The sequence below is a fragment of the Xyrauchen texanus genome, chromosome 40 (genome assembly GCF_025860055.1).
Source record: "Xyrauchen texanus isolate HMW12.3.18 chromosome 40, RBS_HiC_50CHRs, whole genome shotgun sequence".
Lineage (NCBI taxonomy): Eukaryota > Metazoa > Chordata > Actinopteri > Cypriniformes > Catostomidae > Xyrauchen > Xyrauchen texanus.
Genome location: NC_068315.1, coordinates 34,421,683 through 34,565,861, shown reverse-complemented (window position 1 = coordinate 34,565,861; position 144,179 = coordinate 34,421,683). Strand labels below are relative to the sequence as shown.

The following is a 144,179-nucleotide window of genomic DNA, read 5'->3' as shown; positions in this document are numbered from 1 at the left end:
GGATCCCCTTTGGGTTGTCCAATGCGCCTGCTGCCTTCCAATGCAGTATGGAAGAAATGCTTGACTCGCTCAGGGATGAGTGCTGCATCCCGTACTTAGATGACGTCTTGTGCTATGCAAGGTCCTTTGAAGAGCATGTTGAGAACATCTGTATGGTGTTGAGGGCCCTCCAGTATCATGGTGTAAAGCTGAAACCTGGAAAGTGTGAAATGTTCCGGAGTGAGGTCAGGTATGTCGGACGGCTGGTGTCAGCGGAAGGAGTGCGGATAGATCCTAAGGACCTGGAGGCTGTCCGATCCTTAACAATCAGGACTCCCCAGACAGTAGGTGACGTGAGGAGGCTTCTTGGGTTCCTCAGTTACTACCGTGCCTTCATTCAAGACTTTTCCAGGACCGCAAAACCCTTGTACGAACTGCTGCAGACGAAGCCTGGAACAACATGGGATACCCACAATGGGAAAAAAGCTAAAGGCCCACAAGTTCCCTCCAGAACTCCAGTAGAATGGACCAGGGATCACCAACAGATCCTGGAGGAACTAATTGGTATGTTAGCAAGCCCACCTATATTGGCATATCCGGACTTCAACTTACCCTTCACGCTCCACACCGATGCATCCGAAAGGGGCCTAGGGGCCATCCTATACCAGCGACAAGACGGGAGGTTGAGAGTAATAGGATATGGATCCAGAACATTGACAACGACGGAGAGGAACTACAGATTACACAGTGGTAAACTTGAGTTCCTGGCATTGAAGTGGGCGGTGTGCGAGAAGTTCCGGGACTACCTGTTCTACGCACCACACTTCACAGTGTACACAGACAACAACCCCCTGACATACGTGATGAGCACGGCAAAGCTCAACGCAGTAGGCCATCGGTGGGTCGGGGAGCTGTCTGACTTCCGGTTTGATGTCAAGTATCGGCCAGGAAAGGTCAACATCGACGCAGACACCTTGTCTCGTCTTCCTCTGGACATTGATGTATACACTTCAGAGTGCACGGAAGGGCTACCCGTGGGGGCAATACAAGCAGCATGGGAGGGCAGTCATGTGTCAAAGATGAAGGACGTGGCCTGGGTTGCTGCCCTGTATATGTCGACTGGGGAGGATGAACCACGTCAACCCACTATCTGGTTGCCGACAATAGGACAGGATGAACTGATTCAAGCCCAGAAAGAAAATTCTGTAATCTCTCAAGTGAGACAGTGGAAGGAGGAGGGTGTCACCCTCACAGACGAGATGAGGGGAGTTTTGACAGGAACCAACAGAAAGCTGATGTATGAGTGGAATAAGTTACATCTTGAGGGAGGACTCCTATATCGAAGAACGAGGGAGAGAAAACAGCTTGTCTTACCGAGCAAGTACAAAAAGCTGGCACTTGAGCACCTCCATGACAAGATGGGACACGTGGGTACAGAGCGAGTACTGAGCCTGGCGAGGGAACGGTTCTACTGGCCATAAATGAAAGCTGAAGTGGAAGAATATGTGACCAGAAAGTGCCCGTGTATAAAACAGAAGAAACCGACTGTACATGTACGAGCGCCCATGGGTAGCATCAAGTCAAGTCAAGTCAAGTCAAGTGGTTTTTATTGTCGTTTCAACCATATACAGTTAGTACAGTACACAGCAAAACGAGACAACGTTCCTCCAGGACCATGGTGCTACATAAAAAAAACAAAGGACCAATACAGGACCACATGAGACAACACAACGAAATAAAATACCTATATAAACTACCTATATATACCTATATAAAGTGCATGTGCAAACATGTGCAAAAAGTACAGGACAGTACAACAAATTACTGACAATGAACAGGACAATAGACAGTGCAGCGCCGACCAGTACTCAGTAGTGCAAAAAGATGACAGTTTCTAAAAATGTAAACATAACATACTATGAGATAATGTTCTATGCACATAGCAGTTATTGAGGTAGCAGACAGTTATAAAGTGACAGTTATTAAAGTGCAACTCAGGACACGTGTGTGTCAAACCAGTCTCTGAGTATTGAGAAGTCTGATGGCTTGGGGAAGAAGCTGTTACACAGTCTGGTCACGAGGGCCGAATGCTTCGGTACCTCTTGCCAGACGGGAGGAGGGTAAAGAGTTTGTGTGAGGGGTGTGTGGGGTCGTCCACAATGCTGGTTGCTTTATGGATACAGTGTTTTTTGTAAATGTCTTTGATGGAGGGAAAAGAGACCCCAATGATCTTCTCAGCTGTCCTCACTATCCTCTGCAGGGCTTTGTGGTCCGAAGCGGTGCAAGTCCCAAACCAGGCAGTGACGCAGCTGCTCAGGATGCTCTCAATAGTCCCTCTATAGAATGTAGTGAGGATGGGGGTTGGGAGATGTGCTTTCCTCAGCCTTCGAAGAAAGTAGAGACGCTGCTGGGCTTTCTTGGTGATAGAGCTGGTGTTGAGGGACCAGGTGAGGTTCTCCGCCAGGTGAACACCAAGGAATTTGGTGCTCTTGACGATCTCCACAGAGGAGCCGTCGATGTTCAGTGGAGTGTGTTCACCTTGTGCTCTCCTAAAGTCAACAACCATCTCTTTTGTTTTGTCGACATTCAGGGACAGGTTGTTGGCTCTACACCAGTTCAGATCAGCGCTGCACCTCCTCTCTGTATGCTGACTCGTTGTTCTTGCTGATGAGACCCACCACGGTCATGTCATCGGCGAACTTGATGATGTGATTCGAGCTGTGCATTGCTGCACAGTCGTGAGTCAGCAGAGTGAACAGCAGTGGACTGAGCACACAGCCCTGGGGGCCCCAGTGCTCAGTGTGGTGGTGGTGGAGATGCTGTTCCCGATCCGGACTGACTGAGGTCTCCCAGTCAGGAAGTCCAGGATCCAGTTGCAGAGGGAGGTGTCCAGGCCCAGCAGGTTCAGCTTTCCAATCAGGTGCTGGGGAATGATTGTGTTGAATGCTGGGCTGAAATCTATGAACAGCATTCGAACGTATGAGTCCTTATTGTCTAGGTGGGTGAGGGCCAGATGGAGGGTTGTGGTGATGGCATCGTCCGTTGAACGGTTTGAACGATACGCAAACTGCAGTGGGTCTAGTGAGGGGGGCAGCTGGGTCTTAATCTGCCTCATGACGAGCCTCTCGAAGCACTTCATGATGATGGGTCATTGGGAGGAGGGGTGGACTTCCTCGCCATCACGTCGTTCTGCACTTCAAACCGAGCGTAGAAGTCGTTCAGCGCATCTGGAAGGGAGGCATCTTTGTCACAGGCAACTGATGTTGTCCTGTAGTTGGTGATGGCCTGGATGCCCTGCCACATGCGCCGCGTGTCACCGCTGTCCTGGAAGTGACTGTGGATTCTCTGGGCGTGTGCGCGCTTTGCCTCTCTGATTGCCCGTGACAGTTTGGCCCTAGCTGTTCTTAGGGCTGCCTTATCGCCTGCTCTGAAGGCGAGTCTCGGGACCTCAGCAGCGTCGCACCTCCGCAGTCATCCACGGCTTCTGGTTGGAGCGTGTGGTGATGGTCTTGGAGAAAGTGACATCATCAATGCACTTGCTAATGTAGCTGGTCACTGATGCTGTGTATTCCTCCAAGTTGGTAGAATCGCCATATGTTGCAGCCTCCCTGAACATGTGCCAGTCAGTACACTCAAAACAGTCCTGAAGAGCAGAGATGGCTCCTGCTGGCCAGGTTTTCACCTGCTTCTGAAGCGGTTTTGTGCGTCTGACTAGCGGTCTGTATGCTGGAATTAACATAACAGAGATGTGGTCTGAGTAGCGAGGTGGGGCGGGGCTCCGCCCGCTGCACGCCTGGGATGTTTGTGTAAACAAGATCAAGCACATTCGCCCTCTCGTTGCAAAGTCCACATACTGATGGAATTTAGGGAGCACTGTCTTGAGATTTGCATGGTTGAAATCTCTGGCGACAATAAACAGTCCGTCGGGGTGAGCGTTCTGCAGTTCAGCTCATAGCCCCATACAGTTCACAGTGCGCTTCCTTAGCGTTAGCGCTGGGGAATGTAAACTCGGTTATGCAAACAGTGGTGAATTCCCGTGGTAGATAAAAAGGTCTGCATCTAACAGTCACAAGCTCCAACAGCGAAGAACAGTAACTAGAGACTAGCATAGAGTTCTTGCACCATTCGTGTTGATGTAAACACACAAGCCACCACCGCGAGTCTTACCGCAGAGACCTGTATTTCTGTCGGCACGAAACGCAGGCGAGCCCGTCTAGCTGAATGGCGGCATCCGGAACTCTGTCGCTGAGCCACGTCTCCGTGAAAACAAAGACGCAGCAGTCTCTAAACTCACGCTGCGTAGCCTGCTGGAGTCGGATATAGTCCAGTTTATTGTCCAGGGAGCAAACATTTGAGAGCAGGATAGACGGGAGAGCCGGCCGGCTAGGGTTTGTTTTAGCCTAGCATGGACCCCGCCCTCTTTCACGCTTCCGCTCTCGCACACCGCTTACGACGTCCTCTCCCGGCCACCGGCATCAGGCGACGCCGAGGGCTGGAGGCCTGGTCTCCGCAGCAAGCCGAGTACGCGTAGCGCCTCCTGCAGGTCATCATGCAGCTTGGTTTTTGCATGAGTCTTATATTTGAGTAGTGTCTGGCGATGGTAGACACGAACACTGGTTGCTCTGATGTCCATGTGTTGCAAAAGTCGGGCTTTTTTAACAAAAATAGCACCATTGTGGATCCGGAGTGGCCGCTGCGTGCTACCGCGCCGCCATCTTGGATCAGAAAAAACACACTCACCTATGGAGCTGGTCTGCATTGACTACCTGCACCTGGAGCCGAGCCGTGGAGGATATCAATATATCCTGGTCGTCATGGACCATTTCACAAGGTTCGCCCAAGCCTACCCAACCAAGAACAAGTCAGGACGGACTGCAGCTGAGCGCTTGTTCCAAGATTACATTCCGCGCTTTGGGTATCCGGCCAAGTTACATCATAACCAGGGCCGTGAGTTTGAGAATGAACTTTTTCGCACTCTCCAACAGTTTGCTGGAATCGGCCACTCTCGAATGTCACCATACCACCCCCAAGGAAACCCAGTCGAGAGGTTCAATCGGACTGTTCTACAGATGTTGAGGACTCTGGCAGACAAAGAAAACAAAAGGTGGAAAGAGCACTTACCTCAAATCGTGCATGCCTACAACTGTACGCGGCACGAGTCCACTGGATATTCTCCCTTTTACCTGTTGTATGGACGGCATCCTCACCTTCCAGTAGACCTAATCTTCGGTCTGGTGGAGCCAACGGATGGAGTCACTTCAAAGGAATATGCAAATCAGTGGGCGGCGCGGATGGCTGAGGCATACAAGATTGCTGAAGGAAACAGTCGTCAAGCAAGTGCGAGAGGGAAGGCTCAATATGACCGAAAGGTGAGAGGAGTGGTACTGAAAGTGGGAGACAGAGTGCTCGTCAGAAACCTTGGAGAACGAGGAGGTCCAGGGAAGTTACGATCCTACTGGGAAAAGGTGGTTTATGTGGTGAAGGGGCAGGTATCTGATAACCCAGTTTATGTAGTCTCCCCTGAAAATGGGGACAATAAGAAAACTAGGACACTGCACCGGAATCTACTACTACTGGTGAATGACTTACCTGTGGAGGCTCCCACGACGACATTCCGATTGACAAAACCTGAAAGGAAAAAAAAGAAAAGAGGTCAGTCACCTAACAGAGAAGACATTAGAGACAGAGACAGTGACATGACGGACTCAGATGAGGAAAGTAGTGGAGGAGGATACTGGCTGAGAAACCCAGTTAGCTGGACCGAACCAATGAATAACCTACTACCTGAGCGAGCGTCTGTAAGGGAAGAGTTCAATCAAATGCAAAGAAGGGGAGTATCAAGGATACTGGAAAATTCACCAGAAAGAGAACCAAATACTTACCTGGTACCACCTGTGGAGGATGATGTGGACTAGGAGAGGGAAACAGCTGCTTGTGTTGAGTCAGAGGGAGTAGCAAGAGAGGCCGAAACTCCAAGTATGGGGGATGAAGCTGCAGAGAGAAGGTCTACTAGAGAGAAAAGGCCACGCCAGATTTACACATATGACACTTTAGGTCAGCCTGTGCTACGGCCATACCCCCCGACACTTAATGCAGTAACCGCTTATCCAATCACACACGTACCATGCTGGGGTATAAATAGTTGCTTATCACAAATTGGTTATCCCAATTCATACATTCCCCACACATGCATACCTTACAATTTCACTGTGCCCGTGTGTTGATTGCACATATTGGAGGAAAGAGGTTGACCACTGGAGCTTTTCTTATTTTGTCAGGGAGAGTGTGATACACACAAAGTATGTACACAATTGTGTTTTTTTTCCCTTCTTTTGAATATGGTTAAGAGTAAAATGATTGCATTATTGGCTTATAATGTATGCAAATTAACATACTTATATATGCATTTATATGGACAAAAGTAAAAGACTCTTATTTAGACATGCTGGCTGGAGGGTCGTGAACGAAACCGTGAACTGCGCATGCTCCCTCATATCTGCAGAGGGGCTGAGAAAGAGCAGACGCGACTCTCTCATTCTTTACATTGAATCCTGTTTTACAGGTAAAAACATGGACATTCAAAAGAGTATTATGTAACTATACCAGCGATAACACTATTACTATAACTGTTTAGTGAATGTAAAGTGTTCAATGTGTTTTAGTTAGTATGCTCACTTTAACATGAGGAAAATGAGATAAGTTCGCTCCAGTGGTCATTATATTTAGCTATACTGTTGTATTAATAGTTTGTGTGTCATGAAAAGTTTGTTTGCTCGTGTTAATTGGTTAATATGTCGAGTTAATGTATCTTTGAAGCTCTCTCTGTGATCGCGTTTGGCGCGTTTGCCAGTCACGTGATCGGGCACTGATAGAAATGTAGAAAAAAAAGTGAATTGTTTCACAATGGCTTTAAGGAGCAAGTGCCTTTTGGGAATACACATTTTCAGAGTTCATATGAATTAAGTTCATACTTAATTTCATTGTGCTAATGAATATTGGTATTACTAATTATAAAAACAATAATATATATACATGTTAAATGTTAACTAAAGATGGTAAAGTGACGAAATGAGACAAAAAGTGATTTATTTTGATGTTGGTGACAAAAGTGATGTAATGAGACAGACAAAAGAATGTGAATTAATGTTTTAAAAGCAACTGTTGTGCTTAATTGACTTATTGTGCATAAAATAAAGATATCTTGTCAGCGATGGACAGCACAGCCCAATTAACCACAGATGGAAGATTTGCCACTGGAGTGGCTCAGAATTCTCTGCCCACCCTTCTATTTGACAGGGGTTGACTGTTTCAGACCTTATCTTATCAAGATAGGCAGGAGGTCTGGGAAGAGCTGGGGTGCTATCTTTAAATGCCTCCCCACTAGAGCTGTCCATAGATGTGGAAGCCTTCTTACTAGCTATTCGTCTGTTCATAGCCAGACGAGGCAGACCAAAAGAGATCAGGTAATATTGTGACACAAACTTCAGTGGTACAGAGCGAGAACTGCGTTAAGCCTTTGCAGCTATGGAGCCACAGCTGAAAGCGCAGCTAGCAGATTACCAGATCCTCTTTAAGTTCAACCCGCCTAATGCTCCCCCAAACGCTCCAGGTGGCGTTTGGGGGAGAGAGAGAGGGGGGGGGGGGGGATTCTGAATTTGAAACCTTTTTGATATGCCTCGGCAGATGTCGCAGATCTCGATACATCACACCTAACCTTCTCCTTATGGGGCGGCGGGATGCATCACTACCTCAGGTGGCCTATGCACCAGGAGACATGGGGTGGCAGAGATGCCACCACTGTCAGAATCATGTAGACCAATTCTGGATTCAGTTCACAAAGAACTACTTGCTCATGCTCCAGACATAACAAAAGTGGTATAAACTCGAACTTGATAACTGACAACTCCCCAGGGCTCAGTGGCCCACTGGTAGAGTTATTAATGCTGTGGTCAGTGAGGACAGATGAAGCAGTCAATTAATTAAAAATACCAGTACAGTGGGGTACAATGGCAACAATGCCTTTTTTATCTTAGTTTGTATTTCTACTTTCTGTGATAAAGGTCTGTATATATGATATTGAAATGTCTTGTAATGTTCTGAATGTCATGAATGTTCAATAAAAAAAGAGAATTTGCACCGCCGTCACTTCTGTTGTGAGCAGGAAGTGCGGGATTATAACAACAGTGAATGCAGCAGTCTTTGTCTGGAAGTTAATCTGTTCAATTTAAATGAATTAAATTAATTCTGAAGTGCAACTTCAATAGATGATAATGAGGCAAGATTTGGAGCAGTTAAGTATTTAATCGGACACATGATTATATGAATGCATTTGATGATCGCACATATAGACAAAAGCTAGCATAAAGATTCAAGGTAAAACATCTCACACTGTCATTTATTTTGAAGAGTTTATAATAACTTTGTCTTTGTTTTATTTTAATTGTATTTTTGTACGTTGTATATATATCATTCCCCTTCTGTCACTCACTCGACGCTGTGTCGAATGTAGTGACACAAGGGGTCTTTCTTGAGAGCCTCGTGTACCTCTGAACTTGAGAAAAGGCCAATGAGAAATTTGCAGACAGAATTTGCATGTCCCGCCCTTAGACATACGTGTATAAAGGGAAGCGGACGTGCATCTGTCAGTCAGATTTTTTCTTCGGAGCCAAGCGGTTGTGCAGCAGCAAGCTTAGTCTCACTACTGTTCCACTCACCTCTATAAGCAGAGCATTGCTGTTGGATCTACGGCGTGTTACCGGTGGCTTTCTCCTTCTCAGCACGCTGTGCAGTCCACGCCCCTGGGCGCATCGACAACGCTTCTGTTGAAAGAGTCCATACTTCTAAAAGAGTGTATTTTCCCTCACAAAAGAGCAATATACTGCAGGCATTGTATCCAAGCTCAGTACCCAAGCCTCGGGATGTGCTTTTGTCTCCCGGCGCATTACAGTAATACCTGCTCCCCCCCGCTGCGAAGCCCCACCCGGTACGTCAAAAACAATCGTCCTCCTAGTGCCCCTCGCACGGAGCTTGAATGCATGGCTTTCGCTATCCAAGCCATCACGTTGGCTGGCCAGTACCATCCGACTCAGTTACGTGATTCAATTCGCCAGGCTCCTACCTAGTTTCAGCAGTATTCGCTCCACTTCGATGCACAGCGAAAATGCCAGCACCTTACGGGCAGAGATTACAACTCTGCTACTCAAGGATGCAATAGAGCCTGTCCCTCCAGCCGAGATGAAGAAGGGTCTCTACAACCCTTACTTCATCATACCCAAAAAAGGTGGTGGGTTGCGGCCAATCTTGGACTTGCAAGTTCTCAACCGGGCTTTACACAAACTCCCGTTCAAAATGCTCATGCACAAACAGATTTTAACCTGCGTTCGGCATCAGGATTTCTTCACGGCGGTAGACCTGAAGGACGCGTACATCCACTTCTCCATTTTGCCTCAACACCGACCCTTCCTATGGTTTGTGTTCGACGGCCAGGCATATCAGTACAAGGTCCTCCCCTTCAGCCTGTCCCTGTCCCCTCGTGTCTTCACAAAGGTCACAGGGGCAGCCCTTGCCCCGTTATGGGAAGTGGGCATCCACATACTCAACTTCCTCGATGACTGGCTCATCTTAGCTCACTCTCGAGAGTCACTGTGTGCCACAGGGACCAGGTGCTCAGGCACCTCAGCCATCTAGGTCTTCAGGTCAACTGGGAAAAGAGCAAGCTCACCCCGGTTAAGAGCATCTCTTTTCTCTGTATGGAGTTAGACTCAGTCTCAATGACAGCACGCCTCACGAACGAGCGCACGCAGTCGGTGCTCAGATGCCTCACTCTCTTTGAGCCCGGCACAGCGGTCCCTCTAAACCAATTCCAGAGGCTCCTGGGGCATATGGCATCCGCGGTCGTGCTGCTAGGGTTGATGCATATGATACCGCTTCAGCACTGGCTTCAGACTCGAGTCCCGAGGTGTGCATGTCACCGCGGCACATACCGTGTATTAATCACCCCTTCCTGCCATCAGACTTTCAACTCTTGAACAGACCTCTGTTTTCTGTGGACTGGAGTCCCCCTACAGCAGGTGTCCAGACGTGTCGTGGTCACCACAGTCGCCTCTCAACTGGGTTGGGGCGCCGTGTGCAACGGGCACACAGCTGCTGGCTCCTGGATAGGGCCCCGACTGCATTGGCACATCAACTACCTAGAGTTGCTGGCTGTATTACTTGCCCTGCGGAGGTTTCTCCCACTGATTCGGGCAAGCACGACTTGGTCCAAAAAAATGCCTTAAAAGACAAATAACAAACAGGTGAAACATACTGAGAGTCTTTTCTGGATTTAATTCTAGCTTGTTATATTGAGGCGATTGTGTCATTGATCACTTACATCTCTCACCCATTGATTCACAGGTGGTCCCAGTCCTAAAGTGCTGATGAGGGTCTCCCTGACCAGTTGAGTCAAGTTATACCCGGAACACTCAGTCCGAGGAGAACAATCGACTCAATGAAAGCGATACGGCAGTACATAAACCACAACAAAGCCGCTGTCGCATCAATCTGTCACATCAAATCATGTCTCTCTGAACAGTTTGTCAAAGAAGAGGTGAAGCTGCCCAATTTTAGTCTGTCATCCAACTGCAATTCCAAGACTGCAATCCATCCACACAAACACACCACAACAAAGACGCTAACCATGATGCTTTGAGTCAATCAGGCAATGAAATGACTGTCAGCCCTGCATTGAAAAACTTCTGTGTGAACACAAATTGACAATGTGCTGTATGTTTCCCAGGATTCGATGTATGACAGTAGTGTTCATCAGATTGAGTGATTGTTAGATCCCCAGCAACTTACACTGGTGGCCAAACCTTTTAAATAATGTACAGATTTTGCTCTTATGAAAATGTACCTAATTTATCCAATTTACCTTAAGACATGCCAGTCTATTGCATACTGTGACAACTCAAAAACAAACACAAAGACAACGTTAAGCTGAACTTAATGAACCAAATATCTTCCAACTGTGTTTGATATAAATGGCATGTGATTTTCTAGTACTAAATTAGCACTATAGCATGATTAGTCAAGGATAAGGTGTTGGAGTAATGGCTGCTGGAAATGGGGCCTGTCTAGATTTGATCAAAAATGACTTTTTTCAAATAGTGATGGTGCTGTTTTTTACATTAGTAATGTCCTGACCATACTTTGTGATCAGTTGAATAACTCAAAAAAAAGCACTTCTGCTGTGGAATCTGCAGCAGGAGCTTTAGCCAAGCCGGAGAATTCAAGAAGCAAGAGAGTGCATTGTGGAGAATTTTTTTCAAATTGAAGTTGTAATATTTTAAGAATAAAGTCAAAATTATGAGAATAAAGTAGCATATTGCATGAATAAAGTAAAAATATTTTGGGAGAAAACAAATCACAATATTAAACAGTGCATTATTATCACAACAATAGATTGGATGATGAGCCAGCAACTTAAATAATGCAAGAAATAAACATAGAGGATTTAGTTAATTATACTTTAGGATATGATTTAGCAATAAAGAAATCCTTGTTATTTTGCTGCAGCAACACAGAGTTATTGTATTGTTAGTATCCGGACACTTCTTTTCTTATGTAGGAAATTTAATTATTTCAGGGTAAAGAACTAGACAGACATTTGCACTGTCCCACTTGGTGTGGGTGATGTTTGGTCTGCTTTTTTTAATGGTTTTTGCTGTCAAAACAATACAAGATTCATATGAAAATCCTGGAAAAGTCATGGAATTTATAAATTGTGTTATCCAGGCCTGGAAATTTCATGGAAAAACAAGTTAACTCTGAAAGTTTTGGAAAAGTTGTGGAATTTTATAATAAAATATTTTCAGCAATACACCTATGCTAAGAATTATTAAAGTTTGTCTCGATCGTGGAGCAACGTGAAATGTGAAAGCGTGGAGCAATGGTAGCAGCAGCATGCAAAATACATTGCTGCTAAACAGAGTAGTTTGTGAATAGGTAGCGCTATGCGGTTGCATATTTACACTTCATTAACGCTAGAGAAGTTCACTCCTGATTGCTCAGGTTCATATGGATAGTGTTTAAGTAAAGGAATGAGTAAATTTCATATTAAAATATTTTTTTATATATACACTCACCTAAAGGATTATTAGGAACACCATACTAATACTGTGTTTGACCCCCTTTCGCCTTCAGAACTGCCTTAATTCTACGTGGCATTGATTCAACAAGGTGCTGAAAGCATTCTTTAGAAATGTTGGCCCATATTGATAGGATAGCATCTTGCAGTTGATGGAGATTTGTGGGATGCACATCCAGGGCATGAAGCTCCCGTTCCACCACATCCCAAAGATGCTCTGTTGGGTTGAGATCTGGTGACTGTGGGGGCCATTTTAGTACAGTGAACTCATTGTCATGTTCAAGTAACCAATTTGAAATGATTCGAGCTTTGTGACATGGTGCATTATCCTGCTGGAAGTAGCCATCAGAGGATGGGTACATGGTGGCCATAAAGGGATGGACATGGTCAGAAACAATGCTCAGGTAGGCCGTGGCATTTAAACGATACCCAATTGGCACTAAGGGGCCTAAAGTGTGCCAAGAAAACATCCCCCACACCATTACACCACCACCACCAGCCTGCACAGTGGTAACAAGGCATGATGGATCCATGTTCTCATTCTGTTTACGCCAAATTCTGACTCTACCATCTGAACAGACTCAACAGAAATTGAGGCTCATCAGACCAGGCAACATTTTTCCAGTCTTCAACTGTCCAATTTTGGTGAGCTCTTGCAAATTGTAGCCTCTTTTTCCTATTTGTAGTGGAGATGAGTGGTACCCAGTGGGGTCTTCTGCTGTTGTAGCCCATCCGCCTCAAGGTTGTGCGTGTTGTGGCTTCACAAATGCTTTGCTGCATACCTCGGTTGTAACGAGTGGTTATTTCAGGCAAAGTTGCTCTTCTATCAGCTTGAATCAGTCGGCCCATTCTCCTCTGACCTCTAGCATCAACAAGGCATTTTCGCCCACAGGACTGCCGCATACTGGATGTTTTTCCCTTTTCACACCATTCTTTGTAAACCCTAGAAATGGTTGTGCGTGAAAATCCCAGTAACTGAGCAGATTGTGAAATACTCAGAACGGCCCGTCTGGCACCAACAACCATGCCACGCTCAAAATTGCTTAAATCACCTTTCTTTCCCATTCTGACATTCAGTTTGGAGTTCAGGAGATTGTCTTGACCAGGACCACACCCCTAAATGCATTGAAGCAACTGCCATGTGATTGGTTGATTAGATAATTTCATGAATGAGAAATTGAACAGGTGTTCCTAATAATCCTTTAGGTGAGTGTATATACAGTGAGGAAAATAAGTATTTGAACACCCTGCTATTTTGCAAGTTCTCCCACTTAGAAATCATGGAGGGGTCTGAAATTGTCATCGTAGGTGCATGTCCACTGTGAGAGACATAATCAAAAAAAAAAAATCCAGAAATCACAATGTATGATTTTTTAACTATTTATTTGTATGATACAGCTGCAAATAAGTATTTGAACACCTGAGAAAATCAATGTTAATATTTGGTACAGTAGCCTTTGTTTGCAATTACAGAGGTCAAACGTTTCCTGTAGTTTTTCACCAGGTTTGCACACACTGCAGGAGGGATTTTGGCCCACTCCTCCACACAGATCTTCTCTAGATCAGTCAGGTTTCTGGGCTGTCGCTGAGAAACACGGAGTTTGAGCTCCCTCCAAAGATTCTCTATTGGGTTTAGGTCTGGAGACTGGCTAGGCCACGCCAGAACCTTGATATGCTTCTTACAGAGCCACTCCTTGGTTATCCTGGCTGTGTTCTTCGGGTCATTGTCATGTTGGAAGACCCAGCCTCGACCCATCTTCAATGCTCTAACTGAGGGAAGGAGGTTTTTCCCCAAAATCTCGCAATACATGGCCCCGGTCATCCTCTCCTTAATACAGTGCAGTCAGCCCTGTCCCATGTGCAGAAAAACACCCCCAAAGCATGATGCTACCACCCCCATGCTTCACAGTATGGATGGTGTTCTTGGGATGGTACTCATCATTCTTCTTCCTCCAAACACGGTTAGTGGAATTATGACCAAAAAGTTCTATTTTGGTCTCATCTGACCACATGACTTTCTCCCATGACTCCTCTGGATCATCCAAATGATCACTGGCAAACTTAAGACGGGCCTTGACATGTGCTGGTTTAAGCAGGGGAACCTTCCGTGCCATGCATGATTTCAAACCATGACGTCTTAGTGTATTACCAACAGTAACCTTGGAAACGGTGGTCCCAGCTCTTTTCAGGTCATTGACCAGCTCCTCCCGTGTAGTTCTGGGCTGATTTCTCACCTTTCTTAGGATCATTGAGACCCCACGAGGTGAGATCTTGCATGGAGCCCCAGTCCGAGGGAGATTGAAAGTCATGTTTAGCTTCTTCCATTTTCTAACCATTGCTCCAACAGTGGACCTTTTTTCACCAAGCTGCTTGGCAATTTCCCTGTAGCCCTTTCCAGCCTTGTGGAGGTGTACAATTTTGTCTCTAGTGTCTTTGGACAGCTCTTTGGTCTTGGCCATGTTTGTAGTTGGATTCTTACTGATTGTATGGGGTGGACAGGTGTCTTTATGCAGCTAACGACCTCAAACAGGTGCATCTAATTTAGGATAATAAATGGAGTGGAGGTGGACATTTTAAAGGCAGACTAACAGGTCTTTGAGGGTCAGAATTCTAGCTGATAGACAGGTGTTCAAATACTTATTTGCAGCTGTATCATACAAATAAATAGTTAAAAAATCATATATTGTGATTTCTGGATTTTTTTTTAGATTATGTCTCTCACAGTGGACATGCACCTCACGATGACAATTTCAGACCTCTCCATGATTTCCAAGTGGGAGAACTTGCAAAATAGCAGGGTGTTCAAATACTTATTTTCCTCACTGTATATATATATATATATATATATATATATATATATATATATTATTAATGCGGATACCAACCCTGGAGTCGCGAAATTGAATCCAGGGCTCCTAGGAAGGGTAGAGTCACATGGGGCAACCTCCTCGTGGTTGCCATAATGTGGTTCTCACTCTTGGTGAGATGCGTGGTGAGTTGTGTGTGGATGCCGTGGAGAATAGCGTGAAGCCTTCACATGTGCTATGTCTCCATGGTAACGCGCTCAACAAGATACTTGATAAGATGTGCGGATTGACGGTCTCAGACGTGGAGGCAACTGAGATTCGTCCTCCGCCACCCAGATTGAGGTGAGTCACTACACTACCACAAGGACCCAGAGCGCATTGGGAATTGGGCATTCCAAATAGGGGAGAAAAAAATAAACATTGACAACTGTGTTTGAAACTGATGTATAGCCTATGTTTCGAAACGTTCTCTGCTGTTCGGATGAGGCACGAAAATATGGGACAAACTGCATACCATAGTGAGTTAATATTAAATGCAATTCTGTTCTCTTAAGAAGTCGATTCCGTATTCATGACGGTTTCTATTTTGAAGAACAAATGGGAAAAAAATGCACGTATCTGATTCGCTATTTGTTGAGTGCTTCTCACAGGTTGTGCATTTGAAGAATTTCTCTCTTTGTGTCAGTGGTCTGAAAATAGTTTGCAGGAATTTTGGCTTTATTGTGAGTGCAGCAAATAATTCCAGACCATCTTGGGAGGTTCTCGCAGTTTTATTAACTTTAAATCCAGCGGTTAACATTTTACTGTAGGTACTGCATAGCCAACCGGTATATTTCCCACAATTTTTTTGAATAAGCAAAAAGTGGCTTGGAAAAAAAGTAATTGTGGTATTGTATAAGGTATTTAGTGGTATTGTGCAAAGTGTGTTTTGACTTATATAGACAATTCTAAATTGTATTTTTCACAAATGAATAGAAACTAGGGCTGTTAATTAAAAAAAGTTTAATTAATTACATGATGTGGTGAGTAATTAATCGTATTAACTGCAATTGAGCGCATATATAAATATTTGCTGAGAAAGCCATTCAAATAACAATAATTCTAATTATAATGATAAAATAATAATAAATAGTTATATTTAAATACTTAAACTAAAATAATATATATTATAAAAATAATAATTCAGATAATTAAAATGCATTCAGTTATTGTGGCAGAAAAGTAACGCATTGATAAGACAAAAAATGGCTTTAGAAGACAATTTATTTATTTCCAAATTATTGAACATAATCCTACCTTTTGCCTACAGTTCACAGCAATCCATTTTGCAATTGAATTAGTCTATTGAGATATATTCAATCTAAGGTTTTTTCTAAGGATGCGTCAATGTAAATGTAAATTATACAGAAGCTTTTAGAGCGCTTTGGTTAGCGTCACGTTGTAAACACAGCGTTTTTAGGTTGCTGTGTCAAGTTAAACGTGGTTTGAAACTTCGATCCCTGCATTCAGAATTGCGCTCCTTCCAACTGTGTTTGAATGCAAGAATACATTCTCATCTTGTGATGTCGCAAGTGTCAAGCCCATACAGCTTGAGTTTTGCTTTCTGCCCCCCGCTGAAGACTGGTGGTAGCCTACTTCAAGCTTAAGTTGTTCAGATGGTAGAAATATTCCTTATTATGGTCTGGGGACATTAATTGTGCAATTTAACGTGTTATTTTTATATATAATAAATCGCACCAAATGAACACATTCAATTGACAGCCCTAGTAGAAACATTTGAAAATGCTGCAAAAGAGTTCAAGAAAGAGTACAGTTTGGAAATTCATGAAAAAGTCCTGGAAATGTGTACAAACCCTGACAATAGTATGCAGTAACTGAGGGGATGTTACCATTTATAATGCCTTGAAACGGGCCTGTATAATTTACAGCTGTTCCAGTTATTTTTTGTGCTGTAAGAGATTTCTTTCATGGAACAGTATGCCAAAAATGTTCACATTCTCTTAAAGATATTAATGAAATAAGTGTCCTGAGATATCTAATAAACAAAAATGTGTCCGCATACATTGGCGCTTTTCACCTGTCAATCATTTTGCTCGTTGTCATGGTGTTGTATTTGAAGTGGATCAATAAGGATATGATTCATAATGTTTGTCAGTTGAGGGCGCTATTGTGCCACTGTTAAATTTGACAGCCACGGGAACAATGCTGCTCTTTTGCTCTGTTTTGGTATCAACATTACCTTTGGAGGATGGGGATTTCAAATGAGGGAGTGTGGCTAATTCAGAGGCTGAGATACCTGAAAGCTTCAGAAAGCTAAAATCACTTACAGCACTTTCCTCGTGGTTGCCATAATGTGGTTCTCACTCTTGGTGAGATGCGTGGTGAGTTGTGTGTGGACGCCGTGGAGAATAGCGTGAAGCCTTCACATGTGCTATGTCTCCATGGTAACGCGCTCAACAAGATACTTGATAAGATGTGCGGATTGACGGTCTCAGACGTGGAGGCAACTGAGATTCGTCCTCCGCCACCCAGATTGAGGTGAGTCACTACACTACCACAAGGACCCAGAGCGCATTGGGAATTGGGCGTTCCAAATAGGGGAGAAAAAAATAAACATTGACAACTGTGTTTGAAACTGATGTATAGCCTATGTTTCGAAACGTTCTCTGCTGTTCGGATGAGGCACGAAAATATGGGACAAACTGCATACCATAGTGAGTTAATATTAAATGCAATTCTGTTCTCTTAAGAAGTCGATTCCGTATTCATGACGGTTTCTATTTTGAAGAACAAATGGGAAAAAAATGCACGTATCTGATTCGCTATTTGTTGAGTGCTTCTCACAGGTTGTGCATTTGAAGAATTTCTCTCTTTGTGTCAGTGGTCTGAAAATAGTTTGCAGGAATTTTGGCTTTATTGTGAGTGCAGCAAATAATCCCAGACCATCTTGGGAGGTTCTCGCAGTTTTATTAACTTTAAATCCAGCGGTTAACATTTTACTGTAGGTACTGCATAGCCAACTGCATGCGGTATATTTCCCACAATTTTTTTGAATAAGCAAAAAGTGGCTTGGAAAAAAAGTAATTGTGGTATTGTATAAGGTATTTAGTGGTATTGTGCAAAGTGTGTTTTGACTTATATAGACAATTCTAAATTGTATTTTTCACAAATGAATAGAAACTAGGGCTGTTAATTAAAAAAAGTTTAATTAATTACATGATGTGGTGAGTAATTAATCGTATTAACTGCAATTGAGCGCATATATAAATATTTGCTGAGAAAGCCATTCAAATAACAATAATTCTAATTATAATGATAAAATAATAATAAATAGTTATATTTAAATACTTAAATAAACTAAAATAATATATATTATAAAAATAATAATTCAGATAATTAAAATGCATTCAGTTATTGTGGCAGAAAAGTAACGCATTGATAAGACAAAAAATGGCTTTAGAAGACAATTTATTTATTTCCAAATTATTGAACATAATCCTACCTTTTGCCTACAGTTCACAGCAATCCATTTTGCAATTGAATTAGTCTATTGAGATATATTCAATCTAAGGTTTTTTCTAAGGATGCGTCAATGTAAATGTAAATTATACAGAAGCTTTTAGAGCGCTTTGGTTGCGTCACGTTGTAAACACAGCGTTTTTAGGTTGCTGTGTCAAGTTAAACGTGGTTTGAAACTTCGATCCCTGCATTCAGAATTGCGCTCCTTCCAACTGTGTTTGAATGCAAGAATACATTCTCATCTTGTGATGTCGCAAGTGTCAAGCCCATACAGCTTGAGTTTTGCTTTCTGCCCCCGGCTGAAGACTGGTGGTAGCCTACTTCAAGCTTAAGTTGTTCAGATGGTAGAAATATTCCTTATTATGGTCTGGGGACATTAATTGTGCAATTTAACGCGTTATTTTTATATATAATAAATCGCACCAAATGAACACATTCAATTGACAGCCCTAGTAGAAACATTTGAAAATGCTGCAAAAGAGTTCAAGAAAGAGTACAGTTTGGAAATTCATGAAAAAGTCCTGGAAATGTGTACAAACCCTGACAATAGTATGCAGTAACTGAGGGGATGTTACCATTTATAATGCCTTGAAACGGGCCTGTATAATTTACAGCTGTTCCAGTTATTGTTTGTGCTGTAAGAGATTTCTTTCATGGAACAGTATGCCAAAAATGTTCACATTCTCTTAAAGATATTAATGAAATAAGTGTCCTGAGATATCTAATAAACAAAAATGTGTCCGCATACATTGGCGCTTTTCACCTGTCAATCATTTTGCTCGTTGTCATGGTGTTGTATTTGAAGTGGATCAATAAGGATATGATTCATAATGTTTGTCAGTTGAGGGCGCTATTGTGCCACTGTTAAATTTGACAGCCACGGGAACAATGCTGCTCTTTTGCTCTGTTTTGGTATCAACATTACCTTTGGAGGATGGGGATTTCAAATGAGGGAGTGTGGCTAATTCAGAGGCTGAGATACCTGAAAGCTTCAGAAAGCTAAAATCACTTACAGCACTTTTAAGTGTGAGCCTATCATCTCGCGTCTCCCTTGAGAGGCGCCCACTGGTCGAAAACTGTACTAATGCACACCTCATTCATGAAAAATTTAGTTCAAATTTAGCTTGGCTAACTTGACAACAAAGTTGCATATTTCTCTGGTTAGTAGCGTTTACTGGATGTAAACACGTAGACGCTCCACTTTGCTGTTGTCCACCAGATCACTTTGATTTCCTTTCATAAATATACAACCTTATTCTCATAATTTTGAATTTATTCTTCAAATATTATGACTTTATTCTCGTTATGCTGACTTTATTCACAACATCGTATATTTTTTATTTATTTTAACATAAAATGCGGTCATACTTGCAGCACAATGCAGCTTTATACAATTTTTCAAATGTCTTTTTATCCCAATAGAAACATGTTTTCGTGATTGTAAAGTGACATCACTGATGGAGGTTCGATGTGCTAGAGCGCAAATGTTTAATCATAATTAAATTAATTGTTGAATATTTCATCATTGATTTTGAGAATTTTTGATTAGTTGTTGCACTCTGAAAGGCCGGATGTTGCCCAGAACTGAGTCGGGATGTGGGGATATGTGGTGATGGATGCGTAGTCATGTCTGTCTGCAGGAAAGAGAGAGCAGTAAGGCTCGTCATCTGGGTTGAAATGATCTCTAACAGTTGTCTCTTGTTATAGTGATGATGGAGGGAGACTTAAAAGCCACACCAGCGCATCAGTTCGAGAGAGAGACCCGAGAGCACGAGCTCGACATCTGACATCAGCCTACGAATGGCTTACTTATTGTTGTCTCTCCATATTAATTTGGGATAGAAGAAAGTAATTGAACATCCAAAAAGTTAATACAGGTATTCTTCTAAAATAATAGTATTCAGATGATAATTCAGATCTAAACGTCATAGGCTATCTGTGCTCAGATTAAAGGCAAGTATAATTGGGAGAAACAGTACTTCTCCCAATTTTTTCTCATTCTTTTTTTCTGTCACTCTCTGTGCTTTAACACTCTTCAGTAATACACTGACGTAATGACAGACGTGAGTCGTCATGAAATCAGAGACCCTCCCCTTGCAATCCGAGCACAAGAGCTATACTGAATATACGTATACTTCCCTACTATATAGTATGACAAAAACTTATGTCAGTGGAGTAGGTTGACCGAATCCTCAGAAGTGCAAATCAACTAGACAATATACTATCCCATAAGGCCACAGGAGCTGAGGAGACATCATATTAAAAATGGAGAACTGCAATTATATGAAATAGCTGATTTCAACTGTAAGTTCTAAATATATCAAGAGACTTGTTCCTTCTGTTTAAATTGTGCTTGTCTAATAGAATCAGAGTAAATTATTTTTGTGGCTGATGTATTTGCATCATTCATTTGGGTCATTGGACAATGCCCATGTTCCTGGATGTTTGGGAATGTATTCATACTACTCACCTGCATACCTAAAGAATTTAATTAACGGCAGATAAATACAGCACATTCGTCATCAAATCCAGCATACACTTGCAACATACATCCTCTTGTTCTCGTACAGTCAAACCCAATAGTAGCTTGCTGAGATGCATAGACCACATCATTTAACACACAAACCACAATAATGGTGACACAAAATTAACATACTAAGTCTAAAATAATCACCACATGAAAAATAACCAAAAGTGACAACAAATAAAACAACAGCCATGTAAATAAAAGTTGCAAAGTCTAAAAGAACAAACTGTAAAACTAATCTTCATAATTCATGCCACTGTGCATTGCTGTAAACTCAAATACCTATCACAGAACTATTTTCACAGATTCCACACATAATGCAAAAGTGTTCAGGTTCGACAGAAACAAAAACAAAAATTACTTGGTGGCTATTTGAGTCTTTTGAGGCTTACTTTGATTAACATCTTTTTGGATAGCAGAAACAGCGATTGTCAAGTAAGGCTTGCCATGTTTTACGTTTACATTTACATTAACTAATTTAGCAGATGCTTTTATCCAAAGCAACTTAAAGTTTCTACAAGTTTCAAAATAGTTTAGAAAAGTACATCTTTCAAGGAGGATGAGAGTATTCTCTAATAAGGAGACCAGCACCAAAGGGATTTGGTGTCTTTAAATGCTTTTTGAAGAAAGTTAGAGAACCAGCTGCTTGGGAGAAGTTTGGCAGGTCATTCCACCAGTGAGGAACAGTTGAAGTGAAAGTCCTGGAGCAGATCTGCACGATCGGGCAGTCCTTGTGATTGTCAAACACAACCCCAGGATTTCTGGCTGTCTTGGATGATGTGATTGTTGATGAGTCTAGTTGAATGGTGAAATTGTGCTGAACTACTGTGCTCGCTAGAATCACAAGAAGCTCAGTTTTAGTGAGGATGAGTTGGAGGTGATGTCCTTTCATCCAACACAAGATATCTGCCAGGCAGGCTAAGATCCCTGCAGCTACTGTAGGATCATAACGCTGGAATGAGAGGTAGAGTTGTGTATCATCAGTGTAGCAATGGTAGGAAAAGCTATGTGCCTGAATGTCAGATCACAGAGATGACAGGTATATGGACAAGATGAGGGGCCCAAATACTGAACCCTGTGGAACCCCAGTAGCTAGTTGGTGAGACTTAGACACCCTGAATGACCTACTTGTGAGATAAGACTGACTGAAGACAGTTCCTGTGATGCCCTTAGCCATGAGGGTCGGCAGGAGAATCTAGTGGTTTACCATGTCAAATGCACCAGACAGATCCAGCGGAATGAGAACAGATGATTTGTATGAAGCTCTTGCCAGTCTCAGAGATCAGTAACAGACATTAGTTTCTGAAGAGTGTCCATGTGTGCTCACTGGGGAACAAATTCAGACACTGAATACACTAGGCGCTTCAATGCCAAACATTTTCTTAGGAAATTGTATATGTCAATAGAATATAACACTTACCTGTTCATTGACAAGAATAATGACACCTTAGCAGTGCCTGAATGACTAACATAGACTTCAGAGGCAAACCATTGTCTCTGCAAAATGCCCTACAGAAAAAAGAGAGAGTGCACACATTTAAAGACTAGTGTTTCCAGTGCTAATTTTGACACTTGCAGATTACACTTTCTCCCCAAATACTGTGTTAAGAACAGCAATAAAAGCCACTTACGGACATGTTTTCCTAAAAATAACTGGATAGGCCAATATTATTATATACAATTGTTATATAATTGATCCTCAACACAGCAATGAAAAGGTTTTTCTCTGCCTTCTTCTACATCTCAGAACTGAGCATCTTGTTCACTCCTATCAGGTAACCAAGGTTACAGGTTACCTTGCAAGTGGTCACTTCGATGGTGCATCAGTAGCTGCTGCTACAGGAACCATATACCATACGATGCATGCAACATCAGCGCTTAGTCCCACACTGGGACAGTAGCAGGGCGAGAGGGCCTTAGCCATCTAGCTCCCCTCAAAAGTGTACTGACCAGGGGGTATGTGCCTAACAGCAACTCACCTAAAGGTTCATTTACAGCTGCTATGGCAGCGATGTAGACTTTGAGGATGGATGGAGTAAGCCCTGCCTTCAAATGCTCTTTTAGGCAGAGGAGCACCACTTGCAAAGCATAGAGCCACCTCACTGAGATGGCTCTAACCTGCAATATAGTGTTGAGACAACCCTTGAGTGTCTAATGTGCCTGGTTCAAGGGCCACACATGGAGTCTCCACATTGGCTGGCATGCCAGATCGTGCCTCGAGCTTGTGAGAGCAAATCCCTCCTCAAAGGGTTCCTTAACCGAGGAGCAACCAACATCAGGTCTAGGTTTCCCGGTCTTCTTGAAACTTGCTCAATATTTGGTGACCTTGCATCATGTCTAGGGAGGCAAACAGGTCCACCTCAGCTTCCATGAATACCTCCCAAATCCTCTGAACTGTCTGAGGATGAGTTCTCCTTTCCCCTAGCCTGACTACCTAATGCAAGTCAAGACCAAGTCTGCCACACAGTTCAGGCGACCTATGACGTGCTCTGCACAAATACAGAGGAGATACTTCTTGCTCCAGAAGAGAACACAGCATGTCAGAGCCAATATCGGGCACAAACATACTCCCCCTTCATAATTTATGTATGCAATACTGTCCGTACTGACTAGAACATTAAAGCCCTGCATGTCTGCCCAAAAGTCTTCGGAATCCGAATGCCGGATGACCATTGCACAGAGCATCCCAGCCCAAGATGGACATATTCATAGTGAAAACTTTGCATCTGACCACTTGAACCAGGATAACACCCCGCTCCACATTGCAAGTGGCTAAGCAGTCACAACATGCAATGAGGCACCCTCGAGTTGACCCAGCACTGGTGAGTTCTCATGTGCAGCATTCCAAGAGGGGTGACAGTGGCACATTATCCAGCAACCCCAACATCCGCTAAACCACTAGCAGCAATCAGGCTAAACTTCACAAAGCACTAAAGGGTAGACTGAATGCAGGCGCCAAACAGGCGAGTCGTGATAGTCACCAACTCAGGTTCCATTCCTAAAAAGAAAAACCTGATGACTGGGCACTAGGGTACTCTTAGCCCAACTATGATGTGACCCTCAGACCCAAATGCTCCAAGTGTGTAAGCAACAGATCCCTGATCTTGCACACCAACTCGTGTTAACAGCAGCCAATTGCTGAGTTAGTTCAGGAAATGAACGCTGCTCAGCCTCAGCAGAGCAAGCATCGCATCGATGCACTTAGTAAAGTGTGGAGAGCCAGCGAAAAAGTGCCTTTGAAGCAAGGTGGCTTCATACCCGGATATGACTGTGTTCAGTACCCAGCTGGCAGACTGCACCACGCATCTACATAATGAGCTAGAGGTTACAGGGTCATGCTTGCAATGTGGAAAGCATTTGCCTGGGGCTGGGAGTGCTTTTAGTTCTCCTCTTGCTAAACAGCATGAATATAATACCAATATTAGTTATCTATGTGTAATACAAGTAGTTGTTTAAATTAGTAGACTGAGTAGATGTTGGTGGCCAACGTTTAAACTAATCTAAATTAAAATGAATGATTAAGTGTCTTTGAAGTCCATCCTAAATTAATTGCAGAATTGCACATACTATAGATGCATTGTCCTTCGTTAATTGGCTGATGAAATATTAATTTCACATTTATTTGTTGTCTATGTTTTCCATTTATAAGAGTATTCTCCATCATAAGCCCAAGATGATGCAGGCAGAGTTCAGTGAGTGGCATCGAAGTCTGGCTGGATGCTTATGACAGTTCATTTCAGTGAAGTCTATCCTAAGAATCCCATGCCTTAAGTTTGGGCTTGGCAGCAGTTCATCCTCTGTGATGTCCATCCTAGTAGACTGAAGTGATGTTTGACTGGCACAGACTGCAGTTTGTAGTCATCATCAGTGACACAAACATAGTGATGGGAGTTGGACAATCGGCAGGACTGGATCTGGTAGGCTCTGGTAACCTCAGGAAAGGTATCCTAAGAATGAGAGAGGGAAACCAATAAAATAATATTAGCGTAGATGCCATATAATTTAAAGCAGAGTTATAGAATATGAGAAGTGTTTCCAGTTCCGGTAGATCTAAATAAAGCAGCATAACTATGAGTTGAGGGATAAATTAGGTGTATGCCTGGCTCAAGAGATTAGTCTTTAGTCTAGATTTAAATTGAGAGACTGTGCCTTAGTCCCTAGTTTGGGAGTCAAATAGGAAAGGATCTACCTCATTCGATGGATATTTTTTATCCTAGGTATTGTTAGCAGAACAAGATTTTTGCAATCGTAGTGAACATGATGGATTATAGCATAACAGAAGGTCACTTAAATACTAAGGAGCTAGACCATTTAAAGATTTGTAAGTAATTAACAGAATTTTTAAATGTGACAACTGACAACCAACGTAGTAACGATAAAATGGAGCTGATATGATCATATTTCTTAGTTCTAGTCAGCACTCCAGCTTATGCATTTTGAATCAACTGAAGGTTATTTACTGAATCTGCAGGACATCCTCCCAATAATGCCTTATAATAATCTAGTCTCGAGGTCATGAACGCATGAATGAGTTTTTTTGACATCAGAAACAGAGAGCATGTGTCGTAACTTAGCAATATTTATGAGGTGAAAGGATATTGTTCTACAGACATTGGAAATGTGATTTTCAAAGGACCGATTGCTATAAATATAACATCCATGTTCTTTACTGTTAAAGATGATGCAACAACAACAACAACAACAACAACTTACATTTATATAGCGCTTTTCTCAAACTCAAAGCGCTTTACATAGTATAGGGGGAATCTCCTCAACCACCAGTGTGCAGCATCCACCTGGATGATGCAATGGCAGCCATAGTGCGCCAGAACGCCCACCCCACACCACACCACAGCTATTGGTGGAGAGGAGATGGTAGAGTGATGTAGCCAATTCAGGGATGGAGATTATTAGGAGGCCATGATAGATAGGGGCCAATGGGGGAATTTGGCTAGGACACCGGGGTTAAACCCCCTACTCTTTACGAAAGTGCCCTAGGGATTTTTAATGACCACAGAGAGTCAAGACCTCGGTTTAACGTCCCATCCGAAAGACAGTGCTTTTTTTTTTAAAGTATAGTGTCCCCATCTCTATACTGGGGCATTAGGACCCACACAGACCATAGGGTGAGCACCCCCTACTGGCCTCCCTAATACTAATTCCAGCAGCAACCTTGGTTTTCCCCAGGAGGTCTCCCATCCAGGTACTGGCCAGGCTCAACCCTGCTTAGCTTTAGTGGGCAACCAGGCAATAGCCGCAGGGTGATATGGAAACAGTACATCTAAAGAGAGTCAATCACAATGAACTGTCCTTGGTGTGAACATGCCTTTAACTTTGTAGACACCCTTCAACAAAGAAAAATGCTCAAACTAGCAAAACCTTACTACTACACTAAGACCAAGTTTTCCCCTCCTATCTCTCCAATGGTCAAAGGCAGACTGACTTAAACAGGCAAATTTCCTACCTCAAATGAGGTTCTAAACAGCACACCCTGACGTGCAGTTACCAGGAGCACAACCTCTCCCTCAACGTCAGCAAGATCAAGGTGCTTGTGGTGGAAGAGACAGAGAACACAGCCCCATCTCCATATATGGAGCACTGGTGGAGAGGGTCAGCAGCTTCAGGTTCCTCGGTGTCCACATCACTGAGGTACTCACTTCTTCCTGAGACGGCTGAGGAAGTTTGGAATGAACCCCAGCATCCTCACACTGTTCTGCACCAGCACTGAAGAGAGCATCTTGACTGGCTGCATTGCTGCCTGGTATGGCAAAAGCACCACCCTCAAACGAAAAGCCCTGCAAAGGGTGGTGAGAACAGCCAGACACATCATCGGAGGTGAGTTACCCTCCCTCCAGGATATCTATACCAGGCAGTGTGTGAGAAAAGCTATGAGAATCATCAGAGACTCCAGCCACCCAAGCCATGGGCCATGGGATACTATGAGACACTGTCTTCTAAGGTGCTATGGAAGACTGTTGCATAATTCCAATTTTGTTTGTTTTTGATGATTTCAATTTTATCAGTAAAGAAATGTATATTGTCATTACTGCTGTGCTGTGAGGGAATCTGGTTCAGTCAAAGCATTTGTTCCTTGTCAATTTAGACATGGTACTGAATAAACACCTAGGATTGTTGTGATTATTTTCTATGACTTTGCTCAATTATGCAGATCAAGCGACACTATCTTTCCATGCAAACAATACACCTCTTATTTTTTACTTATCCACATGTGCTCCATTTCCCAAGTTGCTCGATCAAGATGATCATACATCAGAGCAGGGCTTTTCTCTTTAAAGGGTCATGAAACATTAAAATACATTTTCTGAGATGTTACCAGATATGTACAGTATGTGCTACACATGACAGAAGACAATGTAAGCATCCATTAATTTACACTTTAAGAAGAAGGAGGCTAATTTAAGGATTTATTTTGCACTATTTTCGTCTTCCAGTTTTAAAATCAACATCAAGTCAATGTCACACGATTTGATGTTTCCCTGTACTATAGTGCATTGTTGTGTCATCAGTGTCTCATAATTATTAATGAAAATGCATGGCCTTATCCTTTGAGAATGTACTGTCTCATGATTATTCCTTAAAACACATGACCAGCGCTTTAATCTCTCAAGCGCCTCAGTTGAGAGAGTTGATGGTACTGGATAGGATGTGAGTCCCTCTGCATGCTGCTGACAGAGGGACAGAACAGGCTTTCAATCAATGGTAAAACCTTTTAAATATTCACACAACACACATTTATAAACGTGAGTGTTTCGATATATGCGTGAGATGGACTGTCTCTGACTGGGGCTCGTTTGAGACGCAGTTTACATTTATTGTCTCAGATACAAATGGTGTCGATCAATCCATCCATCCTAAATGTGAGTGTGTTATCTGATCTAAGCACTTATATTCGTGAATCATTGTCTTGGAATAAGATGCTCAAAAGTTATTAAAGTGTAAAAAACATTAACATATTTCAGTACAAAGTACATGGCTTGGTATTCATTTGTGTATTAAATTATAGATATTAAATGACCATTGTGATTCTGTATAATGTATTGTGAGCTTACAAAAAAAAGTGTATAATTTATTTTTACATTTTGTTATGAGTAATTGTGATAATCTTTGATGCTGTAAAATGCATTAGTTTAATAAAGCTGACTGACTGGATCAGACAGTTGTTGTGTTTCTCCCTTCAGTCTGCTGCTGATCACACACACTTGTGCTGGCATCTTTTGAAAAATGAGAACTCAGCTGTGCTGAAACAGGGGGTGTTGTGATCCTTTAACTTTAACCGAAGAGGGGCAACACTATCTAGGGTGCTAAAGAAGACTGCATCTATCTTTTCTTTTAACCTTTTTGGCAGACTGATTATTTGAGACAGATCTGAATGATAAGTGGAAATATCTTTAATGGTTGAAAGAATAGTTCTACCCAAACAATAACATGTTGTTGATTGAGTAACATTCGCTAAGTGCAACATACATGAGACGAGGAAATGATCAGAGATGTCAATGCTCTGTGGCAGAATCAGAAGGTATGGATCAACTCCATATAACAGCATTAAGTCTAGCATATGATTATGGTGATTGGTTGGTCCTGTTACATTTTGTCTGACCACAACAGAGTTGAGAATGTTAATAAATGTTATTCTCAATGTTTCATTTTCATTATCTATGTGAGTGTTGAAGTCACCAATAATTAAATATCTATCCACAGTAACTAGTAGATCTGTGTGGCAGGGTGGAGGGCGGGGCCGGGTCGTGATTATACACATGGAAGTACGTTACAATCTGATCCTCAAATCAAATAATCTAAAGAAGTCTGATTATAGCCCAGGGGGTCTATATACTGTAGCAAGAACAAAAGATGACAGGGATTTTTAAATTTATATTAGACAATGTTACATGAAGCACTGTCACTTCAAAAGATTTAAACTTATATCCTGTTCTCTGAGTAACACCAAAAACATCACTATAAATTGTAGTAAAACCTCCTCCTTGACCTTTCTGGTGAAGCTCAGGTTTATAACAGTATCTTGGGGGAGTATACTCATTTAAACAAATATATTTATCCAGTTTAAGCAGGGTTCAGTCAAACAGAGCACATCCAAGCTATAATCTGTAATGATATCTAGGTGATACAGTCTCTATGTGTTTATGTGACCAGTGTGTCATCTCAAGGCAGCTAGCAGGCTGTTGGATTAGCCTCAGTGAGTCAAACACTAACATTATTAAGACAATGAGCCAAATTATTAGAGAGGAGAGTGGCACCTTCCCTGGAGGTATGGAGTCCAACTCTCTTTTGCAGGTCAGGGCTACCCCAAAACTCGTCCAATATTGCTATTTTCCGGACAGCACTTCAGCCATTCAGTAATGATATTCTACTATAAATCTTGCCACCACCATCAGCAGTGAGGGGGCCAGAGCATATTGCAATGTCATGAAAGACATGAAAAACTAAATTTCGGAACATAATTTTGTGGTGCTTCTATGACACTTTCGGGTCACGTGTCATCTTGCATGCTCTTCAGAACTCATACCCTGGTCCTTTGTATTGCATATGCAACACTATCAGTTGAGCTACCGAGCAATTTGATCACAGTTAAAGAAGCTTGTTAATGTAGTTGGTTATGTAATTCAAATGTTAAAGGGTACCCCGATTAGTGCAGCATGTTGGCCTTATAAGATTAAATTGGGCGTCAGCTATAAAAAGGTGATACAAAAAACTCCAAATGTTTTTGTTTTTATTAAAAAAAGCCGAAAATCCGTTCACTCGTAGGCCGCCATATTTATTTACGTCTCAATGCATTCTGGGTAGTGACGTGTATAGGTTGTTGCCTGGTTGTAGCCTAGCCGCTCTAGCAGCTTCGGTTATTCGTTTTCCAACGTACCGGCTAGCTAGCTACGTTTTGACAGGTAGCGAGATGAACACGTCTGCCGTTCAGCCTTTTCAGTTTGAACCCGAGCGCACCGTAGGCTTAAATCAGGAGAATAACACGGAAGACGATAGGCCCACTCAAGATTATCATAGAGTTGAGGAAGCGAGAGTAGGGCAAAACAGATGGTGTCTGTGTGGCTACTGCTTGCCCATGCCAAGCGAGAACGAGAGCGTTTGCTGTAAAGAGCTCCACTTTTTGTCAGCAGCTGTCCTGGGTAGGCTAAGTATAGAGCAGACGATCGTACTATCGGTATAAATAATTTAATAAGTCATCTACCGCCATCGTTTGCTTTATTTTCACCAAGCAGTCACTACGCACAGAAATACCCCCGCCCCCCGAACCAAGTCAACACTGTTCTACTCATCTACCTCTACATTTTTAATCTTACAATTACAAAATTGTTATTAATAATGAACTGCAGTTATTCATTAATAATTGAATTGCCTTGAACTACATATTTAAAATCTTAAATCTCGGATAATTCTGATTTGCACTATTTTTTCCCTCTCCAATTGTTAGTGTATATTTCTGGTTAACATCCGTCTGCGTTGCTGCATCAACCATACTAGGAGAACACTGTAGGCCTAACGTTACAGTGGATTCATTAACAGCATCTGGTGGATTGTCGGTTACCTCCATGATCGGCGTAGTGTCCGATGATTCGTCTTCCGCGACTGCAGGAGCGGGTTGTTTACATCCTAGCAGTAGAGTGTCCAGAGTCGCTTGCCTTTGTCGTTTGTTAGCGCGGCTTTCACTCGCTATGCGCGGACGCTTGCTATGCTTCTTGTGGGGAAAATTGAAGGCACGGCATTTGGTTTTAGTATTCGCTTGTAACTAGCTGCACCTGTGAGCTCTTTTAGCCGACTAAATGCCTCAAACGCATCAGGGCTGAAGTGACGGGAACACATCCGTGGGTCTTTAGGGAGTTGTACTCGTCCGCAAGCAACTTCCCACTCTTTTCTTATTTTCTTCTCCTTTGGAAAGGAGTGGAGGCTTACATCACTCCCCCTGTTGCCTTTGGACTGGAAATTACAACCAAACGCTGCACAATGTGGCATTATATTCACTTTTCGGATGTAGCTACAGTTAAACTTAGCGCCATTAGCTCACCTCTCTCTGTTTTGAACACATCCGACACAACCAATATGCGTCATCGACCCAGAATGCATTGCACGCGCAAAAATAATGGCTGCCTTCGTAGTTCAAATTCTGTAAACACTTTGAGGATTTTTTAAATAACGAAAATATTTTATGTATTTCTAACTATATATTTTTGTAGGAGAGAACAGTTGTAGCATATTTAGGGCTTTGTGTCTTAATAATCGGGGTTCCTTTTAAAATTAGAAATCTGCTATAGTAAAAGATTTATATGTAATAAGATAGCATTGTGTGTGGAACAGGTTGAAAAGTAAGTGTTTATGAATTGATAATCTGCCGTTTTACTCGTCACTTGAGTTAAATGGATAACAGTCATTGTTGTTATGTACAACAGGCCACATAAAAATTATTTTGCAAAAATGTAGTTATTGTAACATGATGCTATGACCAGGTGGAGAATGCCAATGAGGGAGAAATATGACAGTCGTCAGAGACATTAAAAAAGGCGACTTAACAAACCATTCGAATTTAACAACATCTCCTATCTTCATTTAATTCTAGCTAGGAAAAAGTTACTTTTGACTTTTTTTAATACTTAAGTACAATTTAGTGTGAATACTTTTTGTACTTTCATTTTAGTATGTTTTTGGCTAGTTACCCGGACTTTTAATTGAGTAAAATTTACACTCAGTATCCATACTTTCTCTTAAGTATAATTTTGGAGTACTTTTAACACCCTTGGTAATCGTTACCCTAAAGCAGGGCCTTGTGACCCAATGGGCAAATACAAGAGATCAAATAAGAATTTGAATATGAACTGTATAATTTCTTTACCACCGGCACCACCAAACTGTGTAAAAATAATAATTAATTCTAAACAGTTTTACTGTACACTTTTGCCACTTTTAGTATGCTATTGGTTGAACAAATTTTATGCTATACAACTTATTAAAGCTTGTCCTGCCACAAAGTCACGCAATTTGTTGAGCCAGAACTTCACTTGTCACTCAATCAAAGTCAACAAAGTTTTTAAAGCACTACAGGGCCAGTTTGCATTATATGGGGGAAAACAACCTATAAATGCCCCCCCCACCCAAACCCCTCCTTCATTCTAGGGGGTCCTTCCCTGTGTCTGTGTCCCCCACTTCTCCTGTCTCTCTCCACTCTCCTACCCAGGTTGACAGAACTACCCCCACCAGTGATGTAGGGAAGCCTGGGCCAGTCTGTTGGGGCTGTGGGGAAGTTGGGCACTTCCAGGATCAGTGCTTGGTGATGCATGTGCCGACACTGGTCCGGATCTCTGATGCTCCACAGACCGCCCCCAATTGGCAGGGACATATCGGATACCGAGAGTTTAAAAGGGGATACATCTTTGGTGGATTCAGGCTGTTCTCAAACCTCTGTTCACCAATGCTTGGTGCAAGATGGGGCATTGGGCATGGATAAATGGGTGAGGGTGCGGTGTGTGCATGGGCATATTCACGTTTCCAGTGGTTATCATTGAGACACTATTCAGGGGAAAAAAGCAAAAAGAGTAGAGGCCACGGTTAATTCCCACCTCACTCATCCACTGATTTTGGGAACAAATTGTCCTGATTTTAAGATTTATCTCGGTGTGTGATGTGCGATTCTATGGCTGAAGAGGCAATGCCAGGGCCATCTACATCTTCTCTGCATCAAGATGATGCAAGAGAGGGAATTCCCATCATCAGGGGGTTCCCTGGGGGGTTTTCTCTCTGGAGTAGTCACGTGATGAGTCCCTAAAACACACGTTAGACCAAGTGAGGGTCATCGATGGATAACAGCTCCAGTCTTTTTGTTTGGCCAGGCATGTACGCAAGTGATATATGCAAGTGGTGTGCAGCGTGCCGTGAATATCAGTTGGTGAATCCACTGGCAACACCAAAAGCACCATTGTACCTTCTGCCACTGATCGAGGTCCCCTTCGAGAGAATTGGCATGACCTCGTCAGGCCATTAGAAAGGGCCGCACGTGGGCATGGCTTTGTATTAGTTCTGGTGGACTATGCAACATAATATCCGGAAGCAGTGCCCCTGTGCAACATCTCAGCACGTAGTGTTGTGGAGGCACTCTTCAGGATAATATCCCAAGTGGGGATTCCAAAAGAAATTCTCACTGATCAAGGCACTACCTTTATGTCATGAACACTATGTGAACCATAAGAATTGTTAGGGATTAAATCGATATGCACCAGTGTTTATCACCCACAAACAGTGAAATGATTTAATAAAACCTTAAAAAAATATTATTTGTAAGTTCGTACACAAGGATGCTAGGAATTGGGATAAGTGGCTGCTGTATGGGCATTGTCCGCGTGACGTACTCAACATCATATGGGAAGCTTGGTAGGAGGGACTTTCAAACAATAAACATTAAATTCAGTATGTTCATGATCTTAGAACAAAACTCCACACTTTGGGTCGATTAACACAGGAATGTCAAAGCCAGCTGTATAACAGGGGGACTTGACTACGGGAATTCACACTGGGAGATAAAGTTGTATTACTGCCCACCTCAAGCTCTAAATTACTCGCTAAGTGGCAAGGGCCCTTTGAGGTCACACGGCGAGTCTGAGATCTCGATTATGAGGTTAAGCAAATGGAAAGGGGCAGATCCTAAAATAATAGAGGGAGGTGGTCCCTGTGGATTTAGCGATGGTAGTCTCCGAGAGGGCAGAGCTCAGGCCAGAGGTGACTCCCCTCATGTGGAGACCACCTCTCACCTTTGCAGCTCACAGATGTGGTAAGTTGCAATTGGAATTTGCTGAAATGTTCTCACCTCTCTCCGGTCGCACAAACCTCATAGAGCACCACATTGAGACACCCCTTCCTGAACACAAAAAAAGTTAGTTAAGGAAGAATCAGAGGTGATGCTAGATATGGGCATAATAGAGGAGTCACACAATGCTTGGGCCAGCCTGTTGGTTTTGGTACCTAAGAGTGATGGGACGGTAGACTATTGCAAACTATCTATCTGTGTAGACTATCGCAAAGTGAATGCGGTAATTTGATGCGTACCCAATGCCTCGGATTGACAAATTGCTCGATCGGTTGGGTGTGGCTCAATTATATTTGACACTGGACTTAACAAAGGTTTATTGGTAGTTCCCCTTAACTCCAATCTCCTGAGAAAAAACGGCTTTTTCCATACTGTTCGGCTTGCATACTTTTTTGACCCTTCCGTTCGGTTTGTTCGGGGCCCCGTACACATTTCAGCATCTCATTGACAAAATTCTGGTTCAGTGGATGGAGTCATACCAGCAGGATATCCTAAAAATAAAATCTGCGCTTTGTGGGGGGGTGCTTTTTCATGCTCCTAATTTCTCTCCCTCCTTTATTTTGCAGATGGATGCATCTGACAGAGGGTATGTAAGTGTGTTTATTTCATTGTTTTTAACTTCGTTAGAGTGGTATTCATTGCTAGATCAGGTGCTGTTTGTTTACTGTCTTGAACGCGGGTTGCTTAAACGTGTGTTTGTGTGTGTGCGCTATATTTGTGTTGACTTGTCCCATAGTATTCACTGCTAGATTTGCTTTGACTTGTCCGTAGTATTCGCTGCTAGATTTGTTTTGACCTGTCCCATAGTATTCGCTGCTAGATTTGTTTTTACTTGTCCCGTAGTATTCGCTGCTAGATTTGTTTTGACCTGTCCCATAGTATTCGCTGTTAGATTTAGGGTTGGTTATCCAGTGTGTGTAAAACTATCATCGTTTCAATGTCTGCAAACAGTGCTTCATTTGTTTAAGAGTATTATTAATTGCTAAAGTGCAGAATAATTTATTTGCGGTGTATGGAAGTCGCATTTGTTCCAGCGTTGGCACCTCACGCGACCCTCAGTTTCGGTTGACCACGTGACTAGCTTTGTTGTGCTAAGTAGCATTAAGGCGTGGCTGCTTTTTCCACTGAACGGCACGTTAAAGTGTGTAATTATTGGACTGAATGCTGACGCGGAAGCGGCAGCGGAAGTGGTAGCCCTCGTGTAAAGCCCTCCTCGTGTGAAGACCAGCGACTCTACCTGTGCGAGTCCACCGAGCAAGGACACTGACAAGGCTCCACTCACCAAAGCACTTAAGTATTTTTATTTTTATCTCTTTTATTATTTTACTTATACATACATACTAACATGTCTAGTTCACTAATAACACATGCCTTCAAGCACATCCCTGTTATCTGTTGTAGACCGTTCACAAGATACAGATGCAAGACCAAACACAACCCACAAAACCTACGGCCGCTTTGCACTTCAACACCTGCTCCACTCTCATTCTCAGTGGGACTCTGGAACTGCCAGTCTGCTGTGAACAAAGCTGCCTTCATTCCAGCTTTCGCCACACAGTCCACCCTCAGCATCCTGGCACTGACGGAGACATGGATTCGTCCTAAGGATACAGCAACACCTGCTGCTCACTCCAACAACATCTCATTCTCTCACACCCCTCGACATACTGATAGGGGTGGGGGAACAGGTTTGCTCATTCATAATAACTGGATGTTTTCTCCACAGGCTTCACTTTGTAACAATACATCTTTTGAATTCCATGCCATTACTACAATGCAACCCACAAAAATACATGTTGTTGTCATCTATCGCCCTCCAGGTCAGCTGACAAGCTTTCTTGAGGAGTTGGATGTCCTGCTGTCCTCCTTTCCAGAGGATGGCAGGCTACTTGTGGTTCTTGGCGATTTCAACATACACCAAGACAAGCCCCAGGCCATTGAACTGAATACTCTTCTGGCCTCATTTGACTTGGAAAAACTACACATCACAGCAACTCACAGATCGGGCAACCAGCTGGACCTCATCTTTACACATAACTGTACCACCTCAAATATTCTTGTTACACCTTTACATGTCTCTGATCACTACTTTATTCAATTCAACATGATTCTCCCATCCATAGTAAAACCGACTCCACCTTTGGTTTCCTTTTGCCGTAACCTCCGTTCTCTCTCACCCTCTCGCCTTCCCACTGATGTCTCTGCCTCTCTTCCCACAATAAATGTATTTTCCATGCTTGATGTAAACACTGCCACAGACACACTTTGCTCTACTTTAACAACCTGTCTAGACACCATCTGTCCTCTCTCCTCTAGACCAGCATGTACTACACCACCCAGCCCCTGGCTGTCTGACGTCTTTCGTGAGCATTGGACGGATCTCAGAGCAGCTGAGAGGAGATGGCGGAAATCTAAAGATCCAGCCGATCTAGGTAAATATCAGCTTCTGCACTTAAAGCACTTTTCCCACTACATTTAAGCAGGCTCGAGTAACCCCACTGCTGAAAAAACATGCACTTAACCCCACACAGGTAGAACACTACAGACCAGTCTCTCTCATCCCATTCATGGCAAATGGGGTGAGAGAGAACACTTGAAAGGGCAGTTTTCAATCAGATCTCTGCCTATCTCTCACAGAACAAGCTGCTGGATAAGAATCAGTCAGGCTTCAAAAGTGGACACTCCACTGAGACTGCCCTGCTGTCTGTCACGGAGTCGCTGAGACAGGCGAAAGCTGAATCCAGATCATCCGTTCTGATTCTGCTGGACCTTTCTGCTGCCTTCGACACAGTCAACCATCAGATCATACTCTCCACCCGCTCTAAACTGGGCATCACCGGAACTGTGCTTGACTGGTTGACCTCCTATCTTTCAGAGAGGGGAGGTATCCAAGCCACATCAGTTACTTACCCCAGTACCTCAGTGATCAGTGCTTGGGCCACTTCTCTTCTCCATATACACAACGTCATTAGGACCCATCATCCAGTCACATGGTTTCTCTTACCACTGCTACGCTGATGACATGCAACTCTACTTGTCTTTCCAGCCCAACGACACCACAGTGACCGCTCGAATCGCTGCCTGTCTGGCAGACATCTCAGCCTGGATGAAGCAACACCACCTGCAACTCAACCCAGCCAAGACCGAACTCCTTGTCTTTCCAGCCAACCCTGCTGTTGAACACAACATCACCGTGCAGCTGGGTCCAACTACAGTGTCGCCTTCCAAAGCAGTCAGAAATCTAGGGGTAACCATTGATGATGAGCTAAATTTCACAGACCACATCTCAAAGACTGCAAGATCATGTAGATTTACAATCTACAATATCAGGAAGATAAGACCTTTCCTCTCTGTACATGGCACACAACTGCTCGTTCAGTCACTTGTCATAACTAGACTGGACTTCTGTAACGCTCTCATTGCAGGCCTTCCTGCATGTGCTATTAGACCCCTGCAAATGATCCAGAATGCAGCAGCACCTCTGGTCTTTAATGAACCAAAGAGAGCACATGTTACACCACTCTTTGTCTCCCTCCACTGGCTGCTGGTTCATGCACGTACTAAATTCAAGGCCCTGATGCTGGCATACAAAACAGTCACTGGGTCTGCTCCAGCATACCTAAAAACATTTATGCAGAGCTACATTCCCACCAGAAGCCTGCGGTCAGCTAAGGAACGTTGCCTTGTCGTACCAAAACAAAGAGGCACCAAAACACTTTCCCGGACTTTCAGTTTCCCCATACCACGTTGGTGGAATGACCTTCCCAACTCAATCTGTGAAGCTGACTCACTCTCTATCTTCAAAAACGGCTAAAAACACATCTTTTCCAAGAGCACTTAACCAGTCACTTAAAAAAACAAATTTACATTTCTTGTTGCACTTAAATCTGTTTTGTATACTATTCTTATGATAGTGAAACTTTGTAGTATGGCACTTTTCGTACCACTGTCTCCTTAAGATGATTTGCTTATGTTTTCCTCTTTTGTAAGTCGCTTTGGATAAAAGCGTCTGCCAAATGAATAAATGTAAATGTAAAATGTAGTGATGGCGGAGGTGACATAAAAAGGTGACAGACAGAGTACAGAGAGAGAGACTGTACCTGTATGTGCTCGACAGAAGCCTTTACTCATTTGTGTGTGTGAATACTTGGCCACTGAGTGCCTTTTTATTATGTTTTATGAACAATGCTGAAGAGCAATAAAAAATACTCATGTTGACAGTTAGCTGCCTCCTGACTCCTTCATTACCTAGACAACAAACCTTCTACAGTAATTTTTTATTTTTTCGCAGAAACCATGGTTTTAATTCAGTACACTGTTTCCATACAGTATCCATGGCTTTACAATTGATTACCCAGGCTTAATATTGTGGTTACTATGGTTTTAGTACAAATACAGTACCATATTTTAAACATATAGTAAAACCATAGTAACCATAAAATTATTTATGTTTTTTATTTTCCTGTATTATTACTATGGTTGCTATGAATATCATTGCTAAAATATGGTTACTGTAGTAAAACCATGGTAAATGTATTGCGAGGGAACTCAAAACTTATTACGAGAACATGCAAAACTATTTCAGAAAAAAAAAATCCTGCTCTGTCCTCTTAGAGGCTCCGTAACGTACCATATAGTACAAAAACATCTGAAACTGTTTTTTTCCAAGATCGTCCTAATCAAAATGAGCTGAGGATGTCAGTGAATTAAAACAGACTGAACTGAACGATGATGATGTAAAGCCCCTGACCCTGCTGTGTTTCAACTATTTTTTGGAGGGCTTGTTTTCAAGAAGCTCATTGGTTTGATAATAGTTGTGAGTGACATTTAATTATAAGATTTGTTTTATTGCATGGTAAATTTATCCTCATTGATGTGGGCTTTTTTTGTTTGCATGCTGCAGCATGATTTCTGTCTCTTATGTTCATACTAATCGCCATACAGTATTAGTGCTGATGTATTTACTGTGTTCTTGAAGTTTTGACATACTGTATATTTGATATTGATTAGTCTGCTGTGATTATATAAATTTATATTTTGCGACTCTCTGGGTCATAAGCAAATTTATAGGGATGTGGCTTATGACTATTAATTTGTTTATGATAACATTGTTTAACCTGTGTAGCGCTCTAGATCACGTGGCCTAATTAATATTCATGAGCTAGCCCAGGGCCCTGGGAAGGCTTAACGTGGCCGTACCCTGAAGTAGAAGAATTCTTGTGAAATGGCACTGTGCTCCGTAATATTTTTTGTGCCATATTTCAATAGATTGGCATGATTCTATAAAGGCTTAAGAGATCATCACATCTGGGGGAGTTCCCATAGTGTCAGCTGCTGACGCAGCATTGAAGTGCCCGACTAGTACACTGCCTATATGTTCAAACAAACACTGAAACCCTTCATACATTTTATTTAAAGCAACTTAACATTAGTACATTTAGATTTTTTCATTTATGCATTTGGCAGACGCTTTTATCCAAAGCGACTTACAGTGAACTTATTACAGGGACAATCCCCCTGGAGCAACCTGGAGTTAAGTGCCATGCTCAAGGACACAATGGTGGTGCTGTGGGGATCAAACCAGCGACCTTCTGATTAAAAGTTATGTGCTTTAGCCCATTACGCCACCACCACTACGCCACCACCACTGGTAGCCAACATTAGCCACACTGCAAATCCCATCTTGTCATGCAAAATTGATCAAAAATTTAATTTATATTGTCATCTTGGGTAGGATTGGGTCATTTAAAAAATACAGTTAGATACATGCAGAACATGTTGACGCAAAAGGCAAACACAATGTACTCTCTCCAGACCTGCTCGAGGTAATCCTAATTATTCACTACCCTTTGTTTGGATTTTAAGTTGAGTCAGAGCTGCCATCTATTGGTATTCAAAGTTGTTTTTGCTTCATTATTACAAGCAGCATTAACGATTACAGAAGAAACAAACTGCACTCAATATCAATCCGTTTCAGTAATATGAAAGTGACAGATATCTTAATATGATCTGTTCTCTTTCAGCTCTTTCAACTCTCTTTTAACTTTAGCTTTGTATTTAGAAAAGAATTTATGAAATTATAAATACATTTAATTTTTATCCAGAGAAAAAAAACTCCAACAAGTATAAAATTGTTTACCCCCCCCCGTATTAATTTGTTGTTAATTTATTTTTACAAAAAAAATTAAAAATAAAGATGCAACAAATAATCGGCTCGTGCATTTTTTATAGTCCAACACGGACGTTGCATCAAAGTGGACTGTATGAAATCACAACACAGAACGTGCACGCGTCATAAATATACTCATAGGATAAACTGGTGAAGAGTTTTGAAAAGTTGCATGTAATACGCAGTGTTTTTATACATCTGTGGTAGGCTTGTGAAAGGATGTTTCCTTTATTTTAGACATAAGGGCTAGTTATACTAGTTATAGCAACACTTGTGCAAAGTTTAATCAAGTTAGGGATACAGAACACCTGTTATATTGCTCTTACTCCTGGATCTAGATGAAACACGCTTAAGATCGATATATTTATATTTACCAATAATAACTTTTATGGGAGACTGGGGCAAGTTGTGACATGAGGAAATGGTCACAAAGGCTTGGGGAAGTGACCAAATTAAGCCCACCTAAATCTAACATTTCCCTAATTTATTTTAGTTATGTAAATTACTTTCCAATAAACTGGACATTAAACTGATGATTAATATTTCATGTTTTGTTATTAACTGAAAGAATTAAGTTACTTTTTTTAATTGCTAATATGAAAAGTCCAGAATGGGCTTATGATGAACAAGCGTACTATTTAAAGAACTATATTATTATTATTATTAAATACAGTAGAAATGTACATTTATAATAGCAGTTCAAGTGCAAATTAATAGACAGTAAAGCAAGTTATTTTAGGCACATGAATATATATAGTACCAATAAGTTTTCTGCACCTCAAAACAAATGTCTAAAACATAAAACAAATGAAATAGGAACAAATAAAAAAAATGAACTGTAAGTACTTTTATTTGTAAGCATATCTTCTAACAAAATACATTCCTCAATAATCTTGGCAAATTTGTAGGCTTTTTATGTTTCATGGTAAGTCAATCATTGTTTTGAGGAATGAAAGCTATGCAATGCTTGAAATTGCCAAAACAAATTCATTGAATTCTACCCACTCAACACCAGTTTCATGTACAACAGTCAAGAGAAGACTCAGGGGTGCAGGCCTTATAGGAAAATTGCTAAGAGAAAACAAAAAGAAAAGTAGAAAAAAACAAATCTGGACAAACTGACAGCTAGAAGGCCAAGGATCTGCAAAGCATTGCTGCACGTTGAGGATTTTTTAATTCTTTGAAGTAGTTTAAGAAGTTCTGAATATTTTTTTTCAAATTGTAATAGTAATCTTTCACATTATTAATGTCCTGAATATACATTGTGATCAGTTGAATGCCACTTTGGTGAATAAAAGTACTGATTTCTGGCTATAAGAGCAAAATCTGTACATTATTCCAAACATTTGGCCACCAGTGTACAGGGCCGGCCTGACCCAATAAACAAACTAAACATTTGTTTAGGGCCCCGCGATTGGTTCGGGGCCCACCACCATCCCCACTTATTATATTTTTTGCCCATCAATTACTCTAATCAACAGTATACACAACCGTATTAATGAAACGTATATGTTTCGTTTCGTATATTTTTCTAAATTTCTTAAACCTAATTTTGGAACTAGGATGGAGGATTTAAAATTGTGTGGGTGCAGAGAGGATGATGCGCGCATCTCTCTGCTGTTTCCGTTTGTCAACTGCCAGGAGCAGTAGCTAGATAACAGACATCCAGCCATCAACGTACCCACCTGGATCAGAGAAATGCTGTTTTCCCGAATCAGACGATAGTGCATGCCAGAAGCATGGCCTCTTTTAATATTGTTTGCTACTTTTCGTCTTTACAGCTGAAACAACTTAAAATACTCCGTCATTTTGGGGCATACAGATAAGTGTAAGACATCATTAGAAACTATAAAGTGTCTACTTTTATTTGTGTACACTCACAATAACAACAAAATATTGTGCTTTTGTAAAATAAAGAAAATAAAAAGGGTGAGCTGTCAGCAGTCTCTGGGTTTGCGAGCATCTTTCTGAAACGCGTTACAAAAATGACCTGAAACTCCGCGAATACTTATCACACAAACATTAAACATATGTCTAAAGAAAGCTTAAAATGTACTTGCAATATGTTTAAGGTACCAATATCATTTGGCAAATTTTTGCCATAGTCAAAATATATTCATGCTGCAAGTATGTTTTTGTCCCTATACAGTGGAATATCACCCCCACCCCGGTCAATACAAAGTACTCCCTCTCGATACCTCCAGTGAGGATGAAGCTGGTAAGTTGACATAAAATGATCCTTTGCTTCTCTATTCTTATGGCACATTGATAAAGAAAGAGATCTCTGAATTGAGAGCGTTTTTATTTAGAAAAATTTATTTTTGGCTGGTTCAGAAACCTTTAGGGCCCCATACACTATTTTTGTTTAGGGCCCCCAAAACCCTAGGGCCGGCCCTGTCAGTGTATTATTATATTATTCAATGTAACAATATAATATAATGATGTTGAAATTGTCCGTAATATTTCTCAGCTATTTTTTTTTTTTTTTGGATGAATGTAGGTTTTGAGAAGCAAGAGGCAAACAGAGGGGCAAATAAAAAAAATAAATAAATAAAAAAAAAGAAGCAAAGCGTGCTTACGTCAAGACGCAGCCGATACTGCATGAGGAAGTTTTTTCCCCTGGAATGTACCATCGTTATTGAAATAGGGGTGTGCTATTCCCTCTCACGTCCACTTAAATTATATTCTTGGCTTATAAAAGAATGTTTGTTTTGAGTATAAAATATCTGTAACACAAAAACTATTTTATTATTTCTTTGCACAGTCATTTATGTTTAGCTATGTTTGAGCGCAGATGATTTGGGTAACCCATTCGTTATAATGGTATAGTCCAGCGCTCAACGTTCTCCTTCCTTTCTCTCAGCTATCCGCCATAATGAGGTAAGAGCTCGATACCTGTTCCAAAAAGTCGCCAAAAACACGACAATGGTCTCCCATAGATTGACAAAATGTTGATCGTAAGGGTGTTTTCTTACCCAACTCATCCGTAGTTCACGGTGGGTGGGTTTGTAAATGAGTTTTTAACTCAATGTTTCGTGAAACGTGCAGGCCTCATGCGGCATCGTGTTCCACGTTGTGTTTCGTGTGCGTTCTAATAAACACATTATACTGCCAACAACACATGCGTGCTGTTATACAAGTTGAAGCTTAAATCGCTTTTACCTAGTGTGCTTAGTTTACTTACATAAGCGACACTAATAAAATGGTACTGTCATGTTTTTAAAGTATGTATTATTATAGTATTATGGTATTGCAGTGGGTTTCACGTTTGACGTTGTGTCTTGTTGGACAGCGCATTTTTTTAGATGTAGCTTTGAGAAGCACGTTAATTCCATAGGTTATAATGAGTAAAGTACTATTTCAAATATTGAAAGACCATTGTACCACCAACACATCTGTAAGGGTAACAATCTACTGCTTGCGTGTCCTGCAACATGAGGCTGACGAATAGTATTTGAAAAGTGAGTATTTCTGTATATTTAGTTTATGTAGTTATTTATTTTTTAGGCAATAAACGCAGCACATGTTTAAATATGTATTTTATAATCATACATGTAAATTAGCTCGGGTTAGTTAGCTGTATTATATGAATATATCCATGTATGTTCTGAAAAGTTTGTGACCTAATAAGTCAACAATAGATCACAAGTGTGTCTTCATTCTTAATGATGTGTATTAAATGTTTTCAGCATGCTCAGGCTGCAGAAGCGCTTGGCGTCCAGCGTCTTGCGCTGTGGCAAGAAGAAGGTCTGGCTGGACCCCAATGAAACCAACGAGATCGCCAACGCCAATTCCCGTGAGACATTTACTTCATAAACCCACAAGTGTAGCCTTTTTGTGTTTTAAACATGGGTTCATTAGGAAGCAACTATCACAGTTGTCTTAAAGAGATACTCTGCCCCAATCTTTTTCTGAACCCATATGAATGACTCTTGTGGAACACGCACAGAAAATGTTTAGCAGAAGTTCATACTGCCATTTTCCACTCAATGAAATCATATAGTGACTAGTGCATGTCAAATGCAAAAAAAGAACAAAACCACCATAGAAGTGCCATACAAGTAGTCAGTTTGAATATGAAATGTTGTCCATGACGCTTTTGGATTTGTGGTCTTGATACATTTATGGCACTTTATCCTTTTGAAACTTGACAGCCCCTGCCTGCATTTACTTTGGCTACATTTAGCAAGCTCCTCTTTTCCATGCAGTTAAACTGCTGCCGTCTTTAAAATGTATGCTTACAGCATCTCTCCGCTTGCTGTAGTACTAATCCTGTTTTTGGTTCTCTCGTTTTGTTAGGCCAGCAGATTCGTAAACTGGTGAAAGATGGTCTGATCATAAAGAAGCCCGTCACCGTTCACTCACGTGCCCGCTGCCGCAAGAACACATTGGCGCGTCGTAAGGGGCGCCACATGGGTATCGGTATGTTGAGCCTGCAGCATTCTTTCTATATGTTTAAAGATTTTAATATATATATATATATATATATATATATATATATATATATATATATATATATCGATCTCAGTACTATATTTGTAAAATGTACATGCAGAGTTGCCAAGTCATGTCCTTGCTTTGATTGTTTCTTTGGGTAATTGCTCTCAGGTAAGAGGAAGGGTACAGCTAACGCCCGTATGCCAGAGAAACTTTGCTGGATGCGTCGCATGAGAATCCTTCGCCGTCTTCTGCGTCGCTACAGGGAGTCCAAGAAGATTGACAGGCACATGTAAGTCACCTGTTTGCCATGGTTTGTGAATGAAGATCATCAAGGAAATGTTCAATCTTAAATTCAATCTCATATGTATATATATATATATATATATATATTTGGCAGATAGGAAATTGATTTTTTGGAACATATGTTTTTTCATTGTAACATATATATATTTTAATGATAAAATGAGTGCACGCTGGTACATACTGGTAGAATTTGTTGTGTTGCCTTTATTCTTAGTGATGATTCTCAGTGATTGACAATAGTGATTATTCAAATCAGAATTATGAAACTAAATGAAAATGTCCAGATTACAGTAATTAAACTAGGAAGATGAGCTTAATCCTCATGAATATCACAATACACAAAAAACAAGACTTTTATTCTATTCTTTTGTTCATAAAATCAAACATTTTGTTTTAATAGTTGTGGTGTCGATGGCTGCATATTTGTTATTTGTGATTCCAGGTACCACAGCCTGTACCTCAGAGCTAAGGGTAATGTGTTCAAGAACAAGCGTATCCTCATGGAGCACATCCACAAACTGAAGGCCGACAAAGCTCGCAAGAAGCTGCTGTCGTAAGTCAAACTTCATTAGCAGCTATTGGGCTATTTTCAAATAATATTTATCATTTCTCTATAACCTTGCTTTCTATTTACTACTTTATAAACACAGTTTAAATGCGATTCATTTAACTGCTTCAGTAGTATTAAATTGATTTAATTTGAAATGAAATTACGTTTTAGTTGAGAGGATTGGCTGTAAAAAAAAAAAAAAAATGTGTTATCTAATCCTGATAATATTTTTCTGTTTTCTCACAGTGACCAGGCCGAGGCTCGCCGTTCTAAAACCAGGGAGGCCCGTAAACGCCGTGAGGAGCGTCTGCAGGCAAAGAAAGAGGAGATCATCAAGACCCTGTCAAAGGAGGAGGAGACCAAAAAATGAGCATTCATGTCAAACATGTTTCAGTTGTAATAAACCTCCACAAAACTCAAAGCTCTGTGCTATTTGTATATATAGCAAATTTTCTTTTAAAGTAAAACAAAAGTCACATTGGATAAGAAACAGTACAGGTAGCTGAGAAGATGCAACACTTGTGAATATGGTGGGAACAATAACCAGTTCCATTCTTTAAAAATGTTCATTAATCGTATGATCTTTTAAGACTTTCGCCTTCTGCGTGTACTGCATATATCAGCGCTACCAGCGCCGATTGTGATTCCCGAACGTATGCCTCTTGAATCTGCAGTATGAAACAAACTGCGCTTCTGGTACAGTCCAGTAAAATCTTAATCTTATACTGATGTGCTAGTTATAAATGCCCAACTCAAAATGAAGAGTGCTTGAAAGTCTCAAGCCAGAAGTACAACATTAGGCTACATAATAGGGCTGCACAATTAAAGTAATCGAGATTACAATTGCAGCCATTTCAATTATATAATTGTGAAAAGTTTCAATAAGCATGCCATTTTGGTGTACTTCCATTGTGGCAAAATTATCTATTTGCAACATATTTTTTGCCTGTTGTGTGCATGAATGCAGAGGCAAATCTGATTAAAATCATTTCAGTAATGATCACTAATGCTGTGCAATTTATTAAAAATGTGAATAACTCATAGTTTTACAGAATATTAAAGAAATTCAGGAACATACTTCTCAAGCTGTTTTGAGTGATGCATAGCTTACATAAAGAAAATGGAATGCACCTGCCTCAGACAAAAGTATTTTAATGTAAATTATATTTATCAAAATTAATAATCACTGTTCAATATCAAAAGGAAATAATCAGCAATTAGGGGTTTTGTCAGAATCTGCCTCAACTACATTCTACAAAGTCACTGCAGAGGCAGTAAATCTTAAAAGAATTGCATTTCTCATTTCCAAATAATTCTTCATAAGTACTAAAAGAATTACTGGAATCATAACTGGAACTAGAACTGTTAAATTCCTCACAGTTCCCATCACTACTTGTGAAGCTAGGCTCTTAAGACTCAATGCAACAGTTTGACAAACACAATTGTCAATGTACTATGAGTTAGCACAACTGTTTTGTTTTTAAATGGCTTCTGAGGAAGTGAAAGTCAATTTGGCAACTTTCTTTCTTATGACCGCTGTAACCTACCACTCTTTTTTCTCTTTGTGGAAATTAATCTATTATTATTATTATTATTTTGCTGTTTAAGCAACTAGAAAAAAAAAATCTTCCATTCACTGAAATAGAAGTTTATCCTGCAGTAGTGTACTACTGATTTCCGAACCCAGAAACGTTTTAGTGTGTGGGGCATTGTCTTTCTGGAGAGCATTTGATTGGAGAAAAAAAATAACGTTTTCATATATCAAGTTAGGAGGAAACATATTTCTCTGTTCAAACGCACACATTCCTATAGAACACTGTTTCCGCCAAGACAAAGAAAAAATAATTTATTATTTTGAGATATCTCATTATTTTGAGAGATTTTCTCAATATTTATAGATAATATCTCAACATTTTGAGATAATATTGCATTATTCCAAGATTATTATTTAAGTATAATGACATCTGAAATTATTGAGTTGGTGTTTAGGGGAATCACATTTTTAGAAGTGGCCACCTCAAGTACATATAGAGTAATGTGCAAAAGTTTTAGGCACATATGATGTTTCACAAAAGCATTTGTCTGAAGATGGTTATTTATATCTTCAGCTTTAGTGTGTCAATAGGAAATATAAATGTTTGACTGCCAAACATTACTTTTGCAAATTGCAAAAATAATTAGAATAGAAGAACAGGGAGCCCTGCAACAGATGTCATGACCCCCACAAAACCCCCACTGAACATCATGTCAGTTTGAGATTACATATAGAGACAGAAGCAATTGAGACAGCCTAAGTCTAAGTGGATACATTTGAAAACGCCTTTTTCTCATTGTAGTGTGGACCGAGAAAATGGATGCTTTGGAAAATGATGACGCATTTTTATTCATGTGATCTATCCTACCAAAACAATCAAGATTGCACATTGTGTAATAGCGGCGCTGTTGTGCCTGATACTCACTTTGATAGCATTGTTAAAAAATAAATGTCACTTTGTACAACCTTCACATTCCGTTCCTTCCAAGGCAAAGGGAAGTTTACTCGTTACTTGATGTCTGGCAACGGAACACGAGGACAATTGCGTTTCAGACCGTACATGCAGCGGAGATTTTAGCATTTTCATACGTGGATGAGCAACTTTTGGAAAACGCTCTTTTGGAGAGCGTTTTGAAATGAAAATGCCATTTTCAAATGTATCCAGATTAATGTAGACGCAGCCTAAATAGTTTGAAGAACTGTGGAGAATTCTCCAAGAAGCTTGAACATCCGATCTGCCAACAACCAAGAAAAACTGTGTCCAGGTGTATCTAGGAGAATTGGGGCTGTTTTAAAGTGCAAAGGTGGTCACACCAAATATTTATTTAGCTTTTTTATGTTTACTGGTCTTTGTATGACATTAAGTGATAAATGAAAACTATTATTTATGCAATTTTTTCTGCAACATTTTTCTCAAGTGCCTAAAACTTTTGCACAGTACTATATTCAGTGCATCCGGAAAGTATTCACAGCGCTTCACTTTTTCCACATTTTGTTATGTTACAGCCTTATTCCAAAATTGATTAAATTAATTATTTTCCACAAAATTCTACAAACAATATCCCATAATGACAACGTGAAAGAAGCTTGTTTGAAATCTTTGCAAATTTATAAAAAAAATAAAATAAATCACATGTACTTTGTAACCCTTCCCAGACTGATGTATTTCAGTCAGTTTCTGGAATGTCGTTCGACCTTAGCATAGTGTGTTACTGGTTGAGACCTTTGAAAAAGTTGTATTTAGGTATTGATTTTTTGAACAGGGCTGGCAGTAATCAGGTCTGGGTGTGTCTAGTCCAGCTGAACCACATTATGAATGCAGTTTCATAGATTTGGGGATTTAGTAACTAAGGGGGCAAATACAGGACAGTGCAAATATTTTTCACAGCACTATATATATATATATATATATATATATATATATATATATATATATATACACACACACACACACACACACACACACCTAACAACAGAGAACAATTGTGACAATGGATGGCAATCACTGAGGTCTATCCAGAGGTGACACTTTAAGATTGGTTATATTAGTCAAAATTGCACCTTTAACTCCTATAATAGTACCCATTTTCCCTTCCGATGCACAGGATTGCTGCTGTGGCAAGAGCAATGGCTTTCTTTACATGCTGTGCTTGATTGTTCTGGATAGACTACTTAAAATGTTTTAAATTAATGAGATCTCAAAATGTTGGGATATTAATTAAAAATTTTTTATATTGTCTCAAAATTTTTAGAAATTGTTATGGAAACGTTCAAAGTGGGCTTGATTAGTTAATGATCAGATCTATTCGATCGGATCATGAAGATCACATTTTAAAGTGTAAACCGGGCCATTGACTGATCCAATCACAATGGAGATTCATTTGTTCATAGAATACTTGAGATGTAAGGAAATGTGATTGAAATTAAAATTACAACTGTCCCACAGCTGTGGCATCAATTCTACAACACCAAAAGTTTTGCCCCAAAGTTTTTTTTTTTTTTTTTTAAGAGTTAGCTTACTTAAAAGAGCATGCTAGAGATTAAATATAAAAAGAAAATCACTTGTAAGAAGACCATTTTTGTTGGGTGTCATTCCCAATCAAGCTGTAATTTTGCCAAATTATGCACAAAGTGTGAAAATATTATTTAATTGTTTGTATTGTGGATACATCAAATGTTAGATATGAAATTAGCCTCACAAGCAAGACAAAGAAGGCAGCTATTTTATTAAAAAAATTTGAAAATGTAATCTCCATTAGTTTCATTTCCACCACAGAATTTGAGATGTGCTGGAAATGACACTGGTGGGAATTTTCATGACTTTCAGAAAAAAATGACAAAATGACATAAATGTCCTTTAATGCATGTGCATACACTGTTAGACATTTATTGTAGCAAATTAATAATATATATATATATAATGTATGTGTGTGTGTGTGTGTGTGTTCAGGTTTGGGAGAGTTACAGTACTTTTGAAATGTATTCCACTACAGATTACAGAATACATGCTGTAAAATGTAATTTGTTTCATATTCCCTTAGATTACTCAAGGTCAGTAATGTATTCTAAACACTTTGGATTACTTCTTCAGCACTGGTAGATTTTTTCACTTGTTTTGACTATAAAATCTCAAGACAAAATACTCATGTTAAAAATACATTCTCTGAAAAACATAAGTATCTTATGCAGTGTTACTTTAAAAACAAGATAAAACAAATTGATCTTGTTTTAAGGATTTTTAGATATGTTTACAGGAAAACAATAAAAAAATTATTATAAAGAGTATGAGTTTTGCTCTAATATCAAAGGCCTTACTAGAAAAAAATAACATGATTTTTTTTTAAAAGTATCCCCTTTTCTCCCAATTTGTAATGCCCAATTCCCACTACTTAATAGGTCCTCGTGGTGGCACGGTTACTCACCTCAATCCGTGACACCTCCGCTTCTGAGATGTCAATCCACACATCTTATCACGTGACTCATTGTGCATGACATCGCGGAGACTCACAGCATGTGGAGGCTCATGCTACCCTCCATGATCCACGCACAACTTACCACACGCCCCATTGAGAGCGAGAAACACTAATTACGACCATGAGGAGGTTACCCCATGTGACTCTACCCTCCCTAGCAACTGGGCCAGTTTAGTTACTGAGGAGACCTGTCTGGAGTCACTCAGCACACCCTTCAATTCGAGCTCGCGACTCCAGGGGTGATAGTCAGCATCAATACTTGCTAAGCTACCTAGGCTCCCGATGTGAATTTTCTTGACAAAAAAAATATGGTAACGTGCATGTGAAATGGCTAGAAATAGCATTTTAGCTTAGTGTAAAGCTGATAATTTACACAAGGTTTATTTCTATTTCTGTCTGCTCATATGAATGTAACGCATCATAAGAAAGTGTTTCACCGCTGTTCAAATGCACTTTAGATCACATCATGTATATGTATAAATGTTTTCCATCTTAAAGGACTAAATATTAAATGAAACAGCTAACAATACAATGCAAAGTAATCTCTTCAGTAATCAAAATGCTTTTTGAATGTAACTGTATTCTAATTACCAATGATATAAATTGTAACTGTAGTGAAATACAGTTACTTATATTTAGTATTTTAAATACGTAATCCCATTACATGTATTCCATTACTCCCTAACCCTATATATATATATATATATATATATATATATATATATATATATATATATATATATGAGAGTGAGAAAAAAGTTCTAACAAGAATTTACTTTCTAGAAGCCCACAGATGCCAAATCAAAAATGGTAGAACTGTTTCCTCCTCATAGTGTGCATACTGCTGTTTAAATGTTTAGCATTGTAGAATGCAAATTGTTTACCCTATTAAGTACATGAAGCGATGTTCTTCTGTGAAATGATTACTGATTGATCAATTGTGTTGAGGCAGATATTCTTGCAGAGACACATGCACACTCGTCTGAGTTCCTGCTCTTCCTTACTGCAGTCTGTAGAAACTTGTAGAAGTACAAAAGCTGAACACTGATTTGACTCAACCATTTCTGAGCCTGTCAATCAGAACACTGGTTTGATACCTCATTTTGACCAAATTAAAAGGCAGCATATTGCAGCCTACTTACACATGTCTTGTCTACTAGAAGACAAGAGGGATAAAATGCATTGCACACAGTACCACTTAGTCTTTAAATTCATACCCAATCAGATGAAGTAACAAGTGTAAATCCCCCTTAGTTAAACGGTCTGATTTTTAGAATGTCTCTAAAGGTTAGTGTGCCCTCATTTCATTTCATCATGGATGGTAATTCATCAACTCTGATGATGATGCTGATCTCCTCTCAGCTCATCAGTCTCTCTCTGTTTGTGCTGAATGTCACACAGTCATAATCTCACACTTTAGACATAAAAGTGCAGGAGTGAAAGCCCCGCACTCGGCTCGCCTAAAGCCTTCTTTCTCTTCTTCGCTCTCCTCAGTGGACGGTGCGAGAGAAAGAGGCTACGAGGCAACTCCGCCCCTAGAGGAGACTGTGGCCAACCATCTATGCCCACCCTCCACCGCTGGATGGAAGGCCAGAGCTTCTCACCCATCGAAGCCGCGCAGAACCACATCAGCTCTCACCGGTCGCGCATACGCCGCCGCCAGTCAAGCTGCGTCAGCGCTGCATTCGATGGCGGTTCTACAAGTGTTTCAGGCCAAACTTCTCCGCTCTATGGACGAGTCTGGACCTGAACCCGACGCTTTTAAGGACCTACGCAGTGCTACGGACGTAGCTCTGCGAGCCACAAAGGAAACCGCCCAATCCATTGGCCGGGCCATGGCTAATTTGATCATCCTTGAGCGCCATCTGTGGCTAACGCTAACGGAGATGAAGGACGCGGATAAGGCACCCTTCCTTGACGCACCTGTCACTCCGAGTGGCCTGTTCGGACCTACGGTGAGAGATTTCACGGAGCGCTTCACTGAGGCGCGGAAGGATTCGCAAGCTATGCATCACTTCCTGTCTAAGCGCTCCAGCTCATCTCAAAAACCGCCCCAGCAGCAGCAGCGAGCCAGGGCAGAGCCGCCCGTCTCCCAGCCGAAGAGCAGACCTGAAAAGGACGCTCGACGCCACTCGCGTTCCGCTGGCCGAAGAAAGCCGCAGGAGCAACGAGGCCCTCGACCCAGAATCACCCTGAACACAGATCCTCGTAAGTCTTCCTAGCAGCAGGAAGAAAGAGAGGGAGTACGCGTCTCGCAAATGCCGGACCGCTCCCCTCGCAAACATTTAAAACATTACCCAGTCCCCTTACAGGCGGCTGGAAATGTCTATACAGCAGTCAATGGGCCAGTCATAAAACTCGCTCACCTGCAATCAAACGCCGTTTTCACGGCGACACACAGAAATCACCAAAAGAGTCATTTTCTGCCTGTGTCACTAAGGGTTCACATGTCCACACTAAAGTGCGCATTCCCACATATCAGTACTGTCCAAACAGTGCCAAACACCTCCCCAGCTCAGGCTGGATGTCTCAAAAATGTAGTTCGTGTGCCTATTGTCATGTATGCACCACTACACACAAGCACTGTTCCCACAGTTATAAACACTTCCCCAGTAAAAACGGGAAGTGCTATAAGTGTAGCGCGTGTGCCTGCCGTATTGCACGCACCCCTACACACAGCTACCCACACAGTTTCAAACAGCTATGCCGCAAACATCACAGATGCAATGCGCGAGCTAAGAAACTCCCCGCTAAATGCGGAAAGCTTTATGAATGTGGCGGCGTGCCCATAATGATGAATGCACCCCCACATCAAAACACTGTTCATACAGTTTCAAGCACCTCTCCGACTCATGCTGTGAGCATTTCGGAAATAGCGCATGTGCCTGTACTCTCACACGCACCTCTGCACTCGGCACTCAATACGGCTGCTCAGCGCACCTGCGCCTCTGAGAGCCGTAGATTCTGTGTTAGCACAAAGCGATTTGCCGGCGGGGCCCAGTCACTGCGACACGCCCCAGCCGGCATTCAGCCCATATCTGTGCGAGCAGAAGCCTGGGAAAAATCCCGACATGCCGAAATGGGTTTTGAACATAATAAAACACGGATACTCACTTCAATTCGCTCGCAGACCACCCCGCTTTTCAGCGGTGGTCGAGACGAAAGTGAGGAAAGATGTGTCACATGTTCTACGCACCGAGGTGCTCAAACTGATAGAGAAGGGCGCTATAGAAACTGTTCCTCCCTCTTTGAGCGAGGCGGGTTTTTACAGCCGCTATTTTCTCGTCCTGAAAAAGGACGGTGGCCTTCGCCCCATCCTGGATCTCAGACATCTGAACAAAGCGTTAATGATTCGCTCGTTCAGAATGTTAACAACCAAACATATCCTCGCGCAAGTTCGCCCTGGGGATTGGTTTCTATCAGTGGATTTGAAAGACGCTTACTTTCACATCCCGATAGCGCCTCACCACAGGCCCTTTCTGAGATTCGCTTTCGAGGAACAGTCATACCAGTACACAGTACTACCATTCGGCCTATCATTGGCCCCCGTACATTCACGAAATGTATGGACGCGGCACTTTCCCCTGAGACAGCGGGAGTGCGGATACTGAATTACCTCGACGATTGGCTAATCATAGCACAATCAGAGGTTCAGTTAATGACACACAGATCTTGGACTATTAGCCATTTACAATGCCTGGGTCTGAGAATAAATTTTGCAAAGAGCGTGCTATCCCCCAGCCAGAATATTTCTTTTCTGGGAATAGTGCTAGACTCAGTGCAGATGACAGCGCGCCTCTCATCAGAGCGCGCGCTCTCTATTCGACGCCTTGCAACATTGTTCAGAACGGGCGCGCACGCCCCCGTCAAACGATTTCAGAGACTGCTCGGTCTCATGGCCTCGGCATCAGCTGTACTCCAGCTAGGATTGCTGCACATGCGTCCTCTCCAGCGCTGGCTCAAGAGCCGTGTCCCCACTCACGCGTGGCGCTCGGGCCACTTTTTGATCAGAGCGAATCACGGCTGTATAAAAGCCCTGACGCCCTGGAAAGCCATAAACTGGTATCAAACCGGCGTGAGTCTGGGCGTGAATACGCGGAGGAAAATGATCACGACAGATGCCTCCAAAATAGGATGGGGGGCCCTTTACGAGGGCAGGCCTGTTTCCGGCTTTTGGTCAAACCCGGAAAAGCGCCTACACATAAACTGTCTGGAAATGAAAGTGGTCGCCTTGGCTCTCAGAGCCCTGCTTCTGTACCTGCAAAACGAACACGTCCTGGTCCGAACGGACAACATGACGGTAGTTTCGTATATAAATCGCCAAGGTGGACTCAGGTCAAGCTCCCTGCACTCTATGGCCAGGGAGCTCATCCTATGGTCACAACACCACCTGCGCCGCTAAGGGCAGCGCACGTGCCAGGCGCCCTGAACCAAGGAGCGGACATGCTATCCAGAGACAAAGTTCTCCCAGGAGAATGGTCTCTCCACCCTCTGACGGTTCAGTGGTTATGGCGAACCTTTGGCGAGGCAGAGGTCGACCTCTTCGCCTCCAAGGAAAACGCGCACTGCCCTCTCTTCTTCTCAAAAAGCACGGACGCGCTTGCCCAAGTTTGGCCGAGCCACCCCTTGTATGCTTTTCCCCCGATCGCGATGCTGCCTCAGGTCATCAGACGGATCAGGGAGGTGAAATGTGCAGTGCTCCTGGTAGCCCCAATCTGGAAAAACCAGACGTGGTTTCCAGAGCTGGTACAGATGATGCAATCTGCCCCATGGCCGATTCCGCTGAGGCAAGACCTCCTCGGACAGGCCAGCGGGATGATTCTTTATCCCCGCCACGATCTGTGGGCCCTCCATGCATAGCCCCTCAACGGGTTCCCGAGAACCTCCCCAGTGGAGTTCTGAAAACCATTACTGAGGCGCGAGCCCCCTCTACGAGGCGCTTGTATGCCCAAAAGTGGAAAGTGTTCAGTGACTGGTGTGATACCAAGAGCTTGAACCCCAAAACGTGCGAGATACGAAGTGTACTCGCCTTTTTGCAGGACCTGCTGGAGGCGGGCCGCACACCCTCCACGCTCAAAGTCTATGTGGCTGCCATAGCGGCGTCACACAATCCTGATAAAGGACATTCATTAGGAAAAAACGATCTGATCGTTCGTTTCCTAAGAGGCGCTAGGAGGATGAACCCTCCTCGTCCACCTTCGGTGCCGATCTGGGACCTGGCCACAGTCCTGGACGCACTCAAAGGTGCCCCGTTCGAACCTCTCCGAACCGTGCACCTCAAGCAGCTCTCGCTCAAAACCACGCTCTTGCTGGCACTCGCTTCAGTTAAAAGAGTGGGTGACCTGCATGCGCTGTCATCAAGCGCGCTGCTTGCCTGGAATTTGGACCTAACGACTGCAGAGTTGTCCTTAGGCCAAAGCACGGGTATATTCCTAAGGTGCTCTCTACACCCTTCAGAGCACAGGTGATATCTCTGGCAGCGCTATCGTCCTCAGCAGACGAAGGTGATGCAAATTTACTCTGCCCGGTCAGGGCGCTCAGAGTATATTTGGAACTTTCTGCCCTGTTCAGACAGACAGAACAATTATTCGTATGCTTTGGCGGCCGAACTAAGGGTCTCGCTGTCTCAAAGCAATGAATATATAGTGGATAGTGGATGCTATAGCGCTAGCTTATGGAGCCAAGGGCCTTCAATGCCCCTTAGGCGTCAGAGCTCACTCTACGAGGAGCATGGCCTCCTTGTGGGCATGGTCGAGTGGGATACCCATTGAAGATATTTGTGCGGCGGCAGGCTGGGCCTCGCCTTCGACATTTATCAGGTTTTATAACCTACAGGTACCCTCACTGCATTCCAACATTCTATCAGTCTGACTGTGGAATGAACTGGAGTATGTATATGCTGGGCATCATCTCCTCCCTTATAAGGTCCGTCTCTGACCGACTTAGAGGGTTTATTATGCGTACCAGTACACAAAAGCTCAGTACATGAGATATGTGCTTGTGTTTGTACAAGGAGCCCCTACCTTGAAGGCAAGGGCTCTGTCATACCCCACTATATAGCTCGCGCTGGCCGGCTCGTGGAATATCACTTTGCTTTAAGGCTCAGGCACCTGCCTCTGGCTTTATAGAGGGAAGTCAGCACGCACGGCGCTTTACATGGTGTTCCCATAGCGTAAGCTACTTACGCAATAGGAGAGACCTCTCGATAGGGAACGACTCGGTTACTAACGTAACCTCGGTTCCCTGAGAGGAGGGAACGACTATTGCGTAAGCTGCCGTGTCTGTGCTTGGTCAGTTCGCTTCAGTCGATTGAACCTAAAAGAACTGGCATGACGGGACGCTCATTATATAGCCCTCATATGCTAATTTCAGCAGGCTCTGAGCGCTGAATGCGGACGCGCCCCCATTGGTCGCGCGTTCTAAGTCGCCCCGTCACTGGTTCGAGCAGTTGCCGCAGCACAGCCAATGACCGAGCTGCCTCGCTCATCACTGTCTGCTGTGCAGCTTGCAATGCGTTTTACATAAAAACTTCAATATTTCTCGAGAAACTGAGTTTTCCCATAGCGTGAGCTACTTACGCAATAGTCGTTCCCTCCTCTCAGGGAACCGAGGTTACGTTAGTAACCGAGTCGTTTAGTGTTATATTACATACTTGTAAGAACGTAAAACTTCCTCAAGAAAAACAATTCCATAGAAACTGAATAGGAGTAATTCCATCAACGAAACACTGAATAAAACAAAGCTTTGCACAAGTTACACACGTAATAGTCAAACTAAACACACAAGAGAAGCAAGTGATCCGTCGTTAATGGATTAAACTAAACCTAACCATGTGTGGAAGCGATGCCCCCTTTTGGAGACTGCGCAACCCCCTTTTGGAGATCCCGCCCCCATTTGGAGATCTGTGGAGCGTGCACCGATGCGTGCTCAGCCAAAAGACGTATTGAGTCCGCAAAGGAGGCACACGTGAGCTCCCTTCTGAGCTCTAAATATCAAATGGGACACCCTACATTCTCGTGGACTTCATGGGAATTAGCAAATGACTGCCTCGAGACTGCAAGTCCACATAAATTGTGCCATTTGGGACAGGGCCAGATAAGTTTCTGACAAGGCCTCAAGCAGCAACAGTCTTCCCAAAATTAGAGTTGCACTTTTGAAGTTTTAAAATGAGGGACACAGGGGATCATGGCCCCTAACCACATCCTCCACATTTTGAGCAATAAGTGTGTTGAGTTAATATGTGTTATTAATAGAAATTGTATATCCTTTCTTATATGCTGAAATTAGAACTGTCCTGACCCCAGACCCTTAGAACTGTAGCCCAAGACAAATTCCCCCCCCGGGGGACATTAAAGTATATTTTATCTTTATCTTATCTTATCCCTGACTTGAGATATATATATATACATACACACACACACACACACACACACACACACACACACACACACACACACATCTGACTGGCGTCCTGTTGCTCTGACCCCCATCATCAGCAAATGCTTTGAGAGGTTAATCAGAGATTACATCTGCTCTGTTCTGCCCCCCTCTTTGGACCCATTGCAGTTTGCCTACCGCAACAACCGCTCCACTGACGATGCCATTGCATCTACACTACACACTGCTCTCTCCCATCTGGAAAAAAGGAACACATATGTGAGAATGCTGTTTGTAGACTACAGCTCAGCATTCAACACCATAGTGCCCTCCAAGCTTGATATGAAACTCCAGGCTCTGGGCTTAAACAGCTCGCTGTGCAGCTGGATCCTGAATTTCCTGTCAGGCAGACGTCAGGTGGTTAGAATGGGCAGCAACACCTCCTCATCACTGACCCTCAACACTGGAGCCCCGCAGGGCTGTGTTCTCAGCCCACTCCTGTATTCCCTGTACACACATGACTGTGTGGCAACACATAGCTCCAATACCATCATTAAGTTTGCTGACGATACGATGGTGGTAGGTCTGATCACTGACAATGATGAAACAGCCTACAGAGAGGAGGTGCACACTCTGACACGCTGGTGTCAAGAGCACAACCTCTCCCTCAACGTCAGTAAAACCAAGGAGCTTGTTGTGGACTTCAGGAAGAAAGACGGAGAACACAGCCCCATCACCATCAATGGAGCACTGGTGGAGAGAGTCAGCAGCTTCAAGTTCCTCGGTGTCCACATCACTGAGGAACTCACATGGTCCGTCCACACTGAGGCCGTTGTGAAGAAGGCTCACCAGAGACGGCTGAGGAAGTTTGGAATGAACCACCACATCCTCACACGGTTCTACACCAGCACTGTAGAGAGCATCCTGACTGGCTGCATCACCGCCTGGTACGGCAATAGCACCACGCACAACTGCAAAGCCCTGCAAAGGGTGGTGCGAACTGCCAGAAACATCATCGGAGGTGAGCTTCCCTCCCTCCAGGACATATACACTAGGCGGTGTGTGAAAAAAGCTCGGGGGATCATCAGAGACTCCAGCCACCCGAGTCATGGTCTGTTCTCACTGCTACCATCAGGCAGGCGGTATCGCAGCATCAGGACCCGCACCAGCCGACTACATGATAGCTTTTTCCCCCAAGCAATCAGACTGTTGAACACTTGATCTATCAGGATCAATAATTAGCACTGCACTTTATTAATCTATAATCTCACACTGGACTATCAACATATTCTCCTCAATATACTACTTCATATACATATATATTTCATGTACTCCTTACTTATTGTATTGGATATTGTGTATTCTATATTGTGTGTATTGTACATAATTATTGTGTTGTGTAAGTATGTGTACATTTGATATGTAAATTGTGTTGTGTAAGTATGTTGTTATTGTAATTGGTATATGTCTCGTCACTGTCATGACTGCTATGTTGCTCGGAACTGCACACAAGACTTTCACCTACTGTTGCACTTGTGTACATGGTAGTGTGACAATAAAGTGATTTGATTTGACATCTTTTATATGTAAAAATCTATTTATTTGTATCTTTTCGATTATTTGTCACCTTTATTATATGTATACATTTTGGTTAGTTTATAATTTTTTTTTTTTCATCCTTCACCTGTACTTGTATTTGTGACTCAGTGATTGTGTTCATACAATGTTTGATCTTATTGAACATTTATATAGAAAAAAAATCCACAGTTAAAGCACCATTTGTGGACTTTTTGGATGTCCTTTACCCACCATATGTACATTTTCCAACTTATTTCAATGTTAAATTAGCGATCTGGAATGATTTCACCGTGACGCCATCTGACCAGCTTAAATACAGGACAAATCGTGTATTGATTAGTTACGGGATGCATAATTTTAGCTTTAAATGCAGGACGATCCTGTATATTACGGGATGGGTGGCAACCCTACCCAAAACACACAGTGATATCCGTGCTTGGTTTGCCTAGCCTATAACGGGCTTTCATTTGATCTGAACTGGATGCATAATGCTGTTTGTGCATGACCTTTCCTCGTGTTGAATAGTACTTGGTTTCAACAACTGTGTGTGTGTGTGTGTGTATTTACAGTATGTGTTTGTGTATAATAGGAATATATGATATAAAATGTAATATGTGCTTGACGAGTTAAAGAATCTTAACTCATTATAGAGAATCTGTGTTTTTTCATTTATGTATTAGGTTAGCTTATAAAAGTGAAGTGATTTGAAGTTGTGATTCACTGTCAACATATTATGGAAGAGGAATGGACAGACTTATCAATGGCTGCAGCAGTTCACATGTTAAACCTTGCCTGTTCTGTACTTTTCTTTGTAAATCTATCACGTTGGAATATCTGGTATGTTCACTTTGTGGTCGTACATTTCTTTAATGAATATGATGTCAGGTGTGGATGTTTTGTAGGCAGGTTCTTAAATAGACCATGAAAAACAGCTTTGTGTCATGGCTCTGGATTTGTACGTTTTTACATATGTGTTCAATGAGTTTTATTACGAATTATAATAGCATTAAGGAGGATTGCGGATGATTGCATATGTTGGTGTAATAAAGCAGTTGGTAGATCTGAAAGGGTTTCAATCAAACTCATTTAATGCTCTGGAATAAATGTATTTTTTTTTATTCTTTATAAAAACAATATTGAAAGGGTTACTTGATTAAAATGGACTCTTTCCCAACATAACTTTTAAACACATAATTTAAAGTGTATTCCAAATACAAATATGTATGTCTCTGGGATAAGCCCCAGATATCCACTGACCCTAGAACCACCCCTGCATGTATCGGCACACAACTACGGTTGATCAAAAATGTTCTATGATTTTAACATGAAGTTGAATTTATTTTGGGAATAACCTGGGTCCTTGAGTTTAGTGTATTGCTCAAGGAGGTCTCTGACACCCAGACACTTTTAAAAGCATAACAAGAAAATCAGTAGGCCTACAAATACAGTAGAGTTTCAGCACTTTGGTGTTTGGACCCCTAATGATCATTTCAGAGCTTTGCAGATGTACTACATTTCTGCAATCCCAAAACTAGATATAGATATTGAAGAATCACATGTGTTGCTTATTCTTAATAATAGTGAGATTTTGACATTTATTGTTTTTTTTGTGAATAAATAAAGATATATTTTGATGGACAAGAAAAAACTAGCTTCATAACATGTGACCCACATTTGTTTTGTTTTTTTAACCATTGAAAATGGGTAAGATTGAACAATTTAAAAATGGATCCACATTACGGGCCCATATCTCTGAGATTAAATCATATAGTACCTTAAAATTAATATATAAAAGGGGAAGTTTGTTCTGAAACAGAATCTGAAAAGTTATTAAGATATATTTGATATTTCTATAGTTAGAGTCTCCAAACTTTTTTTTCCAAATTTTTTGACACAATTGGCAAATAATGCTACAGGGGCAATGAAGTCAGTTATTTTAGAAGTAAAATAATGATGCTACCACCTTTCTAAGGTTATTTTTGTTTTGACCTGTAATTTTGCTCCAGAATCATTTTTTCATTTTGACATGCCTCTAGTAAATATTGATCCATGGCTTTTAATATTTTGTCTTTCATCCTCTTATATCATATATATACTGTATGTCTGTCGGTCTATCATCTAATCTCAATCAGCCACAACATTAAAACAAACTAGCTAATATTGTGGAGGTCCCTCATCCTGAGATGAAGTTCTGTGGACAGAAATATCTCATTGATGAGAGAGGTCAACAGAGAATGGCCAAACCGGTTCAAACTGACAAAGTCTACAGTAACTCAGATAATCACTCTGTACAATTGTGGTGAGAAGAATATAATCTCAGAGGGGGGCCTAAACAATATTAGCCAGGTGATTTTAATGTTGTGGCTGATCGGTGTAAATATATGTAATTCTTTTATTTTTTATTTTTCAGAATTCAAATTCTGTTTAAGTTTCTGAAATTTGCTTGAATTGGCATGACACTAGCCTTTTGTTTAAAGGACGCATCTGAATCCCAAATATATTCCAGATTTTAGGAGTCAAATTTAGAAGGTCGGTTAGGAACTGAGGAGCTGGACCATTTTGATTTTTTTTTTGAAATTTCGTAAGTAGCAGTACTGTATTTTGAAATCGACTGTCACAGGTAGCAGAAGTAGATTTTGGTTTATTATAAATTATATTATTGTGGCATTACATTATGTCAGTTAATTTCTTAGCAATGTGGTCTTATTTGCTCTGTTTTAATGCCAGTTTTGGCTTGAAATAAAAAAAAATCTAGCAGGATATTAAATGTTAATGAAGATATTGGGAAAATATTCTTTGTTTATGAGCTGAAACATTTCATGTCTATTTTTCAAGTAAGGAAAATAAAGACACTTATTCTAACAGTGGCAAGGAATGCTGTTCTGCAGTGTCTCCCAATGGTCCCATCCTGGTGGTCCCATTCATAGAGGATCCTTGCACCACTTCAGCTCGCTTAGAGGCATTTATGTTGGCCTCTATACTCCAGTTGACTAAGAGGAGGAAGAGGAGTAGGACACTTGCATCCTATCTTCTGGTCACAGCTACCCCTGTGGTTCCAACCCCATGAGACAATTGAACACACTACAACCTCCTGAATCGGCTCCCAAACAGAGCTTGGTCTATTCCACCCACCCTTTCCCCTTGGTTGCCCCATGTCATTAGAGCTTGTGGCTCAGTTGGTAGAGTGGGTCAGCCACTAATCGCAGGGTTGGTGGTTCAAATACCGGCCCACATGATTCCACATGCCGAAGTGTCCTTGGGCAAGACACTGAACCCCAAGTTGCTCCAATGGCAGGCTAGTGCCTTGCATGTGTTGTATGAATGTGTGTGTGAATGGGTGAATGAGTCACAGTGTAAAGCGCTTTGAATACCATTAAGATTAAAAAGGTGCTATATAAGTGCAGACCATTTACTATTTTACCAAGTCTCTACATACTTTATATGAATTCTGTTCTCTAGATAGGGCTCAGGTCCCTACTGAACTTCAATGTTAGTGTGAGGTTTTTCTTTTCTTTTTGTTTTTTTTGATCGCTTAGTAATGTAAGAGAACACCTGCTGTCAACAAGAGGCATGATTTGATGTATCACTCATGTCCGTAGCAGAAATGGTGTGGGATGAGTTACAAGCTGAAATGTAATACTTAGGGTCAGGGATTTGTTCAAATCCTTAACAGTATTATGAGCAATAGTAATGGTGATGCTTGTTTCATTACTTTTTAATGGTCAGATCTCCAACACTCTCGGTTCTGAAGCTCTCATGAGCATATCAAAATATTGAAATCATTTGTGAACTGTCAAATCTTTATTAATCCGGAAGCAGGAGATTATAATATTTTGTGTGATTGGTGTGTGCATACTGCTTTTGAACGATGGTTTAAAGAGAGATACAGAAAGAGTGAGAGAGACTTGAAGCTGAAAAATTCATCTGCTAGCATTCTGAAATGTAGCGTGACATGAGCTGCAGTGAGTAAAGAGGATTCAACTCCTGGATTTAGGAAATTTTTCTTGGCAACTTAATGGATTCAACTGTGCTTTCAAGATGTTTCAATCCTATATTGAATTTGAATGGTTTTCTGGAACAGAGAAAAGGGTTTAGAGTGGAAATGGGTAGCCTGTGGCAACATGAAAACAGCCCTACATAACAGATATCCACTGCAGCACACAGCTTTTTTATGGTGAGGAAAAGCAGTGTTCTCCGGTGTTATTCAATGAACTTAGAACATGCTTTATATCAGTGACTCAACTGTTTTTGCTACAGGACCCAGATTTGACTTTGGACATCAAATGACACCATGCCAAAATTATCATACTAAAGTAAACAAAAAATGACACTGCAATCCAACATTGATTTACAGTATATTAATATTAACATTTACATTTATGTATCTGGCAGATGCTTTTATCCAAAGCAATATACAGTGCACTTATTACAGGTACAATCCCCCCGGAGCAACCTGGAGTTAAGTGCCTTACTCAAGGACACAATGGTGGTGGCTGTGGGGATCGAACAAGCGATCTTCTGATTAACAGTTATGTGCTTTAGCCCACTAAGCCACCACCACTCTCATAACATCTCTTAACGTGTGCTGTATAGGCACATAAGTATGCTATAATATAGGTATGTCATAAAATATCGATACATTGATTAATGATTGGCACATTATTTTCTCAATACATCTTTGAGGCATCGATATATTAACATTAGCTGACATTTAAATTAGAAGCCTAATATGTTTGCTCTCCCATTCGGTCAGTTAGCCTTCTGTTTAATGTACTGAAGTCTGGTGTAATAGATTTCGGAGACCACAAGGGGGTGATATAATATTTCCATCCATCCATCCATCCATCCATCGTCAACCGCTTATCCTGTGTACAGGGTCGCGGGGGGCTGGAGCCTATCCCAGCTGTGATATAATATTTACTGTACTTAATACTACTCTGTCACTCCTACATTTGTGCAGCTGGTGTTTTGCATGGTGTTTTATTGTGGGTAATGTTATGTTATGGTGAATTAACAAATTGGAAAGTTTTGGGGAAAGGGCAAATGAAGTGAAGTTTGGAGTCATTTTGGATTCTGGGTTGATGGAGCTGGCCAATATCCCATATGATAAGACATCATGGTGAATGGCAGGAATGTGCAGCAAAAGACAATAAACAGGTACAACCTACAAATGCTACACCTTAGGATTTTTATTTTTTTATTGATTCAACACACGTCGAGAAGCTAACAAATTGAGTATGTTTATAGCCGGCAATATGCAGCCGCTTAACTTGGTGGAGCTTTACTGAAACATGTTAGAGGAAATGGTAACACTTTATAATAAGGTTACATTAGTTAACAACATTAGTTAATATGAACCTACAAAGAACAATACTTTTACAGCATTCAGTAATGTTAGTTCATGTTAATTTGAACATATACTAATATACTTTTCAAATCAAAAGTTGTATGTGTTAACATTAGTTAACTATAAACTAACAATAAACAATTGTATTTTTATTAACTAACATTAACTAATATTAATAAATGCTGTAAAAATATATTGTTCATTGTTTGTTCTTGATACCTAATGCATTAACTCGTGTCAACGAATGAACCCTTATGTAAAGTGTTACTGAGGAAATTAAACCCAAGCCTGCCACTCACACTTTACCAATGTTGTTTTGAGAAATATATATAAAGAGACAAACAGTATTGTGACTATTAATGAGTAGCCCTGTTTATATCTTTAAAAAACATAGATATTGATTGATAGTCTGGATAATGTTCTGATTATCAATGCATGAAAAAGGCATCAATCCCAAGCCTACTACATGACTAACATATCATAGGCTGCAGGAAAATTACATATCTGGCTTTTATGTCATCATATATCTGTACTTCATCTGGACTGTGAAAATATAGATAGAGCACAATAAAGGAGAGGAGAACGGATGCTAGAAATATAAAGACTGATGTGGAACACAATTATTATAAATACATTTAAAAAATGTGTTCCTACATAATTATTTCCATGCATAAAGGAAATTGAAATTGACAGCCTTTTCCTAAATGATAATTTTTCTTACAACCCATCAAAAAAGAGAATTATGCAATTTTCTTTTTATGTTAAAATGCTTTCTCGCATCCCAGTGAACTAAGTAATCTATAGCCAGTGTTGGGGAGTAACGGAATACATGTAGCGGGAATACGTATTTAAAATATAAAATATAAGTAACCACTATAGATACAATTTAAATAATTGGTAATTATAATATAATTACATTCAAAAAGTATTTTGATTACTGAAGAGATTACTTTGCATTGTATTGTTAGCTGTTTCATTTAATATTTAGTCCTTTAAGATGGAAAACATTTATGCATATAAATGATGTGATCCAAAGTGCATTTGAACAGCGGTGAAACACTTTCTTATGATGGGTTACATTCATACGAGCAGACAGAATTTAGAGCAGAAGAAATAGAAATAAACCTTGTGTCAATTTTCAGATTTACTCTAAGCTAAAATTATGTTTCTAGCCATTTTACATGCACGTTACAAGGCACATTCATATTTTTTTATCAAGAAATTTCACGTTGGAACATATTTTCTCTTTTCTAGTAAGAACTTTTATATTAGGTCAAAAATCGTATTCTTGATAAAAAAATGGTATGGTTTTCCTGTAAAAAAATATTTAAAAATCCTTAAAACAAGATCAATTAGATTGATAATCAGTCGTGAACACCGATTATGTGACCAAAGAGTGAGGAAACCACTCTTTTTCTTTTTACAATTTGGGTACCGCAGCCAGTTCGGGGTGTGGCGAACAAAAAAGAGAATGAAACAAAAGATTTATCTCCCGGCCCTCCACCAGGGGATGGAGTGGTCTGGATACCAGCTCCGAAGCGGACGTCTCGCTCGCTGGGTCATCTGTCTCAGGGGCACTTTGGAGCCTTCCTGGTCCTCGTGCCAGCCCGTGAGACGGGGGTGTCAGCTTCCTGCAGGAGGCTCTACTCTGGGGCCGAGAGCTTGGTTCGGGATGAGGCGGAGTGGCCTGGGCTTTCGCCACCGCAGGGGGACGCCTTCGGTGAGCAGACGGGTTGCGGGATCTTGAACCGCGCTGGGTCAAGATGTGCTGGATGGCCTCCGTCTGCTTCTTCATCACCGAGAACTGTTGGGCGAAGTCCTCAATGGTGTCGCCGAAAAGTCCAATCTGGGAGATGGGCGCATTGAGAAAACGTGCTTTGTCGTCATCCCTCATCTTGACCAGATTCAGCCACAGGTGGCACTCCTTCCTGGACCACCATCGCCTGCCAGAGTGCTCGCGCTGTGATCTTCATCACCCGGAGTACGAGGTCGTTCGCCGAGTGCAGAGACCCGAAGGTGGCAGCCCAGTCGAGTCCTCAAGAGACCAGAAAGAGACGTCAAGCTGGCCATGAGGTGGGCTAGTCTAAATTTGGAACCGGATGGGAGCAAACGGTTGTGCTGGGGAATGGGAGGTCCGTGGGGAATTGCCCAGTGAGACTGCACCCATCGAACTCCCCAAATCACCTCCAGCGACAGTCGGGCCTCATCATACCCGTGGGTAGAAGGCACAGCGCAGGGGGTGGCTAAAGTGGCTTTCCTGCTTCGGAAGAAGGAAAGCCTTGCAACGTTGCCATGGTCATATTCTCGCAATGAGAACATGAACCATACACAAACGCTGCCTCAGTGTGATTGCTGCCCAGACACGTGAGAGAATCCACATCTTCATTTCGGATGTGGATGAATTCTTTCGGGGGTTGAAGACCTCCACATAAACAGAATAAGAGTACAGATAGATGAAGCAATATGCTGATTTCTCCTTGTCCCACAAAAAGAAGGTAAAACTCTGCAACGATTTACTATCCATCTCTTTTGCAAATTCACAGACATTTGATCTAGGAAGATATATGTCACTTTACAATCAATGTAAAGATCTGTGTATGGGACAAACTGAATGACTGCAATGTTTATCTACCCCTTTATTTGGGAATGGTTATAGATAATACACATCACCAGTCCAGGCGAATAATTAAGAACTGTATAAAAGATCTAAATCTAACTGAGGTCTGGAGACATCTTAACCCCAATAAAAGATAGGGTTGGGACGGTTACTTTTAAAATGTGTTCGACTATAAGAATACATGCTGTAAAATATAATTTGTAACGTATTCTAAATACTTTGAATAACTTCTTCAACACTGGTAGATTTTTTTAATTTGTTTTGCCTATAAAAACTTAAAACAAAACACATATACATGTGGTTAAAAATACATTCTCAGAAAAACCCAAATATCTTGTTGGTAACGTGCGTGTAAAATGGCTACAATTAGCATGTTAGCTTAGCATAAAGCTGACAATTTACACAATGTTTATTTCTATTTCTTCTGCTCCAAATTTACTTCAAACTTACTTCTCTGTCTGCTCGTATGAATGTAACCCATCATAAGAAAGTGTTTCACCGCTGTTCAAATGCACTTTGGATCGCATCATTTATATTAAATGTTTTCCATCTGAAAGGACTAAATATTAAATGAAACAAATGACAATAAATTGACAAGTAATCTCTTCAGTAATCAAAATACATTTGTAACTGTATTCTAATTACCAATGGGTTAAATTCTAACTGTAGTGGAATATAGTTACTTATATTTTGTATTTTAAATACATATTCCTGCTACATGTATTCCGTTACTCCCCAACCCTGATAACAGAGAGTATGTCACGTTTCTTGAGTACCCATAAAACCTACTCTAGTATTGATTTTCTAATCTCTAATAGTTTGTTGTCCAAAGACAGAAGATGCTGGTATGAACATTTACAGAGCAGATAAGATCTGAATCCTACTTCATTTATTATATTTCAATTTCAAGCAGGATGGCTCCAAAACTCGGACTTTGTAGACTTTATAGATAAGAAAATAGATGAGTATTTTCTAATAAACATGGACCAGACAAATGCTTCAGTGAAATGGGAAGCCTTTAAAGCCTATATAAGGGGTGAAATAATGAGTTACTCAAGTTATAAATATTTTTTTTGTTAGTGACGATTCCGTGAAACAAAAAGAACTAATGTTATGGAAGTTCTTGGGGCTAAGAAGGCGAAGCTGTGGTAGGCGGAGCTGTGGAAGGCTCGAGGGGAAAAGCTGTGGTTGGCGGAGCTGTGGGAGGCTCGAGGGGCGAAGCCATGGAAGGCGGAGCCATAGGAGGCTCAAGACAAATAGTCCTGGATGACTAGGAAACAACCTCCATGGTCACGAACATGGGAAGAGACTCTGGAATGACCTCTGTGGTCGTTGGCATGGGCAGAGACTCGGAGACGACCTCTGTGGTCATGAACATGGGCAGAGACTCGGAGACGACATCCATGGTCGTGAACAGCTCCTATCTACTTGAATAGGGAAAGACCGAAATCTCCAAAGCGGCTGATCAGGGTTACAATGAAAGAACATATTTCAAATCAGCAGTAAAATCGGAGAACAATGGTATCACAAATTCTGCTTATTTATCTCAGATCATGCTGAAAGTCAGATGGGTTCAGCTAATGAACATGCATCCCATTCAATAATTCACTACTGGAGTGTGCTGGTATATATATATACACACACACACATTTATTTATTTTTTTTTTGGCAATTTGGGTGGCACCAAATCACAAAAACCTTTTAAAAAAAACACCATTATTGTGCCTCTCATGCACACTATTTATTAAAAAAATAAATAAATGTGTGTGTGTGTGTATATATATATATATATATATATATATATATATATATATATATATATATATATATATATATATATATATTAGTTTAGATGCTGCTAAGTCAACCTATGGGTGTCATATCACACATTGTTACTTTTTGAAATAAAGCATGGCGGCATAAATATAAGGCATATTCAAAGTGTTATATTAAATACAAACATTATCATAACCTCATTTTTTCCCCTTATTATTATTTGTAACTGCATTTTGAGCAGAAATAGCATGCTCATATTTTTTTGTGTCCCTGGAACCCAATATGAAAGGGCAAACAATCCTTTTTGGAAGCTTATAACAAGGTGCAACTGAAGCTAATAGAGCACATTAGTCTGGTTCTGGAAGTAAAAGTCCTTAGAGCTCAGAGGTTGTTAATCGATGGTACAGTATATCCACTGTACCATGTTGTAGCCATCAGTCCATGTAATTTCATCTTCATTAAAAAATTAAATAAATTATGTTTAAAAGACATTTCTGATCATTCTCCTCCTTCGTGGATGGCGGGCGTTCCTCCACGTCCAGGCGGCCGGCAGGAATTCCTCTGTCCGCTGATGGATGGCCACGGCTGCTCCTTTGGGTGGATGGCAGTGGCGAGGACTCCACAACAGCGCATCCCTCCTCCTTCCTAGGTTTTGGCACTAATGTTTCAAGGTTAAAATGGGAAAGTAGTAACTGGCTGAACAATGAAAGTAATATTTTAATAAACAAAAAGACACAAAAACATAAATGCACACATGGCAGGTGCATGTGGCTCTCGCTCTCCCAAACTGCCGCATTCCAACGGACTTGTCCCTCTCCTCGGCTGATTAGCCCAATTGGGGGCCGGGCATGTGTAGTCACAGCCTGGCCCCGCCCACCTCCTCGTCACACTCCTCCCTCCTTTGCCTCAGGCCGGGGACCCCTGGCATGACGTACATCCTCCCCCCTCTTTTTCGGTGTGGCCCTGCCTGCTGGCAGGCTTTTACCCGCCTCTCTAGGGCTGGGGAGGGGGACGAGGGGAGGGAAAAACAACAAAAAGAAGAGGAGAGAGAAAGGGCAAGGCGAAGCGACTCAGAGAGAAAAAAAAATTGCTTGCCAGTTCCCAGACACTGCGTCGCCTGGTCCTCGATCACTGGAGCCATTACTCCGACATCTGGCAGATGGAACGCCCCTCTGAACGTCATCAACCAGAACGTCGTCCTCTCTCTCACTGTCGCTCTGCCTTCCTGCTTTCCCTCTCCAGCAGACAGACACACGCCACATGTTACTTTCACAGGCTTTATATGGATTTAGGTCAAGGCTGTCTTGAAACACAGTAATTTTAGGGAAATTCTTCCCAGGGGCTCAAAAGCCTCCAGCACCATGGAGAGGTCCCACTCAGGGACAGTTCTCCTAGTAACTGGGAGAGAACGACGGGCATCCTTCATAAATCTACGAATGAGGGGGTGCTGCCCTGAGCCGTCAAACCCAAAATGACAAGCGGAATTAGCTACCAGGTAGACTGTAATAGTGGAAAAAGACCTGCCTTTATCCATAAGGTTTTGTAAAAAACACAAAATATCAGAGACTGAACAATGATATGATGTGGAACCACACCCATCACACGACCTTGTGGAGGAGGCGTTCTGTATAGTGGCAACCACCCATTGAGCTTAAATTTGTCCTCTCATGGGCCAAGCCCAAAGAGCCACCCTGTCCGTGTGTGGGTGATATAGCTCCCCGTTCGCCTGAGACAACAGGTCTGTACGTAGAGGGAGGGGCCACGGTTGGGCAAGCAGAAGAGGAATTATCTCTGCCAGCCATGGTGCCTTGGGCCACCTGGGTGCTATCAAAATGAGGGACAGGCCCTGCTCTCTCACCCTGGCCAGGGTAGGTATTAACAAGCACAGGGGAGGAAATGCATAGAGCAGCACTTTGGGCCACGGGTGGGCTAGTGCGTCCACACCGAGGGGCGCGTCCTCGTCCTTTAGCGAGAAGAACATAGGACAATGGGAGTTTTCGTACGAGGCGAAGAGATCTGTTCGCCTGTCCGAATTTTTCCCACAACATGCCCACTATCTGGGGGTGGGAGTCGCCAGTCTCCGTAGAGCGGGTTCCCCCTCGACAGAAGGTCTGCGCCCCTGTTCAAAATGCCTGGAACATGGGTTGCGCGTAACGACAGGAAGTGCCGCCTGCTCCACACTAAAAGCCTGTGAGCTAGGGCATGGAGCTTGGGCAAGCGCATGCCGACCTGGCGATTGATGTGTGCCACTGCTGTGGTATTGTCACAGCGAACGAGCACATGATTCAGAGCTTTCCATACAGTCATGAGTTCCAAATAATTTATGTGGGCTGAACGACGTTCGCTCGGCCACGAACCATTCACCGTACTGCCCTCCTGAGTGGCTCCCCACCCTGTTAAGGATGCGTCTGTCATTACCACTTTTCGCAACATAACAGCCCCGAGAGGGGTCCCATGTGCGTAAATGTCTGTGCTCCTCCAGTGGCGCAAGGCTGCTGTGCACGAGCGCGTCGCTGTGACAGAGCGGCAGAGGCTGAGTAATGGGCTGAAGTGGAGGGATAAAACCCACTTCATGAATGCCCTCATTCGCAGAAGGCCCAAAGGCAAAACCTGAATAGCTGATGCCATAAGACCCTGTAATCTGAGACATGTGCGATATGGCACTTTCGTCCCCTCCTTAAATTGTGATAGACAATTCATTAGAGAGCGAACGCGTTCTTGTGAAAGGCGCGCGTGCATGGAGATTGAACTCAGCTCCAGACCCAGGAATATAACACTCTGGGCAGGTGTAAAATTGCTCTTGTTCACATTCACTCTGAACCCGAGTGATGTGATGTGCGTGAGCACACGGCGAGTGTCTTGCACCACTTTCTCCCTGGAATTGGCTATGATTAACCAATCGTCTATGTATGTTAGGATCCTTAGACCCGTTATTCTCAGCGGCGCTAAGCCCGCCTCCGCACATAGACAGAATACCCTCGGACTCAGCGAGAGGCCGAAAGGGAGGACTGTGAATTCGTAGCATATGCCCTGATAGGCAAAACGAAGAATTTCCTGTGTGGGGGTAGATACTGATGTGGAAAAAAGCATCTTTCAGATTGACTGATGTGAACCAGTCGTTCTGATGAATTGAGCACGTGAGTGTGACGTGTGTTAACATTCTGAAATTGTATTTCTGTAAATTTTTGTTTAACACTCTGAGATCCATAATAGGATGGAGAGAGCCGTCCTTCTTTGGAACTAGGAAATAACAGGAGTAAAACCCCTTATTGCATTGATCTAGGGGTACTACGTGAATCGCCCCCTTTGCGAGGAGGGAGGAGATTTCTTCTTTCAGAATGTGAGCAGCGCTCTTCTCTGTGTGAGAAAAGATAACGCCGCCGAAAGGCGGGGGTTTCCTGGCAAACTGGAGTCTGTACCCTTTCATTATGGTTCAAATCACCCACTCGTGAGCCGACACAGCCTGCCAAGCTGTTGTGTGGCTCGCAAGTGACTCCACCTGAGCCGGGGAAGCGCTTATTGCTGTGTTTATGCCCAATTTACTCATTTGAAATGCAATGGCGCCATCTAGTGGACAACCTGGGGCGACATAAAGAGGTTGCAGAGAGATGTTCTTTCTCTGTAATGGATTTATTTATTTTATGAAACACTGGGGCCGAAGCCTTTATTGAATGCATAGGAGAGATGTAATAGGGGCTGTGTGGTGACACTGCTCTCATACTTTTTCCCACTGTAAACACTTCCAGCACGGGGAGGTTCCCCGACATGAGCTGGACAGGGGAACACACGTTGTTCTGAACTGAACATACAGGGTGGGCACCCACTGGTGGGGGTGGGGGGGGGCTGACCCCACAGAGTGAATACCTCCTTTTTTTGTGAACTAGGAGGGTAGAATAAGTCCGGGGGGCTGGTGGCCCGAGAACGTGGACTCAAAGCCCTGTGAGGCCGTGCATTAGGCTGGCCACTTACGTTTAGATTTGGAGGGGGTAGAGTTGGGGGCTTTCTTGGCCGCAGCCACGGCGAAAGACATTCTACCCCAGGGCTTAGCAGAGGATGGGTTACTCTGCTGAGGAGGTTGTTTATTGCGTGGCTTTGCCTTACCAGGGTGCTGGAAAGGACGCCCCGAGGCAGGTCACGTGGGTGGTCACGCGGGGGGCGCCTGCCGCGGTGCCGCTTTCCTAGGAAGGCATAATTTTAGCGCTTCGTCCTCCTTTTTCTTGTCGTCGCAACGCTGTTGCATTAAAGCGACGACAGGGCCAAAGAGAGCCTGGCCAGGCTCTACAGGGACAGCTGTAATGCGCTGCTTCTCACTGTCAGGGAGGCCAGGCAGTGGCTACAGTTTTCCGGAAACTATAGAGCCTCCTCCGCGTTTTTGAGACCCATGCACACAACACAGAAAGGATGAGGGTCTCTGGCTGCAATGAGAGCACCACACGCGGCCGGGCAGGCACGCGATAGGCTGACCCCGGAGGAAGCTGTAGGTTTGGAACATGCCATATTAGGACGAAACTCCGTAAAATCCTTTGAATGGAGCAAGGGAAGTGGTGAGAGAGAAAGGTGGGCAGCCTGGTGGTAGTTTAAGCGAACGTGGCCGGCTTGCAATAAACAAGAAACAGCTAACCTGGCTGAAACAAGACAGTCACGTCTGGCGGAGGCTGATCTGAGCGATGTGTCCTCATGTAGACAAATTAGTGAAAGTCAAAATCGAACCGAGCTGAGAGAAAACAGAGGTCGCGAGAAGCGAATGTCAACTGAGGAGCAGCAGCGCGTGCGGGTTGTTATATGCTCTTAGGTAAGGGGGTGGGTCCTTACCGAGTATAGGTCATGCGCTTCTGTCTGTCTAGTCAGGTATGGATGCCCTTCCCATAGGTGGATCTTGAACACGAGATGATGAAAGAGAACGTATTTCGTTCCAAAGTTTCATCTTGCCATCGGACAGGGAAGAACCCAGAGTAACGCTAATCATGAATAACTGAACATACTAATCGACAACAATCAATTGGTAGTGAAGACACAACATCATTTCATTGACTTTTTATTAAAGTGTGATCAGAAGATTTGATAATATTTCATGCATACAGAGATTTTTTTGGTAATTGCCAGTACTTGATTTATATTTGATTAAAGGTTTAAACCTAACCATGCTCCAATATATCTCATGACTAAACCATAAGAAATTACAGCAGCTACAGCAGCTCTCAATTTAATCATAAGACACAATTATTAGTGACATGAGAAGTGACACTGACATATCAGTGACAAATCAAAAGTCAATGCATATTTAATTTTATGATAGTACTTCTGTACCAACCTAGCAAAACATTTAGAAGTTTTTTTCTTGTGTGCTGTAGGACATCATACATGAAGCACTGGCAGAGCTTATTTCCTGATTGAACAATAAATAATAGAATAAAATCAACAAATAAATAAATACATTCGAAGCCAGTGATATGGGTGTATATCTCAAGTATGTCATCATTTCAATGAGTCAAACTGAGATTATGATCTAAAGAAAAACATAAAATCGTTTATTGCCAGTTCAAAGCAGATTTAAATGCTTGTGTATACAGTATATAGGAATATTTTGACAATTCGCACAAAATAATGGACATACACAATTTAATTACAAATGCATGCACATGACGCACAGAATATCTTCATTAAAACTATAATTTAGATTATTGCTATTTATTTGCTATGTATGTTTGAGGTTTCTCTTTGCAGTGCATATTAAGTTTAACTGTATACCTTAATCTGGACATAAGGCATCTGCTTTGTGCTGTGTGGTGAGAAGGGACTTCAACTACATACAAAACAGCCTCCTAAAAAGTGTAATCTCACACGGCACCCATCACTGCAATGAACACAACTGGACAAGAACCTTACTGTGCTGATTTTATTAGACAGAGAAAAGATAGAGAAGTGTGTGTGAGAAAGAGAGTATAATCAAGTGAGTAAATGAAATATTTACATTGTAGTATAAAGTAACAATAGTCTACACAAGTTTTTTAATAATCAAAATATTGCATGCTTTTCTGTTTTGTTGTGAGTCACTGTATGAACTGTTTGGTTGCACTATGGCCAAAAACTATGGAGGGCCAAATTACTCAAAATTAAATAATTAAATAAAAATTAAAATCTATAATTAAATACATAATAACATTGTAAAAAAAAAAAAATACAAATATGAATTTAATTAATAAACAATTAAATAAATAAATGTCCTTTGTCCTACTATTTTGCGTCCATTTTTTTTAGGGTTAATTTTACATTTATGCGTGAGCTTTGTGTTTTTTAGTTTTTAGGGTTATGGTTATCGGCTCATCACTGAATGACAGTAGGTGTCACTTTTAAAATACATTTTTTGGACCTACTGGTTAGTTCAGTTGTGCTTTTCTCACAATAAAGCTATGGCTGGGCATGGTACAATCAGAGATTTCTTGTTAACTCTTGCAGATGAAGTTGCTAACCAAAACTTTGACCATGACCATGTCTCTGTTTCTTCTTCACTCTTTATCAAACTTTGTAAATTTCACACACTCAACTTTGGACTACTAACATTCTAAGCCAATAAAAAAACTTAAAATGAGTGCTGATTACACCCACCTGCTTTGATTGGCATTTCGGTAATTCTCTTGCTCAAATAAAAAAGCAAAGCAAATACCTCTAGCTACGCAAGCTCATTTTCACTTGCCATTGCATTCCAAATTGTGTCAGAACTTCTCGGTTATGGTCATAACCTCCGTTCCCTGATGGAAGGAACGAGACTTTGTGTCGATGTAGTGACACCAGGGGTTGATCTTGGGAGCCCCAAACACCTCAGATCTTTGAGAAAAGGCCAATGAAAATTGGCGAGTGGAATTTGCATGCCACTCCTCTGGACATACGGGTATAAAAGGAGCTGGAGACATGGTCCTGGACATTTCAGCGGGTAGTACAGCTTTGTGGCAAGAGGTACACAATGTCTCGTTCCATCAGGGAACGGAGGTTACGACAGTAACCGAGATGTTCCCCTTCAGTCACTCACTCGAGCCGCCAGCCATGGCCTTTTCTCTCTATGTTTTCTTTCCACAGAGTATGTAGTTATTTTTCTATGGAGACCGTACCGCGGGAGATACATCACAGGGGGTTACCGAGGTAACCGCCACCTGTGGAGCACCTACCCTAGTACAGGGCATGTTTGCACACTTACTAGGTCCGACCATGAATTCCTCCACTGTATTCGCGAGCCACAGGGCTAGGGAGGAAGGGCATCCAGGGTTCACGGTTTGTGAACTAGCATGGGAGAAAGAGCGCATGTCTTTGCCTCATGGAGGGGAAAGGCGCTATATGCAAGAGGTACACCCGGCCAGCTGTCCTTCATTACCAAACTTACTTATTCATACCTGAAAAACATGGGGCGAGACCAGCTCAACCAGGAGATTGTAAAATCTCACAAAAGTATTGAGTGTTGCCGAGCCCTCTGCTCTGCAGATGTCTGCTAGAGAGGTGCCATTGCCCAGTGCCCACAAAGATACCACACTCTTTGTAAAGTGTGCTCATATTCCCAAAGGGGCGGACACAGTCTGGGCCTGGTATGCCAATGCGATGGCATCCACGATCCAGTGGGCAAACCTCTGTTTGGAGACAGCGTTCCCTTTCCGCTGTCCACCAAAGCAGACAAAAAGCTGTTCAGAGCGTTTAAAGCTCTGCATGCGATCCAAGTAGATGCACCGGACTATAAGGCTGGGTCTGCCTCCTCCTGGGGCAGTGCTTGCAGGCTCACCACCTGATCCCTAAAAGGGGTCGAGGGAACCTTGGGCACATAGACGGTTGGGGTCTCAGGATCACGTGAGCGTCCTCTGGACCGAACTCCAGGTAAGTTTCGCTGACAGAGAATGCTTGCAGGTCCCCAACCCTCTTGATGGAAGTGAGCATGGTCAGGAGGGCCGTCTTCAACGAGATGGCTTTCAACTCGACTGACTCTAGGGGCTTGAATGGTGCTCTCCGAAGGCCCAGAAGGACCACGGAGAGGTCCCATAAGGGAAAGAGGCTTGGCCTAAGAGGGTTCAGCATCCCGTCCAGGGACCAGACATGGAGGTTTCAGGGGTCTGTGTGCGGGTGTCAGATGGTGCCCCATCCTCAGAGGAATTTGCTAGGAAGGTGCTGTCGTGAGGAGTATGAGGTCCGAGAACCAAGTCTGGGTGGGCCAGTCCGGCGCCACAAGGGTGACATATTCTGACCTCCCTGACCTTGCACAGGGTCTGTAAAGCGTCTTTAAAAAGACGTTCACGTCAATGTGTTTGCTCTAATAGAGCTCAGAATATATATACACTTTTACTGCTGTCAAGGGCTTACTCTGCACCGATCGTGCAGATGGAGAGAATGCCGCTGGAATGCGCCGTATATCCAACATGCACTGATCGTGCAGATGGAGAGAAAGCCGCTGGAATGCACCATATAACATATAGCTCGGCTCCAAAGAAAAAATATGAATGAGTGGATGAATTCCAGCTCTTTTTATACCTGTATGTCCAGGGGAGTGGCATGCAAAATCCACTCGACAATTCTCATTGGCCTTTTCTCAAAGATCTGAGGTGTTTGGGGCTCTCAAGAGCGACCCCTAGTGTCACTACATCAACACAACTTCGAGTGAGTGACAGAAGGGGAACCAGTGATTAAAGACATTTGTTACTGTAATCTAATTACTTTTTAGCCAAAACAGTGTAATGCATTACATTTAGAATTCTTGTAATCAGGTTTCAGTTACTGAAAAATAATTTAAGTTAATTAATTTTAAGTTTATTACTTGGGTTAAATGTTTTATATACATATAAAATATAATAAAAATACATTTAAAACATGAATTATGTTTATATGCATGTCAGTTTGCATTTCTCTGACAGTTGAAAGGCTTGTATAGATATAATTCAGACATTATTTTTATTTTTTTTAGCAGAAACACAAATAATAATGTGTAAAATGTTAAAGTACTGTGTTTACCTTTGCCACAAAGCAGTGTAGCCATGTAGCTAGTGGGGTGAAAAGTGGTAATGATACTAGGGGCCCACAGGACCATCGGGGTCAAATAATGTTTTTTTTTTTTTTTATAATAAAAGGGGCCCAGAGCAATATACAGTCAGGGGCCCCAGAATTGCTTGCTATGGCCCTGCCACAAAGTAATCAGTGAAGTAATCTGATTAAAATTTCCCTAAAGTAATGTTAGAGAAAGTAATTTTTGAGTAACTTGGCCAACACTGGTCAGCACACAATTCATGTGGCAACACAATTACACGTTGCAATCTCAGTGTTACATCTATCTATCTATCTATCTATCTATCTATCTATCTATCTATCTATCTATCTATCTATCTATCTATCTATCTATCTATCTATCTATCTATCTATCTATCTATCTAACTATCTCGCACAGGAATTACATCACTATTGGTCCATTTCGGGTTCACGCTTCATATATGAGAGTTCAGAGATCGGAATGCAGGTCATGCAAAGTTGCATGAACTTCTGTTTCTCTGCTGATCTTCTGCAAGTCTCACTGCAGTTTCTGCTTCTGTCAGACAGTATCTGGTGCTCCACAGGTAAAACGTGTGTGTGCGAGGACACATGCTCGATCAGTCGCTGCCATGCGGTACACATGGAGAGGTGAAGCAGAATCATTACATATATTCTCTCATGTTTCCCATTCAGGATGTGGAGAAACAAGCCTCATATCTCCTCCAGACATCTTGAGGGCACCAGACCTCGCTTCTTACCACTGCTCAATTTCAGGAAACCATCCGTCTCTTCTCCTTTACCAACACAGATCTGTTTGAGAGAGAAAGCATAACATATACATAATTCTTCAACTTTGGGTACTTTTATGCCCGGGTTGATTTCATATGAAGGTCACATTATACAAGAAAAGTTAAAATATTAATTAATTATAATTAATTATAAATACAATTTTGCGTTTATGCATTTGGCAGACATTTTTATCTGAAGCGATACATCTGATCAGTTTGTGTATTCCCTGAGAATCGAACCCATGATCTTGGTGTTGCTAGTGCTATTGGCTTTCCTCTCTTTTCCTTTTCCTGTCCTATAGCTGTAGTTTGGGACAGTTCCTGGCACTTACTTCTTAGGCTGCTACTGTATCTTCAAAAGCAGCATGCTAATTGAAATATCATAGGATACTGATTTGAAACTCTCTTCATAGACAGCAATTCCAATAGAATTTGAAGTTAGCATGTTGCTCAGTTAATGACGTGACACTCACGTGTGTTTTGATGCCTTAAAATGCTGCTTAGGTAAAGAGCTATTTTGTGTGCATGTGTATTTCTGTATGTGTGTGTGTGTTACTTTGTCAATTTGTCACCTGGAATTCTTTAACTGTCATCTGTCCTTTGTCTATGTTGCCTTGGTAACTCTGAGTCACTCTCCACACCCTCTCTCCAGGACGGACTCTTTGCACAAAGTTAGCTGGGAAAAAGCCGACTTTATCACAACATTTACCCTACAACACACACAAGCATGTTTGCAAGTCAGTCACCATAGCAACCCCCATCTGAAAACCTCAGCCGTGTTTCTCCAGGGCTTCAAAATTAAAGTGACTGAGCAGCTTAACTTAAAAAATAAAAGGATGAAAGCAGCACCACTTATCTTCTCATGCATACTGGCACATTTTCTGTGCTGAAAAGTAAAGTGTGCAATGTTTGGAAGATCCTTAATTGATATCAGATATATTGCATGTAACATTAGAATTATTATTATTATTATTTTATTATTTTATGCAGCCACACATAAGCCAACCTCCTTGGTTCTGAATGCTTCTGTGACATAGTGTTCAAGTCTGGTACACGTAAATGCTTTCTAAATTAAGAACGTTCAGTAACAACTTTAAATCTGTTTTCAGCATATTTTTGAAAATAATTATGAATAGCTGAAAAATAATCGAATTTAGATCTATTCGAATTGTGAACAAATTCTGGATTTCACAATGCATCATAATTGTTACATAGAGAATCATAAACAAAACGAACTGTTGTCAATGCAAATATTTATACCCCTATTAGTTACTGTGCTTTGCCTTTTGTAAGGCAGTTTAATACTTTCTAAAAACAATTTTGTTGTCACCATTTTAAAAGGACATGTTAACCCAAAAAATAATATTATGTCATTTACTCATGCACATGCTGTTTCAAACTTTGATGACTTTTCTCTGCAGAGCACAAATGAAGATATTTTGAAGGATGTATGAAGTATTTTTGTCCATGCAATGCAAAGTCAATGGGGTCCAAATCTTTCAAGTTCCAAAAAGCACATAAAGATACCATAACAGTCAATTCAATTAGAGTGGTATTTTCAATGTCTTCTGAGGTGATACAATAGTTTTAGGTGAGAAACAGACCTAAAATTATGTCTTTACTCACTATAAATCTAGACATCTGTCCAAATTGGAAGACAGTGCAGATAAATATAAATATACCTTATATTTTACTCTACATCATGCAGAGTCAATCATGACTGAAACTGAATGATCTTTAAATCATGATCGTCAAAGAGACTGTTGATGCCAAGATTTATAATGAAAAAGGAGTAATATTTTGGCTTGTTCTCACCCAAAACCGATTGGATCGCTTCAGAAGACACAGGTTAAACTTCTGGAGTCTTATTGATTACCTTTATGCTGCCTTTGTACATTTTGGAGTTTGAAACACTTACAACACACATCATATATCCATTAAAATATTTTTGTTTATGTTCTGCAGAAGAAAGACAAGAGTTTGAGATGACATAAGGGTGAGTAAATGAGAGAATCACAAATTTGTTATTCTAAATTTGTTAGTGTCTTAAGAAATATTTAAGATTCCACATAATTTTTCTTCAATTTATGTCATGAATTATTTTCTTTTTTTTAATCCTGAACCTGTATTTCCAGTTTTATTTTAGATTTGGAATAAGATTTAAGATTTTTGACCTGCACAAAAGTATTTGCTTGCTCTTTTTACTTAATACTGTAGTTTTAAGAGTCACCATCATTGTGGTTTAACCCTTGTGCTGTGTTCCTCATTGGCTAAAAATGACCAGCCCATTAAAATGGATGTAAATCTCTCAGTTAGAATATATTTTCACTAGATATTGCATTAGATCTTTTTGTTAACTTGATTTCTACTAATTAGACCAGGTTTTGTAATTCTTTTTGGACATTGGAACTCAATAGCTTAATGTAATGATTATTTTGACTATAAGAAAATCACAACATTTTCTGTGCTATTTATAACACAATTATTATTTTTGTAAACATTGTTCCTACTCTTTGTGAGAATGTGAAAGTTCCGTAATTTACAATAATATGTTTCTTTGTTCCTGATCAAGAATATTTCAGAAGTTCCCTTGGCTATCAAAGAGAGAGAGAGAGAGAGAGAGAGAGAGAGAGAGAGAGAGAGAGAGTGTGTGTGTGTGTGTGTGTGTGTGTGTGTGTGTGTGAGCGTGTATTTATCACTTTGTGGGGACCAAATGTCCCCATAAGGATAGTAAAACACGAAATTTTTGACCTTGTGGGGACATTTTGTCGGTCCCCATGAGGAAAACAGCTTATAAATCATACTAAATTATGTTTTTTGAAAATGTAAAAATGCAGAAAGTTTTCTGTGAGGGTTAGGTTTAGGGGTAGGGTAAGGTTTAGGGGATAGAATATAAAGTTTGTACAGTATAAAAACCATTATGTCTATGGAAAGTCCCCATAAAACATGGAAACACAACATGTGTGTGTGTGTGTGTGTGTGTGTGTGTGTGTGTGTGTGTGTGTGTGTGTGTGTGTGTGTGTGTGTGTGTGTGTGTGTGTGTGTGTGCGCGTGTGTGTGAGAGAGAGAGAGTAAATGTGAAAGTTCCCAAAACACATTTTTTCCAATGTTCTTTTTTCCCTATAGAGTCAAGAAAGGTTCAGAAGTTGCCTGGGATGTCAATTGATGTACTGTGTGCTTTTATGTTCGAAGACATATGTGCTAATCTAATGGTTGGACCGGCTCCTGAATCTTCCTAATTGCCGGTCATTTCTGACCGGTAACACCACAGGTTAGGGTTAGGGTTACACACACTCACCCACACACTCCATGCACCCCCACATGCCCTTTGGATTCCCAGGCAACCTCTGAACCTTTTGATAAAAAAAATTCCAGAGCTTACCTAAAACCAAATGATAGGTGTGTATGTGTGTGTATGGGTGTGTTCACCTGTCTGAGGACTTTATGTGTGCAAGTACACATGCACATTTGTGCTCCTCAGATGATTGGTCAGGCTCATGAAAACTAATTTTCCTTCTTTTTGTTTTGTAGCCCTGCCCATTAATTTACAATGGCTGGTCATTTTTGACCGGGAACACAACAGGTGTAACAAAGTTAAATAAAACCAATAAAATGTAAAGAAAATTGTCCTTTTGTGTGTGCTTTCAGATACCATATGTGAACAAAGTCAAGGAATTTAGTAAAAATAAAAACAATTAGAAAAAAGTCGGCTGGGTCAAAATTACTGGAACACAACATAAGGGTTAAGGAGTGTGTATGTTGGGTTGGAAAAAAAAGCATCTCAAGTTCTAGTGTTTACCATAAACCTTTTGGTGTGCGTGATTACACGTGTTAAAAGTATTAAAGTGTTTAATGTATTCAAAAAAATCATTTTATCTTGCGTCTGCATTTTCAAAATAGCTCAACTGGCCATGAAATCCACAAACCTGGCAACACTGTCTGGATTGAAAATTTAAAATAACTTACACAGACAATGTTAGGTCATGTTCACATGTACTGTATTAGAATATACTTTCTATTTTAATGCTCTGTTGTAAGTGCATTACTGCTGGACTTTTCAAACTGAAAAAAGGCCACAATCTGTTAAAATGTGTTATTCGTAACTGTAAGACATTAGATATTACAGTTTCATTTAAAAAACAATAAATGCACTATACAAATAAAAATGATTTGACTTGAATTATGTTACATTGTGTGTGTGTGTGTGTATGAGCGACTCTGTCTTTCATGTTTCATTTATTCATTCAACCATGTGATGACACACACTCAAGGTCTGGCTGCCTCTATAGAAGAAAGCTCATGAATGTTTCATGAAATGACTGTGCTATTATCAAACACTGCAGCACAGCTCGCTGAATATCTACAGAGCCTGGCCACAGTCCAATCTCTATACATGCACATATAATCATCACGTCAGTCTGTGAAAAGGAATCATTTAGCTAATCTTGACTAACCTTCCACCAATCCTCATTTGAGTCATCAGTCACCTGAACACGATCACCTGGCCTGAGACAGTTAGAGATAGAGAGGAAATGACAAAATAAAATAATTAGACCTAGTATTATCATCCATCTTGAGTGTTCCAATCCCAAGTGGTCAGTAGAGACACATTGCCATTTACACATACTATTAAGGGTCCTTACACACTGGTGAAAGCTTTGATGGAGAGACAGATAGGACTGTGTAAGTTCTGTTTTTAGGGTGAAAAAAACAGCATGATCAGTTTTAAAAAATAAAGCAGGAATACAGCGAATTTCTGAAAGCAAAACTGGATCTTTCTCTCTGAAATAATCAGTTGCCAAAATCAGAGTGCATTACAGAAAAGGTTTCTCTCAACTTTTTGTTGCAATATGGAGCTTCACTTTTCAATCCTAACATAATTTTTTTATGTGCACTTATTCATTTGCGAGGGCCATCCATTTGTCATTTTAGGTTTCAGAAGGGTCCTCTCGAGTAATTCCTTTGCAGTCACTATGTGCATTTAAAGTGCCCTTTGGGCGAGGCCACACTGACACAAGCTCAACAGTGGACTTTTTACCTGATGGTCAATGTGGAATTGCTTTATCAGATTCAGAGTAGGACCGCAAGGGCAAAGGGGCATTATTTGGGACAGGGCCTGGGGCGAGAAGGAGGTGCTCATTAGCATTTACACTATAAATGCAATGTGGTCATGCATTTCTGACTACCTCTAAATGTAGTTTGAGTGGATCACTAAATGGTATTTCTTTTATTTTTAACCCTGTTTACACCAGTATTTAGTTAATACATTTACATTTTACATTTATTCATTTGGCAGACGCTTTTATCCAAAGCGACTTACAAAAGAGGAAGAACATCAGCGAATCATCTTAGGGAGACAGTGGTACAAAAAGTGCCATCTTACAAAGTTTCACTATCATCATAATAGTATACAAAACAGATTTATGTGCAACAAGAAATGTAAATATATATATATATATATATATATATATATATATATATATATATATATATATATATATATATATATATTTTTTTTTTTTTATTGACCGGTTAAGTGCTTTTGGAAAAGATGTGTTTTTAGCCGTTTTTGAAGATAGAGAGTGAGTTAGCTTCCCGGATTGAGTTGGGAAGGTCATTCCACCACCGTGGTATGATGAAACTGAAAGTCCGGGAAAGTGTTTTGGTGCCTCTTTGTTTTGGTACGACAAGGTGACGTTCCTTAGCCGACCGCAGGCTTCTGGTGGGAACGTAGCTCTGCATAAATGTTTTTAGGTATGCTGGAGCAGACCCAGTGACTGTTTTATATGCCAGCATCAGGGCCTTGAATTTAATACGTGCATGAACCGGCAGCCAGTGGAGAGAGACAAAGAGTGGTGTAACATGTGCTCTCTTAGGTTCATTAAAGACCAGACGTGCTGCTGCATTCTGGATCATTTGGAGAGGTCTAATAGCACATGCAGGAAGGCCTGCAATGAGAGCATTATAGTAGTCCAGTCTAGTTATGACAAGGGACTGAACGAGCAGTTGTGTGGCATGTACAGAGAGGAAGGGTCTTATCTTCCTGATATTGTAGAGTGTAAATCTACAAGATCTTGCAGTTTTTGAAATGTGGTCTGTGAAATTTAGCTCATCATCAATGGTTACCCCTAGATTTCTGACCGTTTTGGAAGGCGAAACTGTAGTTGGACCCAGCTGCACGGTGATGTTGTGATGTTGTAATACAAGGTGTAAATGGGGCACTGGCGTTCTAAAAATGTTCTACTGTAAATACTCAAGGAGGTCATATCATGATATTAACTTCCTGATTGTATACTGTTAAAGTATTGTTCATTCTTAGTTCATGTTAACTAATGTTGTTAACAAATTGAACCTTATTGTAAAGTGTTGCCGATCCTTTAAAATAAAAGTTCTTTATACAATGAAAACATACTGAAAACAACTTTAGAACTCAAAACTTCCTTCCAGTCCAAAAATTGCATTTATTTAAACTAAGTAGCAAAAATGATTTATTCTGAAATTACAAAACTTGAAAATGGCAAAGGCAGTGTTGTGTGGTAACAGATTGCATTTAACCTCAAGTACATAATCAGACCACATAAAAACAGGGACTTGTAATTAGACTACATTACATTTTAAAATGTGTGTATAAAAGATTAAAGTTAATTTTAATGCATTACATGATAATATTTTTATTACATAACCATTGAGGTAACAGCAATAACTAGAGTGTAATTTACTAATTATAATTATACTAATATACTAATTATACTTCAACATTTTAAAAGAGCAGTCCGAGCCAGAGCCTGAAATACATGTGATACATCTAGTGAGTAGGGCTGGGCGATATGGCCAAGAATATTATCATGATATTCTATTTAATTTCGTTCAATATCTATATTTATTACAATATACTGTACATTCACATTTGCAATCATTCACATTTTCTTTACATTCAGATACCATGTATGAGGGCATAGAAACTCTTGTGACTGAGGAATGATACTGTATGGGGATTAAGGGTATCCTCTGAGAAAAAATTTAGAAAATGTAAAAGTCTGAACGGACCAGTTTTTATTGTAATGCCACACAGCAAAATTAGCAAGTACCCATAATCCTTAGCAAAGTGAACAGCCAATCAGAACTAAGCACACAGTTATGCTGGGACACAACATGCCCCCACCTGAAAATGCTGCCGTCCCTGTAGGCTCTTTTTTATTTAGTCCTCCAATTTGAAGTAGTCCCGTAGGAAAATTACACCATTACTTGACAAGTATCAAAATGTCCATACCTCTGCCTTTGGCTCCAGTGCTGAAGTCCTGGCTGTTAGTCTATGCATCATAAGAGTGCTTCTGCTTGTCACTCTCTAGCCAGGGCGTGAACTACCTGCAACCGGTCCCTCAGTCGCCGGAGGTAATCCATACTAGAGGCACCAGGAATTTCTGGCTCTGGAGGTGCCCTGAAAACTAAATCCACGGGCATTCGTAGCTCATGCCCAAACATGAGAGCTGCAGGAGTACATCCGGTCGACTCCTGCACCGCTGTCCGGTATGTCCACACGGTCAAAGCTAGGTGTTAGTCCTAGTCACAATGATTCTTTCTAGTAATGATAGCAAGCTGAGTGACCAGGTTTTCGATTAAAGTGCTCCACTAGTCCATCACTCTGCGGGTGAAGAGGGTTGGTATGGGTCTTTTGTATGCCAACCACAAGTAGACCTCCTTGAACACCTCCGCCTCAAAGTTCTGCCCTTGATTGCTGTGGATCTCCTCAGGTACCCCGAACCAGCAGAACATCACCTTGACCAAGCTCTCTGCTATTGTGATGGCACTTTGATCAGGAATCAAGAACATTGCCATGCTGCCGACCAGTCTGATGCTGAATTTAAAAATGATAATTCTGCAATGCCTTCAGTCACCTGGACACCTGGCCCTCCGGATCCTTAAAATTGAGTAGCCAAGTCAACGAGGCATGGTCTGTCCTCAAAATGAATTCTTGTCCAGAACAAATATGGCCGGAATTAGCTCCCTGCATGTTACCCAATAATTCCTTTCGGGATGGCTAAGTGTCCGGCTGTAGTAGACAATGAGTCTCTTTCCATCCTCCCTGACTTGGGAGAGCACAGCTCCAATACCTTTTATTGCTGGTGTGATTTTCTACAGTGAAAGGCTGGTCTTTACATGGGTACACCAGCACCGGAGCTTGGAACAATGATTGCTGAAGCTTATGGAAAGCCGTTGTGCAAGCCTCATTACAACAAAAATGTCTTCCTTTGTCCATCAGCCGATGTAGTGGGCTGGCGATGGCAACAAAGTCATTGATTAACTGGCGGTAATAAGAAGCTAGTCCCACACTGTGGCCACCTTTGCGGGGTCAGTGGCCAAGACAGTAGAGCTCACCACATGACCCAGGTATGCTTTTTCCCTTTTCAACAGTATGCATTTCTTGGGACTCAATCGCAAACTGTCTCGGAGGTTCGCTTCAAAAACCTCTCGCAAATTAGTCATCCAAATAGACCAGACAGTGGCTGTGAGGAATGTCACCGAGCACCTTCACCACCAGTCATTCAAACTTGGCTGGGGCGTTGTACAGCCCAAGTGGTATAACCCAAAACTTCCACAGACCCTGGCTGATGGTAAATACAGTCTTTGTTATAGTGCCTGGGGATAGCTCTACCTGCCAGTTGCTGCTCCGAAGGTCAAGGGAGCTAAACCAACTGGACCCAGCGATGTAGTCCAGTGTATCATCTATCCGGGGCAATGGGCACAAGTCTTTCCATGTGACAGCATTGAGGTGTCTGTAGTCCACAGAGAACCTCTAAGATGAGTCTTTCTTTTTGACCAACACTGCCAGTGCTGACCATGAACTGTCCGAGGGTTCAATAACTCCTGCCTGCTTAATTTCCTGTATTTTATGTTCCACCACCAGCTGTTTGGTCAATGGCAGATGATGTAGCTTTGCAGTGCCCATATCAATGTTATGCTGTATTAACCCTGTATGCACACTATACTCATCCTTGGCAGTGAAAATGTCCAAAAATGCCTTCAATAATACCTTAAAATACTCCCATTGCCACGTTGTCAACCCCTCACCACTACATTGCCATAACTCCTGCACAGCCTGGCTGGTTTCCATTGACGAAGATTCAGTGGCAACCGGTGGTGCGGGAGAAAAGGCTAGCTCGGGCTGGTGTGCCACTGTGGACATGCTCCGGTGCAACCAAGGACTCTGTTGCTCAGCCAACTGACCCTCCCAAGTCGTGCAACCTCCATGCGTAACTGGAGCACAGTAACTGGCAAGAGTTCCAGCCCCATTATGCACTCGTCGTCAATGTCAGCCAGCCAAACAATGTTCTTGACATTTTTGATGCCTATCCCCACTTGAACTGTATTTTTCCCTCAGAGCATGGCACTTGCACCAGTCACTTTCCCAGCCAGCAGTCTGTGGGCCTGCAGTGCCTGGTAGGACACCTGGGTGGACAAGAGAGATGGTAGAGCTGGTGTCCTCATGGGTTTTGCAGAGGTATCCATCCAAAGTGCAAGAAATGTAGAGGCTGTAATCCTGATCCGCCATCGCACATTTACCATACTACCCCCCCCAGGTAGTAGTTGAGGTGAGAAGCTTTCCCTCCTCCCAGCCGCTCTCGTCTAGTTTCCCGACAATGAGTTCTGTACCACGTGTTCCAACTCACCACAACAATAGCAGTGTTCCCTCCGGATGTCTCGCCAACTTGGCCTAAAGGAGGGATGTTGAAGTTCCATCAGCGTAGCCACTGTGTCGACTTGGTGGACCTCCACGGTTCCACGTCACCATCCTCACTGGAGTACCCTGCTTAACGTACCCTTGCGGGGGAGAGGGGCGAGCCATGGCCTCCACCTCTGTGTAATTCCTGGATGCGGTCGATATCTCTCCACAACTGCCGGTCATAGATGCTGCCTAGTGTGCCTGGGATCACACAGTTTGTAGATGGTTCTTGTTCTCACTGCGAGAACTTAACCATGGCAACGTTGCAGTCACAACTTTCCTTCCTAAAAAGGAATGCCACTCCAGCCACCCCGTGTCGCTCCTTCTTCCCACAGGATTGAGGATGACCCAATGGAGGCGATTTGGGGATGGCAGCGGGCTTTGTTTCGCAGGGTAAATCCCCACGAACCACCTGCCGTTGACTTCTGTCCCGGCTCGAGGTGAAAGCGGCTTGCCTCCCGGCCAGTCCGACTTCTCCCTTGGACCCGCCGAGCTGGATGATGAATTCACCGCTGCATCGGAGAGCATCCCGGCGCCAAACGTCAGCAGTCCCGGCACCCCGGACGCGGACCCCTCGCCTACGGTCCCACGACTGCTGTCCCCTGGCCGGCCAGAGGACACCAACACAGGACCTCCTCCTCAGTCACTAACCTGCCCTCTGCCGGTCCCTCCAGCCAAGATGAAGAAGGGTTTCTACAGCCCTTACTTCATCATACCCAAAAAAGGTGCCGGCTTACGACCGATCCTGGATGAGTTTTCAACCGGGCCTTGCACAAACTCCCGTTCAAGATGCTCACACAGAAACACATTCTAACATGGTTCCGGCATAAGGATTGGTTCGCAGCGATAGACCTGAAGGATGTGTACTTCCACGTCTCTATCTTGCCTCGACATCAACCCTTCCTACGGTCCGCGTTCGACAGCCAGGCATATCAGTACAAGGTCTTCCCCTTCGGCCTGTCTCCTTGTGTCTTCACGAAGGTCACAGAGGCAGCCCTTGCCCCGCTAAGGGAAGTGGGCATCCGCATACACAATTACCTCGACAACTGGCTCATCCTAGCCCACTCTAGAGTTACTGTGTGCCCACTGGGACCAGATGCTCAGGCACTTCAGCTGTCTAGGGCTTCAGGTCAACTGGGAAAAGAGCAAACTCGCCCCGGTTCAGAGCATCTCTTTTCTCTGCATGGAGTTAGACTCAGTGAGCCTACTTTGCACAGGTGCTGTGCAAGGTCAGGGAGGACAAGGAACATGTCACTCTAGTGGCCCCCTTTTGGCCCACCAGGACTTGGTTCTCGGATCTCATGCTCCTCGCGACAGAACCTCCACGTCTGGCCCCTGGATGTGGAGGGGCTGTCCCTCTCCACCTTGAAGGTTTATGTAGTTGGTATATTTATGTAGGTTTATGTAGTTGGAGGCTGAACCCTCCCAGGCCATGCCTTTTCCACTCATGACATATTCTGTAGTCCTCCAGAGACCCCACTCGAGCCGCTAGAATTAGTTGAGCTCAGAGCCCTCTCCCTCCCGATTGTGCTCACTTCCATCAAGAAGGTTGGGGACCTGCAAGCGTTCTCTGTCAGCGACACTTGCCTGGAGTTTGGTCTGGCAGACGCCTATGTCGTCCTAAGACCTCAACCGGGCTACATGCCCAAGGTTCCTATGACCCCCTTCAGGGACCAGGTAGTGAACCTGCAAGTGCTGCCCCAGGAGGAGGCAAACCCAGCCTTTTCTTGCTGTGTCTGGTGCGTGCTTTGCATACCTATATGGACCGCACGCAGAGCTTTAGATGTTCAGAGCAGCTCTTTGTCTGTTTTGGTGGACAGCGAAAAAAAGGCTAGCCCACTGGGTCAGACCCAAGCCATGCCCGCTGGTTCAAGCACACTTGACGAGAAGTGTGGTATCCTCAGGGCCACTGGCCAACGGCTCCTCCCTAGCAGACATCTACAGAGCGGTGGGCTGGGCAACACCCAATACCTTTACGAGATTCTACAACATCAGGGTTGAGTCAGTTTCATCCCGTATTCTCTCAGGTCGTCCCGTATTCTTTCAAGTAGAACTTGGGAATACAGAACGACTGACCGGGTGCTCCGCTTGCACATAGCCCCCTTCCCCTCCACTGAGGCGATCATGTGCACTCTTTCTGTCAGGAGGGTCCCTTAAACTCGCACTCCCTGGATGTCTTTCCTCCCTAGCACTCTGGTCCGCGAATTCAGCTGAGAAATTCCCGACCAGACCACTACGGGTACTAACTACTCTGTACTGGAATAGGTGCTCCACAAGGTTGGCCTTCACGGATTAATCCCCCTGTGTGCATTTTCCACGGTACAGTCCCCCTGCCGGCGGACCCGCGTCTCCCTTGGGCAGTCCCCTCTGCCCCCGGGTCGCTGTATTTGTAGCAACTCCTCCCTCGCTAGGTAGGATCTATAACCGTGCCACTTCCACATGTGGCCTGAAAACCCATGTGATGTATTTGCCACATTTATCCTCCCCCCAGCCTGGGCAGTTTGTGGTCTCCGTGGGTTCTTTTCTCCCTGAAAGTATAGGAGTTGGAAAAGAACGCCTTTCCCTTTTAAGCCGGGAACCTAAAATAGTTTGACGTTTTTATGGGGCGTTGGGGAAGGTTAAGTGCAGTCTGATGCAGCCTGCTGCTTTGGCATGCAACTTCCTTCCCGCACACGCATCAGCAGCTTACGTACACGGTGCAGCGCATGGCATGATTGAATAGGGACCCCTAGTGTTGCTTCATTCGACATAACGTCAAGTAACCACCATTCCATTCAACGTAACCACCATTCCCTGATGGAGGGAATGAGACGTTGTGTCCCCCCGGCCACGATGCTGAGACACTGTAATGGCCGAACATTATTCTCAGCTACTCAGTGCAAAACCTGAATGGACAGATTCACGATTCCCTCCTTTTATATCCGTATGTCCGGGGGAGGGACATGCAAATTCTGTCTGCCAATTTCTCATTGGCCTTTTCTCAAGCTCAGAGGTAACCAAGGCCTTCAAGAAAGACCTCTAGTGATGCTTCATTCGACACAACGTCTCGTTACCTCCATCAGGGAAAGGAGGTTACAACAGTTAACTAGACGTTTGTAACTGGTCCGCAGATTGACATTAATAGAGCAAACTAATTACAGACTAATTACCATACTCAGACAACATCACTATTGAATCAAACATCATGTTAAGATCAAATTGAACTGAGCAGTAAATGAAGCAAGGTGACTTAAAATAATAATAACTGAACAACAGTTAGTATAAATCAATTAAAGATCTAATCCAAAATATTAACTTGGTTTAATAATATTTTTCAAAAATGTTGAATGGTCTGGTTGTACAAACATACAAAAGTATAATATTGCTAAATATTACACTGCTTGTTAAATGTGAAGGTATTCCAAATGCCTTTGACGTGGAAACTGTGTTAACATCAAATGGAATTGAAATATGTATTTACTTTGGACTGAAAAAAATAAACCTGAACCCAGAGATGACACACTGCTACTTCATTTCAAATGTTCACCACAAGCCACTGAGTTCACCACATAAACATTTTGTCATCATGTTGTTTTATAGTTTAATAATCAAACTTAATTTTGTAAAACTGCTTTTGTTGAAAAGAGTGTTTGTGTGTTTGTGCTGTATTTCTTTAAAATAAATGACACTTGGTTTGATAAGTTATTTAATGCAAAGACATTCATACATTTTTAGTTAGTTTTTGGGGCCACTGAATAAACACTCAGTCGATCACTCTGCAGTGATCCAGGTCGTGCTTCTCTTGAGGAAGGAACTTGTACAACATAATGTACGTGTGTATGGAGTGCACTTCAATGCATTTAGGGACCTGTATACACAAACAAACAAGATGAAAATAGTAAAGATACACACTATTCAGAGCACTTATCAGAGTTACAAATGACTTGCTCTTATCAACTGATCGCAGCTGCATTTCTCTTCTAGTGCTTTTAGATCTTAGTGCTGCATTCAACACGATAGATCACGGCATTCTCTTGAATAGGCTAGAGAATTATGTTGGCATTTGTGGAATTGCATTAGCATGGTTTAGGTCATATTTAGCAGACCGCTACCACTTTGTCTATGTAAATGAGGAATTGTCAAACCAAACAAAAGTCAAATATGGAGTGCCACAGGGATCAGTTTTAGGGCCTCTGCTTTTCTCCATGTATATGCTTCCCCTGGGAGATATTATCAGGAATCGTGGAATAAGTTTCCACTGCTATGCCGATGATACACAACTTTATATTTCTTCAAAACCTGATGAGATTTTACAATTCTCTAAATTAGCAGCGTGTATCAATGAAATTTAAGATTGGATGGCCAGAAATGTCCTTCTACTCAATTCTGACAAAACAGAGGTACTAATTTTTGGACCATAAAACTTGACTTTCGATGGATGTACTGTTACATCATCTTCAACAGCGAAGAACTTAGGTGTTATATCTGAAACCAATCTGTCCTTTGAAAATCAAATTACCAATGTTTGTATAACAGCATTCTTCCACCTAAGAAATATTGCTAAATTACGGCACATGCTCTCTGCTGCTCATGCCGAGAAACTAATTAATGCGTTCATGACCTCAAGACTAGATTATTATAATGCATTACTGGGAGGATGTCCAGCAAAATCAATAAATAAACTTCAATTGGTTCAAAATGCAGCAGTCAGAGTGCTAAAGGGAACCAAGAAATATGATCATATTAGCCCCATTTTATCATCGTTACTTTGGCTACCTGTTAAATTCCTTATTAGTTTTAAAATTCTGTTAACTACGTACAAAGCTTTGAATGGTCTAGCTCCACAGTACTTAAGTGACCTTCTACCATGCTATATTTCATCACTTTCATTACGATAGCAAAATTCTGACCTGTTAATAGTTCCTAGAACATCAAAATCCACAAAAGGAGGAAGATCCTTTTAATATTTGGCTCCTAAACTATGGAATAGTTTAACACTGTTCGGGACTCAGACACACTCACTCAGTTTAATTCTAGACTAAAGACTCATCTATTTAGACTAATTTATCCTTCAACTAACAATTAGGCTGCTTTAGTTTAGTCTGCCGGAACCAGAAACCAGAAACATTGATCATGATTTATATCTCTGCAATAAATTGAATGGCATCTATGCTTATATTATTTTATTTGTTTCCCTGTCTCAACCTCGGGACTCATATCCTGAGGTCACCAGAACCGACTGGATCCAGCACCATTCATGCTTTGTGTTGGACTCCACTGTTAGACATTGGTCATTAATCTTACAGTTCAAACAAAATCGATGTATAAACACTGACCCTTAACACTTACTTAGTTTAATAATTTGAAACCATGAATTTAACTATACATAAGTAATATTTACATTATATTCATGATGTTAGCCAGAGGGGAACTGGCCCCCACAGTGAGTCTGGTTTTTCCCAAGGTTATTTTTCTCCATTAATCAACATCTAATCAACACAGTCGCTTTCAGCTGCTCACTGGGGTTATTAATAGAATTATTATTTAATTACTTATTTTTAAACACGATAAACAATCGTATTTTATCTAATTACACAATGATGATTCATCTACATTATTGACATTATTTTTATCGTCTGTTAATGCTGATTTTCTGTAAAGCTGAAAACGATGTGTGTTGTGAAAGGCGCTATACAAATAAAATTGACTTGACTTGACAATTCAGTCTCCTTCCCATGAGTCTTATTTTCAAGCATTTTAGGACATTTTCAGGGCAGCTTGTTAATTGAATATTTGATGATAAATATACATGAGGTTCACAAGGTGACACTGTCTATTAAGAGATGTGCTAAATGAAATTCACATGAATTATTATGCACATAACAAAACATATCCTTCATTCACAGAACAAAAAAAAAAAAAAAATAGAAAAACTGGAAAGTTGTTTTGGAGAGAGAGCAATTTATAAAAGGTGGAGGAAATGATAAAAGACAGACAGAAAATAGTGACAACAACATTACTGAGGGACACAAATGACATTTGCTAAAATTATATAGAGTAATTTGGAGTATTTATATAATAAATAATAAAGAAGTACTGTATTCACTCACCTTTAAACTGACTCTATCCTCTGATCTTTCACTGTCAGCAATAGAGACAGCTATAGAGAGATGGAGAGACTCTTGTAATTTTTTTAATTAGAAAAAAATATATATACATAAATATATACTTATTTTATGACCATAATTTTTTTTCATTGTTACATTTTTTTACCAAAAATATTATACCAAAAATATTTTTATATAACTTAAAAATATATTACTAATGCAAATAATAATAATATACTTATGAATTTTTGTAGGTTTTGCTTTTGTGTTTTCTCTTCTTTTTTTTTTCTCTCCGTAATTCTCAATGTCTATTTTTCTCATTAGATTCTCATTACAGCAATACAATGAAAATTATCCTGTTTGGACACAATGATTTTTCATTATTATTATTTACAACAAATATTAACATGATAGTATAAATAGTTTACCATTAAAACAGAGGTGTACATTATTATTTTTATATCCATCATAAACAATTATGCACATGCTCACTGTGCAGCACCTATAGCCACTTATTCCAAATGTGCCAGATCCACTGCTGACAGCAGGTTCTTTCTAGCTAATGTCATGTGACACATTTTCCTCCTCTTCCACCAGCAGTGGCTGAATTCATATTACCTCTGCATGCCAACAACATTGCACATGTAGTCTCTCATTTTTGCACATATATACAGTACATCTAATTTACAAATGTACAATTAATGTTTCTTTGCAAAACGTTCATAATATGTTCATAATAAATTTTCATATTTTGTTAAATTAAATTTAAAAAAAATTGTACTTACAGTCTTAAATCTATGCTTTAACAATTTAACTTCTATAATCACTTTCCATTCCTTATAGTATATACTGTATTATTCCCTACAGTATATACTGATAAAAACAAATTCACAACTTCAGTGTGCAATTCAGAAATGTAAACTAAAGGTCATTCAATCATGCAGTTCTGACAAAAGTAAAGTTAGATTAGTGTAAAAATTGCATAAATTTCAACCTGACTTTTCACACTGAAATAACAAGAAATAAACAATCTGATATTTGCTGTTCATGCTTTCATCCAAAAATTCAGATCTGAAACATGTTCAGCTGTGGTGTAAACATGAGTACTTTTTTGCTGCAAATATACAAGACAAAATTATAAATAAAGTAATTAAATATATGAAATAATTCAATTTCTATAGGGACAAACATTTTAATGAAATTACGCAAAATACAGTTTCAAGGCCTATAAAAATATTTATGACAGGTAACTTTTCACCCACCTGAAAGTGTGGCAAACTAGCTAATTTGAATTTATGATGTCGCCTTTCCCACAAAACCTTTTGACAACATAGACTAAACCGAGTGTTTTCTAAAGCACATGAAAGTACCCAGAAACTTATATTCAGACATAATGGTGGAAGTAAAACACTCTCATCAGTTTGAGCCTTGATCCACAGATAAACCATCACCCAACGAGCATCTCAGACAAAACAGAGGTACTAACTATTGGACAAAAACCCTATAAAAATAAGCAGTTAAACTATATTTGACACTCGATGGATGTACTGTTACATTGTCTTCTACATGAAGAACTTAATGTTTGATACCAATCTGTCCTTTGAAAATCAAATTTCTAATGTTGTTACATTGGCTACCTGTTAAATCCATATTAATTTGAAAATTTTGTTAACCAAGTACAAAGCTGGACTTAGCTCATGAGTCCAAAGCTGGTGTGTCTGCCGCGAAACGTGCCGAATGGGCCACGTTAAGCTAAAATGAGCCGCCGTGTTATGCAGAACGGACCACAAAAGGGCACCGCGATATGCAGAATAGGACAACGCATCTTGCATGTGAACTACTGCTGGTAATACAGGATGGACTTCAGAGACATTAGTCATTAATCTTACAGTTTGTACAAAAACTTTGTGTAAACACTGACCTTAACGCTTACTTAGTTTAATAATTTTAAACCATGACCTGCACTGCACATAAGTAACTAATATTGGCATTATATTCATTATATTAGCCAAAGGGGAACTGGCCCCACAGTGAGTCTGGTTTCTCTGTGGTTATTTTTCTCCATTAAACAACATTTTATAGAGTTTTATGTTCATTGCCACAGTCGCCTTCTGCATGCTCACTGGGGTTCTAAATAATTTTTTTAATTCTTTCTTTAATTATTTATTTTTATTCACAATTTAAAATCATATTTAATCAAACTACACAATGATAACTTATAGATATTATAGATATTACAGTTTCATTTTCTGTTAATGCATGATTTTCTGAAAAGCTGCTTTGAAACGATGTGTGTAGTGAAAAGTGCTATACAAATAAAAATGACTTGACTTGATTTCTGATGACTGAGAGTTACCTGAGATCAGTTTTGAAACACAGAGACCTGTGCAGTCCATCGTAAGTCTGCTACAGTGAAGTTATACACTATATTTGCTAGTCTGTGTGAAACTCACCTTCAGCGTCAGCAACACACTCCTCTTCAGTGATAGTTTGACTCTCTAAACTCTCTCCGACCCCCTTGCCCTTAAAACAGAGAGAGAGAGAGAGATACCTCTTAATACCTACAGCAGATAAGTGCTGTGTCCCAATTCACATTCAGGGTTCCTACTCTTTTCAAGGCACAAATTTCCAGGACGTTTCCAGGACATTTTATGAGGCAAACAAGTGTAATATTTAAACTAAACACGAGTCCATTGAAATCGATGTTTTATTTTTCCAGATAAGCAGTTTTCTCCAGTGTGATTTATTAGTCCCTGTAAAGCTGTTATTCAATTTAATAAATATATAGTCTGTATGTGCTGTGCACTTCAGAGTGCTCTCAGTCTCTGTCATCTTACACACCCAAAAGCTTGTGTGATGATCATGATGAGGTGTTTTCAGCGTACATGCAGGTTATTTATTTATTCAATTAAATCAGAGATTTTTAAGTTTAATTATCACATCAGGACATATCACAATTTTAATTTGATTAATTGTACATTGAAACATTGTACATTGTACATTTTTGTCCAAATATGTCCTATACCATGACATTCTGCGTTTTATTGCTGATGCCAATTTTATGACTAGATTCTTTGTTTTCTGAATCCTACATGTGGTAACCGCGGTATAAGCTGACTCCGATCATTGAGTTATTGAAAATTAATTCACATCCAAAGGTATTAAGGCCAAATCACCATGCTAACAACCCAGTGTGAATTATTTTAAAAACAAATCAGTGGTCCAACTGTCACCGTTGCCTAAAGTTTATAACTCACAAGGTTGCAAACTCACGAGGGGCGAAAAAGGTGAGACAATCACTGATCCACGAACATGTTTTCCGGGGTTATTTAATGAATAAGATAAAAGCACCAACTTAAGCTATTTTAATGATTCAAGAATAGAAAATTATCTGCACAACTGTGCAGAATTAGCTGCAAAAACAAGCCACACCAGAAGTATTTGATGTGGCTTGCTTCTGTTTCACATTTTGTTCAGTTTAATTAATTGATAAGTTTAGTGACCACTACTAGGGATGACACTAGGTGGCGACAAAAGAGTGTCTTATGTGCTATGAGTAAGTCATTGAATCCTTTTGAGATGTTCACAACCAAAATTTGCCAAGAGACTTTATAGTATTTAAGCATTATAAGAATGTCATGGTTACTGTTGTAACCTCCGTTCCCTGATGGAGGGAACAAGATGTTGTGTCTATTGTAGTGACACAAGGGGTCCCATTTAAAAACGGCATGCACCAAACCGTGTTACGTGAGCTGCTGACACAGGTGCAAGCAAGCTATTGCGTGCTAGAAGCAACAGTATTGGCCACGCGTAACCCTCCCCAACACCCAAAAAAAGTGTAATATACAGTTCTTATGTTCCCAGCACCCCTGAAGGGGAACAAGTGACATGACTATCATGGGAGCAAGCCGGCCAGCCACGGCTTTTTCACTCTCTATGTTTCTCGTCATAGAACATGACTGGGGCTATCTTAACTCTATAAAACACATCGGGGAAGGCGTTCTTTTTCATTCCTATTCTTTCAGGGGGAAAAGACTCTGTGGAGACCCCCGGGGCCAGCTGTGTGCCAGTGCGTCTGTCACCAGAGGGGCTTCTGTTAGGGGGTACCAGAGCAGGCAGTGGGAATTGTCTTGGGAGACAAGAGATCTACCTGTGCCATGCCGAACCGGTCCCAAATCAGCTGGATCGCCTGGGGGTGGAGCCTCCTCTCTCCGCTGAGCGAGACCTGTTGCGACAGCGTGTCCTCTGCCTAGTTGAGGTTGCCCGGGATATGGGTGGCGTGCAGCGATCTGAGTTGCTGGTGACTCCAAAAGAGGAGATGGTGGGTGAATTTTGACATATGACGAGAGTGCACGCTGCCTTGGCGATTTATGTATGCTGCCGTCGCGGTGCTGTCTGAATGGATGAAGACGTGCTTTCCCTGAATCAGCGGGGCAGGGCAAGGAATACAGCCAGAAACTCTAGGCAGTTGATGTGCCAAACGCAGTGGGGACCCTCTCCAGGAGCCAGCGGCTGCGTGCCCATTGCACACAGTACCCCAACCCAGTTGAGAGGCATCTGTGGTGACCACGACACATCTGGACACCTGCTGTAGGGGGACTCCTGTCCGCAGAAAACAGAGGTCAGTCCAAGGATTGAATGTCTGATGGCAGGAAGGGGTGATTAACACACGGGATGTGCCATGGCACCATGCCACTGAAGGCAGTGCTGAAGCGGTCTCATATGCATCAACCTGAGTGGCGCGACCATGGCTGAGGATGCTATATGCCCCAGGAGCCTCTGGAACTGTTTAAGAGGAATGGCTGTGCCGGGCTCGAAGAAAACGAGGCACTTTAGCACCAACTGCGCACGCTCGTTCGTGAGGTGCCCTGTCATTGAGACTGAGTCTAACTTCATGCCGAGAAAAGAGATTCTCTGAATCGCGGCAAGATAGCTCTTTTCCCAGTTGATGGTGGGCGAATTTTGACATATGACGAGAGTGCACGCTGCCTTGGCGATTTATTTATACTGCCGTCGCGGTGCTGTCTGAATGGATGAAGACATGCTTGCCCTGAATCAGCGGGGCAGGGCAAGGAATACAGCCAGAAACTCTAGGCAGTTGATGTGCCAAACGCAGCGGGGACCCTCTCCAGGAGCCAGCGGCTGCGTGCCCATTGCACACAGTGCCCCAACCCAGTTGAGAGGCATCTGTGGTGACCACGACACATATGGACACCTGCTGTAGGGGGACTCCTGTCCGCAGAAAACAGAGGTCAGTCCAAGGATTGAATGTCTGATGGCAGGAAGGGGTGATTAACACACGGTATGTGCCGTGGCACCATGCCACTGAAGGCAGTGCTGAAGCGGTCTCATATGCATCAACCTGAGTGGCGCGACCGTGGCTGAGGATGCTATATGCCCCAGGAGCCTCTGGAACTGTTTAAGAGGAACGGCTGTGCCGGGCTCGAAGAAAACGAGGCACTTTAGCACCAACTGCGCACGCTCGTTCGTGAGGTGCCCTGTCATTGAGACTGAGTCTAACTCCATGCCGAGAAAAGAGATTCTCTGAATCGCGGCAAGATAGCTCTTTTCCCAGTTGACCTGAAGCTCTAGATGGCTGAGGTGCCTGAGCACCTGGTCCCTGTGAGCGCATAGTAACTTTGAGAGTGAGCTAGTCGAGGTAATTCAGTAAGCGGATGCCCACATCCCGTAGCAGGGCAAGGGCTGCCTCTGCAACCTTGCTGAAGACGCGTGGGGACAGGGACAGGCAGAAGGGGAGGACCTTGTACTGATATGCCTGGACGTCAAACGCGAACCGTAGGAAGGGTCGATGTCGAGGCAAACTGGAGACATGGAAGTACGCGTCCTTCAGGTCTAGTGCTGCGTAACATTGTTGATGCCGAACAAATGTTAGAATCTGTTTCTGCGTGAGCATTTTGAACGGGAGTTTGTGTAAAGCCCGGTTGAGACTCGCAAGTTCAAGATTGGCCACAACCCACCGCCTTTTTTGAGTATGATGAAGTAAGGGCTGTAGAAACCCTTCTTCATCTCAGCTGGAGGGACAGGCTCTATCGCATCCTTGAGAAGCAGAGTAGTAATCTCTGCACGTAGGGTGCTGGCATTTTTGCCACGCATTGAAGTGGAGCGAATACCGCTGAAACGAGGCGGGAGCCTGGCGAATTGAATCGCGTAGCCGAGTCAGATGGTCCAGGCCAACCACGTGCGACGGTTTGGGCAGCGAAAGCCCAGACACACAAGGTAGCGTCTATGACCATCAGCAGTGGAGAGATATTGACCGTATCCAGGAATTAACAGAGGCAAAAAGACGCGTCCTGAAAAGGACGTTCAACACCTACTGTGTGTGCTCTTTTAGAGAAATTAAATTATTTTAGTGAGAGAAATCGAAGCGCCCAGGGGCAAAGCTGCACTGGTGTGCAGAGAAGGAGAAAGCCACTGATATGTGCTGTAGATCCAACAGCAAACGCTCTGCAGAGGTGAGTGGAACAGAAGCTCGCTAATCGCACAACCGCTCGGCACCGAAGAAAAAATCAGAATGGACAGATGCACGATTCCCTCCTTTTATACTCGTATGTCCGGGGAAGGGACATGCAAATTTTGTCTGGCAATTTCTCATTGGCCTTTTCTCAAGTTCAGAGGTGACTGAGGCCTTCGAGAAAGACCGCTAGTGTCGCTTCATTCGACACAACGTCGGGTGAGCGACAGATGCGGAACCTGCTATTTCCAGTATCACTGTGTGATAAATTTGACATCACACTGGACTATACTGTTGGCTCAGACTCGGTTGTTCTATGTATTGAGTATATTGTGTTTGTTGTTATTGTAATCAGTTTGCTTGTTTTGTTTATTTCTTCTTTTATGGTTTAAGCATTGGCTGACAGTGTTATATATAGTACAGCCATTGTCAAAAGTATTGGCAGTGACATCAATTTTGTGTTTTGCAAAGTTTGCTGTTTCAGTATTTGTAGATCATTTTTTCACATGTTTAAGATTAAGATTCAACTTTATTGTCATTGTGCAGTGTACACGTTCAGAGCCAATGAAATGCAGTTGTTTTGTATACTGGAAAACAATGATAAGCATTTCATACGTTTTAAAGGCTTTTATTGGCAAAAACATTCAATATATGCAAAGAGTCAATATTTACAGTGTTGACCCTTGTTCTTCATTACCTCTGCAATTCACTCTGGCATGCTGGATATCAGCTTCTTGGCCAAATCCTGACTGATGGTGATCCATTCTTGCCTTATTTGTGGGCTTCTGCTTGTCCACTTGCCTTTTGAGGATTGACCACATGTTCTCTATGGGATTAAGATCTGGGGAGTTGCTTGGCCATGAATCCAAAATGTCAATGTAATGATCTCCGAGCCACTTCATTATCACTCTTGCCTTGTGACATGGTGCTCCATGCTGGAAAATGCACGGATCATCACCAAATTGCTCCTGGATCTTTGGGAGAAGTTGCTCTTGCAGGATGTTTTGATATCATTCTTTATTCATGGCAGTGTTTTTGGGCAAACTGTGAGAGAGCCCACTCCCTTGGATGAAAAGCAACCCCACACATGGATGGTCTCAGGATGCTTCACTGTTGGCATGACACAGGACTCGTGGTAGCGTTCACCTTTTCTTCTCCGGACTATCGATTTTCCAGATGTCCCAAACAGTCGGAAGGGGGCTTCATCAGAGAAAATAACTTTGCACCAGTCTTCTGCTGTCCAATCCTTGTACTTCCTGCAGAATTTCCGTATGTCCTTGATGTTTTTCTTGGAGAGAAGTGGCTTCTTTGCTGCCCTTCTTGACACCAGGCCATTGTCCAAAAGACTTTGCCTCACTGTGCATGCTGCCAATATTGAGCAAGCTCTGCACTGGTGGTGACACGATTCCGTAGCTGACTCCTCAGGAGAAGATGGTCCTGGCGCTTGCTAGACACTCTGGGACGTCCTGAAGCCTTCTTCACTGCAGTTGAACCTCTCTCTTTGAAGTTCTTGATGATCCGGTAAATAGTTCTTTCAGCTGCAATATTCTTTGCAGCAATTTCCTTGCATGTGAGGCCATTTTGGTGCAAAGCAATGATGGCTGCACGTCTTTCTTTAGAGGTAACCATTGTAAAAAAGAACACAATGATTGGAAGTAATTCTTTACTCCTTTTATAGCAATCAGTCTGCTCTTATAATCCAATCAGACTGATAGAGTGATTTCACCTGACTATTACTCGTTCACGCTTTCCCAGTTGCTGCTGATATGATTAGTGAAACGATGTTAGCTGGTCATTTTGTGCCAGGGCCAAAAAACAGTGAAATTAGTTTTTTATGATAAAGTAAATTTTTTGGCCAATGAAGCTTTTTGCAATTATTTAAAATACATCTGATCACTGTGCACAATAATCTAGAAACAATGTGAATCAACACCAAAACAACTGAAGCAGAAAACTTAACCGCAGAAACACAACATTTAAGTCACTACCAATACTTTTAGCCACGGCTGTAAACATGTTGTTATTATTGTCATTATTAGTGGTAGACAGTCAATTTCATGACAGGTTTTCGTGTGTTAATAACAACATGGCAACTCCATGAGGCGGAAACCCTCTCAATGTTAAACAGATTTTATTGGGCGACTGGACTCTTTATCTAATGCAAGTGTGGAAAAAGTTCAGCTTTAAACACATTAAGGCATGATTTTCTGTGAAGCTGCTTTGAAACAATATGTCTTGTGAAATGCACTATACATATAAAAATATCTTGTAGTCATTACCTGGTAACATGGTGATTCTGAGATGTTTCCAAAGTTGGATTGACTCAACTGCGCAAGAGACGTTCCATATCGTAATGCCTGATAAACTGGGTCCACAGCACCCTTACCCTGATCTGCACGCACGCACGCAAACACGCGCACAAACGCGCACACACACACACACACACACACACACACACACACACACACACACACGCAAACACACACACACACACACACACACACACACACACGCACACACAACATTTAATTCCACACAGGAACATAGTACTGCTCACAGTTTGCTCAGGTGAATTCATACAGTTCTTATTTAGATATGAGTATCCTTCAACCTTAATAAGAACTCTATGTATTCTCCTGAGCTATTTCTTAAATAAGAATTATATGGAGAAATAAAAATAAACACAAACGAGTCAATAGTTCAGTCATATTATGTGGACAGAATAGCTAGGAACAGTGTTTTCTTCTGCTGTTCAGATGTTTACATTGCTCACATTTTTTCATAATGTTATCTTCCCCAAAATGTCTTCATCACTGAAAATTTAGTTTAACAAGGTCGCTGACATAATAAATTTTTTAAATGAATAGTTTCTGTTGTGCTACACGAAGAACATATATTTAATAGAATATATTATTTATTCATTTGTCTTATTAAAAATATTTCTATGCAAGTTGAAACACTTCAAATATAAATAAGAGAATCCTCACCTTGAGTGGGCGAAGCATCTTTATTCACACAAAAGTGATCGTAAGTGAGAAGAGGAGAACTGAAGTTCCTTTTGAAAACACCCGACTGAGAAACAAGAGAGATGGAAGAGAACAAGGACATTGTCAGCAAAAATAAATTATGGAAGCAACCCTCATTACAACAGTAAAAGAGCTGAGAAAACTAACATGTTATTGCAGTTTGATACGTAACAGTGCCATGGTACTGCAACAGTCCCTTTGTGTAATGGTAATTCAGAGATGTTTTGAAATAATCAGAAATAAAATTGGAATTATGCAATCATCTGTCATAGCACCTCAGAAAACAGTGTCGAATAATTTCCCTCATGTGCAACTTCAATCCTTCGCTATCATAGGTCATGAAGAGCTAACAAAACTTATCGAAACATTAAAAGCCACAACTTGTTTGTTAGATCCTATACCAACTAAGCTCTTAAAAGAGGTATCTCCTGTAATATCAGAACCTCTTCTTAATATCATTAACTCCTCGCTATGCTTAGGACATGTCCCAAGAAACTTTAAAATGGCAATTATCAAACCACTAATTAAGAAGCCACAACTTGATCCTGGAGAACTTGCTAATTATAGACCGATTTCAAATCTCCCATTTATGTCAAAAATACTAGAAAAGGTAGTATCCTCCCAAATATGTTCATTTCTACAGAGAAATAGTATATATGAAGAATTTCAATCAGGATTTAGGCCTCATCACAGTACAGAGACTGCACTTATCATAGTTACAAATGACTTGCTCTTATCATCTGATCGCGGCTGCATTTCTCTTCTAGTGCTTTTAGATCTTAGTGCTGCATTCGACACGATAGATCACAACATTCTCTTGAATAGGCTGGAGAATTATGTTGGAATTTGTGGAGTGGCATTAGCATGGTTTAGGTCATATTTAGCAGACCGCTACCACTTTGTCTATTTAAATGTGGAATTGTCAAACCAAACAAAAGTAAAGTATGGAGTGCCACAGGGATCAGTTTTAGGGCCTCTGCTTTTCTCCATGTATATGCTTCCCCTGGGAGATATTATCAGGAATCGTGGAATAAGTTTCCACTGCTATGCTGACGATACGCAACTTTATATTTCTTCAAAACCTGATGAGATTTCACAATTCTCAAAATTAGCAGAGTGTATCAATGAAATAAAAGGTTGGATGGCCAGAAATTTCCTTCTACTCAATTCTGACAAAACAGAGGTTCTAATTATTGGACCAAAAAACTCTAAAAATAAGCCACTAAAATATAATTTGACTCTAGATGGATGTACTGTTACATCATCTTCAACAGCAAAGAACTTAGGTGTTATATTTGATACCAATCTGTCCTTTGAAAATCAAATTACAAATGTTTGTAGAACAGCATTCTTCCACCTAAGAAATATTGCTAAATTAAGGCATATGCTCTCGGTTGCTGATGCCGAAAAACTAATTCATGCGTTCATGACCTCAAGACTAGATTATTGTAATGCATTACTGGGAGGATGTCCAGCAAGATCAATAAATAAACTTCAATTGGTTCAAAATGCAGCAGCCAGAGTGCTGACGAGAACCAAGAAATATGATCATATTAGCCCCATTTTATCATCGTTACATTGGCTACCTGTTAAATTCCGTATTGATTTTAAAATTCTGTTAACTACGTACAAAGCTTTGAATGGTCTAGCTCCGCAGTGCTTAAGTGATCTTCTAACATGCTATATTCCAACACGTTCATTAAGATCACAAAATTCTGGCCTATTAATAGTTCCTAGAATATCAAAATCCACTAAAGGAGGAAGATCCTTTTCATATTTGGCTCCTAAACTATGGAATAGTCTCCCAAACACTGTTCGAGATGCAGACACACTCTCTCAGTTTAAGTCTAGACTAAAGACTCATCTATTTAGCCAGGCATACACCTAATTTATCCCACAATTAGGCTGCTTTAGTTGGGTCTGCCGGAAACAGAAACCAGAAACATTGAGCATGATCTCTAACTCTGCAATAAATTCAATGGCATCTACGCTTACATCTTTTTATTTGTTTCCCTGTCTCAACCTCGGGACTCCTATCCTAAGGTCACCAGAACCGGCTGGATCCAGCACCATTCCTGCTTCATGTTGGACTCCACTGCTACATGTCGCAGAATGATGATGACTAAATGCAGCCGGTGCCAGCCAAACATCACTTCAATCTATTATGACGGACTTCAGAGGATGAAATTATGCCAACTCCAACCTGCATCACCTCGGTCTATTTATGGACTACGATCGTGAAATTAAATGCTTAGACTAACAATTGCCAACAAAAGCCTTCATCAGCCAATTAACAAGGACAATTGCATCTATGTGAACTTCTGCAATTAATCAAGATGGACTTCAAAGACTTTGGTCATTAATCTTACAGTTCAAACACAATCTATGTTTAATCAATGACCCTTATCACTTAGTTTAATAATTTTAAACCATGATTTTACCTATACAAAATTAATATTTACATTACATTCATAATGTTAGCCAGAGGGAACTGGCCCCCACAGTGAGTCTGGTTTCTCCCAAGGTTATTTTTCTCCATTAATCTACATCTTATGGAGTTTTGTGTTCCTTGCCACAGTCGCCTACAGCTTGCTCAATGGGGTTATTAATACAATTATCATTTAATTATTTATAAACACTATTAAAATTCGTATTTTATCTAAATTACACAATGATGATTAATCGACTTTATAGACATTACAGTTCTTATCGTCTGTTAATGCTAATATTCTGTAAAGCTGCTTTGAAACGATGTGTGTTGTGAAAGGCGCTATACAAATAAAAACTGATTTGACTTGACATGTTTTGAGATAATATTCTTCATACTGTAAGGTAAAAGTGACTGGAGACTATTTCAAATCTCTCCTGCTGACTGAACGCATTTGACAGGTTTGACAGTGTGTGTGTGTGTGTGTTTGTGTCACCTCCATATGACTCTCTAAGTACTAGAAATTTTTCCAATACTTGGTCATGACACATGTTGAAAACAATGATATTTGTCATGATTAACATCACGTCTAAGAGGCACCAATTCTGAAAACACAAGCACAAATGAGACATGACAGTTACAGTGGATGGGAACATTTTCAATGATTACAATGAAAATTTGGGTCTGTTCCTCCACATATAGCTATATGACTACAGAAGACTTGGAATATAGCACACAAGTCGTTTTTTTTTAAGCTTGACAGCCACAGTCCCCATATACTTTCACTTTGTGATTCACAAGGAGATCATTCCTAATAAACATCTCCACAGAAGAAAGAATGTCATACAGGTTTGCAATGAATAAGGAAGTAAATGTTGACAGAATTGTAATTTTCAGATTCAATTAGATAATATATTTGATATTAGCTAGTATTGTTTCAGTTTTTTGAAAGGTTGCTTCTCATTGAATATAGAAACATTAATTAAAGCGATGTGAATGTGAACATGAATCTAAATGATTAGTTGACCCATAAGATGTCCATCAAGATTTTTGCTTAAAATTCATATGATTATATAAAGGAAAGTGTATATTTTAGCTTGTGTAACTGGAAAGTATTTCTATCCAACTACCCAAGTACAATGAAGTTCCCCTTCTGTCACTCACTCGACGTTGTGTCGATTGTAGTGACACTTGGGATCTCTTCTGAGAGCCTCGGATACCTATGAGCTTGAGAAAAGGCCAATGTCAAGTTGGCAGACAGAATTTGCATGCCCCACCCCCAGACCGTGATTGTAAGACAGATTTTTTCTTCAGAGCCAAACGGTTGTGTGATCAGCAAGCTGTGTGTCACGACTGCTTCACCCACCTCTGCAAGAGAGCTTTCTGCTGGATCTGACGGCGCATTCCAGCGGCTTTATCCTCTCTGCACGCTGTGCAGACTCTGCCCCTGGGCGCTTTGACAGAGCTTCTCTCCTAAAAGAGTTTGATTTCTCTAAAAGAGTTTATTCTCCTCTAAAAGAGTTTTTTCTGGTAAAAGAGCGAGTGAAAAGCGAGGGTTGGAGGCCCTTTTCAGGACTTTTTCAAGATGCCCTTCCGCCGCTGTGTTGTTCCTGAATGTGGCTGGTATCTCTCCAGATCCGACGGTCATAGATGCTGCCTTGTGTGCCTGGGTAGCAATCACACTGAGGCAGCGTTTGTGGATGGTTCATGTTCTTGCGAGGACATGACCATGGCAATGTTGCGGTCACAGCTTTCGTTTCTCAAAACGTATGCCACTCCAGCGTCCCCTGCGTCGCTCCTTCTTCCCACGGAATTTAGGATGACCCGGCTGGTGATGGAGGCGATTTGGGGATGGCAGCGGGCTCGGTTTTGCCAGCACAGCCTCAAGACCCGCCCCCCGGCACGCTCGTTTGCTTCCGTCTGCGCTCGGGATGATGGCACCCGTCCACGGGCCAACCAGCCCAGTCAGAATCTGACGCGCAAATGGCCGACATGCTTTCCCGGGCCACTGTGAGCTTTGGGTTAGACTGGAACCCTCTGTCCTCCCCCAACACTCGTGGCTTGCCGATTGGTACCTTGGCTTTGGCGCTGCCAAAAGAGTTTGTGGAAGGCACCTTTTACAGCCCGGAACCGACCTCCTCACTTGTCCGCTTTTGCTAACCTGGAAGGGAATAGGAACGGGAAAGGACGCCTTCCCCAACGCATCTCTAGTTTTAAGATAGCACCAGCCGCTTTTTAACTCTAAAAGATAATGTTAAAGAGGTGTGCAAATTTGCAAAAACGATGTCAGACACTGTAATATGCTCTGGTCCCCTCCCTGCTCGACGTGGTGACGAGGTTTATAGTAGATTAGTGTCACTGAATGGCTGGATGTCTGAGTGGTGTCTGCAGAATAAAATAGGATTTATAGACAATTGGAAAAGTTTTTGGGGTAGACCTGACCTGCTAAAGAGAGACGGACTCCATCCCTCCAGGGAAGGTGCCGCTCTCCTCTCTAGTAATTTGGCTCATAGACTTAATGATATTAATTGACTAACTGGGGCCCAGGTCAGGAAGCAGACAAACTGGTTAATCCGAACGTCTGCTAGCTGCCATGAGACGTCACACAGGTCACATAAACTACAACACATAGAGACAGTATCACCTAGATATCTCATAGAGACTGTGTCTGTTCCCGAACTACCAAACACAATACCCTCACTAAATCATTTAGAAAAAATTTGATTAAGGTCAAACTTGAACAAAACAAACAAATTAAAAATAAACATCATATAAAAATAGGGCTACTAAACATTAGATCTCTTGCTACCAAAGCACTAATTGTCAATGAAATGATTACAGATCATAGATTGGATGCGCTCTGTTTGACTGAAACCTGGCTTAAACCGGATGAATATATTAGTTTAAATGAATCTACTCCCCAGGTTATTGTTATAAACATGAGCCTCGTCTGAAGGGCCGAGGAGGAGGTGTTGCTACAATTTACAGTGAAGTTTTTGGTGTTACTCAGAGGACAGGATATAAATGTAAGTCTTTTGAACTAATAATGCTTAATGTGACACCGTCAAATACAAATATAAATAAAAAATCTCTGTCGTCCTTTACCCTTGCTACAGTGTATAGATCACCCGGGCCTTATTCAGATTTCCTTAGTGAATTTTCAAATTTTCTATCAGATCTTGTAGTTACTGTAGATAGAGCCTTAATTGTTGGTGACTTCAACATTCACATAGATAATGAAAATGATACATTGGGATTAGCATTTATCGATATTCTCAACTCTCTCGGAGTCAGACAAAATGTAACAGGACCAACTCATCGCCATAATCATATGCTAGATTTAATTCTTTCATATGGAGTTGATGTTGATAATATAGAAATTCTGCAGCAGAGCGATGACATCTCGGATCATTGCCTCGTCTCTTGTATGCTGCGATCAGCTACTGTTACTCAATCTACACCACGCTATCGTTTAGGTAGAACTATTCTTTCGACCACTAAAGATAGCTTCACTAATACTCTTCCAGATCTATCTCATATACTCAATAAACCGCAAAGCCCAGAAGAACTTGATGAAATAACAAAAAATTTAAATGCAGTCTTCTCTAGCACCCTTGATGTTGTCGCCCCACTTCGATTAAAAAAATAAAAAAATAAGCCCTGCACCATGGTACAATGATCACACTCATGCTCTCAAGAGAGCAGCTCGGAAAATGGAGCTATGTGGAAAAATACAAAATTAGAAGTATTTCAGGGTGCATGGAAGGATAGTGTCTGTAGCTACAAACACGCACTAAAAGCTGCCAGGTCAGCATATTTTAGTAAACTCATAGAAAATAACCACAACAATCCTAGATGTTTATTCAGTACTGTGGCTAAATTGGTTAGGAATAAAGCCTCAACCGAACCAGATATTACGTCACACCTCAAGAGTAATGACTTCATGAATTTCTTTACAGATAAATAATCAGAAATAAAATTGGAATTATGCAATCATCTGTCATAGCACCTCAGAAATCAGAGTCGACTAATTTCCCTCATGTGCATCTTCAATCCTTCGCTATCATAGGTCATGAAGAGCTAACAAAACTTATCGAAACATCAAAAGCCACAACTTGTTTGTTAGATCCAATACCAACTAAGCTCTTAAAAGAGGTATCTCCTGTAATATCAGAACCTCTTCTTAATACCATTAACTCCTCGCTATGCTTAGGACATGTCCCAAGAAACTTTAAAATGGCAATTATCAAACCGCTAATTAAGAAGCCACAACTTGATTCTGGAGAACTTGCTAATTATAGACCGATTTCAAATCTCCCGTTTATGTCAAAAATACTAGAAAGGGTAGTATCCTCCCAAATATGTTCATTTCTACAGAAAAATAGTATATATGAAGAATTTCAATCTGGATTTAGGCCTCATCACAGTACAGAGACTGCACTTATCAGAGTTACAAATGACTTGCTCTTATCATCTGATCGCGGCAGCATTTCTCTTCTAGTGCTTTTAGATCTTAGTGCTGCATTCGACACGATAGATCACGACATTCTCTTGAATAGGCTGGAGAATTATGTTGGAATTTGTGGAGTGGCATTAGCATGGTTTAGGTCATATTTAGCAGACCGTTACCACTTTGTCTATGTAAATGAGGAATTGTCAAACCAAACAAAAGTAAAATATGGAGTGCCACAGGGATCAGTTTTAGGGCCTCTGCTTTTCTCCATGTATATGCTTCCCTGGGAGATATTATCAGGAATCGTGGAATAAGTTTCCACTGCTATGCTGATGATACACAACTTTATATTTCTTCAAAACCTGATGAGATTTCACAATTATCAAAATTAACAGAGTGTATCAATGAAATAAAAGATTGGATGGCCAGAAATTTCCTTCTACTCAATTCTGACAAAACAGAGGTTCTAATTATTGGACCAAAAAGCTCTAAAAATAAGCCACTAAAATATAATTTGACTCTAGATGGATGTACCGTTACATCATCTTCAACAGCAAAGAACTTAGGTGTTATATTTGATACAAATCTGTCCTTTGAAAATCAAATTACAAATGTTTGTAGAACAGCATTCTTCCACCTAAGAAATATTGCTAAATTAAGGCACATGCTCTCGGTTGCTGATGCCGAAAAACTAATTCATGCGTTCATGACCTCAAGACTAGATTATTGTAATGCATTACTGGGAGGATGTCCAGCAAGATCAATAAATAAACTTCAATTGGTTCAAAATGCAGCAGCCAGAGTGCTGGCGAGAACCAAGAAATATGATCATATTAGCCCCATTTTATCATCGCTACATTGGCTACCTGTTAAATTTCAGTATTGATTTTAAAATTCTGTTATCTACGTACAAAGCTTTGAATGGTCTAGCTCCGCAGTACTTAAGTGATCTTCTAACACGCTATATTCCAACACGTTCATTAAGATCGCAAAATTCTGGCCTATTAATAGTTCCTAGAATATCAAAATCCACAAAAGGAGGAAGATCCTTTTCATATTTGGCTCCTAAACTATGGAATAATCTCCCAAACACTGTTCGAGATGCAGACACACTCTCTCAGTTTAAGTCTAGACTAAAGACTCATCTATTTAGCCAGGCATACACCTAATTTATCCCACACTTAGGCTGCTTTAGTTGAGTCTGCCGGAACTAGAAACATTGAGCATGATCTCAAACTCTGCAATAAATTGAATGGCATCTACGCTTACATCTTTTTATTTGTTTCCCTGTCTCAACCTCGGGACTCCTATCCTGAGGTCACCAGAACCGGCTGGATCCAGCACCATTCCTGCTTCATGTTGGACTCCACTGCTACATGTCGCTGAATGATGATGACTAAATGCGGTCGATTGATGGACTACGATCGTGAAATGGAATGCATAGACTAACTATTGCCCACAAAAGCCTTCGTCGGCCAATTGACAGGGACACTTGCATCTATGTGAACCTCTACAATTAATCTAGATGGACTTCAAAGACTTTGGTCATTAATCTAACAGTTCAAACACAATCGATTTTTACTCACTGACACCTTAACACTTAGTTTAATGATTTTAAAACATGATTTTACCTATACATAATTAATATTTACATTACATTCATAATGTTAGCCAGAGGGAACTGGCCCCCACAGTGAGTCTGGTTTCTCCCAAGGTTATTTTTCTCCATTAATCTACATCTTATGGAGTTTTGTGTTCCTTGCCACAGTCAGCCTACGGCTTGCTCACTGGGGTTATTAACTCTTTCCCGCCAGCGTTTTAAAAAAAAAAGTTGCCAGCCACCGCCAGGGTTTTTGACGATTTTCGCAAAACTTTAATGGCCCGTAGAATATTTAATTCCATGAATATATGAAGATGCTATATATCAAAATAAAGATCTGAGCCTCTGCTTTTAGGCAAATAAAAAACGATTTTATTTTATCTTCATTTGTTATTTTTAATGCCATTAAGGCATTAAAGGTAGGCTTTGTCAAAAACAACATTTCGGACAAAAAGCTGAGAAAAAGGCATTTCTATCTACATTTTGAGCTACATTCTCAAAACTCCACTTACGTTTAAGACGATCGCAGTCTGTTTCTTTGATCAAAGAGTTGCGTACTCTTTCAAAACATGCGTGTGGGTCTTTCTTACCGTATTCCACCTAAAACACGGATACCAGGAAAATTCCGTGTTTGGCGGAAGCTTTTTCATAAAACCCGGAAAATTCCGTGTTTGGAAGGGAAAGAGTTAATATAATTATCATTTAATTATTTTTAAACCATTAAAATCAAATTTTGTCTAAATTACACAATGATGATTAATCGACTTTGGACGTTGCAGTTTTTGTCGTCTGTTAATGCTGATGTTCTGTGAAGCTGCTTTGAAACGATGTGTGTTGTGAAAGGCGCTATACAAATAAAATTGAATTGAATTGAATTGAATTGAACTCTTTGATGAGAAACATAGAGAGAAAAGGCCGCGGCTGGCTCATATACAAGTTGTGTCGCCTGTTCCCGTAAGGGTACTGGGAACCTAAGAGCGGTATATTACACATTTTAGTGGGGGCGTTGGGGAGGGTTACATGCAGCCGACCCAGCCCGTTTATCGGTCCAATGGCGGTCTCCAATAATACGGGTGAAGGACTCTGCGTGTCACTGTCTTTGTTGTTACACAACACAACAATATTAAATTAAATACATTTTCTCTTATGTATTACCTCGTTATTTAATCTGACTCCATAAATGAAAAAGGGTTTTAATGATATCTGAGTATCATTAAAGGTGAGCGAATGTTTGATTATTCTTTTAACTCCTTTAATTATACTTTACCCGTTTAGATTAAGAAACTATGTCGCTTTGAGGTCCTCGCGTGTTTTCTCTACACCGCTGGTCTCACGATCACAAGCGGCCAGTATTGGATCATCAAACAGAGGTAATTGCTATATACCTGAGATCGGTCACGTTCAAGTTCACACAATCAAAGATACTTCAGTATAGCCCCATGGAATTGCACACACTTGAATGTAACTTAACGTTTTCTTCAGTAGAGGTCACGGACACTATTACAGATGTAAGTTGACCAACATAACTTCTCTTGTAATAGCTTTGGATTGGCCATGCGTGGTTTCGCATGTACACTTATCTGGAGAAACATCAAATTAAAACAGAGGTAAGACACACCCAAATTTAGATTGGTCAAGCAGCGTTTGCTGTTCTAAACGGAAATTCCCTTTTTGTCTTTGCAAACCAAGTACACTTGAATCGATGCCAAATATTAGTCGTCACTAAACTGACGCAGACTTGAGGTAACATACGAATCATTTAATCTGTTTGGGAAACACAATGTCAGAGTCAGTCAGAATAAAATCAAATGTTGACAATTTATTGATCAGGTAACATAATCAATTCATCAATTCCAATTAGACATTGATAAGTCAAAGTTAGACATTTTATCAAAACATAAGAAATTTGAATTGCAATCACCTGATATAAAGTACAAACAGTAAACTGTTTGGGATCGTCTGATTACAGAGAGCCCTGAGTAATGTGTCACCTTTCCTTAAATACCCAAACCATGGACAAGGGAATTTTGGGAGTGGTTAGGTTTGGTAGTCCTGGGGACATACCTATTAACATACAGGCAGGGATGGGACAGACCTACAGAATTATACAGCATTTGGCAAAGACCTTTGAAACTTGTGATTGATTAGGTCCTTTGATGCTTACAAAGAATATACCTAATCTGCATACAGCATGTGGTCCCTGTGGGATATTTGGGAGGGACATGAGCTGAGGGAGGTGGCGCCGTAGGAGGCTTTAGGGGCGGAGACCTGGAAGGCTCTGGAGGAGGAGCCGAGGGAGGCTCGGGAGGCGGAGCTCTAGAAGGTTCTGGAGTCTCTGGGAGCAGAGCCGTAGGAGGCTCGGGAGGTGGAGCCGTAGGAGGCTCTGGAGGCGGAGCCGAAGGAGGCTCGGGGAGAAGAGCCATAGGAGGCTCGGGAGGCGGAGCCGTGGAAGGCTCAGGAGGCTCTGGAGGCAGAGCCGTAGGAGGATCGGGGGCGGAGCCCTGGAATGCTCAAGAGGCGGAGCCCTGGGTGGCTCGAGAGGCTTGAGAGACGGAAACCTGGAAGGCTCGAGAAGCTTAAGAGGCGGAGCCCTGGGAGGCTCGAGAGGCTTGAGAGGTGGAGCCCTGGGAGGCTCGAGAGGCTTGAGAGGCGGAGCCCTGGAAGGCTTGAGAGGCGGAGCCCTGGAAGGCTCGAGAGGCCTGAGAGGCAGAGCCCTGGAAGACTCGAGAGACTAGAGAGGCGGAGCCCTGGGAGGCTCGGGAAGCTCGAGAGGTGGAGCCCTGGGAGGCTCGAGAGACTTGGGAGGCGGAGCCCTGAGAGGCTCGAGAGGAGCCCTGGGAGGCTCGAGAGACTTGAGAGGCGGAGCCCTGGGAGGCTCGGGAGGAGCCCTGGAAGTCTTGAGAGACTTGGGAGGCGGAGCCCTGGGAGGCTCAGGAGGAGGAGCCCTGGAAGACTCGAGAGACTTGGGAGGCGGAGCACTGGGAGGCTTGAGAGACTTGGGAGGTGGAGCCCTGGGAGGATCGGGGGAGGAGCCCTGGAAGACTCGAGAGACTTGGGAGGCAGAGCCTTAGAAGGCTCGAGGGGCACTGGCTCTTGGACGGTCATGGCTACTGGTGCTGGCCCTTGGACGGTCGAGGCTGCTGACGCTGGCTCTTGGACGGTCGAGGCTACAGGCGCTGGCTCAGGGACGGTCGAGGCTACAGGCTCTGGCTCAGGGACAGTCGAGGCTACAGGCGCTGGCTCAGGGACGGTCGAGGCTACAGGCGCTGGCTCTGGGACGGTCGAGGCTACAGGCGCTGGCTCTGGGACGGTCGAGGCTACAGGCGCTGACTCTGGGACGGTCGAGGCTACAGGCGCTGACTCTGGGACGGTCGAGGCTACAGGCGCTGACTCGCTGACCGTGGCAGGCGTGGGCACTGGCTCGTTGACCGTGGCAGGCGTGGGCGCTGGCTCGCTGAACGTGGCAGGCGTGGGTGCTGGCTCGCTGACCGTGGCAGGCGTGGGTGCTGGCTCGCTGATCGTGGCCGGCGTAAGCTGAAGAGCGGAAGCTTTTCTTCTCCTCCTCCTCCGGGCGGACGAAGTTGGCAGCGCTGGCTCGTTGATCCGGGTAGGCATGGGCTCAGGCTCGAAAACCGGGATCTCGAGGGGTGGTTCGTCGGCCGCGAGTTTCTTCAGAGCGAGACTCACGTACTCCCTCCATGTGTGGTCTCCGGGTTCCGGCGCTTCCCTCAGCTGGGATGATGGTAACCCGACCCGGTAGATAGTCTTCAGGGAAGCGTCGTCGAACCCGGTGTGGATGGCGACCGTGGAGAAGAGACGTGAGTACTCGCGAATGGTCAGGTTTGCCTGGGCCAGTGTAGTGAAAACCGCTGCTAGATCCATTAGTGGTCAGTCTTTCTGTCACGAATGTAAGTGAAGGCAGACAAGGAGAGAGGATCCAAATGCAGGGCTTTATTGAATAACAAAAAAAACACAAACAAAGAAAACATCCACGATGGGAAAAGGTAAACTAAATGAGGGAAAAGGTCAAACAAAACACGGAGGGCATACAAAGGGTTCAACGGGAAGTACATGAAGACAGAGAGCACGGGTAACAGGCGTCCACGAACATCAAAGACCGACAGGGGAATGGAGAAATAAACAGGGTTATATACACAGAGGTGATGGAACTAAACGATAAGCAGGTGAACACAATGAGTGAGTGCTAGCAGGTGGTGAGGGCAAGGAAAGATGGGAAGTGTAGTTTTCTTAGACAGGGACTAGTGAAAACACGGGCCGGACCACAAGGAAATTGACATGGAGTGTGAAGTGCTGAGTAAAACAGAAAACACGGGACAGACAACACAGGAACGTAATACTCCTAAAATGTGAAACATTAAGAGAAATAAGGAATGTTTACCTAAACAAGTTTAACTCAGACACTTCAGACTTTAAAGGCCTAAATTACCTCTCAAAATTACAAATAGAGAGAGAGAGAGAGAGGAGGCGGCGAGGTGTTGTTAGTCACACAAAGAATGGTCTCTTAAATTGCTTCTTAATCATTGCCTAACCTTAAGCCTAACACAAATTCAGGTTCCTTTTGGCAAACTCCAGGCGGGCTGTCATGTGCCTTTTACTGTTGAGTGGCTTCCGTCTGGCCTGAATGGTGGAGTGCTGCAGAGATGGTTGTTCTTCTGGAAGGTTCTCCTCTCTCCACAGAGAAACGCTGGAGCTCTGTCAGAGTGACCATCGGGTTCTTGGTCACCTCCCTGACTAGGGCCCTTCTCCCCTGATCTCTCAGTTTGGCCGGGCGGCCAGCTCTAGGAAGAGTCCTGGTGTTCCAAACTTCTTCCATTTACAGATGATGGAGGTCACTGTGCTCATTGGGACCTTCAATGCTGCAGACATTTTTCTGTACCCTTCCTCAGATCTGTGCCTCAATACAATCCTCTCTCAGAAGTCTACAGACAATTCCTTGGACTTCATGGCTTGGTTTGTGCTCTGGCATGCATGTTAACTGTTGGACCTTATATTGATAGGTGTGTGCCTCTCCAAATCATGTCCAATCAACTGAATTTACCACAGGTGGACTCCAATCAAGTTGTAGAAACATCTCAAGGATGATCAGTGGAAACAGGATGCACATGAGCTCAATTTTGAGTTTCATGGCAAAGGCGGTGAATACTTGTGTACATGTGATTTTTTTTCTTCTTTTTTTCCTTTTTAATAAATTTGCAAAGATTTCAAACAAACTTCTTTCACATTGTCATTATGGGGTATTGTTTGTAGAATTTTGAGGAAAATAATTAATTTAATAAATTTTGGAATGAGGCTGTAACATAACAAAATGTGGAAAAAGTGAAGCGCTGTGAATACTTTCTGGATGCACTGTATACTGTTTGGAACCCAGACATACCAGATCCTTTTAGAAACCATGTGATTGGACAAAAGTTCTCCTGTGCTTCATCTCACACACAGTCATGACGAAGTGTTACTGGGGCAACTTTTTGCCTTGATGCCGTATTCCACTTATTTCAGAGCATTTCATTACTTTACCCAAGGCTAAATTTCAAAATGAATTCATGTGATCTGTCATCATTTACTCATTGCTTTGTCATTTAATTTTTATTTTGTTTGCCATGGGCCACAAACAGCTTTCAGATTGTCAGAGTTGCAGCTCAAAAATGAGAAAAGCACCATAAAAATAACATAAATCACAAAACAAATTCTTAATCCATGTGCTATATGCTGTGTGATGGCTTTATGTAAGGAACAGGTCTAAATGTATGTCTTTATTTAATGATCACCTCTCCTATCCGTTTAACCAGTCAGATGCCGGCCCAAGCTCATTGAAACAGCACCCTCAAGAAGCGTTACGACAGCTTTGATCTCAGTGATGTCAAGTTTCTTTGACTCTCATGTGTCTTGTGATTGATTGTGGCATTCAAATGTTTGGATGTATTTTTTTAATGAGATGTGACTTCCTTCTTGCAGAGAAATATTGTCAACAATTAAAACATTAGTTTCACTCAGTTCCTCACAAATGGCTATTGTGTGAATATTGTGAGCTATTTGGAGGGCTTTAAATGCAGAATGAGTCCTTTGAAATTATTTTATGGCACTTTTTTATTCATTTTTTGTAATAAATTAATGTGACAATACTTGTATTGGCATATTATATAGAAGCAGAGAGAGAGAGAGAGAGAAAATAATGTTAGCAAAATATATACAGTATATATAAAAAAAATGAAGTTTCATTAACAGTAAATGTAACACTATTTGCTGATTCACTGCCGATTCATTCTCCTAAATGAACATTCTTTTATGAAATATATTGTGGTTCAGCCCATTTTGGGTGAGGTATGCCTGACAGTTTTTGGCTTGATCAAAATGATCCCTAACAAATCTCATCTTTGTCTCTGTGTAATAAGTAAAAAGGTTTCTAAAGTTGGTGTAACTGCAACTCTTTTTCTCTGTGGAAACTGAAAGAATTAAGATAAGCTCTTAAGCGCTAATATAATGTCACGATCTCGCTCACCTGCACCATGTCTCGTGTTGTCTGCACCGTGTCTCGTGTCGTCTGCACCGTGTTTCGTGTCGTCTGCCCCGTGTTTTCTGTTTCACTCGTAACTAGTCACTTTCCATGTCACGCTCCCTTGTTGTCCGCCCGTGTTTTCTGTTTTACCGTTCACGCTACCTGTCATGTCTTCCTTGTTGTCCGCCCGTGTTTCACTGTCTCTGTGAAAACTACACTTCCCTTCTTCCCGTCGTTTCCGGCCCTGTCTGCGTGTTATTGTCCGCACCTGTCTGTCATTTCGTCATTACCGTGTCTCTTTATTTAAACCCCGCTGTTTTCCCTTCCCGTTGTCGTGCGTTGACGTTTCATGTTTTGGCTTATGTCGTTTATGACTCTGTCTCTCTGTTCGTGTTCCCTGCCAGTTTGTCTGTTCTTCCGAGGTAACCCTTCTGTCGTCTCAGGTTTACCCTACCCTCTGTGGATGTGCACTGCCCAGTCACTTCTACACCCCTCCTGTGTTCCAGCCTGTATTTTAGTTTCCTTTTCCCATCGTGGACCTTTTACTTTGTTCCTGAGTTTGTTTATTTTTTTGTTCTTATTAAATAAAACCGCACTTGGATCCTAACCACTCGTCTGCCTCCTCCTGTCCCACACAAGTCATAACATATAAGCCACCATGAAATTTTGCTTTGCTAGCTTTTCGGTCTCTTTCTAGCTGAAAATGAGATTCCAGCAGTGTACACGTTTCAGTATCCTATAATAATAAAGCAAGGTTAGCCATCCATTAAAGGGAATCTCATCATTTACTCACACTCATGTCATCCCAGATGTGGATGACTTTCTTTCTTCTGCTGAACAGAAATGAAGATTTTTAGAAGAATACTGTATGTCAGCTCTGTAGGTTACATTTGCAAGTCAAATTTTGGTTTTAAAAATAGGAAAAATCAATATTTCTCTTGAAATTAAATTTTCTCCTAAAGTCTATTGTTTTAGAGAGATGAAGGTTATTCCGCATTACTATTTCGAAAAAGAATCTCTAACTAGAATATAGAGGGAAGTGATGGACAGATGCACAACAAAAAGACAAGTAAATCACAGACTCTAGTTTGAGAAACAAACTCCTCACAGGTTCTAAACTAGCAGCTTCTAAATGCCAAAGACCTGCATTGCTGCAAGAGGATTCTTGGAAAAACAGAAAATTTTAAGAATAAAACATTTATTTAAATAGAAATAGCCATTTGTAACATTCTAAATGTCTCTATATCATCTCTAAGCTAATGCATGTAGTGCATTGTGACCGAAACACATTCCTATTACAGGTTTATTCTCATAAACTATTCTCAAGTATTTTGGCTAAGTAATTTTACTATTAACTAAATTGTAGCATTTGGTTACATTATATTTTGTGATTTCTCATGCATTCTTTATATAACATCCATCACTTGTGCACTTTTGGCCTCTAGTGGGTGAGGCTTTTCAGACAGATAAACAGCAGCACAGGGCAGGGAAGCACAGTACAGAACTGTGAGCAAGAGTTTTTCCCACTAGGACAGTTTATTTTGAACAAGAGGGGCGAACGCAGGAGTACAATACCGAACTGATGCAGATTGATAGAAGCAAAAGCCCATCTGTGCACAAGATGGTGCGAGGAACCGGGCGGCAGGGAAAAAATTATGTTCAGTGAAAAGACAAAAGAAGATTTTTGCCCTAAGTCCCTGTTAATTTCCGACACTATTGGCATTGTATCTTTCTAAAATTTGTTTTAGACATACAGAAGCAAGTAAACAAGATATCCCCACATATAAGTCAAACTACATTGCGTTCATGTTTGACACGGTTAAAACAGTGCCTACCTTAAAAATAAGTGAAATTTGATCAGTGGTTAAACATGTTCAGACGGTTCCCTCGTACCTGAATGAACAGCTCCTTTTAAGAATAAAAGAAAATATGCTTCATGTCTGCCAGTGTGTTGGAGGAAGTTATGCGACGGCTTGCTGCGCTGGCTACGAGGCACACAGAGGTCTGCCCGTCTTGCACCGCCAGCCTGCATAACTCGGTTCAGCCCTTATGGCGTTTTCCATTGGGACCCCTAGTGTCAAGTCATCGACACAATGTCGAGTGAGTGACAGATAGGGAACGTCTCGGTTACTGATGTAACCTGCGTTCCCTGATGGAGGGAACGAGACGTTGTGTCCCTCCTGCCGCAACACTGAACCAACTGCTGAAATGGCCGGGTCTTTGGCTCGGCTCCTCAGTGTGATACCTGATGTGTGTTTGCAGCATCACTCCTTTTATACCTGTATGTCCCGGGGAGTGACATGCAAATTCCACACGCCAATTTCCATTGGCCTTTTCTCAAGATCAGAGATGTCTGGGCTCAACAGGAGTGACCCCTAGTGTCAACTCATCGAGACAATGTCCCGTTCCCTCCATCAGGGAACGGAGGTTACGTCAGTAACCGAGAAGTTCAATTGTTGTGCTCTCTCACTTGTTGTTTTACCCTGCGGGTAGCTCCGCGTCATGGCCGGCCCCGAGGGACGGGCTGTGGCGGGGCTGGTGTTGGTACCGCAGGGGGACGCGCTGGGCGACGAGCAGACGGGGTGCGGGGTCTGTAGCTCCGCCTGGGCAGGATGTGCTGTATAGCCTCCGTCTGCCTCCTCACCATTGAGAACTGCCGGGCAAAGTCTCCAACAGTGTCACCAAACAGCCCAACCTGGGAGATGGGGGCGTCAAGGAAACATACCTTGTCAGCCTCTCGCGACTCGACCAGGTTGAGCCAGAGGTGGCACTCCTGGACCACCAAGGTGGACATCGCCTGCCTGAGAGGCCGCGCCGTGACCTTCGTTGCTCGGAGGGCGAAGTCGGTCACCGAACGCAGCTCCTGCATTAGACCCGGGTCAGGACTACCCTCGTGTAGTTCTCTAAGCTCGAGATCGCGTGTCCACTGTGAAGTGAACGGCAACTGCGCCCCAGCGTTCGGTTGGAGCATACAAGCGTGGCGGGGAGTGGGAGGTCCGTGGGGTTATACCCGGCAGAGAGGCTGAGGTATAACGGGTGACCGAAAGCCCATAATTTCCTCCACATAACTCTTGGTTTAAAAGCACATGTGTAAATGGCAGGACGGCTGAGGTTAATATGATGTATTTATGAATTTATATCTGTAAAGCGAATATATGGGATTTTATAAGGCATAAATTATATCTTGCAAATTATAAACGGGATTCAGTTTTGGGAGACATTTTCTTAAAAACATATGTAAAGAAATTATTGTCATCGGACACATTTGCAAAGCCACGATGGTAAAAAAAGCTATTTATCATTTTTGTGTTGGGGCCAGTAAAAAGTTTTGCAGGGACAGTACAAATCTGAAGCACTGTCCCTGGCCAGTAGAAAACATCATTAGCGTTGAGCCCTGATTAGTGGATAGTTCACTTAAAAGCCATCATTTACTCATAGTCATGTCATTCAAAACCAGAAAGACTTTCTTCCATTATGCAATTTGTGCCAAGTATTAAATCATACTATACATTTGTGCAGAAAACAGGCTGACTTTTAAGAATTTTTCTTTTGGGGAACTATCCTAAAATGTTTAATCTCTTATCATTGTCTTGTCCATTATTATCTTTTTTTTTATACTTTTGTAAAAATAAATCATGTACAACAAAATTGCAGATGGGCCAGGCCCCATTTTGGCAGTCACATAAAAGCTGTCAAAATATTTGGGGGATCACAGGTTCTCAGTATTTTATAAGATAAATAATTTACTAGAAGTAATGTTATGCAACATGTAGAGTGAAGAGACTGGATTATGCTGTCAATGGTGTGGTGTACTCTTGGCATAGGGGTAATCTTTGACAACTCAACCAAAGGGCCCCAGCTCAAAATTGTGTTTTTGATTTTTTTTTTTCTTCTTCTTTCTGTTGAAAGAGACACATAAATGTTTAAGAAAGCCAAAATACTAAATGCCATGGATATATACTTCAAAGCAACCACAAAGTCAATATTTATTAAGTAATAATAAAAATTGAGGGGGGAAAAATTTTCAACTTATTTTACAGTTAAAAAAAATAACCTTAGAAAGGTGTCAATATTATTATTTTATTTTTACACATGGTTAGATGTATTTCAAAAATCAGTTGACTTCAGCAACTCTTGAGGTATATCTTAATATCCTTTTACATTGTAGATCAGAACAAACTTTCATTTTGGTATATTTATATTGAGGCACTATATGGTTAAAGAGATATGGGGCTCTCAATGCGGCTCCATCCGAAAAACTTTAATGGTCGAAAACCAAACCTGGATGACATGGTATGACACTAGATTTTCTTCTCCATCAAAACAAAGGTCCAAAATACAAATAATTAAATGAATAATGTGTAATGAAATGTACCTTGGTTTCATTTATTCACATAAAAACAATAATGTCAAAATCTCAATTTTCTAGGGTCAACAAATACAGTATTATTAAGAATAAGCGACACATGTCAGTGCCACGTTAGTTCAGTTAGTGCTATATCTATATCTAGTTTTGGTATTTCAGAAAAGTATATCTACAAAGAATCTACATTCTACTTTATTTGTACAGATTTTCATATTAGACTTGCAGAAGAAGTCATTTGAACTTGGTGAGATGGTCCTTTATTTTTCTTTAGAAAAAGTATTAAAAAAATAAAGAATTTTAGCTGTGGAAGAGTTTCTTTTATTTGCTTGAAATGACATGCTGGGGTGTAAAGTAACAAATTACAAATACTCACATTACTGTAACTACTTTTTCCCAATAATTGTACTTTTTTAAGTAGTTTAACATTTTTTATACTTTTACTTGAGTACATTTTAAGTGGTTTTACTGCGCTATTTTCACACTGTCTGTGTTCGCTACTTCCCTGTCCTGTTCCCTTTTATTTTGATCTATCAACATGATTGGCTAGGGAGAGTCTTGTGACTCCTGTCAAATAAAATCACACGTAAAAAAAACTTGAACGGCAGCTGCAGATCTGGCACCATCTATTATGGATGTGGAGAATGCCTCAAGCACTGTTTACAGCTGAACATCTTGGCCACACCTGGAAGGGCTTTTTGCAGTGAAAAAGGCCAATTGCTTGATCGTGTCATGTGAGTTTAACTTGTTCAAGCCAGATATCAGCATTAATACTGCCTCTAATTTGAAGAAACATATCGAGGTAAATTTCATATTTCTGCTTACTAGATTCTGTGTGTCTATAATGTAGCCTGTAAATTAGCTATCTATCACTGAGATTATTGGGTTTGATGTGAGAGATTAATGCAATGATATCAATAGGGCTGGGTAATAAAATTACCTAGATGTTTATCGTAAAAAAGAGAGATGTCCTCGATCAATTAATTGCGATACCAAGAGCACCACTGGTTGCTTGATCTAGATGAAATATAAAATATTGACTTTTTACTGACGTCTGTACCTACGTGCTGTTTGATTGACAGGTGGCTGCCGGCTAATGTTTGAGCGCTAATGCGCCTAAATGATCAAATATACTTTATAATTCCGCCAATGCCCGTCTTGAGGATTTAATGTAAACGCAGTCGTTTATGTCTAAAGTGAATTTAAACAGTGGGACAAAAAGTGTATTTGCATCAAAATGTCAGATTTGAAGTGTACATGTATGTGAATTGAGCACTGTCTAGTAGGCCATGTCATATAAAGGCTATTATCAAACAACATTAACAAGGAAACGAGAAAACCACTCACTAATTTTGGCTGAATAACTTGAGTAGCTTTAAAAGTATTAATGTAATAGAATAAAACGGTGACATTTTTAATAATAAATTAAAAATTAAATATTGTTCATTTTAATAATACTGACCCCTGATGTAGAGAGAGTGTTAATTAGTATAATAAATTACCAGGAAAGTAGAGATGATAAAATAATTTATAATTATGTTTAGCCTTTAAAAACATTTGTAGAGCAATACTTCAGCAGAACATTCCACCAGTCATAAATTCAGAAAATTGTGCATCATTCTTTTGAGAATGCAACAATTTCTGGGCTTAAAAGATACAAGAACTAAATCAATGTTGAACATTGTATCTCAAAAGGAGGACAATGTGGCCCCCATGTGCTACTTAAAGAAATAATTCACACAAAAATGAAAATTCTCTCATCATTTAAGCCATCTGTCTAAGACTTTCTTTCTTCAGAACACAAAGTAAGATTTTTAGAAGAATATTTCAGCTCTGTAGGTCCATTCAATGTAAGTGAAGCTCCAAAGCTCCAAAAAGCAGCATACAAGTAATATATACAACTCCAGTGGTTTAATCCATGACTTCAGAATTGATATGACAGGTGTGGGTGAGAAAAAGTTCAATATTTAACATCTCTATTTAAGTGAAATTCTTCTCTCTGGGTACGACCCAGGGAGGTAACCAGACCATCCACCCCGTTGGAGGGCCGAGAGGTAAATCCTATGTTTCCTTTGTTTTATGTTTGCCGCACCCCGTACTCACATTTAAAAAACTGGGTCACCTAATCGGTGTTTGCGACCGCCATTATCACGGCGACAGGACACCGAACACTTGCAACCAGGGCCCTGCGAACATGGCCCCCCGCCTACGCACACCCGGCCACACCACACCTACAACCCCGGCCAGCTGGTTGTGACAAGTCTCGAGGACGGCCCAAAAGGCCCTTCTCCTCAGTCGATGACCCGCCCTATGCCGGATACGCGGAGCAAGGTAAGTGCTTCGAGATTCCCCTCAACGCAGCCACCTTGGGACGAAGCAAGGCTCCTCAACATGGCGTTTCCTGCTCCCCCCACCCCCAGGTACGTCAGACGTAATTGTCCACTTAGTGCCCCTCGCCCGGAGCTTGGACGCGTGGGTTTGGGTACTATTTGTGGATGCTATTACTTGTTATTTGTAAGTAATTTGGGCTGCCTCCTGATGCCCGTCCTTGACGGGGCTGCAATATCACATAAAAGTGGATCATGTTTGTTTCGTTGTGCGGTAAGGAGAAGACACGAGACCAGTTTTTAGGTTTTAACCATCAACCTTTTTATTTGCCTTGACCCCGCCCCGTAACCCCAACATTACATTTATGCTTCCGGCTGGCAATAGGTGACTCATGTATTACATATCATGACAATGTCAATTCTTCCTTCTCTAAAAATTCAGGCTCTTCCAGGACAATATATTTTTTAACCCTCACTACTGCTTTCTTATTTTTCATCACAGAATGTGTTTTCTGTGTGAAAACCATTACACACACACACACACACACACACACACACACACACACACACACACACACACACAAGGGTCTAAAGGAGTCTATTGACCTAGTTTGAGTAAACGTGAGGTAATTATAAAAGTGCCTGTTCAGCCAGTGAGGAGCAGATTGTGTTTTCATTATGTAGACAGTATGTGTGTAATGAAGAGAAGAGAGAGTATATGTTCTGGAGCAAATAATTACATAATAAAGAGCTCCAGCACTATGGGAAAATATCTGTAATTAATTGAAAGCAGAAAGAAGAGCTTTTCCAAATCTGCTATCTAGACAGCATTTAAAGGTATTATAGACATGCCCTCCATGCGAAGGCTGTAACACAGCAACATTATGCTCTGTGGCTTGTGAAGTTAAAAAAAAGCGTAAACTGCGTAATCATAAAAAATTCACAGAGTTGTCCCTAAGCCACTATTGCATTGTCTTGGCTGTGTGCTTAGGGTCATTGTTGGAAGGTGAACCTTCGGCCCAGTCTGAGGTCCTGAGCACTCTTAACCAGGTTTTCATTAAGAATATCTCTGTATTTTGCTGCATTCAGCTTTCCATAAACCCTGACCAGTCCCTTGAAGTGTACATGTAACCGAATTGAGCACTGTCTAGTAGGCTATGTCATATAAAGGCTATTAATCAAACAATGTTAACAAGGAAACCGAGAAAACCACTCAATACTTTTGGCTGAATAACTTGTAGTGTTGAATGCATAACTACAATAACTACAACTGTGTTGAAGTGATGGTTGTGCTTCTGTAAGTTTCTCCCATCTCCACACATGACCATGGGTTTTAGGTCACCTCTCTTACCAAGTCCCTTCTCTAACGATTGCTCAGTTTGGCCGGGCGGACAGCTCTAGGAGGAGCCCTGGTTGTTCCAAACTTCCATTTAAGGATTATGGAAGCCACTGCTCTTGAGAACCTTCGATACAGCCGAAACATTTTTGTAGCCTTCCTCAGATCTGTGCCTTGACACAATCCTTTCTCTGAGCTCTGCAGGCAGTTCCTTTGACATCACAGCTTGGCTTTTGCTCTGATATACATTTTTAGCTGTGAGATCTTATATAGACAGGTGTGTGCCTTTCCAAATCATGTACAATCAATTGAATTTACCACAGGTGGACTAGAAATCAAAGTGCAGAAACATCTCAAAAATGATACAGAGAAATGGAATGCACCTGAGCTAAATTTCAAGTGTCATATCAAAGGGTCTGAATACTTACAGAATGTCAGTGTGATATTTCAGTTTTTTATTTTTAATACATTTGAAAAGTTATCAAAAATCTGTTTTTTGCTTTGTCACTATGGGGTATGGAGTGTAGATGTATGTGAAAAAAAAAAAAATATATATATATATATATATATATTATATATGTCATTTGACGTAGTCATGTGATCTATTATCAAATACAATCAAGATGGCGGCCCACATTGTAGCAGTGTTGTTGCTTACTATTTACTTTGAGAGCATTGTTGAATATAAATGTTACTTTGTACAACATTTACATTGCATTCCTTTAAAGGTGGCAGAAGTTTACACAGAATTGCTGTCTTTCAGCAGAACACAATGATAACTTTCCATACTACTATAGCATTTTCATACTGTATGTTTTAGTGTGGTCGAGCAATTTTTGGAAAAACTTTGAAAATTATAGTGTTGGCGGAGAGCATTTTGAAGATGAAAACTCTGTTTTTAAATGTATCTAGATTAATGTTGACATTGCCTTAGTGGAGTACATGTATTCACTGAACTTCAGATGTTTCGGTTTCACATCTGCATTCTTGCATGTTGATATTGGACACACTCAAATAGATCTGTGATGTTCTCATACTTGTATATGTCTGATCGGAGGGTTATTTCCTTTTAAAGCTGCTGGTAATGGGCAAACTTTCTTTTTTGTCTCCCCAATTTAGAATGCCCAATTCCTAATGCACTCTAGGTCCTCGTGGTGGTGTCGCCTAAATCCAGGTGGCGGAGGACGAATCTCAGTTGGCTCCGTGTCTGAGACCATCAATCCGAGCGTGTTACCACGGAGACATAGCGCGTTTGGAGGCTTCATGCTATTCTCCGCGGCATCCACGCACAACTCATCACAAGCCCCACTGAGAGCGAACCACATTATAGTGACCACAAGAAGGTTGTCCCATATGACTCGACCCTCCCTAGCAATCGGGCCAGTTTGGTTGCTTAGGAGACCTGGTAGGAGTCACTCAGCATGTCCTGGATTCGAACTTGACTCCAGGGGTGGTATAATGGGCAAACTTGAAACTTTTGTTTTAGTGCAGCGGTTGATTGACAGAAGAGGAGAAGCTGTCCAGGATGCATTCAAGACAAATTGCGCTTCGTCCCTTAAATGCAACGTGGTTTCTGTGGCAGGCCAAGCGTGGAAGAGTGAGCACGGAGAGGAGCCGAGGTGTGCACCTGGGGTGAATGATCTCGCCCAGCAGTGAGTGATGATGTCGTGAGTAGGCGGGGGACAAAGCCGGGAGCAAAGCTGAAGTTGAGAGGGAGACGCCAAGGGAGAGAGTCACCTTGAAGCAGTGTGTGATGTCATAATGTATTCAGTCTAATGTGGTGTTTGGTTTAAAGTTCTTTGAATGTGCAACCAGCTCCAGCTCCCTCCTTTTTCAACGGAACAGAGTTTTTTTTACAGTCACATGCTTTTTTGACTACCTTCGGTTCTGGTTTCAGTGAATCGGTCAGAAAACATTTTGGAAAACGTTTCCACCTGTATTTATCGCTGACCCCTTATGATGGATCACCTAAAACGTATATTACTACCAAGTGGAACTGGGTGTCAATGTCAAAAACTGGCCTTGTCTTACATTTTAAACATATTATGTTTAATATATGTTTAACAATAATGTAGTTTATAAATCTTCTAAAAATTTTGTCTGTTAAAATTGAATACGTTTTTGTCATTTTTTAATTTGTCATCAACTACATTTGTTTTTTGTTGACTAAAATTAGATGCCATTATAGTCAGATATATAAAATTTTATAAAATGATGAATTTTACATGTTGAAATACTAACTAAATTAAAAGGACATTTTTGTCAAAAGACAAAAATTATGACTAAAATAAAAACTGTTTGAAAATAAAAAAATCATTTGTAGTTACCTATTTGTCAACACCTCTGATATTTGAGAAAAGGCCAATGAAATTTGGAGAGTGGAATTTGCATGCCACTCCCCCATAAACCCCGGGTATAAAAGGAGCCGGCTTACAACCACTCATTCAGATTTGTTCTTCGGAGCCAAGTGCTGTCTATGTACTCCACTGCTTTTCCATTCATCTCTAAAAAAGAGCATTTTAAGCTGTTGGATAAATGGCGTATTGCAGCGGGTTCTCCCCCTCTTGCACAGATAAGAGCAGAGAACACCCCTGGGCGTTTTGACAGCCACACTTAAGAGAGTACACCTAAAAGAGTATATTCCTCTAAAAGAGTGACCAGGGCTCGAGAGCAAGATAAGCTCTGGACCGCAGCATCGGAGAGCGGGCTGGCACGGTCAGATGCAGATAACTCTGCTGGGTTCCCACCTTCGGGTGTGTTCGCCCAGTCTGAAGCTGACTGCCATGCTTGCCTGGGCCACAACGAGTGTCGGGCTTGAGTGGAACCCTCCACCCTGCCCTGATCCCTCGCTGGATGACAGGTTCCTGGGCTCAGAGCGCCGTTCTGTGCCGCGCCGCACCCTGGTTCCATTCTTCCCGGAAGTGCATGAGGAGCTCAAGAAGTTGTGGCAGACACCTTATACTGCCTGGACTACCCTCAACGGTGGGAATGTACACAAAGATTCCTCAGGTAGATTCCACCTGGCGGAATTGCCTGAGACTCCCATCCAAGGTATTTAAGTCTATGTCATCCCTGGCGGCTAAGGCTTACAGTTCCACTGGACAGACAGCCTCCACCCTGCATGCCATGGCCCTCCTGCAAGTCCACCAGGGCTAACTAACTAGTGCTTTCCAACCCGTCGCATTGGCTGGCCAGGACGATCCGATTCGACTTCGACACGATTCAGTTCGCCAGGTGCCCGTCCAGGTTCAATAGCGTCTATTTCACTCGGTAAGAGGTGAGGATGTCGCTGTCCTGCCTGCAGAGATTGTAGTCCTTCTACAGAAGGACACGATAGAGCTTGTTCCTCCTACTAAGAAGAAGGATTTCTACAACCCCTACTTTATTGTACCAAAGAAAGGCGGTGGGTTGTGGCCAATCTCGGACCTGCGAGTGCTGAATCGGGCTCTGCACAAACTCCCGTTCAGGATGCTGAACTAGAAGCGCATCCTGTCATGTGTCCGACGTCAAGATTTATTTGCGGCGATAGACCTGAAGGACGCGTACTTCCAAGTCTCGATTTTACCTCGGCACAGACTGTTTCTTAAGTTCGCTTTCGAGGGCCAGGCATATCATTACAAGGTCCTCCCCTTCAGTCTGTCCCTGTTGCCTCGCGTCTTTACAAAAGTTGAAGAGGCAGCCCTTGACCCGCTAAGGGAAGTGGGCATCCTCAACTATCTCAACGACTGGCTGAATTTAGCTCACTCTCGAGATCTGTTGTGTGTGTGCACAGGGACCTGGTGCTAAGACACCTCAGCCATCTGGGGTTTTGGGTCAACTGGGAAAAGAGCAAGCTCAAGCTATTTGCTCAAGGTTCCCACTATGCCCTTTAGGGACCAGGTGGTGAACCTGCAAGCACTGTGCCAGGAGGAGGCAGACCCAGCCTTGTCGTTGCTGTGTCCGGTACTGCTATGCGTATCTATTTGGACCGCACGGAGAGCTTTAGACGCGCTGAGCAGCTCTTTGTCTATTTTGGTAGTCAGCAGAAAGGAAAGGATGTCTCCAAACAAAGGATGGCCCACTTAATTAAGGATGCCATCACCTTGGCATATCAGGCCCAGGGCATGCCATTTCCCCTGGGAGTACGAGCAAACTCCACTAGGAGCGTGGCTTCCTCCTGGGCCTTGGCGAATGGCACTGCTCTAGCAGACATCTGTAGAGCAGCGGGCTGGGCGACACCCAATACATTTGCATGGTTTTATAATCTCCAGAAACCCTGGATGTCTTTCCTGCCTGCACATGCACTGCCAGTCCACGTAACGCAGTTCAGCTGGTTGTGGCATTTGTTTAGGGACCCCTAATGCCACTACATCGACACAATGTTGAGTGAGTGACAGATTGGGAACGTCTTGGCTACTGTTTTAAACCCTGTTCCTGATGGAGGGAATGAGACGTTGTGACCTGATGAAATGGCCAGGATTCTGTCTCAGCTCCTAAGCACAAACCTTGAATGAGTGGTTAAAAGCCGGCTCCTGAATCGACAAAATATCTCATTCCCTCCATGAGGTAACAGTAACCGAGACGTTTTTGGTAATGTGTACTGAACTGCCTCACCGTGCCTTGGCAGGCTTGTTGGGAAAGCTCAGAAGAACACCAGAGATGAGCTCCTATTTTACACGATTTACACCGCAAACCCTGCTTAGAGTTCCCTAGAAAGACAGAGAGAGAGATATTTAAAGAGAGAAATTGCATATGATGACATTTATGAATTTTTGGAACTTGTAATCAACCTCATGTTTATTATACAAAGGGATATGTAGTTCACCCCAAAATGTTGGGTTCAACAGAAAAAAGAACATCATATGACTTTGGTACAACATGAGTACATTTTGACAGAATTGTAATTTTGGGGTGATCTAACCCTTTAAATTTGCAGCCACAGGGTCTGTGTGTATATGAGGTGTGTATCTCAATGTACCTATTACAATTTGCTTGCACAGCTGACAAACAGTTGGTCGGCGAAACACGTATTCCTGGAATTAATGTTTCTTCTCCATACAGAACAAGGCTTTAGAACTGAGAGAGATCGAGGGACTGATGGCAGGCGACTGCGATGACAGCGATGGGTTGGGGCTGATCGATGGTGACAGTGAAGGTGAACGATCAAATGGCAGAGGACACACTTGAAACGGTGGAGGAGATGGAGGTTCCAGGGCAGGTGGAGGATGTTCAGAGATGAAGTCTGGAGAATGCTGAGCTTCATTGCTGGTGCACTGGAAGAAGTTATCAACGCTTTTACTCCACATGACGGACTACAGAGGAGAGACAACATCAACATTACTGACACATTCTAGAAGAGAACGGAACATTTTGTGTCTAGCTGTGTTAATGCAAGCACTTGATGCAATCAGTACTAACCATTAAATATAATCAATAACAGATTACCATTGTATTCACATAATCACAATTGCATAATCTTAAACTAGAATGTACATTTCCTGAAGAAAATGTGAGTGGTGCTTGCCATGGCAAAACTCGTCAAATAGCATTTTATAACTGCTGAGATATTTTTTTTTTACTCGGTTGCTAGGGTACCCCCATCTGGTTGCTAGGCAGTTACCATAGTGATATTTATCAAGTCTCCTTGCTATCCTGAGTAAAATCTGTCAACCCGGAAGTGTCTACGATGTTCTGATCCAGAGATATGTGATTTGTTACTTGGTTGCTAGGGTAACCCCTCCTTGTTGCTAGGCAGTTACCATAGTGATACTTATCAAGTCTCCTTGCCATCCTGATTGAAATAAATCAACCCAGAAGTCTCTACGATTTTCTGGTGCAGAGATATGTGATTTGTTAGCCGGTTGCTAGGGTACCCCCATCTGGTTGCTAGGCAGTTACCATAGTGATACTTATCAAGTCTCCTTGCCATCCTGATTGAAATAAATCAACCCAGAAGTCTCTTCGATTTTCTTTTGCAGAGATATGTGATTTGTGACTCGGATGCTAGGGTAACCCCATGTGGTTGCTAGGCAGTTACCATAGTGATACTTATCAAGTGTCCTTGCCATCCTGATTGAAATAAACCAACCCAGAAGTCTCTACATTTTTCTGATGCAGAGATATGTGATTTGTTACTCGGTTGCTAGGGTAACCCCATCTGGTTGCTAGGCAGTTACCATAGTGATATTTATCAAGTCTCCTTGCCATCCAGATTGAAATGAATCAACCCAGAAGTCTCTACGATTTACTGGTGCAGAGATATGTGATTTGTTACCCGGTTGCTAGGGTACCCCCATCTGGTTGAAATAAATCAACCCAGAAGTCTCTACGTTTTTCTGATGCAGAGATATGTGATTTGTTACTCGGTTGCTAGGATAACCCCATCTGGTTGCTAGGCAGTTACCATAGTGATACTTATCAAGTCTCCTTGCCATCCGGATTGAAATAAATCAACCCAGAAGTCTCTATGATTTTCTGGTGCAGAGATATAGTTATTGCTAAACGGTTACTAGGGTACTCTGTTTAGTTGCTAGGGAGTGGCTTGGTAGCTGCCAATCATGAATCTCCAAAGGCTGCTTGTCAGTATGAATGATATAAACCAACTCCCATGCCTCTGTGACATTCAGAACGGAAGATATCCCTCTATGGATTTTGGTTGCTAAGGTGCTCAACAATGGTTGCTAGGGAGGGGCTAGGAAGTGTTGAGGTGATTCATGATTGGCTGTTTGCTGCCCAGAGTCAAACAAGACCACCCTTGTGTTTCTATGACACTTCTATCCGGAGATATCCCTTTGAACTGTTTCATTAGAAGTCTATGGGACTTGTTGCTAAGGTGCTCTAAATGGTTGCTAGGGCGTGGCTTGATAGCTTCACAATGATCCTGAGAGACTGACTGGTCATCTGAGTAAAATGAGCCTGCCCCCTTGTCTCTATGACACTGTGATCCAGAGCTATGTTCAATAAAAAATCCCTATGCAATTTCATTTCATGGGCCGTCCTACACCACTGTAAGTCAGTGGGGCAAATTTGGGCAGCTCCTGCCCCCCAGGGGTGCAACTTTTACCCCATATTGAGGTATGCTCTTACAGAGCATACTTTTACCCCATATTGAGGTATGCTCTTACAGAGCCTGCCAGCCTCTTCAAATGTGGCAAATGACACGTTTCTGCGAAATTCTCGCTCGGAGCTGTGACTCGTCAAAGTTTGTCGCAATGTTAAGTCTATGGGATTTTTTCGGCCGCTTTTTTGCCCCTGGGGCAAATACCGTACCCCCGATCACTTATAAAAGTCATAGCACACCTCTCCTCAATAGGCCGCATAATTTGACGCCTCACTCAGGGGTGTGTGACAAAAGCTGCGGGACAAGTTACGCGCCGAACTTTTGTGTGGAAGAATAATTATTATTGCGAATAACAATAGTGATGCCTTGCCTTTGGCAAGCACCACTAATTAGCTCTAAGACTTAGAGCTGGGTAAAAATATAAAGTTCCCTGATCTTCATTTGAACGATTCTTAAAGTTTTTTAAAAAATATTTTTTTTATGGAAATGTATACAAAACAATTTGTCTACTCCCTTAAAGATATTAATGAAATAAGTGTCCTGACATATCTCACTGGTCTCTGTGTCAGCTGTAGACTTTGTAAATAAAATTTGACAGAATAGATCCTGTTGATGCTTTAGACCAGGTATACATAACATTTTTAACAAAGTACCAGAGCCGAACACCCCCACCCCATGCATGTATATAGCCTCTATGTAATGTGTGAAAATGCTTCTATTTTGCATTTTCATTACGAATTATATTATCAGCTTAACAGTTTAGGTATAAAGTTTAATTGAACATGAATTCCAGTGTTTCTTCATAATTGGTATGTCTTCGTTCAGCTTTAGTGACAGCATGCACTGATTTTGAATCACACTCAGGGCAGTTTCATCACACTTTAATGTGTTTAGCTTCCCATTCTGCTCATAACTACTGTAAATAAACAAGCTGCATTATTATGATGAATTACAAAAATCGGTAGATTGGCATGCCACATTGAATAAAAAAGTTTATCTATTTAGCTGCTATCTGCGTACCATTGGTTGCCAACCCCTGCTGTAGAAAGCTGTTTTGGTGTCAAATTTCCACTGCTTGATAATAGTAACACGATTAGGATTTTCTTAATTAATAGTGCCCCCTAGCATGGAAAACTGATGAAAATTTGCCTGTGACCTCAGAATGTTCTGATATAGATGCCATAGACTGATGCACGATACCAATTTTTGAAGACCAATAGTTTTAGGTATCAGCTTATACAGAGTACAGATATGAATAGTTTTGTGTTTATAAAGTGCATCCGGAAAGTATTCACAGCGCTTCACTTTTTTCCACATTTTGTTATGTTACAGCCTTACTCCAAAATGGATTTAATTAATTATTTTCCTCAAAATTCTACAAACAATACCCAATAATGACAATATGAAAGTAGTTTGTTTGAAATTTTTGATAATTTATAAAAAATAGAAAACGAAAAAAATTACATTTACATAAGTATTCACAGCCTTTGCCATGGCACTCAAAATTGAGCTCAGGTGCATCCTGTTTCCACTGATCATCCATGAGCTGTTTCTACAACTTGATTGGAGTCCACCTGTGGTAAATTCAGTTGAATGGACATGATTTGGAAAGGCACACACCTGTCTATATAAGGTCCCACAGTTGACAGTGCATGTCAGAGCACAAACCAAGCCATGAAGTCCAAGGATTGTCTGTAGACCTCCGAGACAGGATTGTATCGAGGCACAGATCTGGAGAATTTCTGCAGCATTGAAGGTCCCAATGAGCACATTGGCCTCCATCATCCATAAATGGAAGAAGTTTGGAACCACCAGGACTCTTCTTAGAGCTGGCCGCCCGGCCAAACTGAGCGATCGGGGTAGAAGGGCCTTAGTCAGGGAGGTGACCAAGAACCCGATGGTCACTCTGACAAAGCTCCAGTGTTTCTCTGTGGAAAGAGGAGAAACTTCCAGAAGAACAACCATCTCTGCAGCACTCCACCAATCAGGCCTGTATGGTAGAGTGGCCAGAAGGAAGCCACTCCTCAGTAAAAGGCACATGACAGCCTGCCTGGAGTTTGCCAAAAGGCAACTAAAGGACTCTCAGACCATGAGAAACAAAATTCTCTGGTCTGATGAAACAAAGATTGAACTCTTTTGACTGAATGGCAAGTGTCATGTCTGGACGAAACCAGGCACCACTCATCACCTGGCCAATAGAAACCGAGCGTATTTAGGCCACGCCCACACCGGGGGTGGAACAATCCAACCGTCTCCATTGACTTTGCATTGTGAGAGGCTGCCTCCTTGTCATTTATGACTAATAACAAAAAACAAAACATTTTCTAAAAGCTGCTGTGTGACAAGGTGGACAGCAAACAAGCTAAATAACCCAGAAATAAATTTTTATAAAAAACGGTTTGTTTCAAGACATAAAAGTGGATAAATTGAGAGAGAGCACAACTAGTTCTTGAACAACGGCCACTGGAACACGACATGATATTGTAAAAAAAAAAAAAAATATTCATAATTTTAACCATGTCGATTGCATATTTCACCACCCTATGTGAACCTGAGAGGAGGAGATAGTTAGAAGTAAAATTTTATTGTCAAGATCCCACAATTTACCCACTCTTCCTGCTGATGCTTCACGTCTTATTGCGTGTATCCACTTTTGTCTCCTTAAAGGCTGGTTTTTACGGTTCGGAAGCTTATACAAATTTATTTCAGTTTTTTTTTAGCTTGTTTGCTGTACACCTTGTCACACAGCAGCTTTTTGGCATTTTTCTGTCTTTTGTTATATGCCATAAATTACAAGGAGGCAGCCTCTCGCAATGCAAAGTCAGTGGAGACGGTTGGATTGTTTTTCCTCTCGGTGGGCGTGGTCTTCAGATTATGACGCGTTGCGCTCTGTCTCTATACTATCCCTACAGTGAAGCATGGTGTTGGCAGCATCATGCTGTGGGCAGGAACAGGGTGACTATCCAGGATCGAGGGAAAGATGAATGCAGCAATGTAGAGAGACATCCTTGATGAAAACCTGCTCCAGAGCACTCTGGATCTCAGACTGGGGCGAAGGTTCATCTTCCAGCAGGACAATGACCCTAAGCACACAGCCAAGATAACAAAGGAGTGGCTACGGGACAACTCTGTGAATGTCCTTGAGTGGCCCAGCCAGAGCCCAGACTTGAACCCGATTGAACATCTCTGGAGAGATCTGAAAATGGCTGTGCACCGACGCTCCCCATCCAACCTGATGGAGCTTGAGAGGTCCTGCAAAGAATAATGGGAGAAACTGCCCAAAAATAGGTGTGCCAAGCTTGTAGCATCATACACAAAAAGACTTGAGGCTGTAATTGGTGCCAAATGTACTTCAACAAAGTATTGAGCAAAGGCTGTGAATACTTATGTACATGTGATTTGTTATTCTATTTTTCTTTTTAATAAATTTGCACAGATCTCAAACAAACTTATTTCACATTGACGTTATGGGGTATTGTTTGTAGAATTTTGAGGAAAATAATGAATTTAATCCATTTTGGAATAAGGCTGTAACATAACAAAATGTGGAAAAAGTGAAGCGCTGTGAATACTTTCCGGATGCACTGTATAAGTTTGCCATTCTATTTGTATTTGATATCTTAATAAAGCCAATGTTAGCTTTCAGAAACTAAAAATGACAATTCAGGAATGTTTTACTTGGGTGTAGCTTATACCTTTTAAAGTAACCCAGCTAACAAGTATGATACGTTATTCATGCTTTATCAAGGCGACTGCATTCACGAAGTGAGCAATGCGGCCTCAGTATTGATTGATTGTTCTGGGTTTGTTGCTTTGACATAGTTCGATATTCTTTTTATTGCTTTTTCCTGTGTTGTTATTGGTCTAAGTAAAAGTGACTGACAATAACACCAATTCCTTTTCTCAGCATCTTCTTAACACATAACACAGATGATTTTTGGAGTTGCAGTGTTTAGGACAACTTAGTGTATAGGAGTCTACACTAAAGAAAATGCTCTTTTGCTCTCTGTCAAACACAAGCATGCAGAGAAAGAGAAGCCACATATATTCCATGAAGACGAACAAAATAAAAACTTGTGCTAGTTTCAAATGGTTTTAATTTTTTCTTACTGTTTTTTATCTGTCAAAATATGGAAAACATTTGGAATTTATCTGTTAAAAAAATCATGGATGGCTGATAAGCGCTTGGGAAAGCGATTTCTCGCTCACACACACAAGCATGCGTGATTCTTGATCAGACGACATCAACACTGCACTTTTGGGCCTCTATATTTCTAACAATATCCCTACAGTGAACCATGATGGTGGCTAAACTGGATGGAGCTAGAAATAATCCTGAAGGAAAAACAGCAATTGGCAAAAGCAACGGAGCTTTAAAACTCATCTTTCAACAGAAGCAGAAACATACAGCAAAAGTAACATTGACAAGACAATAATCCAAAAAGCTTTATGTTCTGGGTTGGCCCATTCAAAGCCCAGACTCTAATGAGATGTGATGTGTGTGTGTGTGTGTGTGTGTGTGTGTGCAAGAGAGAGAGAGATGTGTGTGTGTGTGTTTCATTGTTTTATTCTGGGCTTAAAGAAGAAAAATGTCACCTATGGGGCTAAAGATCCTAACTGACTGTAATGATAGTGTGTGTGTGTGTGTGTGTGTGTGTGTGTGTGTGTGTGTGTGTGTGTGTGTGTGTGTGTGTGTGTGAGGTGCACCGCCAGCTATTATTAAATTAGAATGCTGAAGTCAGAGGTGTTTTCAACAATTGAAGACAATCGACATACCACAGAGAGACAGACAGCGAAAGACATCTGAAATGAGAGAAAAGTGAAAATCAAGCTTAAAATATCCACTCGTTATTGATTTTGAAGTCAAAACAATTCTGAAACTTTCTCACTCTAACATTCAAAGAGACGAGTGCATCCACATATAGGCACATCTTAAATCAATGTTTGTGTAACTAAGATGCTTCTGTTGGGTGGACTTATGAAGATAGTATTTAGTTCCAGTTATGTCACTTACTCGACGTTGTGTTGATGTAGTGACACTAGGGGTCGCTCTTGGGAGCCCCAAACTTTCCCGGACACTCATTCAGATTTTTGCGGCAGAGCCGAGCAGTTGTGTGTCAGTGAGCTGAATCCCACTGCCGGTCCATTCACCTCTAAACGAAGAAGCGTATGCTGTTGGATATATGCCGTTTTCCCGTGGCTTTCGCTCCTCTGCCCTTGGGTGCATCGACAGCGTTAAAAGAGTATATATTCCTGTATTAGAGCAAAACACATTGATGCCTCCCCCAACCAATGCCCGAAACCAACTTCCCAGTTCGTCCGCTCTCACTACCCTCGATGATGGCTGGACAGGCCGCTTCCGCTCTGCATGTCATGGCCCTCCTGCAAATACACCAGGCCAAGGCAATAAAAGAGCTGCACGTGGGTAGTCCTGATCCCGATGTGATGCAGGAGCTGCGCTTGGCGACCGACCTCGCACTCAGGGCCACAAAGATCACTGCGCGAGCACTAGTTATCACGGCAACTGGACACTGAGCACCTGCGGCCTGGACGCCACGAAAGTGGGCCCCCCGCCTTCATGCGCATGGCTGCACCACACACACCCACGGCCAGGCGGTTGTGACTAGCTATAAGAATGGTCAAATAGTCCTCCTTTCCCATCGCCGAACCCCCCCCGATGCTGGGTATATGGAGTAAGGAGTGAGGCTCCTCGACATGCCGCTTCCTGCTCCCCCCGCCACAAGGCCCCACCCCCAGACACGTCAGATTGTCCCCAAAGCCCCTCTCCCGGAGCTTGGATGTGTGGCTAACGCTTCCAACCCGTCGCGGTGGCTGGCCAGAACCAGAGCCAGCACCTGCCCTGGTTAACTGGCATCTGCTTCACCTCAGTGGAGGGCAAGAATGCGTGCGGAGATTGTGACCCTTCTGCGAAAGGGTGCGATAGAGCCTGTCTTTTCAGATGATTTGAAGAAAGGGTTCTACAGCACTTACTCCAAAGGCGGAGGGTTGCAGCCAATCTTAGACCTTGGAGTTCTGAACAGGGTCCTGTACAGACTCTCGTTCAAGATGCTGATGCGGAAATGCATTTTGGTGTGCGTCCGGCATCAGAATTGGTTTGCGGCAGTAGACATGAAGGATGCGTACTTTCACATTTCGGTTTTACCTCATAACAGACCCTTCCTACGGTTTGCTTACCAGGCCAGGCCAGGCGTATCAGTGAAAGGTCCTCCCCTTCAGCCTGTCCCTGTCCCCTCGCGTCTTCACAAAGGTCGCAGAGGCAGCTCTTGCCCCATTAAGGGCAGTGGGTATCCGCATACTCCACTACCTCGATGACTGGCTGATTCTAGCACACTCTTGAGAGTTGCTGTGCGTACACAGGGACCTGGTGCTCCAGCACCTCAGCCATTTAGGGCTTCAGGTCAACTGGGAAAAGAGCAAGCTCTCCCCGGTTCAGAGCATATCTTTTCTCAGGAAGGAGTTAGACTCAGTCTCCATGATAGTGCGTCTCACGAGTGAGTGCACGTAGATGGTGCTGAACTGCCCGAAGTCATTCAGGCAGGGTACGGTGGTCCCACTGAAATGGTTCCAGAGGCTCCTGAGGTATATGACGTCCTCAGCGACAGCCGCACCACTCGGGTTGATGCATATGAGATCTATCCAGCACTGGCTTCAGACTCGAGTCAGGAGATGGGCATGGCGGTGCGATCTTCCACCACTTCTTCAGCCCAACTTTATCAATAGGGTTGGGGACCTGCAAGTATTTTTTCTCAGCAACAGTTGCCTGGAGTTCGGTCTGGTAGACTCTCACGTGATCCTGAGACCCCGATCGGGCTATGTGCCCAAGGTTCCCACGACCCCTTTAGGGGTCAGGTGGTAATCCTGCAAGCAAAGCTGCCCCAGAGGAGGTAGACCGAGCCTTATCGTTACTGTGTCCGGTGTGTGATTTGCGCACCTATTTGGATAATATGCAGAGTTCTAGATGCTCTGAGCAGCTCTTTGTCTGCTTTGGTGGACAGCGGAAAGGGAACGCTGTCTCCAAACAGATGCTTGCCCACTGGATCATGAACGCCATCGGGCTGGGATACCAGGCCAGGCCGTGCCCGCCCCTTTGGGAATATGAGCACACTCTACAGGGAGTCTGGCATCCTTGTGGGCACTGGCCAGTGGCACCTGCAGGGCAGCGGGCTGGGCAACACCCAATATCTTTGAGACCTCCGTGAGGTGAAGACATGTGCTTCTTTCCCATGCAAGATCATGAACCTGTGAACCATGGATGCCTTCCTCCCTAGCCCTATGGCTCACGAATTCGGTGAAGGAGTTCGCAGCCAGACCCACTATGGGTACTAATATGCCCTGTATATGCCGACTACTCCGGTAAACCCCGGTGATGTATTTTCCACTGTACAGTCTCCCTGTCTGCAGACCCACATCTCCCTTGGTCACAGCTTCAGGTCTGGCGCGGCAAGCTCCCATGCTAGTTACTTCGACCCCCCCTCAGGGTTGTGGGGAACTACATGACATCTTGTGTGGCATCGGGGGAGATTACATGCAGACTGATGCACCTGCTATTAAGCATGCAGCAGCTTGCTTGCACCTGCATTGGCAGTTCACGTAACACGGTTCAGCTATTGTGGCGTTTTTCTATAGGGACCTCTAGTGTAGAAGGGGAACGTCTCTGTTACTGTTGTAACCTCCATTCACTGATGTCTCATTCCCTCCATCAGGGAACGGAGGTTACAACAGTAACCGTGATGATTTTTTGTATTTAGATTTTCTTGACTGCTTATTGTAAACCACAATCTGGTGTGAGGTAGGTTTTCTTTTGGGGAAAAAAACCTTTGAAGGAGTAATCGAAAGTTTAATTCCTTTTTCTTTTTTTCTTTTTTTTCCTCAACTTACAATTCTATTTTTATTTAGAAATAAACAGTGTTGTCATGAGGTATTTTCTTGGTTTGGCATATTGAAATGACCAATGCTTATGATGAAGAAATAATGAGAATGACAATAATGATAATATTTTTGCCAGGTTAGTGCATTATTTATCTGCTTGGTACTGTAGTCTGTACACATCTGTCACTGTTTCTCTATGTGTTTTTCTCTATGTGGACTATCATGATTATTTATTTATATAACACATCTCAAATATCTCCACCCTAAAACTGCATTAAGTCAATGTCAATCCCAGAAAGCACTGTGACAACACAATTTTCATTCAAGATTGTGGACAGCAGTGTTGGTGAAGCTACTCTGAAACTTATGGGACTTTTCCACTGCACGGTACAACTCGACTCGACTCGCTTTTTGGGGGTTTTCCACTATGGATAGTACCTGGTACTTTTTTTAGTACCACCTTGTTTGAGGTTCCAAGTGAGCCGAGCCGATACTAAATGTGAGGTCAAAACCCTGCAGATCACTGATTGGTCAGAGAGAATCATCACTACCAGCGTCACTGGATTTGCAACACAGGGCATCAACGCGCTAGTTTTAAAGTTAGCTACTGCAATAGCAGTATCATTTGTTCACGCAACTTTCGAATAGTAAAAAGAAATGGCTGTGCGCAAAACCACACCGTGGTCAATAAACGAGGTGCAGATGTTCCTCTCGTTAGCGACGAATGAAATGACGTGAAACAAAAGGTCTTTCAGGTAGTGTCTCAGCTGTTGGCTGCACACGGCTACCACCGGACCTAGCAACAGTGTGGGGAAAAGAAAAAACACTTGAAAGTGAACAGAACCATCTAGGAAAAGTGGAAGTGGTTCGATCAAATGGATGCTATCTAGACTAGCAAGCAATTGGAGGGAGAGTGCCCTGGATTCAGCCATGGCTGGACTCCACGATGGAGGATGGTGCATTAACTCTATACTCTGCTTAAAAGCTTCACTTTATTTAGTTGACCAGCTACTGGAAAGCTTGCTTCTAAAACAACCAGGCCAATTTATCTGTTGCACTTGTGTAAAATCACTATACAACAACTGCTTTATGCAGCACAATGAGCTAGTAGCTAACAGCTAGCGGTCGTATTATTGTTTAATGTTTTGGGTCGCTTTTAAGATGATGTCATGGCAGTAGAGGCAGCGCAACTATGATCATCAGCCTATAATCCCAACCATGATGAGGTTGCACTAAACAGCAGTGGAAAAGCAAGCTCAGAAAAGTAAAGCAAGTAGAGTCGAGTTGAGTTGAACCGTAACGTGCAGTGGAAAAGTGCCATTAAAATATCAAAGATTCAGTCACCAAGTGTTTTTCTGGGGTTCTCCATTAAATGCATCCTAATTATTCATGTTCACATGTTTTTTCTGTGAGCTCTATGTAACAGAGTATCAGAGAGAGAGAAAGTCACTCCACCATTCTGAATCTGCAAGTGCGTCATACCTCTGACGGAAGAGTATCACCCTCGGCTAAAATCGATTTGTTTAGAGTCGGCGAGTGTGATGCCTGCTTTGGCAACATGTGCTAACATGAGACTATTGGAATTAAGAGTAAGTGTTAATTGAGTCTCATGTGCTACATACATGTGAGGCAATAACTCTTTAGTTATTTAGGAGGTTCTATTACTGTTAGAGTGCAGCGTAATGCTGTGTTCCATTCAACTCGGTAAGTTGAAATTTCCATCCTCCAACTTGTAAAAGTACAACAGAACTATGGCTGCCAACTTGCGACGCTTGAGTATTTTGAGTGAATGGGGTTCCCCCTTGAGTGTTTTACCAATAAAATACAGGACAATAGGCATCTGGACATCTTAATTCTGGCCAAACTACGGAACGTTCCGGCTAATATGGGACAGTTCGAACTTTGAAACTCAAGCAGAAATCTAGAACTCTATTTCACAGAGATGTGGGTGTACAATATGAAGCAAACATGCCGACAGCAAGGAGATGAACACAGTTAATGATAAACATACACTTTTTTTTTGCTATTAAATGTTTTTTGATATTATTCTTATGAGAAACATGGAATAAACCATATACACACAGAATCAACTTAACTCCCATTATTTCCCCCTCCTCAACCCCACCTCCACAAATATCCCTGTAGTCAAAGCCTAAATTACACCATGCACACATATAAGCA

General features: G+C 41.9%; 1 protein-coding gene and 1 pseudogene across 1 annotated transcript; one reads left to right on the top strand and one right to left on the bottom strand.

Moving 5' to 3' along the window:
• Window positions 1-42,803: 42,803 nt before the first annotated feature.
• LOC127633118 (60S ribosomal protein L19) lies at window positions 42,804-45,680 on the top strand. Its single transcript, XM_052111996.1, has 6 exons — window positions 42,804-42,846; window positions 43,656-43,762; window positions 44,266-44,388; window positions 44,575-44,695; window positions 45,152-45,262; window positions 45,506-45,680. Exons 1-6 carry the CDS (start codon window positions 42,842-42,844, stop codon window positions 45,627-45,629), a joined length of 591 nt encoding a protein of 196 aa, XP_051967956.1. The 5' UTR covers window positions 42,804-42,841; the 3' UTR covers window positions 45,630-45,680.
• Window positions 45,681-78,666: 32,986 nt separating this feature from the next.
• Window positions 78,667-132,354, bottom strand: LOC127633351 (SH3 and cysteine-rich domain-containing protein 2-like; annotated as a pseudogene).
• Between the last annotated feature and the right edge of the window lie 11,825 nt (window positions 132,355-144,179).

Excerpts from the sequence above, each read along its gene's own strand:
- LOC127633118 (XM_052111996.1), top strand. Across the intron at positions 44,389-44,574 it reads GGGGCGCCACATGGGTATCG|GTAAGAGGAAGGGTACAGCT; the intron begins GTATGTTGAGCC and ends AATTGCTCTCAG. Across the intron at positions 44,696-45,151 it reads AAGAAGATTGACAGGCACAT|GTACCACAGCCTGTACCTCA; the intron begins GTAAGTCACCTG and ends TTGTGATTCCAG.